Genomic DNA, 105,404 nt, shown 5'->3' on the forward strand with positions numbered 1-105,404 from the left:
CTCATTAAAAAAAAAAAAACCTCAGAAAGTTAATACCATGTACTTAAGCAACAGAGACATAATGAATTAGTCTCAATAAGTCACTGAGCAAATACAAACCACTGGAAGAGTGAAGGAGGCTGAGCAATGTGTCCAGTAAGTATCTGACAATGGTGCGTAACTGCTCTGTGGACGATGTCTGAATCAAGTCTTCTGGAACTGATGTTTCGCTCAATGTCTTCAGACTTGCACCTATGGCTACTTTGAGCCTCTGCACTGCATTATGAGCCAGATTTAGTTGAAGCTGTAGCCGAATACAATCTTGATAAGCAGAAAAAACCCTACTGTCTTCCTCAACTGCTTTGTCTGGTTTTCGCAAGAAGTACTGTGCATTGTTTGCACTGTTGAGAGGAGGAAGATCAATACTCTGCAAAAGAGCTTCCAGACGATGACAGGCTAAGTTATATCTATGAGTAAAAATAAATTAAGTCATTCCTTCAGTCTTCTTCTGTAGCTACACACTGAAAAGCACATCTCTTAAAATACATTAAAGTATAACTACTATGAAGAATTATTGTTGGGCCAGGTACTGTGGAGAACACCTTTAATCCCCCTACCCTAGAGGCAAAGGGGGGACAGCAATCTGTGGCTGAAGGACAGCCTGGTCCACACAGTCAATTCTAGGTCCCTCAGAGCTACAAATAAAGACCCTATCTTAAAGAAAACAAGGCCGGGCGGTGGTGGCGCACACCTTTAATCCCAGCACTCGGGAGGTAGAGCCAGGCGGATCTCTGTGAGTTCGAGGCCAGCCTGGGCTACCAAGTGAGCTCCAGGAAAAGGCGCAAAACTACACAGAGAAACCCTGTCTCGAAAAACCAAAAAAAAAAAAAAAAGAAAGAAAGAAAGAAAACAAAACAAAACACCAAAACTACTGTTGACAAATATTAATAAATGATACAAGTTAGTTAACAAAACTCTCATGCTTTCAATCCTGCTGTAATGTACCTTTGCTCCTTTCCTTTTTTTTTTTTAAGGTTTTATAAAATCTTTATTGACAAATAATTCACAGAGTATACAATTTGCCTGTCTGCACAATTTGATAGACTTTAGTCCAGCATCCTCATAGGCCCATGACACCATCACCACTTTCTATTTTACAACATAGCTGTCTTCAATTTCATATACACATATAATGTATAGTGATTACATTCCACCTTATTTTTTTTAAATGAACATAATATTTGCAACTGTAACCATTTTTAAGTTCACAATTCAGTGGCATGAATTACATTCAAGATATTAATTACGGGCTGGAGTAATGGCTTAGAGGTTAAGAGCACCGACTACTCTTCCAGAGGTCCTGAGTTCAATTCCCAGCAACCACATGGTGGCTCACAACCATCTGTAATAAGGTCTGGTGCCCTCTTCTGGTCATACATGCTGTATACATAATAAATAAATAAATCTTTAAAAAAGATATTAATTACACTCATGATATTAATTACATTTGTGGTATTCATTGATTACATTCCCAGTATTCATTCAATAACTATATTTATGATATGATTTATTACATTCATATTATGTCCTGATACTATGGTCCATTTGTAGGGCTTTTCCATCAGACAAAACAGAAACTCTGTACTTAAGAAATCACTGCTCTATATTCCTTTCTTCTCCATCTTGAGATAACATCTTATCTTTCTGTCTCTATGAATTTGTATAGATCCATATCTGTCACCATGCACAAAACTCAAGTCCAAGTAGATCAGAGACCTCAACATAAATCCAGTTACACTGAACTTGATAGAAGAGAAAGTAGGAAGTACTCTTGAACGCATTGGCACAGGAGATCACTTCCTAAATATAACACCAGTAGCACAGACACTGAGAACAACAATTAATAAATGGGACCTCTTGAAACTGAGAAGCTTTTGTAGAGCAAAAGACACGGTCAATAAGACAAAAAGACAGCCTACAGAATGGGAAAAGATCTTCACCAACTCCACATCTGACAGAGGGCTGATCTCCAAAGTATAAAAAGAACTCAAGAAACTAGACATCAAAATACTGAACAATCCAATTAAAAAATGCGCTATAGCGCTAAAGAGAGAATTCTCAAAACAAGACTCTCAAATGGCTGAAAGACATTTAAGGAAATGCTCAACATCCTTAGTCATCAGAGAAATGCAAATCAAAACGACTCTGAGACACCACCTTACACCTATCAGAATGGCTATGATCAAAAACACTAATGACAGTCTAGGTTGGAGAGAATTCGGAACAAGGGGAACACTCTTTTGCTCCCTTCTAGGTAGATACAGAAATAATTTAATAATATATGAACAATGTTCCACTAACCTGCACTGTATATCTTCTTGTAAAGCAACCATCATTGCTAAATGCTGGTCAATTTCTGGCTGGTTGGCAGATTCGCCTTCGCCTCTTAGAGGATCATGCATCAACTTCAGTTCACTTTCCCAAGGCAAGATATATGTATGTCCATAGTAAAATCCTAATGGGATCTTTGCTCTGGCATTTGTGCTTCCATAACGTCCAGTGACAGTTATCTGAAGTGAAGAGTTAAAAATAAGCAAACACGTACATGATACAATAAAAAAAATCTGAGCTATGTATTTTGAAAAATACAGATTTACTTCTTCAACTATATGTCAATGTATTACTAAGAAACATGAAAAATATATACATTTACTTTCTTAAAGCTTTTTACCTTCATGAATCTGCACACAGGTGGTGGTATTAAGTCATGAAGACTTAGTGAATGGGTGCTTATATCAGTTGCCACTACCAAATGCCTCCCATCCACTTCTTCTCCTAACGTCCATATGTCAATTGATAAGGAGGCCAAGTCTCCACAAGTGGGAATCAGTACATCTGTCAATAGTATAGGTCTTCCAAAATCCAAGGTCACAAATCTCCTGGCTCCTATGAAGGAAAAAGAAGTAAGTGACCCACCAAAATAGGGATCAAATAACCAAATTATATACTCAAAAACAGATTAAGCAATTCTTCGTAAAAAAAAAAATCAAGTTATTAAACTATAAATAAGTAGATAAGTAAAAATAGCTTTATCAATACTTATTCATAAAATCTCTTAATTGCTTAGTATGTCAAGGCTCAAGATTTGACCTCTCAACAAAAAGCTGCTAGTGATGGTGGAACTATTAAGGTAACTCCATGTAGTTAAAAGGGAGGTTTATTTGGGAGTTTTATTTACAACAGGTAAAAGGATAGATTACAGGGTCTGGGAGAGGTGACGTGCAGCCCAGCGGTGTTCTCTGGAGAACTCTGTTTCATCTACCATCCAACAACCAGGATTACCAGGAACCAAGAGAGCCAGCATATCTCAGCTCGTAGGCATGACAGTTACCAGAAGCCTCAATGCAGGTAGTACTTCCAGGTCAAAGCTGGAACAACTACTCACTACAAGCTAGAGTTTTGAAAGCCTGAGGTCAAAAATTTTAAGACAGTTAATTCGAAAGCACTCAGCTAGAGTAAAGTCTCATATTTATTTCAAACATTATAGTTTAACAACTAAATCAGTGAATACGTTAAAAGGTATATCTAATAAAGTACCTGTCTTTTATTCAGACACAGAAGAACATTTTCTGTCTTAGTTTCGCCACTAGATAGATTAGCCATACCAAGATGTAATTTCATTTGTAAGAGTCTTGTTAACTTCTGGGCCAAGAGTCTAATATACTGGGTTTAATATGTGGTAAAGCATGGTTGAAAGTACACAGTAACAGTACCATCAAAAAATATAAATCATAGGCTGGGCGGTGGTGGCGCACACCTTTGATCCCAGCACTGGGGAGGCAGAGTCAGGTGATCTCTGAATCCGAGGTCAGCCTGGTCTACAAAATGAGTTTCAGGACAGCCAGGACTACTACACAGAGAAACCCTGTCTCAAAATAAAAAAAGAACACATACTGCTCTTTCAGGAGCCATGTTTGATTCTCAGCACCCACATCAGGCTCCTTGCTCACAACCAACTCTAACTCTGGTTCCAGGGAAATCCAACTCCTCCACTCTCTGTGGGCACCTGAACTCATGTGCACAAAGACAGATAAGACAGACATCATGCATGCAAACACACACACATCCATTCACAAACTAATGCAGACAGACGTGCACACTATACAAATTAAAAAGAAAGCTTTTTTTAAAATGCCTCAAGGCCTCCAGAAGATACAGACAACTCAAGTGGCTGCCCCAGAATGAATAGAGCAAGCACCGTCTTTCTAGGTCAGCACCATATCAGAAAACTTGAGAACAGATTTCTATTTCTGGTCTTATACACAACAAAAACAAATCCCTTTATTGAAATAAAATGCAAATCATTAATAATACCATAATTCTTTTTCATTGAATTGGTATGAGGGGCAGTTTAGCAATCTTTACCATCTACACTCTGCAGAGAAAAAAAAAAAAAACGACTAAGATGTACAAGAATAGTGCTGATTTGACAGAACTATATTAGAAGAAAAGGCAATTTCCAAGAGTTTCTGAAACAATAAATAAAAGTCTAGTTCACTTCCTCACAGGCTCGTAGGATGCAGTTGTATCCATGTACAGTATAAACAACTGTACCCATACAGAGCAACAATTTTCCCTCTATGTTATCAGCACCAAAGCTCCTACCAATTAATAATTAAATGGGCAGAAAATACCAAGAGAATGTTATAAGCTTTAAATTCTCTCTTCTAGAGCAAATAAGATTCAATTATTAATATAATGGAAAGCACAGATATAATATGTCCATTTTCCTCCTAAGGATATTAAAATTTTGCTGTTGCTTTAGTATAGAACTGAATAGAATTAGAAGGTAAAAAATAGCTAAGATTTATTGGTAAATATGCATACTCCCACACCAATTACAGATTTCTGAAATACTCCATGACAGAAATGTAGATATAATGCTAGCTTCAGGACACTACCTTACAGCCTTATTTCTGGCATAATGGTAACTGAGCAACTACAGTTCAAGCAGACTATTTGTATCATTCATATTTCAATAGGCAAGATTTAGATAGAATAATCTCACTTTTTCAATGTAATTAGCCAACCTATACAACTTGCACCTTCCATGACTCTTATTCTTAGTAGCTAATGTAATTTGTTTGCAATAAGTCATAAAAGGGCCAACAGACTTAGGAAAGAAAAATAACTTTAGAAATGCAAAGATTACCTGAATGCATTCGCTCTATAATAATGGACTAGTGAGGTGGAGGCTGAAGAAAATGTGAGGCATGAGAAATTGCAAGGGCTAGACCAGAACCAAGTGGATTCTAGAAAAGAAAACAATGTAAATGTACTGATACTACTGTTGCTCTAAAAAACCATCTAACCATAGCATTAAACTAACTATTCTCATTTCCTGATACACATTTTGAAATATTTTATAAAAGAAAAGTTATTATCTATTGAAAACACCATTTACCATTCTAGACTTGTTGGAATTTTTGTTATGTGCAGCAAGATTCACTGCTGGGGGATCAATGACTGAGCCTGGAAAAAGCTGTGCAAGCTCGGCATTAATCACAACAGAAACTGCTTCCTTAGGGGGAGTGAGTGGTGGAGTCATAAAAAGTGGTGTTGTTTTTGGAGTAGGTGGAATAACATCAGATGGATGGATGAAAAATCCAGGGGCAGCCACTGGGTTGGAAGGCACAGAGTTGTGAACAGGACCTGCTGCTGATGCTGCTGATGCTGCTGATGCTGCTGCAGCTGCTGCAGCTGTTGTCTGGTGCAACTTGGCTTCCAGCTTTGCTTTCTGTAAAAGAAACAAAGGCAACACCTATAGAAGAATCCTGACTACCTACATTGTGAGGAGCACTCTATGATTCCATATAATGAAGTTAGACAGGATCAACTAGATCCTCGTTACATGAAGATGAAACTGGACTCAACAGCACAGGAAGCCCTGCCTCACAAGGACACATCTTGAAATGCTGTCTACAAATTTCCTGTACGTTAGGGAACTAGAAATGGAGCAAAAGATGAAAAGTAAGCAGAACAATTAAATGTAAATAATAAAACCAGGTTCTGCTAAAAACAAAATGAACCAAAAATAAATCAATGCTGACTGACCTAAGTTCTCAAGAGCAATTTGCAAAGTTTGCATTTAGTCAGCAATTAAATCTATAAACCATATTATCATTATTGCTATACTTAGAATTGAATTAATATAATTGGTCTTTTTAATGTCCTATATTCTCTACTCCATGAAAATTGTAACTGGTAACTTTACAATGTTTCTCCAAGAGTTTTTAAACATAAAATAGAATTAACTTCAAGACTCAACAAAAAGTATCATTTTCTCTCAATCATGTATTAAAAATGCATTCATATAATTTTAATACATTTAAACATATCACAAAGACTTTACCTCAATTTTCTGTTGCAAATGATTAGCTCAGATTGAACAACCTACTTCTTTTATGAAAATAATGGTCATTTTTACAGTACTTTTCAGCTTTTGAAGTTTAGAGACAGCATGAACAAAGAGCCAAATACTCTCCAACCTGTTGCTGAAGCTTCAAAAGCTGCTGCTGTTTCTCTTGCAGCACCTGTAGCTGTTGCTCGGCTGAAGCCATTGCATGAGAGAGAGACTGCAAAGCTACCTGGGCTGCTGAACTCAGGGCTGTCGAGGCTTCCCCAACTGTCCCAGATGATAGTCCACCTACTGCAGGAGTAACCCCGAAGGAACTCACTGGCATAAGACAAGGAAAAAACAAACAGACACCAGGATGAAGAAAAGGCTCACAGAGGTACATAGTCAAAGTACATAATTTGACATTAAAATTATATTCAGTATGTGACTTAAAAAAAAGAGGCTGGGATTTCATTCAGTGTGGTGGTATTGTGTTCCCCGAAATATTGTGTACCCTAATAAACTTATCTGGGGTCAGAGACAGAACAGCCACAATATTAAACATAGAGGATAGGCAGTGGTAGCACACGCCTTTAATCCAGAGGCAGAAATCCATCTGTTCAAGGATACAGCCAAGCATGGTGACTCACGCCTTTTATCCCAGGGAGTGATGGTAGAAAGTAGAAAGGTATATAAGGTGTGAGGACCAGAAACTAGAGACATTTGGCTGGTTAAGCTTTTAGGTTTTGAGCAGCACAGTTCAGCTGAGAGCCATTCGGATATGAGGACACAGAGGCTTCCAGTCTGAGGAAACAAGACCAGCTGAGAAGTTGGCCAGGTGAGGTTAGCTGTGGCTTGTTCTGTCTCTCTGACCTTCCAGCATTCACCCCAATACTTGGCTCCAGGTTTGATCTTATTAATAAGAACTTTTAAGATTCATGCTACAATTCAGTGCTAGGGCACTTGCCTAAAAGGCTCTGGAACCCGAGTAAAATCACCAGTATCATCATATACATATAACACTGCAATGTAGTGTTACCAATACTGATACTCAAAATCTAAGAGGGTCCTAGATCTCAAATCTCAAATCAAAAATTTGAGTCATGCCAGGAGGTGGTGGCGCATGCCTTTAATCCCAGCACTGAGAGGCAGAGCCAGGTGAATCTCTGTTAGTTCGAGGCCAGCCTTGTCTACAAAGTGAGTTCCAGCAAAGGGGCAAAGCTATAAGAGAAACCCTGTCTCGAAAAACTAAAAAAAAGAAAACAAAGCAATCTTCACCTTACTAGAACCTCAATACATATATATGTACTTTAAATCTGAAGTGTCATCAACACACTTCATAAACTAAACTTAGTGATTATTACCACAATGAAAAGATACAAAGAAAAATTTGAAGGACAACACACTAAAATTAACTGATAAATTCTTTTAAAACTCTATCCTTTCTATAACCAAAACCCAGGATTATAAACTGTGACGTTTCCTGTTGTTGGTATTTTTTAATCTGCTTCTTTGACAGGACTAGGAACTTAATTCAGCCTCTTGAGCACACTTGGTGTCTACCACTGAGCTATACAAGGCCTGTTACATTATAATGAAGAGGTTGAAATGGCACTTGCTTAAATAAGGTATCCAGTAAATCAGTTAAAGAAACAATTCAAGTCCTTCTATGGAAGAAATACAGACTTAGGCCAAAATACATATATCCTTTTTTTGTTGTTTTGTTTTCATTTTTCAAGACAGGGTTTCTCTGTGTAGCCCTGGCTGTCCCAGAACTCACTCTGTAGAACATGCTGGCCTCTAATTCACAAAGATCCTTCTGCCTTTGAGATTAAAGGTGTGTGCAACAGCCACCCAGTAAAAATACAAATATTATTTATTATAAAATTTTTAATTTTTTACGCCAAAATATAATTATAAACATAAATATAAAGAATGAGGGCTGGAGAGACGGCTCAGTGGTTAAGAGCACTGGCTGCTCTTCCAGAGGACCTGGGTTCAATTCCCAGCACCCATATAGCAGCTCACAACTGTCTGTAACTCCAGTTCCAGGGGATCTGACAACTCCACACCAATGTACATAAAATAAATTTAAATAAATTATTTAAAAAATGAGAAAAGTATATACATACACTAGAAAAAACAGAGAAGAAAAATCAAAATATTTCTGAGCAAAAATACTAAACTATTACAATTCTTTATTTTTTTTAAAACCACAGCAAGTGTAGATTTACTAAGGAAAAGTGAGGAAAACTCTTTAAGTTGGGAAGGATCCAAGGGAGGCATACCATATTATATTCTTTTACCACAAGCTCAAGATGTAGACTAGCAGTTTTCCAAAACAGCTACCTTATTCTGACCACAGGAGGGCAGTGTCTGTCTCACAAAACAAAAAAACAAACAAAAAATTCTACTGGAACTGTTCAAACTACAAAACACAATTTAAACAAACTACTCTTATGACAATATGATCAAACATGAAAAAAAAATTAGAAATCAACAGTATAGGGCTGGAGAGATGGCTCGGTGGTTAAAGGCACTGTCTGCTCTTCCAGAGGTCCTGAGTTCAACTCCCAGCACCCACATGGTGGCTCACAACCATCTGTAACCGGAGCTGATGCCCTCTTCTGTCTGATGCCCTCTCCATCATGCAAATGGAGCACTCATATGCATAAGATACATAAATAAATAAATCTTTAAAAAATTAACAGTATAAAGAACTCAAGGGCACGGCTGGAGAGATGGCTCAGCTGTTAAGAGCACCTACTTACTGCTCTTCCAGAGGACTCGGGGTCAATTCCCAGACGCCACACGGCCACAAACAACTGTTTGTATTCTAGTTCCAGAGGACCCAACACCCTCACACAGACATACAAGCAGGCAAAACAACAATTTCAATTTCTCCTTAAAGTAACGTTTCTTCGTAAATACACGTTTTTAACTTTTTTTTTTTTTCAAAACAAGACTTCTTACTAATACTCGTTCTGAAATGACTTCTAAATTCCGTATAACAAAATTGTGAGCGGGGGCGGGGTGTGTGTGCCCACTAAACACAATTTCGTCGGTCCACCTTCACTTTGGCTAAAGCAAAGTGGAGGCCCGGTAAACTACACGTCCCACCATGCATTGCTGCCTTATTCAGAGTAGGTCTCTACGGAAACAGAAAAAAAAAAAATTCTCCAAGTCCCACCTGTTACTTCGTTTCTAAACACCTCCTGCACTTTCAGCTCGGACGGCAAACACAAAAGCCTCGTGACCTGCCGTTGGCTCCCAGAGCCAGATAAGCAGGGGCCCCGGGGTCTGGTGGCACCAGCGCCTCGGCGGGGGAAACGCCACCGAGCTCCAGCGCTCCCCTCTCCTTTCCGGGGCTGGATGCACGCACAAGCCTCCTCCTGCCTGCATCCAATCGGGGCTCTCCAAGGCGACCCTAACCGCCGCCCTCTGCGCGCGCTTTCGAGCCCCTCAGCCCGGCCGCGGGGCCAAGTGACCTCCCTTCCCCGGAGACCGGCAGCCCGGCGAGAAAGCCAACTCCCGCCGGCCTTGCCCTCCGCGCCCCCCTCCTTACCGTCTTGGCGGCCTCCGCCCAGGTCCTGCCCTTCTTCCTACGGCCCTTTTCCCTCATGTCGGGTCCTGAGGCTCCGGCTGCCTTCCCTTTGATTTCGAGACGGTTTATTTGTGCAACTTCGGCTGTCCTGGAACTCACTCTGTAGACCAGGTTGGCCTCGAACTCACAGAGATCTGCCTGCCTCTGCCTCCCGAGTGCTGGGATTAAAGGTGTGTGCCACCACCGGCTGAAAGTATTTGTTGTTAATGATACAGAATGCATGTATAGGGGGCTAGGAATAAACCTCAGTGCAAACATTCCTGCCTCCCCTAGATACTGGGTTTTGAACCTGCAGCCTTGTGTTAGCCTTGTACCACTCAGCTATACTCCCGACCATTTTGTTGTTGTTTTTGAGACAGTCTCCCTGAATTATCCAGTTGTTCTTGAATTCTGTCTGTAGCTTGGGCAGCCTTTGAACTTGCCCTCCTCATTGCTCAGCCTTTCCAGTGCCTTCACCATGAAGGCACAGCTCTAGAGACAACCTATTGTCTAGCACGTAAGAGATCACTAGATGGGTTCCAGCAGTTCATACAACCTCTTTTTATTATTGGCAATATTTCCTGTCTCAAAAGCGGTGTCCTGGCACATTCTTGTCTTCCTAGCACTAAGGCAATTAGAAGCTTAAGGTTGCCCATGAGGTCTGCTGAGAAGCAAGTTCCAGGTCAGCCCTGGCTGTATGAGACACTGTGTCAAAAAAGAACCAACAATAAAAAGTGTGTGTGTGTGTGTGTGTGTGAGAGAGAGAGAGAGAGAGAGAGAGAGAGAGAGAGAGAGAGAGAGAGAGAGAGAGAGAGAGAGAGAGATGTGGATTCCTTTGTGGCTTTTTGAAACAGGGTGTCTCTCTTTGTAGCCCTGCCTCTCTCTGCCTCCTGAGTGTTGGAATTAAAGGGGTGCATCATCACACTCAACCTACATGTGGATTTTTTGAGTAAAAGATTGATACCTTTCCTCAAATTTTAAATTTATTTTTATTTATTTATACTAGGGAACAAATCCAGGACTTCAACATGTAGGCAAGTGCTCACCCACTGAGTTTACATCCTTAACTCTCAGTTCAAAAGGGCTATATTACTTAGAAATAAAAAAAAAAAAAAAGGTTGTTAGTAAGTTTGAGAGACCGTCAGCTACTGATCACAGGATTCTGGCAATTGATACGTATATATATTTATATATATTTTCACCAATCCCTTTAATAACTCATAGCACTATACATAAGATTCATGGTACATGCCACCTCAGTTCAAAGCCTGTCTCTAGTCAACTCAAGAAGGCCCAACTCAAGCCAAACCAGGGAGACCTCTAAGAGCTTGAGGCCCTAACCAGTCTTGACCAATTTGCCAACTCTAACATGCTTGCCTAAAGTCAGGTCATGACTGGGAACCGGCTCTACATTGGTTCTGCTCAAAGTCCATGCCTCTGACCCTACATGGAGCAATAGCAATGGTATTATGTGACAGACATTTCCTGGGGAAACACAGAGACACAACATGCTCATCTACTCACTTCAGTAAGAGAGCCCACAACAGACCAAAGTAAGAATTGCACCAATGTCCAATATGACGAACCAATGAGTTTTGTATTGGGGTCACTAACAAGAGCATGGGTGAGTGGTGACTTACAAGGAGCAGGAATGACGGACAAAAGCAGCTGCATCACCAGAGAGCCCAACCAACATGGGTGCAAGCTCAGAAAACTCCAGCTTGACCGAATCTCTCTCTCTTGTTAGGTGGTTTTCCTGATCAGAATCTTGTTTGTTTGTTTGTGTTTTGAGACAGGGTTTCTCTGTGTATCCCTGGCTGTCCTGGAACTCATTCATTTAAGTTATAAGAGCTAGTTGAGAAAAAGCTTAATCTAAGATCAAGCTTTCATAATAAGTCTCCATGTCCCAAAGAAAAGTCCAGTTACATTTGGCGTCCAACATGGGACATATAAATCCACATAGTGCCTGAGAAAGCTAATAAAAGTTCCAAACATGGAGATGGATGCAGCTTCCTGGTGAACCACAGTCTCTCAGGTATGCTTAGTGCTCTGGGCGTGCCTGTGGGACCCAAAGGGGGCAGAGCCAGCAGCCAGTGCAATGTGTTAATTGGAGCTGTGTGGCAGTCAGAAAACCGTGTGCAGGTGTGCACACACATACATACACACACATAGACAGACAGACAGACAGATACACACAAAAGCCAGGTACAGCCCGGAAAAAACCTCTGAACAGGTTACAGAGTGCTTAAAAATATGCTTAGGTGCTAAAGAAAGAAAAAATGAGTATAGACAATCATAAAATAAATAGTTTAAAAATAATAAAATAAAGTATTTTAAAAAGGAGTGAAGTAATATAAAAAAAAATTAGCCATGTAAGGATGGGAAATACACAAGATGCTCTGATCCTGTATGTTGCTCTATTGACTTTAAATGTTTGAACTGCTGATGAGCAAAGGACAAACATTGCTGAGAGATAATTAGATCATATATATAAAAAATACTAAATTAAACCAGCGTATAAATATTAAGGATGTCTTAACTTTAGAATGAAAGTCAAAAATTGTGTTGCATTGGAGGAGAGGTTATGCCTTTGTTTTCACATAAAACAAAAAGCTATGGATTTCTTCAAAATTAATAAAGATCATGTTTGATTGGGTAAGACCACCTAAAAATCTTGGCTACGGACATAAAGGAAAAACATAAACAAAAAGAAGTTATCTACAAGGCAGGTGACATATAAACTGATCCTTCTACATGGGAACAGCTCTGAGACTAAAGGAAATAGGATAAAATTTGTTGGCTACAGAGTACTAATGACAATTTGGTTATACAGTCCAAATGGATTTATAAAGCTGACAGATGCCTTTTACCTGCTCAAACATAGAACAATACAAATCATCTTTAGCTGACTTGTGCGCACTGCACATTCCGTACTTGTGTTGATGTAGATATATTTGTTACCTTTAAAGTTTGCCGGGTGGTGATGGCGCACACCTTTAATCCCAGCACTTGGGAGCCAGAGGCAGAAGGATCTCAGTGAGTTTGAGGCCAGCCTGGTCTACAAAGCAAGTTCCAGGACAGCTGGACTGTTATACAAAGAAACCCTGTCTCAGAGAGAAAAAAAAAATTATGTGTTTTCAGAAAGAAAAAAAAAAAAAAAAAAAAAAAGACCAGACACAGTAAAAACAAGTAGCCCAAGTGATCCAGCCTCTTAGAATGCCTCTGTTACAGTTTCCTCAAAATTCTACATCCAGAACAAATTTAAAGCTGCTAGTTGAGATGGTCCTCCCTCACAGACTACCCCACCCAGTACTTCACTTTCCCATCACACAGAGACTAAACAAAAAATAATACAGCTAGCTCTCCCAGGACTTGACCATTATCCCAGTTTTCTCAAGGTCCCATAAAAATGTCATCACCCCCAGACAACAAAAAGCAGCCTAAAATATACAACACCCACATTTCCAAGAAGTAGGGTGGGTAGTTTTTGGTCATTCAATGGGTTAAAAATGTTTGTCGCCGGGCAGGGCGGTGGTGGCACACGCCTTTAATCCCAGTGCTTGGGAGGCAGAGCCAGGTGGATCTCTGTGAGTTCGAGGCCAGCCTGGGCTACCAAGTGAGTCCCAGGAAAGGCGCAAAGCTACACAGAGAAACCCTGTCTCGAAAAACCAAAAAAAAAAAAAAGTTTGTCATCATTTGGGGGCTTGGTTGCAAATTGCTTGCTCTGCACTTTTTTTTTTTTTAAAGATTTATTTATTATGTATACAGTGCTCTGGCTGCATGTACCCCTGTCCACCAGAAGAGGGCACCAGATCTCATTATAAATGGTTGTGAGTTACTGTAAGGTTGCCAGGAACTGAACTCAGGACCTCTGGAAGAGCAGTCAGTGCTCTTAACCTCTGAGCCATCTCTCCAGCCCTGTACTTCTTATTTACTCAGTTAATATTATATGAGGTCTCTGATGAGGTTAAAAAACTAGATATAATTTTATAGTTTGCCTTATTACCAAATCAAAAAAAAAAAAACTAACAAAAGGGATGTAAAAGTTATGAGGTTGAGGGACATAAAACTTGTTTATCAAAGAAAGTGTTTTAACATCAAAAAAATATTTTGAGATTGGTAATAGAAGTTATGATAGAAAATAATTTAGGTATAAAACTTTGAACTCGCCAAGATAGGATAGGTAATATAGAAGTTTCTTCAAATTTGCCAAATACAAATGGACTGGACATTGTAAATGCAATCCTTACTTGACAATTGTTCTTTTTTTTAAAAAATGTATTTTTATTTTATTTACATTAGTGTTTTGCCTGAATGTTCGTGTGAGGGTGTCAGATCCCCTGGAAATGGAGTTACAGATAGTTATGAGCTGCCATGTGGGTGCTGGGAATTGAACCTGGGTCCTCTGGAAGAGCAGCCAGTGCTCTTAGCCACTGAACCATCTCTCCAGTCCCAGATAATTGCTCTAATTCTATATAGGTTTACTGTGTTAGAGTTAAAAACCTTTCCTTTTTATTTAGACAAAAAGGGGCAAAGGTTTCAGAATATTTGTTTACACTGTGTGAAGATGTGTCACTATGCTTGATTTAATAAAGAGCTGAACGGTCAATAGCTAGGCAGGAGAGAATAGGCGGGACTTCCGGGCAGAGGAAGGAACTTGGGATGAATCTAGGCCTATGAGAGATGCCAGCAAGGCACTGAAGAAGTCAGACATGTGGTACAGAGGAGATGTAACCGAGACACTTGACAGAACCTAGACAATAAAAACGGATTAAGTTATAAGAGCTAGTTCAGAAAAGGCCTAAGCTAAGGCCAGGCTTCCATAGTTAATAATAAGTTTCCATGTTGTTATTTGTGAGCTGGCGGCCCAAAGAAAAGTCCTACTATACTCTGTAGTCCAGGCTGGCCTCACACTCACAGAGATCCGCCTGCCTCTGCCTCCTGAGTGGGGAATTAAAGGTGTGGCCACCACCGCCCTCCCTGATCAGAATCTTAACCCCTGCAACTGTTGACCGCCATTTATACCATTGGTAGGCACCTTCAAAAATCAAGTTTTTATGTTCTCTGGGCGTGTGACCTTCTTGGAGCAAATGTTTCAATTTGGAGGGAATATTGCAAATAGAAGGAATAGGAATACGACCTTCAGCAAGTGGCTATATGGGGCAAAACTTGATGGTCTGGGCCAGACTTCCCATCTAAGTTTCTTACACATGTGGGAACTTGGACATACACATCAATGAATGTGAGTTTTCTATCCTAGTATACCTTGTCATCAAAGAGGGTGAATCCCCACTTTTTCCCCCTTCTGTGGGATCTGGCACTTCGCTAAGTACAAGATTTCGCTTCTGCAGGGCTATGGCCAGCAGGAGCATTGAGCAAAGGAGAAGACAGATAATATGTTGAATTACAACCTTCACATAATCCAGAGCCAGACACAGTGGGAAGCTGAGGCAGGAGGATTATGAGTTCTAGACAGCCTAGGCTACATAACAAGTTCTAGAATCGTTTTCAACTATGAATTAAATACCAGAAACTGGAAGAGAACAAAGATATGTCTGTGCCTTCATTATTATATTTGCAATGTTTTTATTTATGTATTTTATTGTATTTTATTTGTTCTATATGTGTGTGGGTGCATGTATGCAATGGCAAACGTGTGACAGGTCAGAGGACAGCTTTTAGGAGTTAATTCTCTCCTCTCATCTTGTGGGTCCCAGAGATCAAACTCAGGTTATCAGTCTTAGCAACAAGTACCTTCACTTGCTGAACCATCTCACTGGCCAACAGATGCATTTTTTGTGTGTTTTTGTGGTTGCTGTTGTTTTTAGTTTTTGAGACATGGTCTCACTACCACAGGTACATTTTTTTTTCTTTTTTTTTTATTGACTGCTTATTTATAAGGAGGAACTAGACAAAGGAGCACGAAGAGAAAACTAGAGTTGACTGGGCTGGGCTGGGCTGCAGGTGGCTAAATGCTGTGGGCCTGCAGGAAACAGGAAGGAAGGCAGAGGAACTGGAGGCCAGCCAGAAGTATCTGGGAACAGCCCAGCTGTGTGACTCTTTAGTTAGCACAGGCTTTGTCCAGCCAGATGTCCTCAGCATCTTGTTGGTCCCCACCCCCGCCCCCGAGTAATTTGACTATTCATTCTGAAGTTGTCTCAAATGTTCCTCATAATCACACAGACTCCTCAGAGGCCGAATACATTCTTCAAATTTATTTATTTTTGTTGTACTGGGAATTGAATGGAGGGTCTTGCTCATACTAGGTAAGTGCTCTAAACTGAACTATATCTCTACCCTCAAATCATTCTTTTATTTTTTTCTAATTTATTTATTTATTTATCTATCTATTTATTTATTTTTGGTTTCTCGAGACAGGGTTTCTCTGTGTAGCCCTGGCTGTCCTGAATGAAACTTACTCTGTAGACCAGGCTGGCCTCGAACTCACAGAGAGCCACCTGCCTCTGCATCCGAAGTGCTAGGGTTAAAGGTGTGTTCCGTTGCTGCCCTCTGGCCCTCAAACCATCTTTACATGCCCATTATAACAAGAGATTTTTTACATAGAGGGGAGACACAGCCGGGACCTAAATAGGTTTCGATTCCTCCTGACATTGTCATTTACTGATTGATAAGAAATTTTTTAAATATTTTTTTAATTCTTTGAGAATTTCATTTAGCATATTTTGGTTATATTCACCCCCTCAACTCCTCCCAGATCCCCACCACCACCACCTCCCTTAGCCGCTCCAACTTCATAGCCTTTACACCCATGGCCTCCCAGATGTGCTGTCCATATAATTCTCCATGGGGCCGGCCATCCACTGGATTTGGGTGACTACAAGAAGCCATACCCTCACAGAAAACTGACTCCTCCTCCCCCAGAGGCCATTGTTCCTCAGTTAGGGTTGGAGAGCAATTTATGTAGATTTTTCAAGCCCTCAGGGTTATCTCTTAAAAGATGCACTGAGGCTGGGTAATTAGTGGTGCATGCCTTTAATCCAAGCACTCTGGGGAGGCAGAGGCTGACAGATCCCTGTGAGTTTGAGGCCAGCCTGATTTACAGAATAAGTTCCAGGACAGGTTCCAAAGCTACACAGAGAAACCCTGTCTCCAAAAAAAAAAAAAAAAAAAAAAAAAAAAAAAAAAAAAAAAAAAAACAAAAAAACAACAACAAAAATAAAAAGACAGACTGACTTGCCCAATGAATACTCAATTTAGTGTCGTGCATGATGGTTCATGATTGCAATCCTAGTACTCAGGGAGGTGGAGGAAGAAGGATTGTTATGAGTTCCATGCCAGCCTGTACTACACAGTAAGTTTCCGAACAGTGTGCACTATATAACTAGATCTGTCTGCAAACAAATAAAACCACAAAGATGTATCTTTAGTAAGGCATGGTGATGCGTGCCTCAAGTCCTAGTGACTCAGGAGAGTAGCTTGAGTCCAGGATTTCAAGGCCCTGTCTCAATAAATAAAACAAAACATGGTGGCACACAACTTGAATTTCAACACTAGGAAGGTTTCAGGAGAATTAAAAGTTAAAAAAAAAAAAAAAAAAAACAGAAAGAAAGGGAGGGAAGGAGGGGTTGGGGGGTAGATAGAAGAAGGGAGGGAAGGAGGGAGGGTAGGAGGGAGGGAAGGAGGAAAGAAAGAAAGGAATGGACTAGAGAGATGGCTAGATGGTTAAGAATACTTGCTGTTCTTCCAGAGGACCTGAGTTCAATTCCCAGTACCCTGATCATGTGGTTCACAATTACACAATTTTAACTCCAGCTCCAGGGGATATAATGCCTTCTTCTGGTCTTCAGGGACACCTGCATTTATGTGTGAGGGGCTGGAGAGGTGGCTCAGAGGTTAAGAGCACTGGCTGCTCTTCCTGAGGTCCTGAGTTCAATTCCCAGCAACCACATGGTGGCTCACAACCATCTGTAATGAGATCTGGCGCCCTCTTCTGGCCTGCAGACAACACTGTATACAAAATAAATCTTAAAAACAAAAACAAAACAAAACAGACGAGTTCCTCTCTAAGCCTGGAGCTCACATATCCATTAGGCTAACTAGTAAGCCTCAGGGACTCCTTGTCTGCACTCCCGGGGTGTTGGAATCACAGGCCTACTCTGATACATCTAGCCTTTCATATGGGTGCTAGGGATCCAAACTCAACTTCTCATGACTTCCTGACTGGGCCATCTCCCAATAGCCTCTCTCAATTCAAAAGGTCTCTCTAGCTGGACCTTATTTTAGAGTGCGCATGTGTGGATTCCTTGCCATAGCATCGACGTGGAGGTCAGAGGGTAGCTTGCAGGCATCGATTCTCTCTCCACACTCCGTGTGGATCCTTGGGGTACAATCAGGCTGTCAGCTCTGGCAGCAGACACTTTTACTCACTGAGCAATCCTACCAGCCCTAGCCTAGTAATGCTCTTTTTCTTTCCTTCCATGCCGGGGATGGAACTGAGTGTGGTGACTGATATGTCGTGTACCCTAATAAACTTGCCGGAGGATCAGAGGACAGAGCCAGCCACTAGATTAGACACAGAGGCCAGATAGTGTGGCACACACCTTTAATCCCAGTACTGGGAAGCACACAGGCCTTTAATCCCAAGAAGTGACGGCAGGGCAGAGGAAGTTATATAAGGCGTGAGGAAACAGGAACTAAAGCAGTTCAGCTGAGACCCCCTTCCGGTGAAGACTCAGAGGATTTCAGTCTGAGGATGCGTGGAGTTGGTGAGGTAACAGGGGGTGGCTGTGGCTTGCCGGCTCTGTTTCTCTGCTCCTCAAGGCAAGCTTTATTAGGGTGCCCAGTATATCACCACAACCGAAAGCCTTGAACAGGCTACACAAGCGCCCTGACAGCCAACCTCATCCCCCAGCCGCAACAGGTAACTTTTCATCGAGCAATCGTTTCTTCCCTAGTGTGCTGATCGATGCACGTGGTCTCCAAAGACTTTTAAGCCCTTGCTGAAGAAGCGAGAGAGAAAGGCAAAAATGAAAAGCGAGCACAGGACAGAGAGGCCAAAGGGAGAGAAGCAGGCAGTCAACGACTCCGCAGTGACACTCATTCCTTTATTGTCAACCGTGTTCATCTGGACAGGGCTGGGGCCCGCAGGCTGCAGGCGGCACCTCGCCGGGGTGCATTTCAACTGAACAGAAAGGCTCCGTCCTAATCCAAGGGGACAGAGGCTCGGGTTCTATATATATATATTTATATTTATATATTTGTACAGTACATATGTCCCAGACAGTCGTATGTATAGAGTGACAAGAACGGGCCACTTTGTACCTTTATTTCCATAGCAACAGACATGGAAATTTGGTACTTATTAAGGCCCTTACTTTATCAATCAAATGTCTGATACATTAAAAAAAAAAGGGGGGGGGGAGAGACAGACTAAGACCCAGGACCTCTGGTGGCTCTGTCCCTAGGGTATCTTACATTGCATGTAGCGCCCCCTGCACAGGTAAACACGCACAAACACACACGCACACAAACACACATATACAATACCACAGGCAGGGGCTCCTCCTCTGACCACACTTTGGGCCTAGCCCTCAGGCTGGGGTGCTGAAGTGGGGTATATTGTGCTATAAGACTGTGAGGGACAAGCGACTCAGACAATGTGGAGTCAGTGTGTCCAGGTGATAAGTGGGGTGGTACATGCAGCTTCATCTACAAATGGCAACGAGGTTAGGGGGAGGTCCCACGCTGCCCAGGTCACATGGGGAGATTCCTACACACAACTCCTGCCCCAGATACAGCTAAACCTCTGATCCGAATCCTGAGTGTCAAATCATCACAGGGCTCTGCTGGAAAACTAAGATTGCCTTGAAGGTCAGACAGCCGAGAGGCCCAAGGGTCTAGTCCAGCAGAACAATAGAAAAAACACAACAGTGGAATTAAAAAGCAAGTGATCCTCAGCCGGGCAGTGGTGGCGCACGCCTTTAATCCCAGCACTCGGGAGGCAGAGGCAGGCGGATCTCTGTGAGTTCGAGGCCAGCCTGGTCTACAGAATGAGAGCCAGGACAGGCACCAAAAAACTACACGGAGAAACCCTGTTTCGAAAAACCAAAAAAAAAAAAAAAAGCAAGTGATCCTCGGAGGAGAACGTGATTGGTTTCAGAAGAGCTTAATTCCCAGAGAAGAGAATGGCCCACTGCCCTTTGCCACACACAAAACTTGCAGCAGATCTATCAGCTTCATGCATTACATAAATCACAGACCTGCGCATAAGCCAGGGAAAGGGACTCCCAACAGTAGGGCACCTGAAATCCTAACTTCCTGTTCGCTCGCACCACTGAAATGACTCCTTACCACCCACCAAAATATACATCTTGAAAATAAATCAACATATTTGGCAGTATAATCCTTACTAGTAAGAGAATTTCATTAATTTTTCAACCAATAAATAATAATTAAGTAATAAACTGTTCAATGTTGACGGCAGAAATGACTATTCCTAATCCAAGAAATGGTGTGCTCATCAGCATCTTTTGAGTAGCTCCAAGGCTTGAAAAAGATTAGATATAGGGCTAGGCATAGTGGTACACGCCTATAATCCCAGCACTCTGGAGGCAGAGGCAGGAAAATGGCTGCAAGTTTCAGACCAGCCTGGTCTACACAGTGAGTTCCAGGCCAGCCAGGGCTACACAGGGAGACCCTGTCTCAGAATGAAACAAAGCAAACCAAAACAACAGAAACAGAGGATCATGGACGTTCCCTAGAGATACATCCAAGAAAGCAATTAGGGAAGGAATATAAGTTTGTTGTAGGATAAATAGAACTGGATGATTTTAACTTAAATTTAAATACTTAAATTATTATTTATTTTCTCTGTCTCTCTCTTTTTTTTTTTTTTTGCTATGGAACCAAGGAAGATCTTAAACTTCTGATCTGCCTACCTCCATCTCCCAGGTGCTGGGATTAAAGGTATGCATGCACCACCATACTCAGTTTAAACCTGAATGTAAGAAATGTATTTAATCTTTAGTTATTTGTAGGTCTGTGTCTGTAGGTGGGTATGTGCATGTGTGTGCAGGTCACTGCAGAGGCCAGAAGAGGGTGCCAGATCCCCTGGAGCTGCCTAATGCAGATGTTGGGAACTCAACTTGGGTCCCTCTGGAAGAGCAGCAAGTGCTGTCAATCATGGAACCATCTCTCCAGCTTTGATTTATTATTATTATTTTTTTGAAATAAAGTTTCCTTATATAGAATGGGCTATCCTCATTGGCAATTCTCCTGCCTCAACCTGAGTGACTATAAGCAACTTTGTGGGATTGCATATATATATAAAAGCATTTTAAAAATAAAAACTGGGTATCACAGCTCACATCTATAATCCCAGCACCTGGGAAGCCACGGCAGGAGTGCCTGAAATTTGAGGCAAGGGCGGGCCACATAGCAAGCGGATACTAGTAGCAGGCGAGGGCTACACAGAAAGGCCCTACCGAGAGAGAGAGAGAAAGAGAGAGAGACACAGAGAGAGAGACAGAGAGAGAGACAGAGAGAGAGACAGAGAGAGAGAGAGACAGAGAGAGAGACAGAGAGAGAGACAGAGAGAGAGAGAGACAGAGAGAGAGACAGAGAGAGAGACAGAGAGAGAGACAGAGAGAGAGACAGAGAGAGAGAGAGGAGAGAGTTAGAGATAGCTCAGCAATTAAGAGCACATATTGCTCTTCCTGAAGACCTGAGTTCAATTCCCAGCACTCACAACCACCTGTAACTCCAGCTCCAAGGGGGTCCATGCCTCTGGCCTCTGCATCCATGTATACAGACACACATCGTTTCAAAATAATAAAAATCAATCTTAAAAAAATACGTTTTATCTTGCATGTAAAAAATAAAGGTCAATGAAAATTAACTTTTTAAAATAGAAATTTACTTATCACTTGCAATACCTGGAGACATTTTGGGCTGTCACAGAGGAAGGTGAGGAAGAGCCGGTCCACACAAGTAGTAAAGAATGGATCAAGTTTCAACAAAACAGTGTCCCTCCCCAAGATGTGACTAAGAAATAGGGGTAATAGGTAAATCTGGCAAAGATTGTGCCTGGGTGTGTTTCTTGTACTAGCCGGAGGGAAAAGCAAAGGATTTTGCTATCTGTATTTAGTAAGGGACAGAATGACACTGATTCTTTCCACTGTGGACTGAGATCGGACAGCTTCAGGGAACAGTGACCAAGGCCACTGTGAGGAAGCCACACCTCGCCTGAGGACAGGCAGTTTGTTCACCAAAGGAACTTCTTGGAGGAGACGGAAACAAAGGGACCCGAGGGGGACTTCCCTTGTTGACAGTCCACGCTGTTTCCACACCGCTCTGTTTCCTGCAGGTCTCATGGTGGCCACAACTGTTCGGTTCACAGTTCCCAGTACAAGGGTGGAGAGGGCTGGTAATGAAGTGGAGTTGGGGAAGCCACGAGTTCTTGCCAAGGCTGGAGAGCCCGGGGATGAGTCTCGGTGAGGCTTACTGAAAGTCCTTGGGGAAGAACCCTGGAGGCTGGAAGAGTCTGGGACCCAGAAAGAGGCGAGCGAGGCTCAGTCCACCAGGAGTGCCGGCCCAATGCCATTAGGCTATCGCTTGCCCTCCACGGACACCAGCAGTTTCCCAGCCCCAGAAAGTGGCGTCACGGGCTGCTCACCGTCAGACCAGAAGATGGAGACTATGGAATGGACGGGTAAAGGAAGTACTGTCTTCTCAGGCACTAGGCATCTTCCCTTCTGGAGGCAGCTGACATGAGGAGGAGCTTTGGGGCCTGACTGAGGTGTCTACCCAGTCAGAAGAAGGAGGCAGGCCCAGGCAGCTCAGGTGAGGGGATCTCTCCTCACTAACCAAGCTCCATGAATAAATAACATGAATTAAATAAAGGAGACATGGAAAACCAGCAGAGGCACCATCTGCCAGTTTCTCACCCCTTTACACACACTGGTATACACACATACACACACGCGCGCACACACACACACATGCATACATACCACGCACACGCACCAAGCATCAGATGCAATGAGTCAGGGTTGGCTGCCCTGTCCTAGGAGTCTGTATGATGGGCAGCCTGACTGAAGGCTGTCAATCATGGTCTACCACTGCTGCGGGGTGCAGAGGAGCGGAGGCCGTGGAGGCATGAGCGGTGGTGGGTGGGGTCCGCTGAGGACTCTGGCACCTAGAGACAAATCAAAGGAGAGACCAGAAAACAGAAATTCAAGGTTTTTCCTCTCTCTCTCTCCCTACCCCTCTCCCTCTCTCTCTTTTGGTTTTTTCGAGACAGGGTTTCTCTGTGTAGCTTTGCGCCTTTTCCTGGAACTCGCTCTGTAGCCCAGGCTGGCCTCGAACTCACAGAGATCCGCCTGCCTCTGCCTCCCAAGTGCTGGGATGAAAGGCGTGCGGGCCCCCCCCCCACCGCCCGGCCCCACCCTCTCTTTTAGTTGCCACTCAAACCCTCTCCAGCCTTGACCAACCCAGGCACTTCCCCTGCATCCTAAAGTCCAGGGCTCACTTTCACCACGGTGGCACTAACCAAGATCTTGACTTTCGCACTTTCGACGTGGAAGGTCTTTCCAGAAAGCTGTCCAACCTCATGAGCCTCTCCATGTGTAGAACCCGTGGATCTTGTTCTTGGTCATGAGAAAATTCCATCTCAAAGATAGCTGGCGGGGAAACATCCAACTCCAGAAACATTATATTTTCAGCCTGCGGTAAAACGATACATCGGACGTGAGCAGTAGCCTGTCTTCCGGGCACACTGGATCTTGGGTATCACGAGGATGATGGGATACTTAGAGGAAGCACCTGCTGTAAGCATCCCTTCCCCTTGGGTTTCTCTCCCTTCCCCGGCATCTTACCCTGTATCTGGGATGGGACCCCATTGCCATGGCAACCCGAGCATACTGGCTAATAGGTCTCTTGTAGCCCACAGCAGAAGTTGGCCGCTTCTTCATTTGACTGTTATTCCTAGAGAGAAAATGGAATATTAGAATGAATTTACTGTTGGTTTTAGTGGGCTTTCAGATCTTCCCAGACAGGGTCTCATGCAACCCAGGGTGGCCTTGAACTCGTAGCTGAGGGTGACCTTGAGCTACTGATCCTCCTGCCTCAACTACCAAGTGCTAGGATTATAGTCATGCACCACTACGCTCGATTAGAAGTGATTTCTTCAAACACGAAGAGCAAATGGCATTGTGAAGAATGCTAACCAGGTAGCTGGGGGGCCCTGTGGACTTCAGGTGCTAAAATTTCCTTGTTCTAGTACAACCTGACAGCTTAAATTGGAGAAAACACACACCTTATCTGTCTTACGTCTCTCATTTTTTTTCTCTCACAGTAAAAAGGGCTGATCACGTGCTGGAATGAGGACCCAAGTTCAACCCCCAGAGCCTATATGCAGTGGTTTGAATGAGTTGAACATTTGGTCACCAAGGAGTGGCACTATTTGAGAAGATTCTGAGGTGTGGCCTTGTTGGAGGAAGTGCGTCACTAGGGCCAGGCTTTGAGGTTCACAAAAGCCCAAGCCAGGCCCAATGTCACTCTCTCTTCCTGCTGCATGCAAATCCAGATGTAGAACTCTCAGCTACTTCTCCGCACCATGGCTGTCTGCATGCCGCCATGCTTCCTGCCATGATGATAATGGACTAAACCTCTGAACTGGAAGCCACTCCAATTAAATGCTTTCAAGAGTCGCCATGGTCCTGGTGTCTCTTCACAGCAATAGAACACTAAGTGTTGTGTGATATTTTGATGGCATTCTGATCCTCCCGAGACTGTCAATACAGTTTGTTTTGAATCAGAGGGGGGAGCTAGCTACTAGCTGACCAACATTAACCAAAGAGGTTTTGGAGGAGTGAGGACAGAGAGTCACAGGAAGTAGTCTGGTAGGGGGGCTTAGAGAGGGTCTGGGCCTTTTTGGACCAAGGAACCAGAGAGAGACAGAGACAGAGACAGAGACAGAGACACAGAGAGAAGGGGGTCACTGGTCTCTTCTCCACTGTTCTTTGATCATTCAGGTTCTTACCCCAATATCTGACTCCTGAGTTTTTGTTGATAAAGAATAATTAGGTAAACACTTCAACTAAGACACCATGTAAAAACAAAGATGCTAAGCATGGTCACATACATTTATAATCTCAGTTCTAGGGACACAGAAACCGGAAGAGCCTGTCCAGTTAGTCCAGCCTAATCGGTGAGCTCTAGGCCAGTGAGGGACTGTGTCTTAAGCAAAAGGTGGATGGTGCTTAATAATGACACCTGAGGTTGTCCTCTTATCTTCGAAGGCGTGTGCACACATGTGAGGTGTTCCTCAGCACACGGAAACACATCCATAAAATGGTTAAACTAAGGCCAGATGTGGTGGTGCATGCTTGTGGTCCCAGCAGGGAAATCAAGAGTTCAAGATCAGCCTGGGCTACATGAGATCTTGTCTAAAACAACCAAAAAGAAAGTGAGACCAGAGCTGTGGAAGTAGCCCAGTGGGAGAATACTTGCCTGCCACATTCAAGGCCTTAGGTTCAATCCCTAGTACAGCAAACACACAGAAATGGAGGAATGGAGACCGGTAGCATTTGTCCTTTGCTTTGAGACAGTACCTGCGTCAAAAGCTACACGGGGTGATAAAAACCCGTGGTTCCGGATTTGGGGTGGCCGAGGTGGAAAGATCTCTGCAGACTGCTCACCAGTTAGTCTGGTTTAATTGGTGAACTCCAGGTTTGGAAATAGACCCTGTCTCAAAAAATAAGATAAGAGCTGGCTCGGGTTAAGAACGCTGGCTGCTCTATCAGAGGTCTCCGGTTCGGTTCCCTGCACCTACATGGTGGCTCACAGCCATCTGTAACTCCTGTTCCAGGGGGCCGGATATTCGCTTCTGGCCATTGCACACATCCCGTACACAGGCGTACAAACACTAATATACACATAAAGTAATAGAGATTGAAAAATAAGATAGCTGGGTGTGGTGGTGCACGCTTTTGATCCCGGCACCGGAAGAGGCAGAAGCAGGCAGAGCTCTGTGAGTTCGAAGCCAGCCTGGTCTACATTTCCCAGGCTAGCCAGGGCTACACAGTAAGACTGTTTCAGGAAAAAATAAAACAACAACAACAACAAAAAAGGTAGGGCTAGTGAGATGGCCCCACTGTTCGGGGGCACTTACACTCTTCCAGGGGACCCAGATTCGGTTCTTAGCACACCCACATGGCAATTCACAGCTGTCTAATTCCAGTTCCAGAGGATCAGAATACCCTCTTCTGGCCTCTGAGGACACCAAGTATGAACACAGTACACATATATACATGGAAGAAAAACATTCATACATGTTAAATAAACAAACAAACAAATACATAAATAAAAACTCAGGCTGGGTGGTGGTGGTGCATGCCTGTAATTCCAGGGCTTCATTCATGATAGGCAGTAGTCTACCTACTGAGCTATATCCTTACCTCCCCCGCTCTGGAAACAGTCCTATGTCACCATCGCTGGCCTTCACAGTTCTTCATCTTCCTGCCTCTACCTCCCAAATTCTAGGATTACAGGCATGGGCCACCACACTCAGCCTCTTTTGTGCTTGTGATACAGGGTATTGTTATGCAGCATTCCCTGGTCAGGGGTGGTACTTGGGAGGCAGAAGGATCAAGGATGACCTTGAACTACATGCTGTATTCAGGGCCAGCCAGGGCTATAGAGTGAGAGGCTAACTTAGAAATAAATGAATAAATAAATACACAAATAAATTAAATAACAAAAATGTCTCAAAGTTGAACATGGTAGCATGTGCCTGAAGGACCAGCCACTTGAGGAGCTAAGGGAGGAGAATCCTTTGACGACAGGAGTTTGGGGCCAGCCTGAGAAATACAGAAAGACTGGTCTTTAAAACCAAATCAGGGGCTGGAGAGATGGCTCAGAGGTTAAGAGCACTGACTGCTCTTCCAGAGGTCCTGAGTTCAATTCCCAGCAACCACATGGTGGCTCACAACCGTCTGTAATGAGATCTGGTGCCCTCTTCTGGCCTGCAGGGGTACATGCAGACAGAGCACTGTATGCATAATAAATAAGTAAATCGTAAAAAATATAAACAAGCCGTGTGGTGGTGGCACAAGCCTTTAATCCCAGCACTCGAGAGGCAGAGGCAGGAGGATCTCTGTGAGTTCAAGGCCAGCCTGGTCTACAGAGTGAGTTCCAGGACAGGCTCCAAAGCTACACAGAGAAAGCCTGTCTGGAAAAACCAATATATATCAAACCAATCTCTCTCTCTCTCTCTCTCTCTCTCTCTCTCTCTCTCTCTCTCTCTCTCGGTATATATATATACCAAACCACTTTCTCCTGTGGCAAGGTAGGGACCAAAATTCAGAATTAATTTTTTCGTTTTATTGGTGTGGGTGTGCGAGCATGTGTGCACACACAGTGCCTATGAGCCATGGCGTTCATGTTGAGGTCAGAGGAGAACCTGTGGGAGCTGCTTTGCTTTCTACCATGTGGGCTCCAGGGACTGAACTCACGTCCGAGGAGGACTTAGCAGCAAGTACCTTCGCCTGCGGAGCCACCTCACCAGACCCCAAATTCAGGATGTTTTCAATCCAAGTCCAGTGTCCTTCAATCGTATTGTCATGATTTTGCAAAACAAATCTAGCATGGCTGGGATTGCAGATTGCAGATTCCAAAGTCCTCAGGTCACAATATAACTCTGGACAATAAGCTAGGAGCTGTGGGCCACTGCCAAACATATAACCCTTTATAAGTCATATAAACCCTTTATAAGTTATATATACTCTGTAAGTACAACGAAAGCTTATGTTTTTTTATTTTTGTAGTAGAATTGAACCCAGGCCCCCAGACATGCTAGGTAAATACCCTACCACTGAGTTATAGCTCCAGCCCTAAAAAGAAAGCTTATGAGAACTTAAAAATGTGTGCTGATAAGCTGCCATAATATGCAAAATTTTGCTTTCAAGGCAAATTTAACCAAAACTATGGCAGTGAAGGAGACAGAAAAGAGGAAAGGGAGAAGAGGACAGACTTCCCAAATAAGCTGACATGTCTAAATATTGTCCCAAGGTAGCACAGACTCCTTGCTTTGGAGAGGGGCTTGGGTGGGGGGTGACTCTCCAGGCCAGCGTCCTTGAATGAGGGGGGCTGCTTCTAACAAAAGCATCCCGAAGGGACAGCACGACCTCAGGTAATTCCTTTCAAACGATGTCTTTCCACTCCGGGCAGTCATCAGTGTTCTCATCCCAGACACCACAGGCCCCAGCAGAGCAAAGCAGCAGAACAATGAATGCCCTGATGTTTTGCATGCACTCCGGGAGAGACGAGGCTTTTGTGTTCTCAGCCCAGCTCCGAGTCACGTGTTGTGAGTTTCGGGAGCTGACTGGGAAGGAAAGAGTGTGTGTGTGGGGGGGGTTCCTTCCACAGCCGAGATTCCAGAGCATCCCGGTGTGAGGAACACCTCGTTCAAGGCCTTCCCTGCCCCCAGCCTCCCCCCCCCCCCCCCCGTTGTGAAAGCAGGGCTAATGGAGCAGATCATAGTCTGGCACATGGGAGGTAGCTCCCCCCCCCCCCCATCAGCCCATCCCTTTGGGGTTCTCTGTGGACTGACAATCACAACTGGGACTTTGATGATGAATTGGTTTTTTTTCCTCTATTCTAACCACCAACTGCTTTCAAAATTAAAAAGAAAAAGAGAGAGAGAGAGAGAGAGAGAGAGAGAGAGAGAGAAAGAACAAGGAAAGGGGTCTGCAAAGACTGCTCAGTGGTTAAGAACCCTGGCTGTGGTTCTCCAGAGGACCCGGGTTTGAGTCCCAGCACCACGGACAGTGGCTCACAGGGGATCATCTATGCTCTTCTGGCCTTTGTGGGCACCAAGAAAGTACACGACGCACAGACACATACAGGCAGGCAAGACACTCATAAAATACAAAACAAAATAAGGGAAAGAAAGAAAATAAGTTTTAAAAGTTATCTCAATTGGATGTGGTTGCACACGCCTGCAACCTCAGCACTGGGAAGGCTGAGACAGAAGGATCAAGGCTAGCCTGGGCTACACAGTGAGACCCTGTCTCAAAAAAACAAAATCATCTAAGTATGGCGGCCCCATGCCTATAATCCCAGAGTTGGGAGATGGATGCAGGAGGATCAGGAGTTCAAGGTCAGCCTAAACTACATGAAAAGGAAAAAGGGGGTGGTGGGCCGGAAGTATTGCTTAGAGAGGTACAGCCTGGCCACATAAAATCCAATCTCCAAAAAAGAAAAGAAAAAACAGCCACAAGGAAGAACAGTACATAAAGGCAAACCAAAGAGCCAGGAGTTTTGGAGGAATGGTCAGCGTTCAGGCTGTCCAATACCAAAGAGAACTCTGTCCTTCTGGGACTTTGCTTAAGAAGGGTAATGGATGTTGGGGATCTCTCCTGGAGCTGCCGTCTCCAAACCCCATCCCCGAGAAAGCCCACCACACAGCAGCTCCACCCCCAGAGGGTATTTAAGGTGCCAAGACTTCCCCTCATGGTTCCCCTTCATGGCTCCTCCTTTTCCTCTGGGGCCACCCAGGAATGTTCTGCTCAGATTAAATCTGGATTTACCAATTCGGCCTGATCTGACTTATCCCCTCGGGGGCGGTGTTACTACCGGGGGATTTAAACTTTTCAATGGAGCGCTAGGGAAATAGCTCAGTTTCTAAAGAGCTTGCCCAGTAGACAAGACGGCAACTTGTGGGAGTCAGTTCTCACCCGCCCTCCACCATCTGGTCCTGGGATTGAACTCAGATTGTCAGGTTTAGCTGCAGGCACCCGTATGCCCTGAGCCATTTTGCTACCCCCAATTATTATTTAAAGTGGCTTTTCTCGGGCTGGAGAGATAGCTCAGAGGTTAAGAGCTCTGGTTGCTCTTCCAGAGGTCCTGAGTTCAATTCCCAACAACCACATGGTGGCTCACAACGATCTATAATGGGATCTGATGCCCTCTTCTGGCATAAAGTTGTACATGCAGCTAGAGCCTAATATACATAAAAAATAAGTAAATAAATCTTTTTTTTTTTTTTTTTTTAAGTGGCTTTTCTGGGGCCAATGAGATGGCTCTATAGTGGTAAAGGCACTTGCCATGAAAGCCTTGTTGTGACTAAGTTAGATCTCTAGAGTCCACGTAAAAAACCAACTCCACAGCCAGGCAGTGGTGGTGCCTGGCTGAGACAGGGTTCCTCTGTGTAACAGCCCAGGCTGTCCTGGAACTTGCTTTGTAGACCAGGCTGGCCTCGAACTTGTGAGACAAGAGGCAAGTGGATCTGAGTTCGAGGCCAGCCTGATCTACACCTCGAGTTCCAGGACAGTCAGGGCTACACAGAGAAACCCGGTCTCAAAAAACAAAATAAAACAAAACAAAGCAAAAAAAGAACCAACCCCACAAAATTACCCTCTCACTCTCAGATGTATGCTAGGAGACATGTGTGGCCACACACAAATCATGCACACACTCATCCATACACAATAGTAATACATTAAAGAAAGAAAGAAAGAAAGAAAGAAAGAAAGAAAGAAAAAGAAAGAAAGAAAGAAAGAAAGAAAGAAAGAAAGAAAGAGAGAGAAAGAAAGAAAGAAAGAAACAGTTGGGACTGGTGAACCGGCTCAGCAGGTGGAGGCACCTGTGCCTTGGCCTGGCAACCTGAGTTCAGACCCTGGGACCTACACGGTAGAGAGAACCAACTTCTGTCATCCTCCGACATCCAAACGACTGCTGTGGCATGTGCACCTACCCACCCACCCCCCAACACACAATTCAATGTAATAAAAAAGTAAATAAAATTTTAAAAAGAAACAAAGTGACCAGCTGGGATTTAAAAAGATTAAAAAAAAGTATGTTTTTAAATAAAATTAAGTCAGAATACAAAGGAACGGGTGTCATCAGGGCATTGTCATACGTATGTGTCATATGCTGTTCTCATTTGTTCCCTCCCTCAAAACAGGGCACGGTGTCACCCATACAAGGAACCCCAGCACTCAATGAGGCAGGAGGATTGAACTCAGGAGTTCAGAGCCATCCTGAGCTACACAGTGAGTTCCAGGTCAGCCTTGGCTATATTGCAGGACTCAAAAAAACACGAAACAGAATGAGTATCCTTTCTGTCTCAGTTCCAGAAGAACACTAAACAGGCAATTAAATCTGATCTCAGGGAGGGAGGGAGGAAACATCCATGAATTACATAATTAAGGAACTGGAGAAAAACATACCTATAATAGAATTCTCTCAGTATGAAACTTCCTAAACGCGATCATTGAACTGTGGTTGCTGGAAGACAATGTTTTTTTTTTTTTTTTTTTTTTTTTTTTTCCATTTTGAGATAGGCTCTCTCTGTATAGCCCTGGGCTGGCCTGGAACTTGCTAGGTAGACCAGGCTGGACTCAAACTCACAATGTCACAGAGATCCTGCCTCTGCTTCCCCAGTGCTGGGATTAAAGGTGTGCATTACCACACCTGGTCCAAAAGGTGGTTAAAGAGTGCAGAATGCCACCACTGAAAAGCCTTTACTCGTTCGTACATTTGCTATTTCCAACTGGTATCACATCTGGGTGCATGGGGTCACACTTTCAAAAAGCAGACAGATTAAACAGGCTTGTAATGCACTGAGGCGCTACAAACCTCGTACCAGCTTCCACCCCAGCCTCGGGAAGGCTCCTGTCCTGCGTGGTAGTAGCATCTCTAGAATACAGAGAGTAAAGAATCCAGAGAAGTACTGTGTCCCTCTAGCGCTCTATACAGGTTGATCCCGCTGGGTGAGGCACTCGGTTGGGTTTGAATAGTCAACCTCGTTCTACGCGGCTCCCAGCAGAGGGCGCTGCACACCTAGCTATCTGACGCGGCTGCACCCAAGGGCTCCGCTTCCCGGTAGAAACAGGTGGAACTGCTGAATCACCCAACTGAGAAGCTGGAAAGACTGGATCAGGCCTCTTAGGTGCCCGGATCTGGTACGTCTCAGTCTTCCCCTCCGGACCATAAACTTAGACTGAGTCTAACTTACCTTCTGCCTGTATTCTTACACAGACCAGACACACAGCAGCGCTGGGCAAACGTTAACAATTGTTGCTATTTCTGGCAAGCAACAAAAGCACAGATGTGTATCCACCAGAAGTAGCCAACTATTTTTCTTTGTTTGTTTGTTTGTTTTTGTTTTTGTTTTTTCCGAGACAGGGTTTCTCTGTGTAGTTTTGGTGCCTGTCCTGGATCTCGCTCTGGCCTCGAACTCACAGAGACCCACACCTGCCTCCCGAGTGCTGGGATTACAGGCCTGAGCCACCACTGCCAGCGAAGTAGCCAACTATCACACTGGAAACAAGAGGTGCTTCCCCCCCCCACACACACACATCCCTCCTCTTACAGGCTCCCTTGGCATCCCAGACCAGGGAAACGCTTCCTTCATGGAGACCCCACACAGGCTTAGATCCCGGGAAATCCATCCTCCAGGTGCAACTCCTTTATCCACTCCCCAAGGCCCAAACATCTGTCTTTCTGCAGACAGGGCCTCAAGATCCTCGCCACCCACAACCCCAGGAGAGGCCCGCAAGTCCCTAGGTCCAGACAAACGGCCGGAAGGACTCACACTCCGGCTGGCACCAGTGGCTGGAACTTCCACTGTTCCTCCTCACAGTCCAGGAAGAGGCGGTTCATGATCTTGTTCTTCTCCTCAGGGGGGATGAAGTTCTCAATGATGAGGTACCTGGGAGCCGGAGAGATAGAAACGGGAAGCGGGGGAGGGGTTACAAAGGCAATGGAGTGGCGGGGAAGGGGTGCCATGCTACAGAAATAACGGAACTGTTTCTGTCTAATGCAAAGGTTGTGGGTTGGGAGCCTTTGGGGTTATTTTCCGATCAGCGCTCAGCCTGCACTTTGGGGGAGGGAGGTGGAGCCATCAAACTAGGCTAAGGAAGGGGGACAAATTTAAGAGCTGGCCTATCTCCTGAGCCCAAGGTTCAGTGAGAGACCCAGTCTCAAAATAATAAGGTGAAGGGAGATAGAGAAAAATTCCCGGGCTGGAGAGATGGCTCAGAGGTTAAGAGCACCGACTGCTCTTCCAGAGGTCCTGAGTTCAATTCCCAGCAACCACATGGTGGCTCACAACCATCTGTAATGAGATCTGGCGCCCTCTTCTGTATACTTAATAAATAAATAAATCTTAAAAAAAAAAAAAAAAAAGAAAAAAGAAAAATTCCCCCAATGTCATCCCCTGGCCACCATATGCTAATCATAGGTGTGCACACATACATACACACACACACACACACACACACACACACACACACACAAGACGTACAAGCTGGGCAGGGTGGCCCTACCCCTGGTAACCCAGCAACTGGGAGGCTGAGGCAGGAGGATAGCTGAAAGTTCTAGGACAGGTTGAGCTACAGAGTAGGACCCTGTCTTATAAAACAACAATGCCGGGCGGTGGTGGCGCACGCCTTTAATCCCAGCACTCAGGAGGCAGAGCCAGGCGGATCTCTGTGAGTTCGAGGCCAGCCTGGGCTACCAAGTGAGTTCCAGGAAAGGCACCAAAACTACACAGAGAAATCCTGTCTCAAAAAACCAAAACAACAACAACAAAAGCAAACAGAAACTCAAACAAAGGGGGAAAAAGGACACTCAAGTGAGTAGATAGTCGAGATACGGCTTTCAGAAGAAACTCTCAGAGAGGCCCTGAGGAATTTGGGGAGACATGGTGACCCAGAACCAGAAGAGGAGGTGGCCTACTTGAGCTTGAGTTCCCGGGTCTGCTCGTTCTGCGCCTCCTCCAAGTCCTGCCGCACGCGGATGTATTCCTCATGTTGGTCCTGGATCTCAGCCTTCACCGCCTGTAGCTTGGCATAGAGCTGGACATGCACAGATGTGGCTCAGAAGCTGCTCCATCAATCAGGCCCCAGTCACCCAGCCTGGCCTTCGCGGGCTGCAGGCTCGGCCTAGAAGGAGGCTGGGGATCCTGGTCTGAACTCAGAATGGCTGCCCATCCCTATGAACCAGGATGGGCTATTTCAAGGGCTGCCTATGTCCTCACTGTGGTTTGGTCCCTCCCATCCACAGAAACCATAGACTGTTATCTGTGCTCCCCCTTTCTCCCTCCCCCCCAATATTGGTATCACAGGGTATTCATAAACAGAAGAGTGGAGATGAGCCAGGCAGTGTTGGCACACATCTTTAATCCCAGCACTCGGGAGGCAGAGGCAGGCGGATCTCCGAATCTTCTAGGCCAGTCTGGTTTACAGAGCGAGTTCCAGGACAGGCAGGGCTACAGAGAAACCCTGTCTGGGGGTGCGGTGGGGGGAGTGGAGCCAGGACCCACGTCTCATTCTGGAGATCAGGGTTGGAACTGGAGGCTGAGCCAGTCGGGAAGGTGGCTCACCTATTTGGGAGTTCCCAAAAGTCAGGGCATGGGAGCCAGCAATGGCTTTCCCGTTTCCCTCCGAACCCACTGAGTGATGTCCTTGTAACTGCTAGAGTGACTGGACCTGGCCTGGCTAGCTCCAAGGTGGTCACAACAATAATCCCGGGTGCTCTCCTGCCCCTTCCCTGACTCCACACTGGAATTTCCTACCCTAGACCCCCATCTCAGGTCACCTCTTTCTATGAATTTTGCAGGATCCTGGTGACCAGATAGGTCCTTGTCCCTTGGCACGGTGGGGAGAATTTTGTTTTCCTCTCTGGGCATGAGTCAGCATAGCCTTATCACATTTCAGAACCCAGCTACCAAAGCTATGATTCACTGGTGACATCCGAAGTAGAAAAGTCAACCCTGCCCGTGAGGATGACCACCCTGTGGACTGGAAGTGACACCAGACTCCTGCCTTCTGACTGTCCCCCACCCCATCAGCCCTGTCACTATAGCGCAGCGGTTGGGCAGTGGGGAGGAGCCCTTGAGGCACCCTCTCTGGGCTGGTGACTCTTACGCAGCCTGGTTTACCCCGACGATCGCTCGTCTTACCTTCTTGAGCTTCTTGGTTTTGACCTCCACCTCCTGCTGCAGGGACGAGTAGGTACCACGCAGCTCCATGGTCTCCTCATCTCGGAGCAGCATCTCCTGCTGCATCTCCCGCTCACGGCGTTTCTAGGGCAACGCACGGCGAGGGGGGGTCACCACGGAAAAGCAAGGCACACGGGAGGGCCAGCCGCTAAAGAGCATAGGGACTGGCTGGCTTTGCCTGTCATAGGGTCTGGCTTTACTGTGGTCCTGGGTATCAGGGGTACCCCATGGCTCGTGTTCACTGTTCCTCACAATTCTAAGTGGAACACTGGACACGGAGCCCTCTTCTCAGCTCCTGTGAACAGAGCTGTGTCAGGTGTGACCCTGTGTACCTGGAGGACCCCAGCCCTAAGAGCTGGCATTCTCTGGGGACATTCCCTGTAGTGTCACGGCTGACTGGTAACTAACTTGAGGACTTAGGAAATAGCCATACAGTTGGCAATGCAAGGCTCAGGAGTTAATGCCAGAGGTCTTGCGGAGGCTAGCTGCATGGAAAGCCACCCCTTCCTCTCACCCAGAGAGAAGACCCTGAGCAGGTAGATCCATGGAATCCAAGTGCCTCAGCCTGGGTTCTCGGCATTATAATTCCAGGGTTCGAAGTCCAGTCTACCCACGCATGACCTCACGGCCCCATGCCTCAGGTTTTAGGGAACCTGAGACCTAGCCGCCTCACCTGCTCGGCAATCTCCTGCCGCTTGAGTTCCAGCATCTTCTGTTGCTCGTTGGTGTGATCCATGATGTTCCTCCCCCCGATGAGCAGCTTGCTTTCCATGGCCTGAGGACACAGCAGGGTTCAGAGATGGCATGGGCGAAGGTCCATAGCATCCCAGTTGGGTAACACGTGGTTCAGACTAACCTCAAACCTTCTGTGCAGTCCAGGACGACCAGTGCTGGGGTTATACGTGTGGACTGCCACACACAGCTTTATTGGTCTGGTTGGGGTTTTTTTTCGTTTTTTTTTTTTTTTTTTTTTTTGAGAAAGGATTTCACTATGTAGTGTTGGCTAGCTGGAACTTATTCTGTAGATCAGGCTAGCCTGGAACTTGTGGCAATCCTCCTGTTTCTGCCACCTGAGTGCTGGGATTGCAGGTATGTGCCATCATGCCTGTTGACAACGTAAGAGATCTCCTCTGTCTCTGACTCTCTCCCCCCCTTCCTCCCTCCTCCTCTTCCCTGCGATCCTTCTAGAAGTGGACGTAAGGCCTGTCCGGATGGAGCCTTGTAGCTGCCAGTGGGAACTGAGTTTCCCCCTCCAGGCTCTAGGGCGGTAGCACAAAGCTTCTATTGTGGACAGGATCCTTAAGGATGAAAAAGAAGGAACCCCTTTGGGAATATAAGGCACCTGATCTCTTTGCTATGGATACGAAGGAACGGCTGGGTCACCATGCCTGTGAGGAGGGTGGGTGGCAATCTATTCCTGGCAACCAAGCCCCAGATGGCATGCAGCAGGAGAAGAAAAGGCAGTCACTGGGCAGCCCAGCCCTTGCACCGTGTGGTTCCTGACTCAGGAAGACAGCTCATCACTTGGGCAGCAGGAAACCTCGGTCTAATCTTGGGCTGCCGAGGGAATCGGAACAACCCAAGGAAGAGATTCCCCAGCAACAAGGGACAAAATGAGGCTCCAGAGGCTACTGAGCTTTAGATGCAACCTAAAAGACTCCTGCTCTGCCCGCTAAGCCAAAGGTGCCCGCCAGCCATTCCTCTCCCTCCTCACATCTGCCGTATTAGACCATCACTTCATTTCCGGAGAGCTCACAAACCCAGGCAGCACAATGTCAGAGGCTGCAGAGAACCCTCAACAGACACACGAGCATCTTCCTCCCTTAAGACAGTTCAGTCTCCCCATGTAACAAAATGAAAAGACAAGAATAACTAGTCTGGACCACCCAGTTAGAAAATAACAGAGGAGAGATCCACATAGCATGTCCCCAGCCTCTCTGAGCGCTCCATGCGGTGTGAAAACCCCCACCCCATCAATGCCTTCAGCAGGTGCTTCTGGAGCCAGATGCCGACGCGATAATGGATCTGTACAAATGCATGACTCCATAAAATGCACTGTCATTGTTGCCAATAAGAGGGCATTTTCCCAGGCCGGACGACTGTCCTCTGATCTCATCGCCGGCCTCCTGGCAGGCTGACATCACCTTGAGCCGCTGGAAAAGACTGGCTGTCTCCCCACTGGAATTTTTCCCGGTGGAACCACCTGACATGTCTGAGGACTCTCAGAGATGGGGGGGGGGGGAGTGCTGCCAGGCCGGGGGAGTGGGCAGCTGCCTGTGAGTGTCACATCATTGGGAACAGCAGGACAGGGGTTAAAGGACGCTGCGGGGAGGTCAGAGGGTAGCTTGTGCAATATGGCGGTGGACACAGAGCAAAGCCAGGCCAGTTGGAGAGGCGGGAAGCTCACATAAGCCCCATGCACTCACAAAGAAAGGAGAGAGAGCAAGAGGTTAGGGAGGGGCTGGCTATCCTGATGCCACACCACAGCCCTCTGCACCCCTGGATAACTGTCTTACCATCTAACCCGTCACACTGTGTCGCAGACTTAACCTGACTCCTCTCAGCTCAAGGTCATAACTAGGATAACCCTGAAATTTGGTGCCCTTGGCAGCTTGCTTCAGCGCGGCCTCACCCCTATAAATGGCCAGTCGTTAAATGTTGCTTATCACAATTTACATCACCGTCTCCTTTTTGTCCTTACTGATACTGATTGACCCCACTGAAATCTTTCAGACTTGCCTGGACCACCCATAGGCTCCTACAGCCTCGGTTTCCTCTTCCATCCATCCATCCTCCAAATCCACAAGTCTAAACAACTTCTCCTCTGCTCAGATTATCCAGTGGGCCTCTACTTCCCACAGGAGGAAATCTAATGTTCTCTTCTCTCCTCTCCACAGCTACCCAGGAAACGGCTACTTACCTTGCAAGACCCAGCAGGAACAGCTTAGGAAAATTTCACTGAAGCTGCTTGTTCAGACCTCCGCCATAACCAGGGCACATTCCTACAGTTCCCCCATAGCAGAAACATTCCATCTTATCCCATTAGCTCCATCAAGGCAGGACTAATGCTTCCTTCATAGGTCAGGGTCCCCGGGGTTCAGCACAGTATTTGACATAAAGCATTCCCCTTGAAGTGTTTGAGGAATGGAACAGAATCCTTGGGCTCCTCCCAAGGGGGAGGGTCCCCAGCCTTTTTTTTTGGGGGGGGGGAGAGCTCTATCTAAACCTCTTCTTCTATCCATCAACTCGTGTTCCTTGTCATGGGGTCACAGCATCTGTGGTGGTGGGATAGGTGTGACATAAAGCCCCCTACTGCTGACGATCACGGGTCTCTGCGCACTCTCAACACCTGGGCCTGGCATTTGGTCCAGTCTCCATACCTGGCACATTGCCCGTTCCAGCCCCGCGTCTTTAGATGTCCCTCAGCATTTTACGTAATTCTAGCATCCTTTACTCTTTGCCACTCAACAAAAAAACAATACTTCTCGAATTTTGCTGCCTATTGGAATCACCCGGGCAACTAACAAACCACCCAGACTCCATGATATCAGAGTCTGCCTTTTCTGGGCCCGGGGGTGTGGCTTGTTGTGTAAGCACAGGTAACCCGAGTATAGACCGACAGAGATGAGAGGGGTGAGGGAGACAGGAAGGTCCCTGGGACTTGCGGGCCAGCCAATCTAGGTTCACTGAGCTCCAGGCTCACTAAGAGACCTTGTCTGGGAAGTGATAGAGGAAGACGCCAGTGTCAATCTCTGGCTTCCACAGGCTCACACAAGCTTGCGCATCTTGTGTCAGCATGCGCGTGCATGAGCAGGGACACACAACACACACACACACACACACACACACGAATCTGCATTTTCCTAGGTCCCCCCCGGTGACTTATGTGTCCCCGTGTTGAGGACTTTAGGAAACAGGACCAGCTACAAGAAGAGCAACATGTTTTCAGCAACAGAAGACCGTGCCTGCCTGACTAGCCTCTCGGAGTTCTTCCAAACTGGGACACAATTACTGCAGCATTAGGGAAGCCAGTGGCCAGGACCTGAGATGTTAAAATGCCGCCCCGAGCCCCCTCCCAAGGTTGTACATCCGAGATTATTCTGCATTGTATGGAGTGTGGGGATGGGGAAAGGACAAGAGCGTACTCACAGAGAGGGAAGTGCATCAGGGTAAGGAAACACAGGCATTTCTCTGAGTGGAAAAACGCCTAAGTGTAGTGGGATGGCAGGACTGAGCTCTGCTAAAAATTGTACAAAGGAAGCCGGGCGGCGGCGGCGCACACCTTTAATCCCAGCGTTCAGGAGTCAGAGCCAGGTGGATCTCTGAGTTCGAGGCCAGCCTGGTCTACAGAGTGAGTTCCAGGACAGCCAGGGCTGCACAGAGAAACCCTGTCTCAAAAAACAGAAAAGAAACAAACAACAACAAAAATTGTATGAGGAAGCATGTACGGATCAAATGTTCAGTTTCACAGATACCCCCAAATCATTCTAGGTCATAAAGAACAATGTGAGCTGACTGAAAAAAAATAAACAAGTAAAAGGCAGGTAGGTGAGCTTCTATTACAGCTTTCCATTTGGGGGGAAAGTGACCCTAACACTGCTCATTAAATGATAGCTGTGGACAAGGCATTAAGAGCCAGAATAAGACAGGAAAGCAAAGGGAGAAATTCTCTTCTGCTCCCAGAAGACATCGGCTTAATATGCTGCTACAGCTAAAAAATCCAATAGCAGTGGGCCGAGGACCTTCGTGAAGGCTTTTTGGAAACAAAACAAAACAAATTATCCCCTTGCAGAGAACCACGAGGCAGCCGAATCTGGAGTACTGTGTACAGTTCCATTCTGAATCTCCAGAGACTCGAAGGAGACAGGACACCAGAGAATGGCAGCAAAGGCCTTCTCAGGGCTACTGTAAGAGATGGAAAAATAGGATTCTTCAGGCTGCGAAGACAAAGAAAGATCAAGAGGATAGGCCCGGACATGATAGAATCAAAAACAGCTGTGAGAAGCAGCGGCCCCGACTTTCCCGTTCAATCCTAGTTCATACATTGGACATCAAAGCAGCTTTTAGGATACCTGAGGGGAAGACTGCCTGGGTAATGCTGCATGCCTATCAACCCCAGCACTGTGGAGGTGGGAGAAGGAAGATGAGGAGTTCAAGGCCAGTTTTCGCTACATGAGACCCAGCCTCAAAAAAACAAACTAATGAGGGATGGAGAGATGGCTCAGTGCTTAAGAGCACTTGTTGCCTTCATAGCGGACTCAAGCCTGGTTCCCAGCACCCATGACAGGTGGTTCACAAAGGCCTGCAACTTCAGCTCTGGGGAAATCTGGTGCCCTCTTCTGGCTTTCAGAGGCATTTGCACTCACATGGCACATCCACATCCACATCCACATCCACATCCACATCCACATCCACATCCACATCCACATCCACATCCATCCACATCACATTCACATCTATCCACATCCACAGACATTTTTTTCTTTTCTTTTCTTTTTTTTTTCTTTTTTTTTTTTTTTTTGGTTTTTCAAGACAGTGTTTCTCTGTGCAGTTTTGGTGCCTGTCCTGGATCTCGATCTGGAGACCAGGCTGGCCTCGAACTCACAGAGATCCACTTGGCTCTGCCTCCCGAGTGCTGGGATTAAAGGTGTGCGCCACCACAGCCTGGCTAGACATTTAATAAAAATAAGTAATAAATTAAAAATAAAATGACTTTGGGGGAAAAAAACATAAATGTCACAAATTTCCTAGCATAGCTAATTTCTTTCCTCTTTCTTCCCTGCCCACTGGGCTAAGCCACATGTACACACACTTTTCTTCACTTCTACAAACACACTTAAAAAGACGAGTTGAGTCACTCAGCGAATAAAGGTGCTTCCTGTGAAAGTCCAGAGCTCTGAGTGCAGCCCCCTAGAACCCACACAAAAATCAATGGAGAGAACCAACTCCACAAGGCTGTCCTCTGTTCTCCACAGGTGAACTGTGATAAAAATGCATGGACATACACACTGATAATAAATTAATTTCTAAAAATTACAAGCCATGTCCTGCTGTTTCCACTCATATTTCATTTGTTACTTATAGAATATTCCCAATTATAATTTTTTTTTTTTTGAGCCAGGGTTTCTCTATGTAATAGTCCTGCCTATCCTGGAACTTGCTTTGTAGACCAGGCTGGCCTCAAACTCACTGAAATCTGCCTGCCTCTGCCTCCCAAGTGCTGGGATTAAAAGAAGGCATCACCACACCCAGCTGAGGCTCTCCTTTATATCTATTATTGTAAAAATTAAATGATAATATTTCATGCTAATTGTTACTGTAATAAAATTGTTTTCAGCTAGCCTACAAAGCCAGTTCCAGCTGTTATACAGACAAACCCTGTCTCAAAAAAACCAAAAAAAGAAAGTGAGCCTCCTCCCTCCTCATTTAATTAATTTAATCATCAGGTGTTTTTTTTTTTTTTTTGTTTTTGTTTTTTTTCTCAAGACAGGCTTAGGAGTGAATGTAGCCCAGGCTGGCCTCCAACTTGATATATAGCTGAGGATGGTCTAAATGCCTGCTTTTTCTGCCTATCCTCTAAGTGCTGGCATTACAGGGGTGTACCAGCATACTTTTATGTCCTCCATGCCTTCTTGGTGGTCTGTCTCATCAAGGCCTGACCTCTCCTTTCCCAACCACTCTTTCGTGCTGCTTGGGGGTGCTTTGTTGTTGTTGTGGTTGTTATGTTTGTTTTATTTTTATTTTGAGTCAAGGTCTTGCCAAACAGCCTAGGTTGAGCTGGAACTTACTATATGGACTAGGCTGTCCTTGAACTCATGATCCTTCTGCCACTCAGGCATGTTCTACGATGCCCGGCTGGGGGTGACTGTTAGGTGAACATAGACTTTTGATTCATAACAGGACCGTTTATTCAGGCTCCATCCTCAACGACCTATACCTAAGCCCATATTCTCCTTATCCAAAGGCTACGCATTACAGAGGTCTTTATCCCATCTGGACTCTGTCAAACAGAATTTGGGCTAGCAATCAGGCCTGGCATCTAAAGCATCACCCAAGACTTTGAGTCCCCCAAGTCCCAGCCATCCCCCCACAATCACCAGGGCAGGAGTCTCAGCCTGTATCCTCTTAGGGGCCCTTCTTGGACCTAGAATTGCTTCAAGACCCCTCCTGCTGGCTGGACCTCCACGAAAAGATATCCAGGATGGTGACTAAGTGCTCATTTCCACCCCATTCCATCTATTCAGTGGCCCTCTCCTCCGCTGCTCCAGCCCAGGCCAAGGGACAATGAAATCTGCATTAGCACTTCCCCGAGAAGGAAGTCTTGCACACTCACCCAAACGCTCAGTGTCTGCCAAGGCTGGCAGACAAGACCAGCCTTGTGCTAGGAGAGGGGGCTGCTTCTGGTATGAACTCAAGATGGAGTCCAGGTGCAGGGTCCTCAGCCCTCCTCCTCCTCAGTCTTAGCCCCGTGACATTTTACTCCCACACTCTGAAATACGTCACACACCAGCTTCTTCGTTCTTTTCTTTTTTTCTTTTTCTGTTCCTTCCGAGGACAGCGGGCTCATGTCTTCCTCTGCCTTAGAAATCTCTGTCCTTAGCCATTGCCTGTGGAAATCGGAGGGACAAGGAGGCCTCCAACCCTTGGCCAGTTCAAGCTGGGTGTGCAGGGCAGAGGGCCTGCCATACGGGGTTCTGGGCCCAAGGAAACGTTCCCTGGAGATCTCAGTTGCTCTGGTCAATGCTCCCTTTGTAATCTTTCAGAGCAAGAATATAGGTGGGTGGAGCCTCAAGACAGGACTGTTTGCTTCTGTACTGTCTGTTAAATATGGCCAATGTGAGTAAAAGGTCAACAAAGGCTGTGGGAGAAGAGCAGATCTGCTTGGGAGCTCCAGCGTGCCATGGTCTGATTCTTGAGAGAGGGGAACTGATCACCTGTGACCAAGTAGACCTTGGGAGTCATTGCCACAGACCTCCACGCTTTAGAGATGGGACGTAGAGGCCCATCCATGCTTGGTGTCTCCTGAGGAATCTATGTGCATAACTCCTATTATATTAATTCTGGACTTTTCAAGGAATTTCCCCCATTTGATTAGGGCACCAGCTTGGGGTGTGAGAGGCAGGCCAGCAGCTGTACAAGTAATAACAGTCAGGATCACCACAGGGAATATGTCAGCTTGTAGACACAGGAATCCTCAGAGGTCACTTCTCCCAGGTCCAGGAACAACCAGAGTACAAAACCAGAGGTTGAACTGGACCCAGAGGCACACACCTGTGATCCTAGCATTTGGGAGGCTCAGGCAGGAAGAGCATAAGTTCAAGGCCAGCCTGTGCTACACAGTGAGATTTCACTGGGAGGAAGGGGGAGAGGCTGGATGATTTCAGTTGGTAGAGTGCTTGCCTAGCATGCAAGAGGCCTTGAGTTGGATCCCCAGCATCATAAAAACCAGGCGTGGTGGCTACAGACATTGAGAGAGAGAGAGAGAGAGAGAGAGAGAGAGAGAGAGAGAGATCAACTGACCAGAGGACATAGGAGCCCCCGTGCTGCCCCTTAAGCGCTGGTCAGGACAGCTAGAAGGCGACTCTCAGCTCTGACCAACTGCTCTTTGGGGAAGATTACCATCAAGTGTCCGTCTCCAAGAACAGAAAAGGCAAACCAGTTTTGGCCTGCTACTCCCAGCTACTCTAGGGCAGTCTGCAGAAGACTAGCTTCTCAGCGGCATCTTGCCCTATGTCTGTGGCTAGACTGGGTTTCTTATAAAAAAAAAAAAAATTACATGCATTTATTAATGGGCAGGGAGCAAGGACTCATAGGTAAGAAGAAGATAACTTTGTAGGAGTCAATTTTCTTCTTCCACCATGAGGGCCCTGGGGGATCAGGATTGACATTTCACTCACCAATCTATCTTACCATCCCCCCATCAGGTCTTTTTCACCTTAATCATCCTCTACAATCATCACAAGAACCTTATGACATGATATCACACTTGTGGTCTCCACTTGACACATAAGAATTCAAGGCTCAGGCTCACCCGAGAATTACAGAGCCAGCAGCAGCCAGACTGTATCTGGACACTAACCTGACCGACCCAAGTGCAGTGCGCTTATCTCTGTTCCTTGGCTATCCACTGGCTTCAGGTCAGCAGGATGTCGAAAGAAGCTGCATTTGATATTTGCATCTTTGCTGACTCAGGAGCCATGAGGAAGGCTCAGAGCACCACCTCGTTATCTCCCAGCTGAAACAGCTTTTGTCTATGTGGGGCTCTTATGGGGCCTCTGGAATGGAGGGAAGGTTGGAGAGCTCTTACCCACATGCTGGGGGAGGGTCTATCAACCCCCCTAATGCGCGGCCCTTTAATACAGGTTCTCATTGTGGTGACCTACAACTATAAAATTACGGTCGCTGCTACTTTGTAACTGTAATTTTGCTACTGTGGCGAATTGTAATGTAAAGACCTTGTGTCTTGTGCACAATGAAATGTTATGGTAATTCACTGATTGGCTGCGACATTGGGATTTGATCACCACTCACTGCAAAGGACCAAATTAAAAAAAAAAAAAACAAGCCGGGCAGTGGTGGCGCACACCTTTAATCCCAGTACTCGGGAGGCAGAGGCAGGCGGATCTCTGTGAGTTTGAGGCCAGCCTGGTCTCCAAAGCGAGTTCCAGGAAAGACACAAAGCTACACAGAGAAATCCCGTCTCGAAAAACCAAAAAAACAAAACAAAACCCCAAGCTCAACAGCCCCTGCTTCCGTCTCTTAAAAAAGACAGTCATTCCTACCGTCGCAGACCTATTTCTTCTTTTCAGGCTCCCTGACTGTAGGTCTTGAGGAGTCAGCAATAAGGGAAGAAGAAAGGGGAGATGAAGGGGAGCGAATGAATAGGTCTATTTTCAGATGAACAGTGCTATTTTCAGTGGTTTTCTGCCCTGGGGACATAAACCAGGACATTACATCTGAGTCTCCTCCTCGGATGGCGCAAAATGCAATGTAAATGACTGATGTTTCAAGTTCCAGGAATACTCTCATTAGCAAAAAGAAAAATCAGAGATTGGCCAGGGAGGGAAGTGAGGCTGGCTCTGGGCCCAGGGCTGGGCAAGGTGGGGGTACCCAGAAGCGCTCCTTCCACACCAGAGAAGAGCACTAAGAAAAGGGTGGGTCTGTTTCCTTCAGAGGGCAGAGCAGGGCACCCAGGCTGACCTGTGTCTCATCTTTCTCCACCATTTCCCTCTCAAAAAAAAGTTGTTCGGGGCATGGCCGTGTACGCCTTTAATCTCAGCACTCAGGAGACAGAGGCAGATGATGTCTTTGAGGTCAAGGCCAGCCTGATCTACAAGAGAGTTCCAAGGCAGCCAGGGATAACATAGAAAGACCCTGTCTTGCCCAGCAGTGGTGGCACATGCCTTTAATCCCAGCACTCGGGAGGCAGAGCCAGGAGGATCTCTGTGAGTTCGAGGCGAGCCTGGGCTACCAAGTGAGTTCCAGGAAAGGTGCAAAGCTACACAGAGAAACCCTGTCTCGAAAAACCAAAAAAAAAAAAAAAAAAAAAAAAAAAGAAAGAAAGACCCTGTCTCAAAAAAAAAAAATATTATATGTATGTATTGTAGGTGTACATGTGTGTGCTTGTGCCATGGCGGGCACATGGAACTCAGAGGACAGCGTGTGGGAGTTGGTTCTCTCCTACCCCACGGGACCTGGAGATAGAACTCAGGTCACAGACTTGGCAGCAAGTGTCTTTACCCATTAAGCCATCTCACTGGCCCTGCTATTTCCCTCTCATGTTTTTAACTTTCTAGAAGGTTCTCTCCAATATCTGGGATGCAAATCCAAGCGACAGAATGCCAGCTCGCCAGAACTGACAGAATCTAAGGATGTACAATGGCCAACTAGCCTGTCCTTGCCAGAGGAAGGACAGGGCCCAGAGGGGTGGGCCATTCTAGGTGACAGAGACTCCAGGCTCCCAGCCCAGGCTCAGTCATACGCCTCTATCACTCTTCTCGCCAGGCTGTCTGACCCTGAGTTCCTGACCCTCTGCTGCCAAGACTCATCAGCAAGATGCACTGAACACCTGTTGATGGGATTGATTCTTACGTTCTTTGGGAGACCAAAAGATATGTACAAGTCACAGGATTATCAGTAACTAAATCATTGAATATTATTACAAACCCTAATTTCTCTAAATTATTTACTGCTTTTTAAGTGAATCATCCCACCAGGACACAGACATAGACACAGACAGACAGACCACACACACACACACACACACACACACACACACACACACACACACACACTTTTTCGTTTGTTGGGAGGGGGTACTGGGTTTGAACCTAGGGCTTTCTTCTTCCTAGGCAATCACTTTATTGTAACTCAATTATAACCCTAGACATTCTCACTTTTTATTTTGAGACTGGTTCACAAGTTGTCCAGGTTAGCCTTGAACTCACCCTTGCACCCTGGCAAGCTTTGAATTTCTAGTTCTTGGTTTCAGTGTTTGGGTTTTTAGTTATTTATGAGTACGTGTGTAAGCCTGTGAGAGTCCATGTGCACCACATACGTGCCAGGGCCCCAAGAGGCCAGAAGAGGACACTGGATCCCCGAGAACTGGAGTTTCAGATGGTTGTAAGCCAACATATGGGTGCTGGGCACTGAACAAAAGCAGAATGCACTCTTAATCTTGAGTAGCTGGGATTACAGGTCTTTGATATCAGGATGGGTTAACACTTTTTTTTTTAAAAGGTAGGGTCTCATGTAGCCCAGGCTGGCCTTAAACTCCCCATGTGGCCAAGGCTGTCCTCGAACTCCTGATCCTCCCACATTTACATTTCAAATACTGGTCTTACAGGTATGAGCCACCATACCTGGCTCCCTTTCTTTCTAAGTGGAGTCTAAACATTCCCTTTTTTTTTTGAAAACCACAGAACCCTGACACAACAGTTTCTCTTCTTCATTTAAAAGTTTAGATTTGTTTTTGTTGAATTAAAAAAAAAGGGGGGGGGGGCAAAAACAAGCTGGGGCTGGCAAGATGGCTCAGCAGCAGGTCGAGGCACAGAGGCACACGCCGCCAGTCCCCACAATCTCCAGTCCAGTCCCAGAGAAGCGAAGAACCAGCTCCCCAAAGTTCTCCTCTGACTTCCATGACTGCTGTGTCGTGAACGCCCCTCTCCCATATAAATAAATACATGTATAAAGTTTTTAATTGGAAAATTAAAAAGAGCCAGTCATGTGCCAGAAGTCCTAGCAACTGGAGAGGCTGGGACAGGAGAGTCATGAGTTCAAAGGTAGCCTGGACTACACAGTAAGACTCGATCTCATAAAAATAAAAGGCAGCAGTCCTGGAGATGGGAACTATCTGCAGAGCAGTGTGGTGTACATGGTCCTGCACTCAATGCCCAGCACGGGAAAACAAAGCAAACAAAAGCTTGTAAAAGTAAATAAATCAGTGGAGTGTGGTGGTGCACACCTGTAGTCTCACTGGGGAGGACCAAGGCAGGAGGATCACAAGGTCCAGCCTGGGCTATGTAGTGAGTTGTAGGCCAACCTAGATTATAGTATTAAGAGCCTGTTTCGAACAAAATGTAGTTGTAGCTGAGTGGTACAATACTTGCCCCATGTGGATGAGACCTTAGGTTCGATCCCCACCATTGCCCAAGAAGAGAAAAACTAAATAACTTACTAAACAAAAGATTGTTGTTGCTGTTTTTTTTTTTTTTTTTTTTTTTTTTTTTAAGGTAAAAAGAAGCAAGGCACTGGAGGTTGAGGTTGGAGGATCTCAAGTTCAAGGCCAGCTAGGCAAGTTTTAGGACAGTTTGAGCAATGAGGTTGGCTAGAAAACATTTTTTTTTAAAGATCTGACTTGATTCTACGCCTTGGTGGTGACGGGTTGAGTACAAGCACAGGCTTGCATCATATGGAAGGACCAAGATGATTACTTAAGCATCCCAGGAGACGGGAGCTCCCCCCGGGACCTGTTAGTGAGGGATCTGGCATAAATGTGATCAGGTGTGTTGCAGTGTGGAGGGGAAGGTCATGGACTGTGGTGCCAGTTAGTCACCGGCCTCATAATTCTGGAACTACCACATCCAAGGCATGGGACACTGCTCAGTCTCCTTACTGGTCGGTCACCTGGAACAGCACTGCTGCATGGTGCTGTTTGAGACTGAACCGAATCAATGCCCAGAAAGAACAGATCAGAGTGTTTGCATTAAGCACCAAGGAAGAAAGGGAGCTGCGTTATTACTGCTATTGCCATCGGCATCCTCCTGCGAGCCAGATAAAGAAAGGAAAAAGCAAGAGCCGGGTGGTGGTGCATCTTTAATCCCAGCACTTGGGAGACAAAGGCAGAGACTCAGTGAGTTCAAGGCCAGCCTGGTCTACAAAGCAAGTTCCAGGACAGCCAGGGCTACACAGAGAAACCCTGTCTCGAAAAGAACCAAAATAATAATAATAATAATAATAATAATAATAATAATAATAACAACAACAACAATAACTAACAATAATAGTACATAAATAAAGTAAAAAGAGGGTTAGAGAGATGGTTCAGCCGTAATTCCCAGCACTCAATATGGCAGCTCACAACTCTCGGTAACTCCAGTTCAAGGGAATCTCTTACAATACATGCCGGCAAAACACCAATGCACATAAAATTTAAAAAGTATTAAAAGTAAAGAATAAAAATTCTTTTAAAATTCCAGGAGCTTAGAGATAGGGCACAGCTTAGTATGCATGAGGACTTGGCTTCATTTTCCAGCATCATAACAGTGGGATGTGGTGGTGCACACCTTTAATCCCCGCACTCAGATGGGGGCAGACAGAACTCTGAGTTCGAAACCAGCCTGGTCTACAGAGTGAGTTCCAGGACAGCCAGGACTATACAGAGAAACCCTGTCTCAAAAACAAACAAACAAAAACAAAAACAAGAGATGAATAAATAAGCATAACCTCTAGATCCAAACCCTAAGTGCAGGTGGTGAGCATCTCTGAGCATGGAGGCTGGTCTTTTACACCCACACAGCAGTACTAAGGAGAGACAGGCCATTCTCCTAGCCACTCATAAGTGCACCCGGTTCTGCAGCTACAAAAAGAAGCGCCCCAGGCCAGGCCCAAGGCTGGCAGAGCAGGGTCAAGAGCAAAGTGCTCTTCTTGATCTGAATTCCAGGCCTTTGTTCTGGGCCCTCGGCACACAATGAGAACATTATCACAGCCACTTCATCTAATTGCATGTTTCTGGGGGCTGGAAGGACGGAAGGCAGGGATGCTAACACACTCCTCCGGCCAGCACAGAGCCCAGAAACCTGAACTAACCAAAGGGCCTCCTGAGCTTCCTCAGAGCCGGAAACCCAAATCGCAGATGGAAATGAGTTAGTCTTATATCGAGTTCCCACTGGTCAAATCAGTTTTAAAATGGATTGTCAGCCAGGGTGGTACACAGCTATAAATCCACCACTGGGATGTGAAGGGCAGGAAATCAGGTATACATGGTCAGTCTAGGCTACAGGAGACCCTGTCTTAAAAAAAACCAAATAAACAAACCAAACAGGGACTATGGATGTGGTTGAATTTGTAGAGTGCTTATACAGCATGCACAAAGCCCTGGGTTCGATCCCCAGCACCAGATAAGTTGGGTACACAGGGCAAGCCTGAGGGCCCAGAGCTGAGGAAGGAAAAGCAGGAGGATTAGAAATTCAAGGTCATCTTTGGCTACATAGCAAGCTCATTGAGAGTCTGGGCTACATATGACCCTGTCTCAAAAATGTATTCTCTTTTTCAGATCTTTATTTAGATCAGGGCCTTGGACTAGTGAGGCAAATCTTCTTCACCGAACCTCATGTCCTCAGATTCTGAGGAAGGTCATGGTCAGTGTCCTGCCTCTACCTCCCAAGTGCTGGTGCCACCACACCTTCTCACTGGCTTCCCACTAGGCAGACTTTTCTGTTACAAAATGCTCTGGACAAGCCAGACAGTGGTGGTGCACGCTTTGAGCTCCAGCACTAGGGAGGCAGAGGCAGGAGGGTCTCCGAGTTCGAGGCGAGCCTGGGCTACAGAGTGAGTTCCAGGATAGCCTGTCTCAAACAAAAACAAAAATGCTCTGGACACAGAACACTTCTGTGAACTGACCACACTCACCAGCGATTAGAAGGAACACAGGAATACTGGTACAGTCCCACCAACAGGGAGAGGCCGTAGACATTGACCTACATGTTAGCCCCAGTCTGGAAAATGGGCCATGTGTTAGCACCAAGCTTTTCTCAAGGGTCTGACAGTGGAAGACTCAACTGGAATGGGGTCGGGGTGCACACAGAGCTCTGATAACTAAGCCTGTACATTCCCCAGTGTCTGCATGGGGTCGATGTCCTTGAGAACATGTGTTTGAAACCAGATCAGCTTTGGGAAAGAAGACACTCTGCAGGCTATTAGAGGTGGTGTCCAGCCCTATTTGGATGGTGACAAATTCAGCAACTATTCTACCATTGAGTTTCATTTCCACAGAGAGCCTATTACTGTATCAAGGAGAGATTAACACATAATAATGCTGCACATGTTTAACATTCAAATCAATGAGTTTGGGGATAAGTATTCACGCATAGAACCATCACCACTAAGGCCGCCCAATAAGTTGTCTGTTTTATAAGGGGGGAGCTCACACTTATTATTTTGTTTTGAGACAGAGTTTCTCTGTGTATCCCTGGCTGTCCTAGAACTCACTCTGTAGACCAGGCTGGCCTGGAACTCACCGGTCTCTGCCTCCTGAGTGCTAGGACTAAAGGTGTGTACCCCCACCGCCTGGCCCCCACACTCATTCTTAAAGCAAGTGTATTCTGTCAAGTAGTTCTTGAAACCAGGCATAGTGATTCACGCTTACAGTCCCAGAAATCAGGACACTGAAACAAGACATTTAGGAGTTGGAGGCTAGCCTGAGCGATATAGCCAGACCTTGTATTAATAATAATAGTTTTGGGGGCTGGAGAGATGGTGTAGCAGTTAAAAGACTTGTTCTTGTAGAGGACCCAGATTTGCACTCCAGCACCCATATGATGGCTCACAACTATCTATACCTCGAGTTCCAGAGGATTCAACCCCTTGTTCAGGTATCCAGGGCACCGAATGCATGTGGTGCCTAGCCATAAACACACAAAATAATAAAATAAAATTAAAAAAAAAAACAATAATAGTTTTGCTGGGAATGGTAGTAATTACTTCCAGCACTTGAGAGGCAGAGGCAGGCTGTGATCTCTTTGAGCTCAAGGCCAACCTGGTCTACTTATCAAGTTCCAGATCAGTCATCACCACATAGCAAAACCTCTCAAAAACCAAACAAGATAATAATAATAATTTTAAAAGGTTATGTGTATTGTGTAGGAGATACTGCTCAGTGGCAGACTGCTTGCCTTGCATCAACTGGGAAGGTGCTGGTATCAATTTACAGCACAGGAAAAAAAAATCCAACTAAAAATAAAATAGGGTTAGAATGTAGCTCAGCATTTCAATGCTTACCTAGGATGTCCAAAGCCCCGGACTCAATTAATAAACAAATAAAACGGGCGCAGTGACAAGACATTTCCTGGAAGGTGGTTGGGTAGAACAAATAGCCTGATTTGCATATTTGCATATAGTTAGCATAAAGCAGATCTCAATAAACCTCATTATTATTGCTGAGATTGTTAATGCTTGGGTTGAAACTTCCTGTCTGCTAACCCGATATGTGGATAACACGCTCATTCTCCAGCATAGGAGGAAGATGAGGAACCCACAGGGGACAATGAATATTCAGTTAGATTGGCCCTCCCTGCAGTGACCTCATCCCTCTGGCTCTGGTGGCTGTTTCTGAGGGTTTCTTTTCTAAACCCACCAGAGAGAGAGTTGGGCTCCAGCCAGAGTCGGGCTCCAGTTCCTCGCTCTGAAGACCCGCTTCCTGCAGAATCACCCCAATGTTGCATATGCACGCCCCTCTTCCATTTCAGCCTGGGTTCTGTGGCCTGCCTACCTCAAACAGCTTCCTTTTAAAGTTTGTGAAATCCTATCAACCTCTCAAAAAAAAAAAAAGTGAGCTTCAAAATAAAACAATCACTTCCCAATTTCCTTGCATAGTTAAATTTGCCTAGAGAGGGCCTCCTTTACATGCATTCACCAGTGTGTGTGCAGTTCCAGAGAGCTGAGTCTTGACTGTGCACTGTGAGTCTGTAATGTTCCCTTATTCCTCCTCCTTCATAGGATGAGATGTCTATCAAGTCCCTCAGCCCCCTGGAGAGATGACCTAAGTATGTGGCTTGCTAAGGATTAATGGTACACAGGGTACCGGTCACAGTCACAAACTCACACATCTGTACACTTAACATCCTGGGGCCCAAAGTAACTACGCTAAAAGCAAAGGGAGAGATTTAAAAAAAAGAGAGAGAGAGAGAGAGAGAGAGAGATTTAGAGGAGACAGGCATGGTATTTGTGCCCATTCAGAGAACAAAGGGAATGGGGAGCCTTGAGGGTGGCAGGCAGGCAGGGAAAGCAGGCAAGACAGACTGGAAGATGAGTCAGACACTGAATGGGGGCACTGGGTCGGCTCAGCTACACTTAGCTGGCCTAGGGTGGGGGTGGAAGGAACTGGAGGAAATGGCAGGGGGCAGAGAGTGAGAAGTGATGGCTAGCTCAGAAAGAGAGGAAGAGTTCATTGCAGATGGAGAAAGGACTGGTCCCAGGCTCCTGAGGTCTCGAGACCTTGCCTGCCTGGCTCTGCAGAGTTGTGATAATGCACTTAGAAAAGCAGGGTAACAACAAAGATGTCAGTCTCGGACCCCTGCTTGGCAGACAGAAGGCACCCTGTGGCCGCTAATGCCCGCTATTCATTTCAATGTTTTCAACCTGTTTCAAATGTCCCCATGCTAATGATCTCATTTCATCTTCAGAGCAACCCTGGGAAAGAGGTGGGACTGGATCGTTATAGCTTCCCTGTGGCTGTCAAAATGTTTCCGCCGGGGCATTGCTGAACCCCGCTATACCCTACGGGCAGCACAGGAAGATCGGGTCCTCTCCCTGGGTTCCATTCTGGCCTTGATCCCTGCTGATTATCCTGGGCTGGGTGTTTCAGAAATCACAGGATACGGATTCATTCCTCTCCTGGAATTTCCCAGGCTGCTCAGTTTATATCTATCTGATAATCAGTACCTAACGGCCAATTCACCCACTCCCCCCCCCACCCCACCCCCCCGGGGATCCATGTCACACTTCTGTTTTTCATTAGCTGACAGGGACCCAAGGCTCTGAGAGGCAAAAGCCTTTGCCCTGAGTCCCATAGGAAGCAAGCATGGAGAAATCTTGGGTGACAGGAAAAGAACACAGGGCTGGGGACATCAGAAGACCTGAGTTCCGGTGTTGGCTTTGACACTTACCCAGATTCATAGACAAGCCAACATCTCCCCAGCCTTGGCTTTCACAGCTGCCAAGTGGAAACAGTGTCCATGACCAGGGATTGTTGAAGGAGTAAGATTAAGATGTTATAGTGGTACATAAAAACAAATTGCTGGAGCCGGGATGATGGTTTAGTGGTTAAGAACGCTTACTGCTCATCCAGAGTACTGAGATCCGGTTCTCAGTACCCCCATGATGCCTCACAACTTCCTGCAACTCAAGTTTGAGGGGACCCAATGTCCTCTTTTGACTGATCTCTGCAGGCTCCTGCACACACATGTCGCACATCACTCAGGCTCACACGTACAGGTAAAATAAATAAACCTTGAAAAAAAGTACTTTCGCTGGGTGGTGGTGACACACGCCTTTAATCCCAGCACTTGGGAGGCAGAGCCGGGCGGATCTCTGTGAATTCAAGGCCAGCCTGGTCTACAGAGTGAGTTCCAGGAAAGGCGCAGAGCTACCCAGAGAAACCCTGTCTCGAAAAAAAAAAATTACTTTCATGTAGTTAATGGTTGCTGGAGGAGGAAGACATCCCCCCTCCTCCACAGTGGTCTAGATACCAGTAACAGGCCCATGCTCTTGTAAGCAACCTTAATGAAACTCACTGGGACAGACACACACAGACATACACACATACCACACACACACCACACACACACACACAGGAAAAGCAGAAGAGGTGTTGGTTGGAAAGCGTAAGGGGATCAGTGGAAATAGGAGGGGGAGGAGAAGAGAAGGTATAAGGGGTAAATATAATCAAGATACATTATATACATGTATTAAAGTAGCACAATGAAAAATTCAATATAATTACTATATACTAATTAGAGAAGAAAAAAACCCACCAAATTACTTTGCCAGGAGTGTAGACAACAATGGAAAGAAACTAGATTGCTTATAAACAGGCTGTGTGACCCTGAGCCAACCCTACACTGGTACTCCAAGGCCCCTGCCAACAATAAGATTATAATGTTGCATGGATGGGCTATACAACTAGTGTAGGAATTCCAGTTCTGGCCACCCCAGTCTTTGTATTGACCCATCGGTCGACTGATCTGCTTGTGTGTTTATTTATTTTGAAACGGGATCTCATCACGTTGCCCAGGTTGGCCTCAACTCTGGGCTTGAACTATTTCTCTGCCTCAGTCTTCCAAAGAACTGGGACTCCAGATGCACGCCCCTGTGCACATCTGCACCCTGATTTCTTGACTTATCCCATTACCTGTGTTCTGACATTGTCTTCGATGGAAAAAAATCTTATGGAAAGATACCAGTCAGTTCCCAAGAAGAACACCTGAAATACCCATCAGCACTTTCCTCCTTTATTAGCCTCTGTGGCCCCCACTGCCTCCCAGCTTAACAGGGTAAGGGATATCTTGGAAGAGAAATCAATGACTGATGGACCAGCTAGGATTTTCCAGTCAATAACACCACCCTGCACATTAGATGCTCTCTCTCCCTGCTAGGCAGGCCTGGACTAGCAGCCTTGCCTTTAACATCCTGCGTCTCCCAGGTACCAGACCCTGATCCTTCCCCTTGAGGAAGCAGCTCAGAATAACCCTGGTTGAGCTTCTCCATGAGTGAATTAAATATTAAACATGCCAGGCTGTCGCTCCTGATGCAGCAGCACATCCCGGCACACAGACAATGCACACAGCTCGGCTCTCGCGCTTCCACTGGCTGTGGGCTGGGCCTCCCCATTCCTAGCCCACACTCCCAAGAAGAAATAAGACATGGCAGTGTTTGATCTTCCAAGCAAGCTCCATATTTTTCCTCCAACCCCAGTGTTGAAGGCTCCAGGGATCCGGAAATGCCTGGAACACTGGGTTGTGACATTTGCAGCCCTGGAATTTAACAGGCAGCTGGGGATGCAGCTCAGTTGGTAGTTTATCTAGCACGCACAAAACTCTGGGGTTGATCTCCAGCTGTGCATAAAACCAGGCATGGTGACGGTACTTGCTTGTAATTCTAGCAATCAGAAGATGGAGGCAGGAAGATAATTAGTTCAAGGTCATCCTTAGCTACATCGAGTTCTAGGCCAACCTAGACCACATGAGATTCTATTTACAAAGAAGGGGGGGGTGGGGAAGGAGTAGGAAGAAATTTAACAGGTCTATGATTGGCTCAGTAACTTAGCTCCAGGTAGAGCCAGGGGTTCTCTGGGAAGGGGACAGCTCAGGAAGGATGCTGAAGTCCCGACATCTCTCAGGACAATGGGGAACTGGACATAATTGATACAAGGCTTCATTGTGTAGTCCTATTGTTTTGTTCTTTTTTCTCAGATTAATACGGGTCATAGGATTATCAGGTTGGAAGAACCTCAGTGATCCCCCAGGCTAACATCCTACTTTATAAAAAGGGAAATGGACATAAGAGGAAAAGGGAAAAACACAGCCAGCCACTCAATGAGCTGTTTGTTGCCTAAGAGGCCTAGACTCTTAGGTCTCTGGGATGGAGTCCGGTTCTCTCTCCATCCTACACGACATTCTCAGTCCCTTTCCTCATGATACCAAGGAGTAGGTCTGGCACTGTGTCCTCCCATGGGTCATTTCCATAGGAAGCAGAATTCCCTCGCTCTCACAGTTTGGCCTTGCTACTGAAGACTAAAAGCATGAAGCCTGCAGGTACCAGCTCAGCTCTGCAGCTCTGAAGAATGGAACCTTGGTCCCGTCACTTTCTGAGCCTTAATTCCTCATCCACAGGATGAGGATTTAAAAGCCACCGTGTGGAAAGGCTCCTGTGAAGACGAGGCAAGATGAAAGTGTGGTATTTTGTAAACTGTGAAGTGCTATCCAAGCGTCAGATACTATTAATACGACATGAGGTCTGAAGATACCTCAGAGGGGGTTAAAAAAAAAAAGGTATTAGGGGAGGAGGCCATTGCTGGAATGAGAAGCCACACTCACCAGAGGAGAGATCTGCATGGGCCTCTCATAGATCTGACCAATTCTGGGGTCATTTGCAGAGATGGACAGCAGCAGGACAGACCATCTCAAGTCCACTGGTTGAAGAACCTGCCCACTTTGCTTGGTGTGTGTGCATGCATGTAAGTGTACCTGGCTACCTAGTACCACAGGACTTTGTTTAGCTGCTCTGGGACAGTCATCAGTCTGTCCCATTAAGACGGCATACCCACTTCAGGCCAACTCACAGGCCCTCAAAGGAAAATCCACCCATCAAAATCCTTGTAGGGACCTCTCTCATCCTCTGGGGGTCCTTACCTTATACTTGGCTGCGAGCAGCTCTGTGGCCTGCTGCTCCCTCCGAAGATCCTCTAGCATCTTCTCCTTCTCTTCTAGAAGCTTCTGTTTCTCCTCACTCACTAGGCTGCGGTCATCCTGGATGGCGGCCTTCTCCTCCTCCAGCCGCTCCTTCTGTTCCTGCAGGTAATTCTCCATGTTCTTCTCCAAAGCTGACTCCAGAACGGGCTGGGGTGGGCGGTGATTGTTATTGTTATCATCTTCTTCTTCGGCCACCCAGGCCTCAATCACTGGCCCCTCTGGGTAACCGGCTGGGGCTGACACAGCCTTCTTTCTGCGGCTGCTCTTTCTGCGAGGTCGCTTGCCCAGCATCCCCCTCTTCTCCAGCTGGGCCTTCAAGCGGGCGATCTCTTCCTGGAATTCCCTCAGCAGCGTGTCCTTGGGGTCCTCATTCACCCGGGGTTTGTTCTTGATGTTCTTGGCCCGGTTTGCAAAGCGGAGGGTGGAGAGGCTCTCATCATAGCTGTGAGAAGCTGGACCCAGTGTGGCCACCATGATGGTCTTGGCATTGCCCCCCAGTGAGTCCTGGAGCAGCCGGGTCAGTTTGGAGTCCCGGTAGGGGATGTGGGTGCTCCTGTTGCCCGCCAGAGCAGCGATCACATTGCCCAAGGCAGACAGTGAGAGATTGATTTTAGAGGCTTCCTTAGGCCTCTCTCCGCCGCCGCCACCGCCGCCACCACCACCGCCACCGCCACCGCCACCACCAGCCGTGGGCTGTGTGGCCGGCCCTCCAGGGGTGTTGGGACCTGCCTTGTTCTGCCTCTCACTGCCAGCCAGGTCTACCAGGTTGAGCTTGCCTACTCGGATGTGGTCCTGGCCATCTGAGCCCCGCTCACTGCACTCGACTGTAATGACAAAGATGGCGTGGGAGCGGGAGCTGACCTCGTTCATGTGGGTGCTGCCCACTGCCCGGGTCTGGTTCCCCAGGTTCATCACGTGCTCAATCTCCTTGACGTTCTTGGTGACAAACGAGGAGAGGTCCTTGATATAGACCCCCGTTTCAGGATTCTCCTTCAGCTCCAGCCTCTTGCCTGGCTCCTTGGATAGCAGGTCTCGAATCTCCTCCTGGTAGATCTCCAAGTAGGAGGCGCGAACCAGGTACTGCTGGTTCTGGGAGCGGGAGATGTGGGTGAAGATGTGCTCAAAGGCGTTGGGGATAACCCCGCGGAGCTCTGGCTCCACCCAGGTCCCCTGCATGGTGTAGGTCTTGCCCGTGCCGGTCTGGCCATAGGCAAACACGGTGCCGTTGAAACCCTGAAGCACCGAGTCTATCAGGGGCCTCACCGTTTCGTCATACAGGTCGGCCTGCTTCGAGCTAGCGTCATACACAGCATCAAAAGTGAAGGTCTTGGGCAGTTCCCCGGGCGCCGCGCGGGGGTTTCGCAGAGTCACCTGGCCCAATTTCACGTCCATGGTCAGAATCTGCTCATGACCAGCAGCCTCCTCCTTCCTACTGAGGGGGCGGCACCGGGCCACCACCTTTAGGGCCTCACTGGCCTTGGTCTTACTGGCCATCTTGCGGCTCTGTCCTTCCAGATGGGCCGCTCTGCAGCCTGGGCGGTCCTCCTGTCCTACTCCTAGGTCGGGATCAGCCGGGCTGGCCCAGCCCCCAGACACCGCTCTTCAATCCGCATGCAGCCTCCCAGCGTGGGGATGCAGGGAGTTGGCCCCGAGGCTGCTGCAGTCCAGGCCTCCACTGCTCTCCACGGCTTTCGGTGCACAGACTGGAGAGGTAGAATTAGGCAGAATCCCCAGGCAACCGCGCAAGCAGCTCCTGCCCAAGGGCAGCGCCTGGAACCCGCCCCATGCTGGGGCAAGAGAGAGCGCTACGGTAAACAGCTTCGGCAACAATGAGATAAAGGAAGAGGAAAATGAGATGGGGGTGGGCGGCAGAACTGTCTTTTCCTCCTCCTTTTTCCCCTTCCCCTAGGGATCCATGGCGGGGGATGCGGGACCTGGGCGGCCGGGGAATCCCGGTCCTCCCGAGGGCAGAGGCTCACCTGGAGTCCTCCCCTCCGGCTGGGGGATCATTCATTGCAGACACAGCTGGCTGCTGCCGCCTCTCCTCCGCCTTCCCCGCCGCCGCCACCGGAGAATGAGAGAAAAACAGAAGGGGATGGGGCGGAGCAGCGGCGGCGAGAGTGATGTTGCTGCGGCCGCTGCGCTGCGGCCCGGGCTAGGTCTCCCGGCTGGGGTGGGGCAAGGGGCGGGGCCGCGGGGCGGGGAACAAGAGCCCGGCGCGGCCCTTGTGCGAGGGACAGCGGTGCATCGCCGCCCGCACCCCGCCGACCCCTCAGGGATGACAGGCTCGGGTGCCCACCCTGGTCCCGCGCCCACCAGTCGGATGCGGCGCAGCCACCGCCCGCCGTCACCCCACCGAACCCGAGCATGCTGGGAGATGTAGTCCTTCCTTTGTTAACAGGGTTCTGTCAGGTTGCTAACGCTTTCTCCAGTCCTCAAGTCTGGGAGCCCCTCCTCCCGCATGCAACCCACCCCCACCCCTCCCTCCCCGAGTGTGTCTGCTGAGGCTGCACCACCCACGCGTGTTCTCTCTGCAACCCGCCATTCTCGGTTTCTCATTGCTCCTGCCATCTTGCTTGCAGATGGGGACATGTCACCATTCCCCCACTCCTCGGGGTGTCACCAGGCCCCCTGGAGCTGAACTCCTAAACAGGGTTTACTCCCTATCCTGGTTTGCTCCCGCCTGGCCTTCCTTTTAACACTCTGCTGGAAGCACGGCCAACTGATTCTGCCCCTCGCGCCTGCTCTGGGCTCTGACTCCATCCACTTCTCCGTGACCTTCCCTATCCCACCAAGGCCTGTCCATCTTCTGACCTCCCGGCCTTACCTCCACGACTCGGATCCAGTCTAGACTCCTGATAACAGTGCCACCACATGTTTCTAGCTCCTGCTGAGCCCCAGCCCGATTCTAAGTAGCTGGATCCCTCTCCTAAAGGGGGCCATATCCTGTAATAGAACCGACTCCGCCATGTTGTGTGCTGGTTAATTTTTATCAACCCCAACTAGAGACCCCTGGAAAGAGGGGGAAGCTCACCCGAGGAATCGCCTCCATCAAGTTGGTCTGTGGGATAGACTCTTAATTGCTAATTGATGGAGGAGAGCCCCGCCCACTGTGGGAGGTGTCACTCCGGGGCAGGTGGTCCTGGGGTGTATGAGAAAGATAGGCGAATGTGAGCTGGAAGCCAGCCAGTCAATAGTGTTCCTCCATGGTTATTATTACTTCAAGCTCCTGCCTTGAGGTCCTACCTTGGCTCCCTTGATGATGGCCCGAAACCTGTAAGCCAAATAAACCCTTTCCTCTCCAAGTTGCCCTTGCCAGTGTTTTATCAAAGCAACAGAGAAGCAAATTAAATCAGAAACCTTCTTTAACTGGTTTGTTTCCATAGCAAAAAGAAAGATCAAATTTACATAAATAGAAAAGCTTGGGACTAGCATTCTAGTTCCTGTGTGGGGAATATGTGTATGTGTTTGTGTGTGTGTGTGTGTGTGTGTGTGTGTGTGTGTGTGTGCATATGGGTGCATGCCCATGTGGGCGCCTCTCCAGGCCAGAGATTAACCTCATAAAAAAAAAAAATTAGTCAGTTGTGGTGATGTATGCCTTTAATCTCAGCATTCAGGAAGCAGAAACAGGTAGATGTCTGAATTTAAAGCCAGCCTGGTCCATAAAGCAAGTTCCAGGGTAGCCAGGGCTACACAGAGAAACCCTGTCGTTTTTTGCTTGTTTGTTTGTTTTTTAATTTTATTCTATGTGTTTTGCCTGTATATATATGTATGTTTGTATCTCCTGTGTGTTCCTGGTGCCCTCAAAAGTCAGAAGTGGGTATTGGATCTGTTGTAGGCGGCCTTAGAGGGTTGGGCCAAGGAGCAGGGACAAAAATCACTCACTTCATTTCATAGCGCTCACGTGAAAAGTTTTATTATTAAAGGGAGAAGGGAGAAAGGAAGAGAGGGAGACAGAGACAGATAGAGACAGAGACAGAGAGACAGAGAGAGCAGGAGGTGCGCGCCCTGGTGGCAAGAGAGAGGAAGAGAGAGAGAAGGGGAGGGGTTTTCTCTTAAAGAGGACTTTACGTACGATGACGTCATGATCAGGACGCTGGGCGGGTCCCTAAGGGGCAGGTCTGAGTGCTAACAGGACCCCTGGAACTAGAGGTGTAGGTGGTTGTGAGCGTCTATGTGGGTGCTGGGAACCGAACCAGTGTCCTCTGTAAAAGCAACAAATGTTCTCGGCCACTGAACCAATTCTTCAGAAGCCCCTGGACGTCACATTTTGGGGGGTGGGAGGAGCAATGTTTCTCCACTCACGTGGAATACACGGACTGGGTAGTCTGGCTGGTGAGTGAGCTCTAAGATCAGCCTGTCTTTTCCTCCTCAGTGCAGGGATCGTTAGAAATCACAATTCAGTTCCTTGTGCCTGTGCAGCGCACACTAGTAGCTGAGTTATCTTCCCCTCACATCGTTCTGGTTCTGATCGCCACCCAACTCTACTCCTCGGCTTCAGCCTTCGCTTAAAAATGGATCCAGGGGCCGGGCAGTGGTGGCGCACGCCTTTAATCCCAGCACTCGGGAGGCAGAGCCAGGAGGATCTCTGTGAGTTCGAGGCCAGCCTGGGCTACAGAGCGAGATCCAGGACAGGCGCAAAGCTACACAGAGAAACCCTGTCTCGAAAAACAAACAAAACAAAAACCAAGCCAAAAAAAAAAAAAAAAAAAATGGATCCAGGGCCTAGAGAGAAGGCTTGGCAGTTAAGAGTAGCTGCTGTTCTTGCAGAGGACCCGGGTTTGGTTCCCAGGTGACTCACAGCCATCTGTAACTCCAGTGTTCTCACTCCCGCCAGTATCAAGAATCCATGTGGTACATACGTCTGTGCAGGCTAACATCCAAACACAGAAAACAGTGCAGGCGAACACTCAAATACATAAAATAAGAATAAATAATTATTTTTAAAAATGGATTTGGTACGTGTCTATTTTATTCCCAGGCTTTTAAAATCAAGTTTATAAAAATGAAAAGAAAATGGAGATAAAAGCTAGGCATGGTGTCGTCCACACCCAGAGGATGGAAGCAGGAAGACCAAGAGTTTAAAATCGTCTTCCGCTACAGAGCAAGTTCAAGGTCAACCTGAGCAGCCAAACAAACAACAATTCATGGCTCCTGTGTCAGTCACTGCTATCCCCAAATTCCTAGAATCTGAGTGTCAGCCAGGCCAGCAGCTTGAGGTTGAGCTGGTAGCTTGCCCGCTTCTGAAGTTCCCTGGCCTTCTTTCCCACTCCGCTGGTCCAGCTCCACCAATGAACTTGGCCCTTGGGCCAATTACTGGTGACGTTTTGGCTGTGCAAACTTTACCCTCCTTGGCGTTGACAACCTGACTTCTGGATACTGTTTGATTCTTGAACTGTTTCCTTGTGCTTGGCCTGGCTTTGGCACATCCGCCTCTGTTTTGGCTAACTGACCCGCTACTACAGCGCTGGATAAAACTGCAAGTGCTGTCTCCATGTCACCACCACTGGCCCAGGTCCTTCTGTATGGGAGCCGAGGGTGACAAAAAAAAAAAAAAAAAAAAACATTGCTTCCGAGATTCGAGTCCCTCTGAATTACTTAACTTCTCTGAACAGCTATTTTCACAGTAGGATAGGAGTGTTTACCTTCCCTCACAGGATTTACACAAAGATTAAGTCAAATGATATATGCATGCACTCTGAGGCCATAAAAGGCACTCTAGAAAGAGGGATCCAGGCCTGGGGAGCGGGCTAAGTCAGTAGACCATTTCCCTAGCAGACATGAAAACCTGGGTTTGACTCTCAGCCTCTGACAGTCTGGGCACAGTGGCACATGCCTATAACCCCAATACTGGGGAAGTTGAGGCAGGAGGCTTGGCAGCTCAAGGTCAAAGCTCAAGGTGATCTTGGTTATATGGTAGTGTGAGGTCAGCCTGGGCTATAAGAGACCCTGTCTCTAAAAAAATAAGTTTTATTTATTTAAGCAGTTTGTGTTTTGTGTCTTCCTTACAGCATTGTCTCCACGATTCTCCCCTGCTTGGTACCCCAGCTATTCTGACTTGCTTAAGGTCCCTCAGGACACCCCACAGTTTCCGTGTGTGTCCTGGTGCTCCATGCTCAAGATATTTTCCTTCCTTTATGCCTGTCTACACAGCCTCATTTTCCACAGTTCAACCTCATACGGCTCCTGCTCACACCAGTTAGAGAAGGTTTTCTAACTGATGCAATGTTCTCCATCCGTAAGCCTTCTCTGAAACACCTTGGAAAACACACCCAGAGCCAGGCGGTGGTGGCGGCGGCGGCGGCGGCGGCGGCGGCGGCGGCGGCGGCGGCGGCGGCGGCGCACGCCTTTAATACCGGCACTCAGGAGGCAGAGGCAGGCTAATCTCTTGAAGTTCCAGACCAGCCTGGTCAACAGAGTGAGTTCCAGGACAGCCAGGGCTACACAGTTAAAACCCTGTCTCAAAAGCACAAAAGAAAAACCACACCGAGAACGTAGAACTTTATTTACTGTTAAAAAGAGAGAGAGAGACAGAGACAGAGCACTCGTGTGGCACGCACTCTTACCCACTGGCTTCCCATCTAGCCAATACCCTTATTCTGTTTTGAGACACGATCTTTCTAAGTTGCCCAAGCAGGCCTTGAATTTGCAATCCTTTTGCCTTGGCCCCTTGAAGAGCTGGGATTATCCACATGTGCCACCACGCTTGATCTGAAACTCACTTCCCCACCCAGGAACTGGAATGCTAGGCCCATGCTTGTTTTTAGGCAACTTTCATCCTGTCTGCTACGGAAACAAACCAGCCAGAGAAAGCTTCTGATTTGTTTGTTTGTTTGTTTGTTTTTTAATTTTTTAATTTTGAGACAGGGACTCTCTATGTAGCCCTGACTGTCCTGGAACTTTCTAGGTAGACCAGGCTGGCCTGGAAGTTACAGAGATGCCTCTGCCTCCTGAGGGCTGGGATTAAAGGCGTGTACCACTATGCCCAGCAATATCCTTGTTTTGTAAAGAGGGCCCAGCCTAGAAGCTTCAGATTGATGAGGTGTCTAGGGAGAAGAAACCAAAATAATAGAGAATAAATTAAAATAATCAAATCAAATAAGAAATAGAGCCACCGAGCCGGGCGGTGGTGGCGGCACACGCCTTTAATCCCAGCACTCGGGAGGCAGAGGCAGGCGGATCTCTGTGAGTTCGAGGCCAGCCTGGGCTACCAAGTGAGTTCCAGGAAAGGCGCAAAGCTACACAGAGAAATCCTGTCTCAAAAAACCAAAAAAAAAAAAAAAAGAAAAAGAAAAAAGAAAGAAAGAAAAAGAGCCACCGAGACCCCAGCCTTGCAGCCCCGTGATCTTCCCCCCATGCGGTGGGTCGAGTTACCATAAAGGTAAGTGGTAGGTCAGCTGCTCACGGAGCCACCCTTGGTAATGAAAGTGCTTGCTCATTATGTAGCCCAAGCTAGCCTCAAATTCCTGCTGATCTTCCTGTTTTAGCCTCGCAAGTGCTGAGGTGACCAGTGTGAACCACCAGACTCAGCTCAATACAGAAAGTTCTTTTTCCCCAGAGGATTCCCACCTCAGCTGCTTCTTCCAGTAAAGACCCAGCGACAGTCAGGTTACAGCTAAAAAACTACACCAAGAAGACAGAAATCACTCATCAGTCAGCGGGGGCCTTACAATCATTCAAAATGACTAACTTGGATTTACTGTGCAAAATGAGGTTTGGCCAGCAGAGGGAGACAAGGCTATGTGACAGAATTACTTCATAGGAGAGTCTTGGCTGTCAATCACTCCAAGGTTATCTAATTTTAGTCCTTCAATGTAATGGAGCTTAGGTTTAAAATTTTTTTAATTTTATTTTTTCAGGTTCTTTAGATCAATCCCACATACATAATAGGCAAATATTCCACCATCAAGCTAAATCCTCAACCCTTAAGCCTAGATTTCTTTTTCTTTTTTTAAAGATTTATTTATTTATTATGTACACCGAAGAGGGCACCAGATCTCATTACAGATGGTTGTGAGCCACCATGTGGGTGCTGGGAATTGAACTCAGGACCTCTGGAAGAGCAGTTGGTGCTCTTAACCTCTGAGCCATCTCTTCAGCCCAAGATTTCTTTTTTTTTTTTAAGCTTGATTATGATTATGATTATTTTATGTGTGTGGGTTTTTTGTCTGTGCACCACATATGTGCAGTGCCCACAGACACCAGAAGAGAGAGTCAGATACTCTGGAACTGGAGTTGTAGACGGTAATGAGCTGCCATATGAGTGCTGAACCTAGGTCCTCTGGAAGAGCAGCCAGTGCTCTTAACTGCTGAGGGAGACATCTTTCCAGTCCCAATTCCTTGTTCTTGGTTTGTTGTTTTTGTTTGTTTGTTTGAGACAGGATCTCTTCATTGTAGTCCAGAATGTCCTGGAACTCACTGTGTAACACAGGTTCATATCAAACATGCCATCCCTCTTGCCTCAGCGTCTGGAGTTCCAGGATTACAAGGGTGTACTACCGTGCTTGGCTTTAAGCCTACACTAACGACTTCGATCTTTTTCCTTTGCTGTTGGTTTGTTTTTCAGACAGAATATTAGTCGCCCAGGCTGGCCTTCAACTTATATTGCTGAGGATAGCCTTGAACTCCCAAATCTCGAGGAGGTCCAGTGTCCTGGGGTTACAGGCATTTCCCACCAAGCCTAGCTGTTCAAGCGAGGTTTCTAAGTGCTTCTCCTTCCTTTGCTGCTGCTTCTCTACAGTCTCTTGTAATTGTAGAAGCCTGGGATTTGTCAATCAGAAATTGTATTTTTATTATCTATTTTCGGTTGTTTTGTTTTTCTGATTAATTAATTTATTTATTTGACATCCCAACCACAGTTTACCCTTGCTTCTCCTCTCCCATCCCCTCCCCCCACCTCCCCTCTGCTCCCCCTCCCATTTTCAGGTGTTTTGTTTTGTTTTATTTATTTTTGTTTTTTTGGTTTTTGGTTTTTCGAGACAGGGTTTCTCTGGGTAGCTTTGCGACTTTCCTGGAACTCACTCTGTAGCCCAGGTTGGCCTCAAACTCACAGAGATCTGCCTGCCTCTGCCTCCCAAGTGCTGGGATTAAAGGCGTGCGCCACCACTGCCCGGCTTCAGGTGTTTTTAAGATGTGGTTTCATGTATCTCAGGCTGGCCTCCAATTTACAATGTAGCCAAGGATAATCCTTCTGGTTCCACTTCTCTTGAGTACTAGAATCACAGGTGTGCACCATCATAGTCACATATATATATAAAATAAAGGTGTACACCACCACAGCCAGCATATATATGTAAATATATATTATATATAATAAAGGTGTGCACCACCACAGCCAGAATATATATGTAAATATATATTATATATAATAAAGGTGTGCACCACCATAGCCAGTATATATATTTGAATATATATCATATGTATATAATAAAGGTGTACACCACCACAGCCATGTATATATATTTGAATATATATAAATAAAGGTGTGCACCACCAGTCAACACATATATAAAATATATATTTTATGCTATATATATAATAAACATGTGCACTACCACAGTCAGCATATATATGTATGTATTATATATATATTAAAGGTGTGCACCACCATACTCAGCGATTTATATATAAATATATACCATATATAAATAAAGACATGCAACACTACTCCCAGCTTGCTTATTTTTTTTTAATTCTCATTGGTTTATTGACTTTTGCAGTGCTGGAGAAGAAATCCTGGGCCTTGTGCATCCTAGATACAGATTTAATCACTGGGATACACCCTCTGCCTCCTCATATTTGAAAAAATAGAAACATCTGGGGGAAAAAAATGGGGCTGGGAATGTAGTTCAGTTGGTAGAATGCTTGACTATCATATATGAAGCGCCAAGTTCCATTCCCAGCACTGGAAACACACACACACACACACACACACACACACAAAACAAACAAACAAACAAAGGTCAGGCACTATAGCAGAACCCCAGCACTCAGGGGATAGAGGTAGGGGAATCAGAAGTTCAAAGTCATCCTCAAATATGTAGAGCATTTGAGGCCAGCCTGGACTACATGAGGTCTTCATCCTCAAATATATAGAGCACTAGAGGCCAGCCTGGACTACATGAGGTCTTCATCCTCAAATATATAGAGCACTAGAGGCCAGCCTGGACTACATGAGGTCTTCATCCTCAAATATATAGAGCGTTTGAGGCCAGCCTGGACTACTTGAGGTCTTGTCTAAAATGAAATGAGGAGCTGGGCAGATGGTACAGTGGTTAAACCCCTTGCTGTGAAGATCTGAATTAGGACATTAAAGACTCATGCAAAGCCTGGCAAGGAGGGCAGGCCTCTAATCAAAACAGTGAGATAATAGAGAACCTGTCTCAAATGAACACACACACACACACACACACACACACACACACACACACACACACTAAACATGGATAATGAAAAGCAGCGGTTCACAGTAGCTGCGCTGGGCGTCTATAGAGGAGTCATGGATGCCTTAACCGATCTTCACCTCAGCTGGGCCGGCGAAGGGCAACACCATCACTTTTGCCTAATCCTCCCCGCCTCCAAAGCCAGAGTTTCTCCGCTCCCCCACCTCCAACCCACCCCTACCCCCGACCTGTGGCTCAGATCTCAGTCACACTAACTGTCTAGCTGTCTGAACTAACTCTTTTGTGTCCCCTTCGATACCCATTCCCGTTCCAGAGACTTGCCTGCCAGTCTCCTCCCGGCCTCCGGGCCCCTTGTTTTCCTTATCTTCCTCCCAGGCCACTTGGGCTGTGTGTAATTACCATGCAATTTTTGAAAAGATGTATTTTGTCTTTAATTATGTGTGTGAATGTGCGTCTGCAGGGTGGGTATGTGCACGTGAGTGCTGGTGCCTGAGGCCAGAAGAAGGTGTTGGATCTCCCGAAGCTGGAGCTATAGGCAGCTGTGAGCCACCCATTGTGGGTGCTGGAAATCAAACTAGGCCTTGGGCGAGAGCACACTTGCGGGCTGGGGGGTGGCGGCGGCGGCGGCGGCGGCGGCGCACACCTTTAATCCCAGCACTCGGGAGGCAGAGGCAGGTGGATCTCTGTGAGTTCAAGGCCAACCTGGTCTACAAAGTGAGTTCCAGGAAAGGCTCAAAGCTACACAGAGAAACCCTGTCTTGAAAAACCAAAAAACAACAACCAAAAAAAGCACACTTGCACACTCCTAACCACTGAACCATGGCTGAACTGTCTCTCCAACTCCTTTTTTTTTTTAAATTTAAATATTGCTAAACATCTATCTGTAAATATGCTCTGTCCTTAACAATTCTTTTTTTTTTTTTTTTCTTTTCTGCTGTGCCACAATAAACTTCCTTGTTAGTAAAACAATTTAAGAACAATTTTTTTGGGGGGGCACTGGTGGTGAATGTCCTTAATCCCAGCACTCAGGAGGCAAAGGCAGGTGAATCTCTGAGTTCGAGGCCAGCCTGGTCTACAGAGTGAGTTCCAGGACAGCCAGGGATACACAGAAAAATGACAACAAGAAAAGAACATTTTTTTTTTAAAAGAGAGGTAGTTTTGGGTTGTTTTGTTTGTTTGTTTTTGAGACAGGGTCTTTCTCCACAGCCCTGGCTCTTCTGGAACAGCTTAAATGCAGAACAAGACATTTGAAAAATAGACTATCTAAGCAGGCTGGCCTCGAACTCAGAGATCCACCTGCCCTCTGGCAGAGTGCTGGTGAGAAGGGCAGTTTTCTGAAAGTGTCTCGTCGTCGTGAAGCCCAGCCTGGTCTCAAACATGGGGTACAGTCAAGGATGACCTTGAACTCCTGACTCTGATCCCCCAAGCACTAGTGTGTGTATATGTGTGTGTGTGTGTGTGTGTGTGTGTGTGTGTGTGTGTGTGTAGACACACATGTGGCGGGCAGACAACTTTCAGGGGTCAATTCTCTCCTTCCTTTGTGGGTACCAAGGATCCAACCCAGGTCATCCTGCTTGCGCAGTATTTAAAATCGTTTTGGCCACTTTGCATACAGAACTGCTTCTTTCTTGTTGTTTTTGTTTACATTAGAAACATACCGACTCTTCTCATAGCCTGTCTGCCATCCATCAACAAATCCTATGTGAGTTCTGTCTACAAAATCTCTTACTCTTTCTTTCTTTATTTAGTTTTCTGAAACAGAATTTCTCTGTGTAGCCCTGGCTGTCCTGGAACTTACCCTGCAGACCAGGCTGGCCTCGAACTCACAGAGATCCGCCTGCCTCTGCCTCCTGAGTGCTGGGATTAAAGGCGTGCGCCACCGCCGCCCCGCCGGCCGGCTATTGTTCTTGATCTCACACTCTGGGCCACCTCTAGTGCCCCACACTGGGTCCACCCCATCTTCATCATCACTTGAGCCCTGCAGAAGGGGTCTCAGGCACCTCTGTGTTTGCCCTTCCTCCCTCCCCTTAGACTGGCCTCAGACATTATTAGGTCAATCAGGTGCCTTACGCAAGCAAAGCAACACATCTTTACACCATTAAACAAATGCAGCATAAACACATCTTTACATCATTGAAGTAATATTCCACAAACAAACAAAGCTCATCACTTGTAGAAAGTCCAAGGTCCTCGATAGGACCCACAGGCTACACGTAATCAAGTCCCTCTGGTCTTCAGGGTCCCTGTTTTCCTCTCTGTGGTCCAAAAACACAGGCCTCCCTGTTCTCAGTCCTAGCCAGTCTATTCCTGTTGTGGGGTCTATGAACTTGCTCTTTCTCCGCCCGTGAGCTTTTCCTCCCTCCACACAGGCTCTGTGACAGTGTCTTTCAAATGTCATCTCCACGAACAGCAACAAAATGGAATGTCAGCTTCATAACGAAGCTCTTTTTGGGGATGATGTTTCCTAAAATAGCCCTCCCCTTACTCAGTATCCATACTCAGCTTTTTCCCTTCACAGAGCTTACAGGGACGCAATATGTCACAGCTCCTCCTCCTCCTCCCCCTCACCCCCCCTTCTCCTCTTTCTCCATCTTTCTTTTGAACAGGGTCTCATGTAGCTCAGGTTGGCCTCAGACTCACTACATACCTAAGCATGACCTTGAACTCCTGATCCTCCTGCCTCTTAACTCCAGTGCTAAGACTACACACACGGACCCTGCCTGTCTCCACGTCTGGGGATTATCTTCCCACTAGTCTGCAAACAACACAAGACAGTTTCATTCTGTATCCGGGCATAGAGATAGGTCTGGTTCATAATGAGCTCCCACGAATGAATGGTGAATGGACAGTGAGTAAATGGAGAAAACAGCTATTAATAGCCTTCATAAGCAACATTTCGCATGGCTGTTCAACGATGCGAATTATATTACTTATGTTACGAAACAATATCAGGTTTAAATTATGATTGTGACTTGATTGAATATTGGCAATCTCCAGTAGTTGACTTGAATGAAATATACATTCAGAAAGGTACATGATGTATATGTGTAGCCCACATGGAACGCATTAATGTTTTTCAGTCCATTCAGGCTATTCAACAAAAATCCCAAAACCTCAGTGGCTCCTAACCAGCAAACATCTATTGCTTACAGCTCCAGAGTCTAAGACGCCCAAGGTCAAAGTGCCATAGCTTCTGGGTCTGGTGAGAACCTCCTTTGTTCACAGACCATACCTTCTCCTTATGTTCTTTTTTTAAAGATTTTATTTATTTATCATGTATACAGTGAGTGTTCAGCCTGCCCGCCAGAAGAGGGCACCATATCTCATTGTAGATGGTTGTGAGCCACCATGTGGTTGCTGGGAATTGAACTCAGGACCTCTGGAAGAGCAGCCAGTGCTCTTAACCTTTGAGCCATCTCTTCAGCCCCCTCCTTATGTTCTTACATGACAGAAAGAACAGACAAGAGCCTTTGGCCTGTTCTATGAATAGGGCTGGGAAGAGAGCTCAGCTGTTGGTAAAGTGCTTGCTCGAAAGCTCAAGGACCCAAGTTCAAGCCCCAGAACCCATGTCAAAAAGCCAGGTATGGTGATAGGCATTTGTGATCCCAGTGCTGGGGAGGGCAGAGACAGGTGGATCCCTGGGGCTGATGGAGAGGCATCTAGTCGGCTTGGTGAGTTCTAAGCCAATGAGAGAGAAAGAACTAGTCTAAAAAAAAAATAAAAATAAAAATAAATGCAGATAGTACTTGAGGAAAGATGCCTGAGGCTGTTCTCTGGCCTCTGCATGTGTGCACACAGTACACATACTAAAATAAAATTAAAACAAAAAGATACTAACCTTCTAAGCCTGCTGTAGTGCATGCCCATAATCCTAGAATTTAAGGGGCACAGACAGGTAGATTTCTGTGAGTTCAAGACTAGTCTGGTCAACACAGTGAGTTCCAGCCTAGCCAGGCATTTATTTATAGTGAGATCCTGTCTCAAAACAAAAGCAAAAAAAAAAAAAAAAAAAAAAAAGTAAAAAGAAAAAGCAAATAAACAAAACCTAATCTTATTAATGAATGCAGCAATTAACTTTATGCCCTATCACCTCCTAAAGCTTGATCCATCTCTCCCCCCGCACCCCCCAGCCCCCAGTGTGTGTGTGTGTGTGTGTGTGTGTGTGTGTGTGAGAGAGAGAGAGAGAGAGAGAGAGAGAGAGAGAGAGAGAGAGAGAGCTTTTTTGAGACAGGGTTTTTGAGGCCTGCAGCCTCAAACTTGCCAAAATGCAATGCTTCTGCCTCAGTTTCCCGAGAGCTGGGCTTATAGGCATGCCCTTCCATGTCTGACCATTTCCTAAGCTGCCTTTTCACTCAGAGGCCCAAGCAACCTTTCTACCTCAGCTTTCAGAGGAGCGAGGACCACAGGGGTGCACCGTAGTGCCCAGCTCAACCTGTGACCCCTGGGAGCTAAGATTTCAACATATGAGTTATGGAGAAGTGTGGAGGTACACACATCAGGTAGTTGTGGACATACATACATACATACATACATACATACATACATACATGTCAGCCATCATGTCTAACCTGAGAGGAGGCAGCTATGGTAGAAACTCCGGAGGCCAGCTTTGCCACCAAACTCTGGTCTCCCAGACACTTGTACCAGACAGGGAAAGTCCGCAGATCTCCCCCCTTCATTAGGTTCCTGTGTAGAACAGGGGCTGCCTCTCCAGACTGCCCGTGCGGTGCCCTTTTCCCTGACTCACTATCAATCAGCCATCCGAACCAAGGGCCTGTCTCTCTCGTCCTGGAATGTGGCTGGGGCGGTTTCCAGGTGTGATTCATAAACTGCAGCAGTCTGACACTGTGAAACTGAGAAGCGTTTTAAGAAGCTGAGGGCGCCCACAGTTAGCAAGCTTCCGCTGAGGTCCAGAGAGCTCATGGAGGGCGGGTCTCATAGCTAGGACATTCACATTACCATCTTTGCTATTATTTTCATGAAAGATGCAGCTTGCTGTTTCTCTCTCTCTCTCTCTCTCTCTCTCTCTCTCTCTCTCTCTCTCTCTCTCTCTCTCTCTCTCTCTGACAGGGTCCATGTATCCCAGGCTGGCCGGAAGACGATCTTGAAGTTCTGACCTTTCCGCCTCCACCTCCCTAAGTGTTAGTGTTATAGGTGTGCGACACCAGTTGTGTTCATGTAGTGTTAGAAACGGAACCCAGGGCTTCGTGCACACCAGGCTGGCACCCCAGCCAGCATCTCCAGTTCTGCAAATGCCGTCTCTCCAAATGTGGGCAAGAGTGACTGCCTTCGTTACGTGTTTTAGGTTTCTATTGCTGTGAAGAAATACCATGACCATAAGCAACTTGGGGAAGAAAGGGACCTTGTCCTTCTCCATCACGGTTCATCATCTAAGGAAGTCAGAGCAGGATCTCCAGCAAGGCAGGAGCCTGACGGCAGGAACTGATCAGAAGCCATGGAGGAGTGCTGCTTGCTGGCTTTCTCCCATAGCTTGCTCAGCCTGCTTCTTAAAGGACCTATAATCCCAGCCCTTGGGAGATGGATGGAGGTCTGAGGGTCAGGAGTTCAAGGCAATCTTCAGCTACATCTTAGACTCTGTATGTGAAATCCTTTCTCAAAAAAAACCCTAACTGATGGATTGACTAAATGAATTAATTAAAAAGAATCATACCTGGAGTCAGGCATGGTAGCCCACATCTATAATCTCAGAAATTTGGATATAGGAGCTAGAAGAGCAGGGATTCAAGGTCATCCTCAGCTAAACACAGAGTTCGAGACCAGTTTGGGCTCCAGATGACCCTGTCTAAAAAACAGAAACCCACAACAACAACAACAAAAATAACAGGAAATAATTTAAACTTTTCTTTTTTTTTTACTTTTATTTTTTCTTTCTTTTTTTGTTTTTTGAGACAGGGTTTCTCTGTGTAGTTTTGGTGCCTGTCCTGGAACTCCCTCTGTAGACCAGGCTGGCCTCGAACTCACAGAGATTCGCCTGGCTCTGCCTCTCGAGTGCTGGGATTAAAGGTGTGCGCCACCACCGCCCCGGCTAGAACTTTAAACTTTTAAAAAAGGAACGCGTCAAAACTGCTCCAAAATGCACATCCAAGGCCAACTGTTGACTGGCTCCTGTGACAAGGAGTCACAGAAAAGTCTGGCTGGGCAAACTCCCATGAGTCAACTTTTAAAATCCAAGCCTGCCTTACTGGCAAAGGCCCAGGTGTCGTCTGTGAGCTTTACCAACCCAAAGGCCACGCTGACAGCCATGGGAAGTTAATCCCCTCAGGAGATCCTGTCTTACCTCAGAAGGTTTTGAATCTCCAGAGGACAGCTGGTGAGTATAGGGAGGGAGTATTGAGGGAGCTGGCCGTCCGCCCCAGGCTTCAGTCAGGAAACCTGAGCTCCAGCCTGACTGGAGATCACAATGTGCCCATGACCCTGGGCCTCACGGTGACTTCATCCCCTGAGCCTGTGCCCTTATATGCCCAGCAAGGGGCAGGCCTGCTCATCTACCCACTCAGAGAGCAAATATACAGTGTGTGTGTGTGTGTGTGTGTGTGTGTGTGTGTGTGTGTGTGTGTGTAATTTCTATAAAAATACTTTGAAAAGTTTAAAGTGCTATAAAGGTATGAATGGTTATTTAGGAAAAAAGGGAGAGCCAAGCGTGGTGGCACACACCTTTAATCCCAGCACTCAGGAAGCAGAGCCAGGCGGATCTCTGTGAGTTCGAGGCCAGCCTGGTCTACAGAGCGAGTGCCAGGACAGCCAGAGCTATGTAGAGAGACTCTGTCTCAAACAAAGAAACAAATGGACAAATAAATGAGAGAGAGAGAGAGAGAGAGAGAGAGAGAGAGAGAGAGAGAGAGAGAAGGGGCAGACTTCTAGCTCTGTCAAAGAGGTTATTCATGGGGTACTTAAACAGTTGTAACAAGGGGTCTTAGAGAAGGGACTTGAGCCTCCCCTGGTGGTCCTGTGGTCACTGGGCTGGGACTAGCCCGGGTTCCTTCTGTGACTTTCTGTGATCCTTAGGAGGGACTCTCTGAGGTGCCGCCTTGTTCCCGTCGCGCAACCCCGTGAGGCAATTTCCCAGAAGACCTGTGGAAATACCTCAGCGGGCCACACACCTCCATCTGACTGGAAGGCGGGAGAGGAGGTCGAGATGAGTAAGGAGGAAGTGTGACTGCGGGGTAAGCCAGAGATGTTGTCAGGGGTTTCCAGCAGAGACACAGCGTGATTAGGGCTGCGTGCTTTTCTTCTTAAATTTAAAAATAAATAAAAATGAATAAAAACAACTTTTTTTTTTTTTTTTTGAGACAGCTTCTCCACAGCCCAGGCTGCCCTAGAACTTATTTGGTAGTCTGGGCTGGCCTCAAACAGCCAAGGCCACCATACCCACCTTGTATATACATACGTATGTATGTATGTATGTATGTATGTATGTTTGTATGTATGTATGTATGTGCTGGAGATTGAACCTGAAACTTTACTCGGATGAGGCAAGTGCTCTGTATCTCCATTTTTGAAACAAATTATTACTATTACATTTGTTTTTTTTTTACTTATTTATGTGTGTACACCGCAGCACACCTGTGGAGGTCAGGTATCTTGTGGAAATTAGTTTGAGAGACAGCCACGCTGTGGGCCTCAGGATCACACTGGGTGGTCAGGCTCCGTGACGGGCATCTTGTCATTCCAGCTTTCTCTATTTCCTATTTTGTGGCAGGATGTCACTGACTTGCCTAGGTTGACCTTAAATTCACTCTGTAGCCCCGCTGACTCTGTAGCCCCGCTGGCCTCAGACTCAGAGAGATCCGCCCGTATCTCTGTCTCCAGAGTGCTGGGATTAAAGGCTTGCGCTACCACCGCCCCACTAACTTTTTTAAAAAAATGTATTTATTTTTACTTCATGTGCATTGGTGTTTTGCCTGCATGTATATCTGTGTGAGGGTGTCAGATCCCCCCTGGAACTGGAGTTACAGACAGTTGTGAGCTGCCATGTGGGGTGCTGGGAATTGAACCCAGGTCCTCTGGAAGGGCAGCCAGTGCTCTTAATCGCTGAGCTGTCTCTCCAGCCCAACTTTTTGTCGTTTAAAGGCCGATTTTGTGATGTAGCCCAGGCTGACCTGAACCCAAGGCCATCCTGCTCTGCCTCTCACGTACTAATATTACAGACATATCCCACTGCTGTTCTTTTTAAAAACTAAAGGTCTGCTTCACCCACCCCTTCCTTTCCCACTCTCTCTCCTAGTCCCTCCATTATTTTCTCTCTCCCTTAGTTTTATTCTATGTTGTTTAATTCCCCAGGAAAGAGAAAGAAAGGGAAATTCTGGTCTTTCTTTAACCAGAACACTTGGACATTGAGCCAACAGAGCCCCGATTGTCTGGCTGCCCACATTGTAGGAAGCCAACACTCTGGCCAGGACCTATGGTCCTGCCTGGAGAGTCCCTCAGCTGTGGGAGCCGCACTCTCCAGGAGGAGGCCAGGGCTCAGTCAAGGGGTACCAGGGGGCAGGCATGTGCCCAGGATTGCCTGGCCCCAGAAAGGCTGGAGCCAAGCCTTCGGCCCTCCCTCGCCCTTCCAGGAGGGCCGGGTCACAAGCACTTCCCCGGGTGGCCCAGAGCCTGAGATCCTGGCTGTGTGCCCTCCTTTTGGGGTCTTGCAATTCAGAGATTCAGGCTTCTGCACTCCTAAGCTCATGAGCAGAGGGTGAGGCAGCTGAAGAGTACAACCTGGAGTGACCCCTTCGGCCTGCCTCTCCCCCTTCCTCCCAGCTTCCTTCAGCGGCCAGGCCAACTTCCTTCCCACTTGTCTGCGTTCCCCCTAGACGCAGGCCTGACCAAGGGGTCCTCACTCAAGGCTTTGAGGAAGACAGAAAATGAGGGCTTGTGTTGGTTGTGCGTGCTTGTGCATGTGTATGAGTGTGCGCAAATGAGTGTGCGGGGGTGGGGTGGGGGGGAGGGGGGGTCTTAAGAAGAAGAACGGATTCTCTCTCTCTCTTTTTTTTAGAAAGGGTCTCATGTAGCTCGGGCTGGTCTCGAACTCACCAAGTAGGTGAGGATGATCTTAAACTCCTGGCCCCACAGCCTCCACCCTCCATGTGTTGGGATAGCAGTTATGCACCATCACGTGTGATTTATGGAGCGCTGGGGATCAGACCCCAGCCTCTGGGCCCGCTAGACAAGCGCTTTGCCGACGGAGCTGTATCATTGACCTCAGAACACTGTCTGTAGAGGAAACCTCTTTCTGCACAGTGGCCTTGCTCAACACTGTATCCCCAGCTCTGGCCGTGAAATTGGCCTCTAACAAATACATCTCCGCATAAATGAGTGGATGAACAGAAAACGAATGAAAGTTCTTGGAGAACTTTCTAGACTTTGTTTAATAATTTTTTTTTTTAATTTAAAGTGTTTCCATACAATATAATTTGATCATATTCCTTCCCTTCCCCCAACTTCTTCCAGATCTTCTCCAACTCCTTGCCCACATAACTTCATGCTCTTTCTCTCTCTCAACAAGAAACAACAAGAACAATGGAAATCAAAGCAAGCGAACAAAAAACCCCAATGAGACAGAAACACCAAAACAACAACAACAACAACACACACACACACACACACACACACACACACACACACACAAAATGGAGTCTATTTTGTCTTGGCCAGCTACTCCTGGGCATGCCTCTTGCCCTGGCGTGTGGTTGCTCTATACAGTGTCATTCCACCGGAGAAACTGATTCAGCCTTTCCCAGCGGGTATCAATTGCAAATGACTTCTTCACGGAGGGTGTCCACTTCCCCTTCTCAGGGCTGAGATTTTGTCTGGCTTGAGCCTGTGTGGTTTTGTGTGTGCTGTCACAGCCTCGGTGAGTTGGGATGTGCGTCAGTCAGCCCTGTTGGGAAGGGAAGATGCTGTCTCCTCAGAGTCAGCCACCACCTCTGGCTCTTGCAATCTCTTTATCTCCTCTTCCACGAGGATCCTTGAGCCTTGAGGGGATGATCTGATGAAGATGTCCTATTTAGGGCAGAGGGCTCCGAAGCCTCCCCCTCTCTGTACATTGTCCAGCTGTGGGTCTCTGGGTTAATTCCCATCGACTGCCAGAAGGAGCTTCTCTGAGGAGGGCTGGGTGATGTGCCGACCTATGGGTCTGACAACACGCCATTAGGAGGCATTTGATTGCTGTATCCCTTTAGCGGAAGAGTACTAGTGGGTTTTCCCTAGGCCCATGACCTATTAATCTCATGCTAAAGTTCTTGGCCACTGTAGCAATGGAAGGACTATATATATATATATATTTTTTTTTTAAGATTTTTGGATGTCAGGGCTGGAGAGATGGCTCAATGGGTAAGAGCATGGTCTGTTCTTCCAGCAGCTCACAACTGTCTCTAACTCCAAGATCTGACACCCTCACGCAGAACCACGTGCAGGTAAAATACCAATGCAAATCAAAAAAATAAAAAAAAGTTTAAATGTCACTGGGCAGTGGTGGCACATGACTTTAATCCCAGCACTTGGGAGGGTAGAGACAGGTGAATTTCTGTGAGTTTGAGGCCAGCCTGGTCTACAGAGTGAGTTCCGGGACAGCCAGGGCTACACAGAGAGACCCTGTCTCAAAAAAATCCAAAAAGAAAAAACAAACAAACAAACGAAAGATCTTTAAATGTCATCTTACGTGTGGGAGTGATTTGGTCACACATATGTCTGTGCACTGTGTGTGTGTGTGTGTGTGTGTGTGTGTGTGTGTGTGTGTATGGTGCTGATGGAACTCAGAATAGGGTGTCTGATCCCCTGGAACTGGAGTTCCAGACGGTTCCGAGCACAATGTGGGTGCTGGGATTAGAACTTGGATCCTCTGCAAGAACCAGTGCTCTAACCTGCTGAGTCATCTGTCTCCAGCCCCCAAGAGTGTTCCAGAGGCAAGCAGGCAGGCTGTCCCAGGGCTGTGTGTAGGAGGTCAGCCAGAGCTGGGGCAGCCATCACGAGATTAGGAGGAAAGAAAGGGGGCAATGGTGGAGGGAGAAAGAGAGAAGGGAATGGAGGGGTCCAGGATAGCCCGTGTGAGCCGGAAAGGAGGAATGTCCTCACTGCCAGCAAGCCTGTCTCCCGACCTCGTCCTCACCAGCGTTCTGTCTCCGATCTTGACCCTACTGCTTCCTCTTCCCAAACTAAAATTAATCTCTTGGGTTTTTTTGCTTCCCTTGGCCACAGAGACAATGGCTCGTCCATGTTGTGACCTGTAGTGACCCAGGTCCTATGCACCCAGCTCATCACTTCTGGACATGTGTGACATCCTGTCCGGGTGGGACATCCAGCTCAGCCGCTTCAGGAGTGGCTCCCTCCCCTAGGGGAGAATTTAGAATGAAGGGCTGGGCCTGGTCCAGTATGCCTAGATCCCAGCATTTGGAGGTAAAGATGGGTGACTGGGAGTTGCTTTGTTTTCTTGTTTTTGCTTTTCCGTTGTTCAGAGAATACTATGTTGATTTCTGTAATCAAAGCCACGTGGATAAGACCTTATGTCTTTAGTACAGTGTCGTATCACTTACAAACGGGAAGAATTTAGTTCAATGCTTTTAGAACAATATAGCTGAGCTGGGGAGATGACTCAGTAGTTAAGAACATTTGATGTTCTTGCAGAGGACTCAGGTTCAGTTCCCGGCACCCACACAGTGGCTCACAACCATCTGTAACTCCAGTTCCAGGGAATCTGATGCTCTCTTGCGGTCTCCAAAGGCATCAGGCATGCACATAGTACACTTACATATATGCAGGCAAAACACTCATAGGCATAAAATAAGACTAAAAAATATTTTTAATGCTGGGCAATAGTGGCGAACACCTTTAATCCCAGCACTCAAGAGGCAGAGACAGGTGGATCTCTGTGAGTTTGAAGCCAGCCTGGTCTACAGAATGAGTTCCAGGATAGCCAGACCTACACAGAGAAACCCTGTCTCTAAATAATAACAATAATAATAATAATAATAATAATAATAATAATAATAATTTTTAAAGTAACAATATGGCTGTTAACTTCTGTACAATGCCAACTGGACATGGTAACTGCAATACTTTTTACCCAATGTTGACAGCGCAGCTAAATTACCCAAACATTCAAATTATGTGTGGTGTGTGTATGTGTGCATGTGTGACAAAGACAGCCGAAGAGTATTTTATGAATCAGTGGCACCCTTAGCTGTTCCAGGCCCTCCAATCATCTGAACAAGCTTTTAGACACACCCAGCATATTTCTTTCATTATTATTATTCTTTTAAAGCAAAGCACAGAATCTCGGAAAACAGCCAAGTTCTGTTTGTTTTTTGAGACAGGGTCTCTGGTAGCCCAGGCAGGCCTTGAACTCTCTACGTGGCTGAGGAGGAGGTCAAACTTCTGATCTTCCTCACCTCCACCTCTGAGGTGCTAGAATTAGAGGACTGTGTGCCCTGGCTCAGTTTAGTGGGGGGTGGGACCCAGAGTTTCATGCATGATAAGCAAGCACTCTCCCAACTGAGCCACATGCCCAGCTACTACTGGGTCTTCCTCTTTGTTTTTGAGACAGGCTCTCCTGTATCTCCCATTTGCTCTGGAGCTGAAGATGACCTTGAACTTCTGATCCTAACTTCTCCACTTCCTTGGTGCAGGAATTGCAAGCTGTCATGCCTGTGTATGACATACAGAGGGTGAAACCCAGGGCTTCATGTATGCTAGGCAAGCAAGCTCCCAACTGAGCTATAGCCCTACCTTCAGCTCCCTTTTGAAAAAGATTCATTTTGTGTGTGTGTGTGTGTGTGTGTGTGTGTGTGTGTGTCTGGACGTTTGCTTGCATGTGTATATGTGCACCACACATGTTCTTGGTGCCCAAGTAGCGAGAAGAGGACACCAGGTCCCCTGGGACTGGAGCTAAACCTTGTGGATGCTGGGAACCAAACTAAGATGGTCTTTATGAACGGTAAATGCTTTTAACTACTGAGCCATCTCTCTACCCTGCCCTTCTGAGAAAGAGCCAAGGTTGCCCTGATACTGGTTTTTGTTTGTTTGCTTGCTTGCTTGTTTTTTCTTTTTAGGGTTTTTTCTCTTTCTTTCTTTTTTCTTTTTTCTTTCTTTCTTTCTTTTTCTTTTCTTTTCTTTTTTTTTCTAGAGAGGGTTTTTCTGTGTAGCCTTGGCTATCCTGGAACTCACTCTGTAGACCAGGCTGGACTCGAACTCAGAGGCTGCTTCTGCCTCCTGAGTGCTGGGACTAAAGGTGTACATCACCACCAGGCTTTGCCCTGACACTATTAATTGACCAAAGCTGGCCTTGAAATCTTGATCCCCCACCACCTTCTTTATCTCACAAATGTTGGGATTGATTATAGACTTGGGGGATCAAGAAATTTTGAGCTCAAATATTGTAAATTGAGGGAATCTGTATTGGCACATTCATTATCCTTTTTTGTCTTTTTATAATTTTTTTTTTTACTTTTTTGTTTTTTGCCTTGTGTTCATTTGCCTGCGTGCGTACATGCGTGCATGCGTGCATGCATGCATGCGTGTGGTGTGTCTGTGTGTGTGTGGTGTGTTTGTGTGTGTGTGTACACTCACTCACACAGGGTATGGTACTTTTGTAGAGGTCAGAAAATGACTTACAGCATTCAGTTCTCTCCTACTGTGTCGGAGAGTACAATCAGGTGGTGGGCTGACTGGTTTTGTGTGTCAACTTGACGCAAGCTGGAGTCATCAGAGGAAGGAGCCTCAGCTGCGGAAATGCCTCCTTGAGATCCAGCTGTAAGGCATTTTCTCATTTAGTGATCATTGAGGGAGGGCCCAGCCCATGGTCAGGGTGCCATCCCTGGGCTGCTTGCTGGTCCTGGGTTCTATAAGAAGGCATGCTGAACAAGCCAGGGGAAGCAAGCCAGTGATCAGCACCCCTCCATGGCCTCTGCCTCAGCTCCTGCCTCCTGGACCCTGCCCTGTGTGAGTTTCTGTCCTGACTTCCTTCAGTCGTAAACAGCACCGTGGTGGAAAATTCAAGGCAAGGGGAGCCTGAAGCGGCTGGTCATTTCACTTCCGGGATCTGAAAGCAGAGGACGATGAATAACTGCTGTTGCTAACAACTCCACTTCTCCCCTTACACAGTCCAGGATCCCAGCAGGGAATGGGACCACGCACAGTGGGGGAGCTTTTCTCACCTCAGTGAACACAATCAAGATAACCCCCCACAGGCATACCTGGAGGTCCTTCCCAGTGACTCTAGAGTCTGTCAGATGAGGATTACTACAGCACCACACTGGGCAGAGTTTGCTGATGCACAACATCCCCAGCCTGCCCCGCCTTATCTTTTAAAACACTTCTTTTCAATTGCACAAGAAATTGCTGACACTCCCTAGTCCTCACTCTTCTTTCCCGGCACTGTCTTCCAGGCCGCCTCTCTCACACCACCTCCTTTCTGTCATTCTGTCCTTGCACAAGAAGAGGAACAGGAAGCCCGATCTCCAGTCCTGTATCCGCCATTTAAAAAGACTAAACCTGGGGCCTCAGACATGCCAGGCAAGAGCTTCCCTGCCCAACCTCAAGATTCAGCTTCTTGAATTTGTTGGGCTCTTCTGGTGGCAAGCAGCAGAAACCATAAATAAATAAATGTATTGGCTCACTTGTGAAAACCCCTTGGGGCGAGTCTAGCTTCAGGTACAGCTAGATCCAGGACCCAAAGGGTGCCACCACCAGGAAACGGTCTCTGGTTTCCGCTTTCCTCTGTGTCATCTTCACACTTGTCCCCCCGATTGTTTGTGACCTTGGGCCTGCACACTCGAGTCTCACTGGCCCACCTGGATCACACCCACCCCTAGACCTTGCTAGCCAGTGGTGGGTCCACTCCGGCATCAGCGTAGTGCCAGGCTCCCCTGTGTTGTGAGAGGGGACACAGAGTTTTCTCCAAGGAAAACCAGGATTCCGTTTGCAGAAGAGGGAGAACAGATGTGAAGGAAACAAAATCAGCAGACACCCTCGACTCTCCCTTTTCTCCGAGTGTCAATCTGGTGCCCAACGCTGAAGACCTCTAGGAAGAGCAAGATGGGTCAGGGTGGGGGTGGGTGGGTGGTGGGGGGTGGGCACGTTTAAAGTGCAGAGACATGGAAGTGATCTTGGAGATGACTCATTTGCCCTCCCTGTTTGCTCTTCCAAAGCCCCCCACAGTACCCTATCCACTAGGGGCAGGACTTTTTCCAGCACCTGGGGGCCCCATGGGCACCTGGGAACCCCTCTGCCAATGCCGTGCCCTCTCCTCCCGGGCTGTTCAACAGACTCCCTTTGGCCTGGCCGGAGTGTGCTCAGGCAGTTCATGTTCATTTTCTGTTGAGGGATATCATCTGTACACTGTGTGAAGGTGTGTTGCTGTGATTGGTGTAATAAAAAGCTGAAGGGTCAATTGCTAGGCAGGAGGTATAGGTGGGACTTCCGGGCAGAGGAAGGAAGTAGGAGGAGATAGTTGAGGGGCAGGGGAGATGCCAATGAGTCACGGAAGGAGACATGTAGGAACGTATCAAGCTACATGGTCAAAGGTAGATTAATAAAAGCAGGTTAATTTAAGTTGTAAGAGCTAGTGGGACAAGCTCAAACTATAGGCGGAGCTTTCATAATTCATACGAAGTCTCTGTGTCGTTATTTGGGAGCTGGCTGGTGGGACAGGAAGAGAAGATTCCTTACAATTTTCATTTTGACTCGAAAAAAAAAACCAACGGCCAGGTCACTGGGCCCACTGCTTAGGAGCTTTAGGTGGACTGACTCTCTTTAGTTAGTTAGTTAGTTAGTAGCCTCCCTTTTTGTTTGTTTTTATCAAGACAGGTTTATCTCTGTGCAGCCCTGGCTGTCCTGGAACTTGCTTTGTAGCCCAGGCTGGCCTCGAACTCGGAGATCCGCCTGCCTCTGCCTCCCGAGTGCTGGGATTAAAGGCGTGTGCCACCATGCCCGGTGCTAGTTAGGAACCTCTTAAAGAGAACTTGTGCCTGCTTTACTGTCTCTTTATAGAGCAGCAATCACCATGGATCGTGTGTAAAGGAGACACCGTATCCGAACTGGTTGATTTTATTTATTTGATTTCTTTTTTTTAAAGTTTTGCAATTTATTTAGTCAGTTAGTTGCATATGTACCTCTCTCTCTCTCTCTCTCTCTCTCTCTCTCTCTCTCTCTCTCTCTTTCTCTCTCTCACACAGAGGGGGGAGGGAGAGAGAGAGAGAATGAGAAAATATGCACCTGTGTACACAGGTGCTCACAGAGCTCAGAATCAGAATAGGACACTCGATGTCCTTCTTTATCATCCTGCCTTTTCCTTTGAGTCTCTCCCAGAACCCAGAGTTTGCTTTTTTTTTTTTCTTAGCTAGGCTAGAAGCCAGAAAATCCCACTGATCCTTCTGTCCCTGTCCCCCTTCAGAACTGGGGTGACGGGCCTGTTACAGGGATGCTGGGATCCGGGCTCTGGTCCTCATGATTGAGCAACAAGTGCCCTTAGCTCTGAATCATCTCTCCTGATGATTAATTCATAATTTTATTTATTGACCTGACGGGGTCTTGTTTTGTAGGCCCGGCTGGTCTGGCGTTGGCTGTGCAGCCTTCAGACTCACGGCGGTCTTTCCAAGTCAGCCTCCTGAGTGCTGAGATTAGCGCTGGGGAGCACCACATCTGCCTTTTGTCACTGGTTTAAAGTGATCTGCCTCATCAGGGCAAAGACAAGGGTGGCCCAGGTTTCCACACCCAGCGTGACTGACAGTCCCACGGGTCACGAGTCTTGCGCTGACGTCTGGTCTCCCCGGTGTGTGAATAGTCTAGTCCCGGAATCCTGAGTGTCTTTCCCATTCCTGCCCTGGCTTTTGTCATCGTGGGGAGGTGCCACCCATTTCTTCAGAACTAATCCCTTGGTAGCCAGAGCCAAGAGAGAGTCTTGCCAATGCCACACTCGGCAGCACTTTACCCTTTCTGTCGGCCTGGCTTCTCCTTTAAGGAACGTAGCTTCTGTTCTCCATTCCCTCTTGTTTCCTTTTCTGCCCCCCACCACTGCCACCCCACCCCGCCACTGCCACCCACCCCACCCCGCCCCTGCCACCCCACCCCGCCACTGCCACCCCACCCCACCCACCACTGCACCACCCACCCCACCCCACCACTGCCACCCCACCCCACCCCACCCCGCCACTGCCACCCCACCCCACCCCGCCACTGCTACCCCACCCCACTCCGCCACTGCCACCCCATCCCACCCCACCACTGCCACTCCACCCCACCCCACCCTATCTTCCTTTTCTTTCTTTCTTTCTTTCTTTCTTTCTTTCTTTCTTTCTTTCTTTTTTCTTTTGCTTTTGGTTTTTTGAGACAGGCTTTCTCTGTGTAGCTTTGGAGCCTGTCCTGGAACTCACTCTGTAGCCCAGGCTGGCCTCGAACTCACAGAGATCCGCCTGCCTCTGCCTCCCCAGCACTGTGCCACCGACACCCGACCTTCCTTTTCTTTTTGAGAGAGGCTTGCACTCTGTAGCCTAGGCTAGCCTCCAGCTCCAGATCCTCTTTCCTCAGCCTCCCGAGGGCAGGGATCTCAGGCACGGGCCCCTGTGGGCAGCTGGAAATGCAGAGTTTGAAGGTGATCCTCAGCTTCTACAAGAGTCTGTGCTTTCTCGGACGTTCCGTGGATGGATGGTTCATCCTAGCCTGACAGGAAGGCCTTACTTCAGCCATTGGTCGCCTTCTTTTTTTTTTTCTTTTCGCAGCTGAGGACCGAACCCAGGGCCTTGCACTTTGCTAGGCAAGCGCTCTACCACTGAGCTAAATCCCCAGCCCCTCACCTTCTTATTTGTTATTATTATTAATAATAATTTATTTATTTTTATTTTATGTGCACTGGTGTTTTGCTTGCATGTATGTCTATATGAGAGTGTCAGATCTTGGAGTTGCAGAGAGTTGCCAGCTACCATGAGAGGGTTGGGAATTGAACCCGGGTCCTCTGGAAGAGTAGCTAGTGCTAACTGCTGAGCCATCTCTCCAGCCCCATTGTTATTATTATTATTTTTAAGATAGAGTTTCATAGCCTGGCAGTGGTGTCACATGCTTTTAATCCCAGCCCTCAGGAGGCAGAGGCAGACGGATCTCTGTGAGTTCAAGGCCAGCCTGGTCTACAGAGAGAGTTCCAGGACAGCCAGAGCCACACAGAGAAATTGTGTCTCAAAAAAAAAAAAAAAAAAAAAAAAAAGACAGTGTTTCATGTATCTCAGACACACCTGAAACTTACCATGTAGCCCAATCTGCTCCTCCTACCTCCACCTCCCAGGTTCTGAGGTTACAGAGGTGTGCCACCATACCCAGTTCATTGGATGTCTTCCACAGAAGTACAAGACACAGATCTCTACAAACTCCTGAAGACTGGGAGACCGACGGTGCCCCCTCACAGGACTTTCCCACGGGGACACCGTCATGCCTGTGGGCTCTGGGGAAGACACCTATGAGCGCTGGGATTTTCCTTTCATTTTCTTGTGCCCTCAGAAGCCTCGATGATGAGCCCAAGGATTAATTACATGGGCGCAGCTTCCCATCCCAGTTTACCCAGTTTTCCCAGCTGGTGTGTGTGTGTGTGGGGGGGTCAGGGCTGCAGGCAAGAGAGCCAGAGAGAAGGGCAGGGTGTGGGCTCCTTCACTTGTTGAGACCAGAGCTGTGGAGCCCGACAAGTTGGAGCGTGCCTAGCATCCCTCCTTCCTGGCTTGGCTTTCCCTTCGGCCCCAGTTCCATGGGGCCCTGTGGGCTGAGAAGGCCAAGGGATCCAGGGGGAGGACACATCCGTACTCCCTCATGTGATAAGCAAGGCTCAGGAGTGGCTGAAGTTCCACGGTCCTCCGACAAAGGCTGAAGCCATCTACTGCCCCGCATCTGGACGTGGCTCTTCTCGAGCCTTACCCTACTGACCCTGACTTCCCGTCACATCAGAGTTCTTAGCCTCCTTGACCATGACTTTCCCACTGTGTATGGCTTCAGAGGCTGTGCACGGCACGGTTCTCTGAGATGTCTTCCAATAGACAAAGATGTGACCAGCAAGCCTAAGATCGTGCTCGGTTGCATCCGGAGCCCTTTTGTGACTTCGTCTCCATTTACTGCTTCCTGGGCCTTCCTCCCCGATACCTCTTTACCCGCCTCACTGTTGAACATACTGCTTTGAAATGATGCTCAAGCAGGATGTTGGCTAGTTTTGCAGGCTGGCTGTGCACTGTCCTCTGAGGTCCATGGACTGAACACTTGGGAATTGGATCTCTTCATGTCTCTCTATCTCCTAGCCACCATGAGGTCTCCAGGTCTCTGGTGCCACAAGCTCCTGCCTCAATGTACGTACTGTGATACCACAGGCCCAAGTGTCCATGGACTGAAACCCCTGAAACGGTGAGGTAAAACTCTTCCTCTTTATAAGTTCATTATCTCGGGCTGTTTTGTCATAGTAACCGAAAGCTGACTAACGGTGAACACAAACATGGCAAATGGGTGTGTTTGGAAATGTGCCCGTGGCCATGTTGTTAACCTAGAAATTTGATTATGGCTTGTGGGGGAGGTTTTTAAAAAGGCAGCGTAAGTGCACTCCCCTGGGATGGACGGAGTGACGCGTGACAGAAAAAGGCAATGAGAAAGACAGAGATGTGGGGGAAGTGCGTCATTCACGGCTGGTGGGAATGTAAGTGTGTGCAATGGCTTTGGGCCACACACAAACACCTCACACACACACACAAACGTACATACCTCACTCACATATACATACACACCACACATATACAATACATACACACAGACACCTCACCCACATACATGCCTCACCCATATACACATACACACACAGACACCTCACACACACGTACATACCTCACTCACATATTACACATACACACCACACACGTATACAATACATACACACACAGAGACACTTCACACACATATACACATACACACACACCACACATAACACCTCATACACACATACATACACACCACACACATATACACACAGACACCTCACACACATGTACACATACACACCACACACATATACAATACATACACAGACACCTCACACACATATACACAGATACCTCACACACATATACACATACACACACCACACATAACACCTCATACACACATGCACATCACACACATATACACACACAGATACCTCACACATGCATATACACATACATACCACATATAGACACCTTACACACACATAAACACATATATACCACACACACCACACGTATATACACAACACACACCAGACACCCTAAACACATGTATACACACCACACATGCACACATACCACACACATACATGTATACCACACACATACACACACACCATACATACATATACCAAGCACACACACACACACACACACACACACACCAAACACATATAGATACCCCACAGATGCACACACACACCTCTCTCTCTCTCTCTCTCCTATTGTATTGGTTACTTTTCTTGTCACATGACCAGATACAGGACAAGGACATTTAAGGAAGGAAGGCTCCGTTTTGGTTCTTGGTGGCAGTGGCTGACTCTGGGGCAGGAGCGTGGCAGCAGTCACACTGGCAATTGGGAAGCCGAGAAACGTTTTTCTTCTAATACAAGTGTCAGGTTGACTTCACCTGTCACTGTAAAATCGCGCTTGAATGCTGCATGTCTAAAAAGGGAAGGGGAAGCTGGGGAGACGGCTCAGCAGTTAAGAGCGCTTGCTACTCTTCCAGAGGACCCGGGTTCAGCTTTCACCAACATGGCAGCTCACAGCTGTCTGTAACTCCAGTTCCAAGGGATCTTCTGGACTCTGAGGGAACTGGACACGCACATGATGTACATACAGGCATGCAGGCAAAGCACTTGTACACACAAAATAAAAACAAATCAATCCTTTTATTATATTTTTTATTATTAAAAAGTAAATCTTAGCTGGGTGGTGCTGGCGGCGGCGGCGGCGGCGGCGGCGGCGGCGGCGGCGGCAGCGCACGCCTTTAATCCCAGCACTCAGGAGACAGAGCCAGGCGCATCTCTGTGAGTTTGAAGCCAGCCTGGTCTACAGAGCGAGTTCCAGGACAGGCACCAAAGCTACACAGAGAAACCCTGTCTCAAAAAATCTAAATAAATAAATAAATCTTGCCAGGCAGTAGTGGTGCACACTTTTTTTTTTTGTTGTTTCTGTCCCGTCCCCCCCCCCCCAGACAGGGTTTCTCTGTGTAGCTTTGTGCCTTTCCTGGGTCTCGCTCTGTAGACCAGGCTGGTCTCGAACTCACAAAGATCCACCTAGCTCTGTATCCCGGGTGCTGGGATTAAAGGTGTGTGCCACCACTGCCGCCCGGCTATTGGCACACACTTTTAATCCCAGCACACGGAGACAGAAGCAGGTGGATCTCTGTGAGTCTGAGCCTGCTTGATCTACAGAGCGAGATCCAGGACAGCCAGGGCTACACAGAGAAAACCTGTCTTGAAAAAACCCAAACCAAAACAGATAAATAAATCTAAGTTGCCTCCTCCCTCATGATTCACTGTGTCCCCTAAACTGTAAGCCAAAATAAACCCTCCCACCCTTAAGTTGCTTCTCGGCAGTTCTGTTGTCACGGCGAAGAAGAAGAGTAACTGACGTCACTTCCAAGAACACAAATTCTAAAATGCAAATTTTCCTGATCCCTGCCTCAGCTGGTGTAGTGCATTAGACACCTTGGACAGCACCCAACACTAGGAAGGGCTTGCAAACGTACCCTCTCTGCAGACAGGGAGGGGCTTGTAAAGGTACCCTCTCTGCAGACAGGGAGGGGTTTGTAAAGGTACCCTCTCTGCAGACAGGGAGGGGCTTGTAAAGGTACCCTCTCTGCAGACAGGGAGGGGCTTGTAAAGGTACCCTCTCTGCAGACAGGGAGGGGCTAAGTGCCGTCAAACCTATGCTGTAGAGTCGAAGGCTCAGCTCCAGGGGCGGGGGGCGATGCTTAGTGTTAGCGTACTCAGTTATAGTCCCGGTGAAAAGAAAGGAAGAAAAAACAGACGGGCAGAAGGAAAGATGGAGGAGAGAAAGAAGGAAGGAAGGAAGGAAGGAAGGAAGGAAGGAAGGAAGGAAGGAAGGAAAAACTGTCTCGTTAGGTTTGTTGTTGTTTGGTTTTTTGAGACAGGGTTTCTCTGTGTAGTTTTGGATCTTGCTCTGTAGCCCAGGCTGGCCTCGAACTCACAGAGATCCGCCTGCCTCTGTCTCCCAAGTGCTGGGATTAAAGGCATGCGCCACCACTGCCCATTGTTTGTTTGGTTTTTAAAAAATTTCTTTTACATTTTTTTCAAGTTAGGGCTGCATGCGTGTGTGTGTGTGTGTGTGTGTGTGTGTGTGTGTGTGTGTGTGTGTGTGTGTGTGTGCGCTCGCGAGCGCAAGTCAGAGGACAACTTTCTAGAGCTTATTCTTTTCCTTCTACCGTGTAAATCCTGGGGATGGTACTCAGTCAGGCTTGGTTGCAAGCTCCGTTTCTCACTGAATCTCCTCACTGCCTCTGTTTTGTTTTGGTTTTGAAGACAAACTTTCCTATAGCCAAGGCTGGCCTTCAACTCACTGAGTGGTCGAGGAAAATCTTAAACTTCTGACCTTCTGCCTCCACTTCCCAAGAGCAGGGATTCCAGGTGAGTGCCACCATTCTTGGTTTATGCATTGCTAGGGTTCAAACCCAGGGCTTCCTTGCGTGCTAGGCAAGCACTCAATCAACTGAGTTATATTTCCAATCTTTGTTCATTTATTATTTACTTATTGTTTCTTTGTTTATTTCTAAGACACAGTAGCCAGGGTAGAATGGAACTCACTCTGTAGCCCAGGCTGGCCTCAAACTTGCTGTATAGCCCAGGAGGACTTGGAATTTTAAATTCTCTTGCATTCACCTCCCAAATACTGAGGTCATACGTACAGGTCACCACACCCGGCTCCATTACATCTTGATCTTTTTTTTTCCTAATGAACAAATACGCGTTGGGCAATTACTATATGCATGTACAGGCTCGTATCAGTGACATTTTAGCAGGCAAACCAAATGCAACTTTCTGCCTTCATCTGTTACGTGCAGTTTCTAAAGACAGCCTTAGATCAACAGCCATGTCCCCCATCTTCAATGCCCAGCTTTTGTTCTACCACATCTCCGGCAGCAAGGAGACTGGTGTGTGCCACACCCCTAAGTTGTTGTCAGCTTTGGATTTAGGAGTGACTCTAAACAGTTTTTGTTTTCTGTAGCTTCCAAAGTTTCAAATTCGTTATCTCTGTAAGGAGAAGAACAAGACAAAGGATATAGTCTCACATAGCCCAGGCTAGTCTCAAACTCCCTATGTACCTGAGGATGACCTTTGACTCTTATAGTCCTCCTGCTTCTGTCTCTCAATTGTGGGGATACACGCATGCTCGGCTATGAGCAGTTTATGTGATTCTGGGGATAGGGATCAGGGCCCTGTACTGATAGGAAAGCCCTCTACCAACTGAGCTACATCCCTAGGCCCTATTTTTTTTTTTCCTGGGGTGGAGTCAGAGTCTTTTTTTTTTTTCTCGAGACAGGGTTTCTCTGTGTAGCTTTGTGCCTTTCTTGGATCTTGCTCTGTAGACCAGGCTGGCCTCAAACTCACAGAGATCTGCCTGCCTCTGCCTCCCGAGCGCTGGGATTAAACGCATGCGCCACCACTGCCCGGCCTGGAGTCAGAGTCTTGTAACCAGCCAGTCCTTGAACTCGTATTCATCCAGCCACAGCTTCCCAAGTAATAAGATTGTAGATGGGTGCCACCATCCCCTGTTTTGACATTACAAAACAAAAAGACAAAAACAAAAACCTAAAACCAAACAACTCGGTTATCAGGGCCTAGGATTACAGGGTTTGGTGGGTGGTAAAATACTCGCCCTGCAAGCATGAAGACTGAGTTTGGATCTCCAGGCCCCATGTAAAAAGACAGGCATGGTGGCATATACATGGAACCCCAGAGCCAGGGAGAGAGACAGGCAGAGACAAAAGGATTCCAGGGGCTTGACCGCTAGCTAGTCTAGCTGAAACAGCCAGGTCCAGTGAGAAACCCTGTTTTAAAAACTTAAGATGGAGCCGGGCGGTGGTGGCGCATGCCTTTAATCCCAGCACTCGGGAGGCAGAGGCAGGCAGATCTCTGTAAGTTCGAGGCCAGCCTGGTCTACAGAGTGAGTCCCAGGATGGCCAAGGCTGTTACACAGAGAAATCTCATTTCGAAAAACAAAAACTAAGATGGCGAGAGAGGAAGAGGAAGACCTGAATTCAACCTCTGTCCTCCACACAGGTCTGTGCAGGCAAATGAAGCCACACTAACAAACCTCGGTCTGCCAGGGGTGGTAGCTCGTGCCTGTAATCCCAGCACTCAGTGGCCAGAGGCAGTAGGGTTACTGTAAAATTGAGGACAGCCTGGGCCACATAGTAAGTTCCATCCTAATCTTGGCTATAGAATGAGACCTTGGTAATTTTTGTTTGCTTTTTGTTTTTGTTTTTATTTTGTTGCTGTTGTTATTCTCAATTTAAACATCCTCTTCTATGATGTGGGTTCGGGGGACAGAACTTTAGTCATTAGACTTGGTGGCAAATGCTCTGACCCGCTGAGCCAGCTTGACAGCCCTGGGGAGGGAATTTTGAGACAGAATCTTGCTTTGTAGGCCCGGCTAGCCTCAAATTATCAATGTCCCTGCTTCAGGCATCACCATGGCAGTCACATAACAACATATTTTTGTTTTGTTTTGTTTTGTTTTGTTTTCCTGAGACAAGGTTTCTCTGTATAGTCCTAGCCTAGAACTCACTCTGTAGACCAGGCTGGCCTTGAACTCCCAGAGATCTGCCTGCCTCTGCCTTTAGAGTACTGGAATTAAAGTCCTGTACCATGACCCAGCAATAAAATATATTTTTTTTAATGTGTGTGAGAGTATGTGCACATGTATGTATAGTCATGAGCAAATACAGACACCAGAGGAGGACATGGGCTACCCTACTGCATCCCTCTCCACCTTACTCCTATGAGAGAGGGTCTCTCACTGAATCTAGAGCTAGCCTGAGGGCCAACAAGCTCATAGATCCTCCTTCCTCTGTCCCCTACAACTCTGGGTCACAGTCTCAAAGAGCCATACCTGGATTTTTTTTTTTTAATAGGTGCTGGGTGGGCATTTTAATTTGGATCCTTATGCTTGTAGAGCCCTAGGCTACAGCTTCTTCATTCTTCCTGGTGAGGTGGACATGGGAGGATCTCCCAACAAGCCATACAGTCAACCATGTGTTCAGGAACTCAGCAACCTTAGGCAGAGACCATTACAGTTTGAAGTGAGCTATTGCTTTTCTTTTCATTTTGCTGTTACTACACACACACACACACACACACACACACACACACACACACGGACACGGACACGGACACGGACACGGACACTATGCACACCCAGTGAAGATGGGGATCCTATCTGGCTATGTTAAAAGGGCTCCGACCAATGCCTGTCATGTAGCTAGCACTCAATAACTATTTGTTTTCAGAGAGAGCAGACACAGCATTATTCATTCATCCTGGGAACTGTAATTGACAATAGGCCCAGAGAAACGCTGGGCCTCACATTCTTTGCCCTGGGAAGTTGTAAGCAATGTGGATCCAAGAATCCCTTGGTAAATATAGCGTTGGGCTAAATATCTTCAAAGATTGTGGTGCAACGCTGTGGCGCTCGGATGAGTCACCCATGAGGACAGATATCCCTTGCCAAACAGGATTCTGCCTTGCCCAGTGCTGGCGTCTCTTCCCTGTCTCTGTGGGAGAAACACTAACAATTTATCTTCTACGTTCTAGTGGTCCTTATCGCTCACAGAGCTGCAGCCCTTTTGGCCTCAGAGACAATGTCCCAGATCACACAGTGTCCCCTCCCGGTCACAGTTTCCCACTGGAGCTTCTCAATGGGCCTTCTGTTGTTCACATGTTCTGAAAATAAACCGCCCTGGATGGCTGATGAAGACCTCCCACTATCTGAGATGAAAAGTTTCTCCGTCACTGTACCTCAGCTTTGCTTGCCTTAGAAACTTAAAAGGAGAGAAAGAGAGAGAGAGAGAGAGAGAGAGAGAGAGAGAGAGAGAGAGAGAGAGAGAGGAGCTGGGGAGCTGGCTCAGTGGTTAGGAGCACTTGTTGCTCTTTCAGAGGACCTGGATTCAGTGTCTAACACCCACATGGTAGTCAATAACCAATAACCTGTTTCCTGGTTCCAGGGAATCTGGTGCCCTCTGCTAATCTCCACGGGCACCAGACACGGAAGTGGTACATATACATACATGCTGGCAAAACACTCATACACATAAAATAAATAAATCTAATAAAAAAAATGAAAAGGAGAAACAAGAAAGACCCTTTGCTTGTATCCCAGTAGGTTAAGGAAAACAACAAAAGCTGAAGAAAAGGAATGAATATGAATGGCTCAGAGCAGAAGGTGTGGCAGTGTGCTGGGAGGCAGAGGCAGGAGGATCACAGCAAGTTCCGGGCCAGCTTGATCTACATAGTAAGTTCCAAGTCAGCCTAGACGACTTGTATAGCGACTGAATAGCAGTCGTGTGTCGCCCGGCCTCCCCCCCCCCCCCGTCTCAAATACACAAACAAACAAAACCACCGCAGGAGTGACTTGGAGGTTGTGACTTAGCGCTGGGGGTGTGGCTCCCACTCTCAGTACATTAAAGGTTCCACCGCCAGCATCAGAACCAAAAGCTGAAGAGATGGCTCAGCAGTCAACATCCCTTGATGCTCTTGTGGAGGACCCAGGTTTGGCTTCTGACACCTACCTGGTGGTTCACAACCATCCATAACTCCAGTTCCAGGATCTCAACAGGCACCAGGCGTACATATGGTGCACTTACATACATGAAGGCAAAACATTCATACACATAAAATACAACTTAAAAATTTACCGGGCAGTGGTGGCACACGCCTTTAATCCCAGCACTAGGGAGGCAGAAGCAGGCGGATCTCTGTGAGTTCGAGGCCAGCCTGGTCTACAAATCGAGTTTTAGGAAAGGTGCAAGGCTACACAGAGAAACCCTCTCTCAAAAAACCAAAAATAATAAATAAATAAATAATAAAAAATAAATTAAAAAATTTACAAACTATTTAAACAAAAAAAATTCCCCTCAAAAGATGAAAAGGTGTGACTTAACTAATAATTAAAGTTACATAACAGCTTTATCAATGAGCTATATTATATTAACTCATTTTGTCATTGATATAGACAAAAATACTTTGTTCTTAAAATTTTTTATGTGTATGGGTGTATTCCTTGCACATAAGTTTGTGTACTACATGCATGCCTGGCACCCTCAGAGGCCAGAAGAAAGCATTGGATCCTCTGGAACTGGAGTTACAGAAGGTTGTGAGCCAATAAACGGATACTGGGAATTGAACCCAGGACCTCTGGAAGAGTAGCCAGTTCTCTTAACCACTGAGCCATCTCTCCAACCCTAGTACTTTGTTCTAAATAAGCATTCAGTATTCATCCATTATTTTTGCAGTATGGGAGACTGAACCCAGGGCCTTTTGAATGCTAAGCAAGTACTGATGTATATCTCCAGCACTCATTTTTTTTTCTTTTGAAACTTTTTTTTTTAAATTTGATACAAGATTAGGTAGATGTGACTGTACTTGTCTGTAATTTGTTTTTATTTTATTTTATTTTATGTGCATTGGTGTTTTGTCTGCATGTATGTCTGTGTGAGGATGTCAGATCTTGGAGTTACAGACAGTTGTGAGCTATCATGTGGATGCTGGGAATTGAACTCGTGTCCTCTGGAAGAACAGTCAGTACTCTTAACCGCTGAGCCATCTCTCCAGCCCCCTGTCTGTAATTTGTAATCCCAGTATGTGGGATGTGGAAGCAGAAGGATTAAAAGTCCAAGGCTAGCCTTGGCTACATAGCAAACTTTGAGGGTAGCCTGGGCTACAAAAGCGGGCGGGGGGGGGGGCGGGAAGAAAGGATAAATGGAGTCTAGGCTAGTCTTGAACTCATTGTGTAGCTCAGGCTGGGCTTGAATTTACAATCCTCCTGCCTTTGCCTCCTGAGTGCTGGGATTATACAAATGTGCCACCATGCCTAGTGTATGCAGGGCTGAGGACCAACCAAGGCTTCGAGTGAGCTAGAAAAGCATGGTACCAGCTGAGCCTTAGCCCCAGCACGAGAAATATTTACTATGGATAGAGTCCTGTCACTATGGGGTGAGTAGAGGTATCCCCCTCTTTCCCAAGTAACATTTGAAGAAAAACAGATGGTTGTGTTTTAGGTAAGCTCTGGGCTTTCGTTTGTTGAATGTCATATATAATTTGAGACCACAACCGAATGGTTTGACATAAACATGCGTTTCAGAAATTGGAATGGTCCAGCTCCGTTCCGTTTGTGTGTGGATATCCGGTTGCACAATTTGTTGAGAACACCCGTCTTCCCATTGATCAGTAACGGCCTTTTGTCTGTGTGCTTTTCCACCCGAGAAGGGGAAGAGGTAAGGAGAGAAGACCTTAGGAAGGAGAACAGGTCTAGCAGGTCAATGGAGGGATCTAATTAAGTGTTGCTCTGTGGTGGATGATGTAATCCTCCTTTCCATTTTCCCATGAAGCTTTCAGTAAACTTCTTCAGTCACAGACACTTTTGGATTTGAATGTATGGGGTGGGGGTGGAAGCGGAGTGCTCAGTCTGTCCCGGAGGTGTGTGTGTGAGGCGGGGGGTGGTGTGTGAGAGCAAAGGGCAATCGCCTTCTGCTAGAAACCAAGAGAGATCAATGAGGGACTGTGAGAAGCTTTGAACACGCTGGGGCTGGAGGGGTGGCCCAGCGAGTGAAAAACGCTTGCTACCAATCCCGAGGACATGAGTGGGGTCCCCCCACACAAGGTGGGACGAGAGAACTGACTCCTGCAAATTACACCTCACTTCTACACGCACACTGTGGCTGATGGAAGCAAGCGTGCGTGAACACACACTTTCGAGGGTGCACAAACACAGTAAATGCAATTTCTTTTAAGTTTTTTGTTCTTGTTTTTTTTTTTTGTTTGTTTGTTTTGTTTTTTGTTTTTTGTTTATCGAGACAGGGTTTCTCTGTGTAAATGTAATCTTTTAAAGATTATATTGAAAACAAATAATAATACTTTGGTTCCCATATTGCCCCAACCTTGGTCTCCTCTAAGACCGAACCTAGAGGTGGACCGAACCTTTCATTGTTAAAGAAGATTACTCTCACTCTCCTTTTTCAATTGATCTGTTTATTTACTGAGTGTATGTGTCAGAGTGTGGGCAGATGCACAGGTGTGAACATGAGTGTGGAAACCAGAGGTCAACCTAGGATGTCACTCCTCAGGTACCACCTCCTTTGTTTCTTGAGGTAGGGTTTCTCACTGGCCTGGCACTTGCTGGCCATACTGGGCTAACTCACCAGCAAACCCCACGGGTCACCTAGCTTGGCTTTCCCAGTGTTGGAATTACGAGTGTGCAGGCCACCGCATGAGGCTTTAAAATGTGTGTTCTGGGGATCCAGTTCAGTCCTCCCATTTGCCTTGTACAATTGACCCATCTCCCCACCTGAAGGGTGTTTTTACATTTACTTCTATTTTTCTCCTAAAGCCAATTCCAGAGACAACCTGGAGAAGGGAAGACTGGGTGGACAGCAGGAGATGCTGAGTTCTGATTATTCTTCCCATCCAGGGGCTGTTTGCAGAGGCCTGTGTCTCCGAGGACTCGGATGGTCATTTCTCTCTCTCTCTTTCCTTCTCTCTCTCTTTCCTTCTCTCTCTCTCTTTCTCTTCCTTCCTCCCTCCCTCCCTTCCCTCTTCCCCCTCCTCTCCCTCCTCCTCCTTCTGCTTTTTTTCTGAGACAGGGCTTCTCCATGTAGCCACATAGACTAGGTTGGCCTCAAACCCAGATATCCACCTGTCTCTGCCTCCTGAGTGTGGGGATTAAAGCCTGGTCATCCTTTAGGCCAGTGATTCCCAACCTTCCTAATGCTGCGACTCTTTAATACCCTTTCTCATGCTGTGCTGACCTCCAACCGTAAGATCATGTCATTGCTAGTTCATAACTGTAATTTTGCTACTGTTATGAATCATAATATAAATATCTGATACCCAGGATATCTGATCTGTGACCCCTGTTGGGTCACAAGGCCCACAGATTGAGAACCATCATTTAGGCCCTCTTCAGAGCTGAACCCTGAGGCTGAACCTTGTCACAGCTCTGGATAACAACAAGACCAGGGTGGGGACTCCAGGTCAGACTCACGTAGCAGGTTCTGTCCACAGAGGAGGATGCTAGGGCAGGGCAGAGCCAGGCTGGCCCGACTTGTTCAACCCAGCCAGGAAAGGGCAAGTCAGCTCTGGCTCTCAAGGGAGGCTGGGAAGGGGTGTGGTGCTGACTCAGGCATCAGCAGGTCTGGTGACCATGCAAGGACAGCTGTTGCCTGGGTGTTTTTAGAAAACTTTGCCTGCCAAGTTCTCGGTTGGGCTGTGCCGGCACCTCCTCCAAGGCAAGCAGAAAAATCGAAAGTGTGTCCTTTATCACTGTTCTGGCCAGGGGTATTACTACCTGTATCTTTTGTGTGTGTGTATGTGTGGAGGCGGGGTGGGGGGGTGGGGGGGGGTGGGGGGGATCATTTATGTATTTATAGTCAGGGTTTCACTATGAAGCCCTGACTGACTGGCCTGAAACTCACTGTGTAGACCAGACTAGCTTCAGACTCATAGAGATCTACCTGCCTTTGCCTTCTGAGTGCTGGGATTAAAGAGTGCACCACCTACCTGGCTACTTTTTGTTTGCTTTTTTTCTTTTTTTTTTCCGAGACAGGGTTTCTCTGTGTAGCTTTGCGCCTTTCCTGGAGCTCACTTGGTAGCCCAGGCTGGCCTCGAACTCACAGAGATCCGCCTGCCTCTGCCTCCCGAGTGCTGGGATTAAAGGCGTGCGCCACCACCGCCCGGCAAGATTTTGCTTTTTTTCAAGACAGGGTTTCTCTGTGTAGCCCTGGCTGGTCCTGGAATCCACTCTGTAGACCAGAACTGTCCTAGAACTCACAGAGATCCACCTGCCTCTGCCTCCCAAGTGCTGGGATTAAAGGCGTGCACCACTGTCACCTAACTTTTTGTCTGTTTGTTTGTGTTTGTGAGTCTGTATGTGGGTATGTGCACATGTGAGTGCAAGTGCCCGGGAGATCAGAAGACATGTCAGAGTTGGAGTTACAGGCGGTTGTGAGTCATGGGATGTGGGTGGTGGGGACAGAGCTGAGGTCCTCTGTGGGAGCAGTTAGGACTCTTACCTGCCCAGCCATCATCTCCCCAGCCCCTGCTGTGGGTACTTCCTGTGCTGAATGTGGAAAAGAGGGGTAGAAGTTAGGTAACAGGTTCCAGAGCTCCTTTACCTTCTCTGAATAATCACTTACTGGTTCTACTTGGTTGGGTCTTTTTAGGGACCTTGCCAGAAACCCCATGTAGAAGTTGTGAGAGCAGACCCTGAAGCTGGGAGCCTGAGACAGAGACCTCATATGACTTACTATTCATTTGGCTTTATAAAGTTTAGTTTTGTTTGTTAATTAATTGAATTTGTTTTCCTGGCCCTTGGAATTTAACCCATGATCTCAGGCTTACTAGGCAAGCATTCTACCACTGAGCTATACCCCCAGCCCTAAAAATATTTTTAATAATTGAAAGGTTGAAATATAGACAAAAAATTTCACGTAGCATAATGACCTTCCATATGCTCATTATGTGCCTGGAAAGTTTATCAGCCCATGGCTAATCCTGCTTCATCTCTACTCTGCTTTCCTCCCTTCTACCCATGTATTATTTTAAAATAGTTTAAATTATTATTGTGTGTATATTATATATAATATTATATATAATATATACATATACGTTCATCCATCCATAGTGTGTGTGTGTGTGTGTGTGTGTGTGTGTGTGTGTGTGTGTGTGCAGGTACACATGTGATACATCAGGAGTATAGAAAACAGAAGGCAACTTTTGGGGTATTGGTCCTCTCTTTCTACCTTGAGTTCTGGGGACTGAACTCAGGTCACCAATCCTGTGATACTCTGTGACCTGCTGAGGCATTTGTTGCCCCCAGCCAATTTCCTTTCAAGGAGATTCCAGACACAATTCATTTTGTCCTTCCTAACTTCTTTAAACCCTTGTTTCCTCATTTAAAAATGGAGGAATTATCTCCATTTTAAAGTAGTTAAAAAAATTTCACTCAGACTTCATGTGTGAGTGGGTGCCTCAGGAGGCCAGAAGAGGGTGATGGATTCCCTGTCACTGGGGTCACAGATGTTGTGAGCCAACTGACGGTGCTGGAAACTGAACCCAGGTCCTCTGGAAGAGCAGCTGGTACTTTTAACCCATGAGCCATCTCTCCAGGCCCCCCACAAAGCATTACTGTGAGTCATGCCTCCACAATGCCGGCACAATGCGGAAACTAAGTAAATAAACTTTCATTATTTAAAAATGTAAAAATAAGAAGTTTCTACTTCCTTCCTGCCTCTCTGTGCCCCTTGCCGCTTAGTGACCGGGAGAGAGTGTCTCTCCTGCCGGCACTATGTTGAGATGTCAGGATGGGCCGAGGGCGCAAGTGCCCGAGCTCAGATTGGGGTCCGAGGAAGGCAGAGAGCTCCAGTGAGGAGGGTGGAGGCTACATTGGCCCTGGGGAAGAGTCTGGGAGATCGGAGCCAAGCTCGAGTGGAGGTGTAGCAGGTTCACGTGGCAAGGCCAGCAAATAATGGGAAGGAGAGTGGGAGCTTAATGCAAACGCCACCGAGCGTTCTATCAGAAACAAGCGAGCCAGTCAGGGGTGTTCACCGTAACACAAAAGCACTTCGGCATTTAGAAGCAATCCACACATCGATTGCAAGTCTACTGGGAAAGCCTGAGATTTATTGAAAAGCCAGAGAACTTGACTCAGGAATTGGGGGTGGGGTAGAAACAGGCCAGGAGAGCCAGCGTGGTGGCTCAGTCGACTAATCACTGTGCAAGCCTGATGACCTGGGTTCAAGTCCCAGAACCCACATAAAACTGAGAGGAGATAGCTGACTTTACACAGTTTTCATATGATCTCTGCACGTCCCCTGTGGCACGGCTCCTCCAAACACACACACACACACACACACACACACACACACACACACAGAGTGGGAATGTGAACGTGGGTGAAGGTGGGAAGTGGCATTGGAGGCAAAGAAATATTATCCCCATTTGGCTGGTAAGAGCACTGGGCAAATCTTCCTTATGGATAGCAGCACCCAGAGATTGGCAGAAGGCACTAGAACCCAGAGTGCACAAACATGATCAAGAACTAGTCTTGGGGGGCTGGAAAGATGGCTCAGCAGTTAAGAACACTGGCCGCTCTTCCAGAGGACCTGGGTTCAATTCCCAGCACCTACATGACAGCTCACAACTGTCTGCAACTCCAGTTCCAAGAGATCTGATACCCTCACACAGACATATATGCAGGCAAAACACCAGTACACATAAAATAAAAATATATCAAGGGGGGGGGGAAGAACCAGCCTGGACTCTTTTGGGATATTTAGGACAATAGGGACGACCGCTCTCAGATACTGTTTGGCAGCGCCAGACTCTATTGGCATGTAACACGAGGACTTTTGCTATTCTGTACTTCTTTCTATTCTGTCCCTGGCTCCAGGAAAGGGGTGGGGCAGCTGCAAATAACCCACTGCTTCTTCCAAAGAGCTGGGAGCAGACAGGGCAGGACAAGAGCTGACAGCTGTCCCCTGAACACTGAGCACCATACTTCAGGAACATACAGGCCCATGCAGTGTGGTGTGGGCTCTCATGAGCAAATAAATCTGTCCTGTTTTTTTTTTTTTTGGTTTTTTTTGAGACAGGGTTTTTCTGGGTAGCTTTGCGCCTTTCCTGGAACTCGCTTTGGAGACCAGGCCAGCCTCGAACTCACAGAGATCCGCCTGGCTCTGCCTCCTGAGTGCTGGGATTAAAGGCGTGCGCCACCACCGCCCGGCAAATCTGTCCTGTTTTAAGTTTGCATAACTTTTCTTTCTTTCTTTTTTTTTTTTTTTTTTAATAATTTTTATTTATATACATTAGTGCTTTGCCTGCAAGTATGTTTATATGCAGGAACTAGAGCTCCTGGGACTGGAGTTACAGACATCTGTGAGCTGCCAATGCTGGGAGTTTTGAACCCAGGCCCTCTGGAAGAGCAGCCAGTGCTCTTAACCTTGGAGCTATCTCTCCAGCCCATTGCATAACTTTTCTTAAGTTATGTAGTCATTAGGCATAAGAGACATTTATGTCACCATAAACACGCCAGGTTCTCCGGAACCAAGGAGGTAAGCCTTATAGCTCTGTGGCATTGACCTATCCAGACATTGACCATGCACAGCTTCGGGTTGCAGACCATGTTTGAAGTATCTTGGTGCTTTGCCTTGTCTCAGTGACAGAGATAGAGCAGTGACTACTTAGTAAAAAAATCTTTTGAATTCTATTTATTCATGTGTATGGTCAAAGAGGACAACTTTCGGGGGATCGAACTTAGGTCATCAGACGCGGTGGCAAGTGCCTGATGTGCCATCTTGCCAGCTCAATAATTATTTTAATAATTAGCTGGCTAGGCATGATGGGGTAGGCTTGTCATCTCTGTACTCAGGAGGTGAGGGTAGGAGGGTCGGAAGGCCTAGGCTAGCCTCAGCTATATAATGAGTTGAGATCACTCTTAGATGCATGAATGAGATTGTGTCTCAAAAACAGTGATGATGATGATCACAGCAACAAACCCCCAAATAGCGGTGCCCTTCTAGATTACATTTTTCTAAGTCAACAATGCTAAAATAGAACTTTTTTTTTTTTGAGGGCTGGGATGTAGCTCAGTGGTAGACCTCTTACCTAATGTTATTGTGGCCTGGGGTTTAATCCTCCGCATGAAACAAAGAAAACAAACCCCAAACAAGAACAGTAACAACATAAAAACATTTCTGAGCTAAACACTGCCTCTCATTTAATCCTCACACAATCCTGCAATTGTTTCACTCACAGATGGAGAAAAAGGATTAGAGGCTGGGAACTTACTCAAGGTCTCCTTTCAACAGAATAATCTAAAAATAGAACCCTAGGTCTAGAAAACCCAGGGTCATGGTGTGTGTGTGTGTGTGTGTGTGTGTGTGTGTGTGTGTGCGCGCGCGCGCGCGCGCGCGCGCGCGCTAGAGCCTGCTGGTGTATATGTGTGACCATGACACACGCGGAAGTCAGAGGACAACTTTGTGGACTCAGTTTACTCGGGTTCTAAGGACTCAGGTCATCAGGTTTGAGTATCAGGCTCAGTTACCCACTGAGCCACCAGACTGGCCCAAGGCCCTGACAGAAGCACAGAGAGCTGCTGAGGTCTGTAGTGTGGGTACTTCTCCTGGGGGTTGGGAGGTTGCTGCCCTCAGCCCCTGACTTTCTTTCCTCTGGTCTCATCGATACTCTTACTATTAGGAAATCTTTGCAAATCAAGTCAGTTAAGTTTCTCTCCTCTCCCTCTCCTCCTAACCTTTCATTTCTTCCTCTTCTGACCAGTTCAAAACCCTGTCTCAGAAAACCAAAACCAAAACCAACCAAACAAAGAAAACCAAAACAAAACCAAAATTTTTTTATTTATGTGTATGTGTGTGTGTGTCTGGATAAGTTATGTCCACCATGGGCACGCAGGGGCCCATAGAGGTCAGAGAGCTTCAGATCGTCTGGAACTGGAGTTACAGGCAGTTGTGAACTACCAGATAGAGGCACTAAGAACCAAACCTTGGTCTTCTGAAGAGCAGGAGGCACTCCTAACTGCTGAGCCGTCTCTCCTCTCCCCTCCCCCAGCCCACATTTCTATTTTTAGTTTAAGTTCCTGTGACTATTTTTCCTCCTAGATGGCTTGTTGCTCTGATAATTTTTTTCTTCTTTTTTCCTTTCCTTTCCTTCCTTCCCTCTTTCTTTCTTTTTTCCAAGACAGAGCTTCTCTGTGTAATCTTGGCTGTTCTGGAACTCACTCTGTAGATCAGGCTGTCCTCGAAATCACAGAAATATGACTGCCTCTGCCTCTGGAGTGCTGGGTTTAAAAGCATGAGCCAACTCTGCCAGCACCATTGGGCGATAATTTATGTTTTCTAACAATGTAATGTTTTTGCTCCTTTTTATAACTCATTGCTTCTTAATATGACAGAAAGAACTTACCTTTGTGTGCTCTTCTGCCCATACTAAGCATATTAACAGGCATCATCTTATTTAATTTTGAAATAATCTTGTGAGTAAAATGCCCTTTGGTACATGAGTGGAATAGGCTGAATGAGGTTAAATGAGTCGTCCCTTATTACAGAGTCAGTCGCTGCAAGCTAGTTCTGGAAGATATATTGTCTGGCTGCAAGTTCAGTGCATTCTGCCGAATCACAGTTGCCTGATGAGCCTTAACATTGATCTTGTTTACAGGATAAATAAACCTTTCAGTGGAGTTGAGTTCTTCACGTAGGTCCTAAAATTAATATTTTAAAGGATGAAAAAAATTATTCAAAATGTGTTATTATTTTTTCCACTTGCTCTTTAAGTCCTTTTTTTTTTTTAAACAAGCTTTATTATAAAAAAAAATCTGAAAATAATCTGGGCTGTGATGATGCATGTCTTTTAATCCTAGCATTCAGGAGGTAGAGATAGGCAGATCTCTGTGAGTTCGAGGCCAGCCTAGTCTACAAGTCAAGTTCCAGGACAGCCAGAGAAGTTACATAGAGAAACTCTGTCTTGAAAAACCAAAAAAACTTTTTGTGACTTTTTTTTTGGTGGGGGTACAGGGTCTCACTATGTAGCCCTGGCTGACCTAGAACTGGCAGAGATCAGCCATCTTTAACCTCTTGAGTGAGCATTACAGGCATGAGCCACCATGGCATTTCTAAAATAAATATTTATGAATTGTGAAGTTAATAAATTAAAAATGTAATCTATTTCTTGTTCTTTGAAATAGAGTGTCACTATGCAGCCCTGGCTGGTCTCCATCTTGAACTTACCCTGACCTTCCTGCCTGTGCCTCCGAAGCGCTGGTATTAGATAGGCTATACCACCGCACCCCACAATACAACTGATTTTGAGAAGTACTAAAGGAGTTCAGAGGGGCCACAAACTACTTAACAGCAGGAGTTGCTATGGTGAGAACAGTTACGCTCAAGGTTGAAGGGCTAGCAAGTGATTTGAGGTACCTTTTACAAGGAGAAAACTACATCACACTAACCTTGAAATCCAGAAGATAAAATAATAACTGGGGAAAGAGAACTCATCCTGCTTTCTAGAGAGATGGAGGGGCTAGGGTAGTTCACTGGACCCGCCGTCTCTTCAATGCCAGCTGCCAACGGGGAGGCGGGCAACGATAACAGTGGTGACCTCCAGGCAATCAGGTCAGTTTAATGAAAACCTTCCCCAGGGAAGTCCCTGCAGAAGATTGTGGGTGTGAGCACAGGAAATGGGCAGTAGTAAATAGGCAAAGTCCTAGAAACTGGAAGAAGCAGGTTTTACAGTCAGGTGATAATGCAGCAAGGCTGACCCACCTTTCAAGCAAAAATGCCATTTTTTATGAAGAACAAAGTGACCAAGGAGTAGAGATTACACACACATACACACACACACACACACACACACACACACACACACACACACACAGAGCAAGAAATCAGGTAGAGAGGTTGGGGAATCTCCTGCCTACCATGGAGAGAAGGGTTCAATTCCCACCAGGTAAAGAGTCAATTCCTTTTTCAGTTTTGTGAGGCTGGGATGGGAGAGGGTGAGTGAGACAGGGTCTACAGCTCAGTAACTGCCAGAGTTTGGCTTGGAGCAGCTGACCCCTGTGCCTCCGCCTCCTCCACGTTAGGATTACAGACATGTGTACCACATCCAAACAGAACTATCATCTCTAAGATGGGACAGTTCTAATAGTCCATGATCTTGATTTAAGAATTAAAAACAGCTGGGTGGTGGCGCACGCCTTTAATCCCAGCACTCTGGAGGCAGAGGCAAGTGGATCTCTGTGAGTTCGAGGCCAGTCTGGGCTACAGAGTGAGTTCCAGGAAATGCGCCAAAGCTACACAGAGAAGCCCTGTCTCGAAAAACCAAAACAAACAAACAAACAAAAAACAACTGTTAATAAATATTAATAATTATTAATAAACCAAATAATCTGGAAAATTTCAGACTATGGATTTTGAAAACAACTGGGATATAGAATGAAACCTTTTTAAAAAATAATTATTTTTAGCAGTGTATTACTTCCCAAACTTATGTGATAGCATTGCTTTCTAAATTCAGCTACCATAAAAACAAAGCCAGTAACATTCAAGCAGGTGTGGCAGCATACATGAGCAAACTCAGGATCTGGGAGGGGGAAAACAG

General features: G+C 46.8%; 2 protein-coding genes across 2 annotated transcripts; both read right to left on the reverse strand.

Annotated features, from left to right (window-relative positions):
* Positions 1-364: 364 nt before the first annotated feature.
* On the reverse strand, positions 365-18,852 carry LOC114696463 (baculoviral IAP repeat-containing protein 6-like). Its single transcript, XM_028874168.2, has 8 exons — positions 18,820-18,852; positions 9,567-9,978; positions 6,528-6,715; positions 5,444-5,776; positions 5,192-5,291; positions 2,711-2,925; positions 2,341-2,549; positions 365-446 (listed from the first exon to the last, which is right to left on the reverse strand). The coding sequence occupies exons 1-5, from the start codon at positions 18,850-18,852 to the stop codon at positions 5,220-5,222; spliced, it is 1,038 nt and encodes a 345-aa protein (XP_028730001.2). The 3' UTR covers positions 365-446; positions 2,341-2,549; positions 2,711-2,925; positions 5,192-5,219.
* Positions 18,853-21,812: 2,960 nt separating this feature from the next.
* Kif3c (kinesin family member 3C) lies at positions 21,813-58,774 on the reverse strand. Its single transcript, XM_028874190.2, has 8 exons — positions 56,553-58,774; positions 35,600-35,701; positions 34,888-35,010; positions 33,663-33,781; positions 32,518-32,634; positions 23,795-23,903; positions 23,470-23,642; positions 21,813-23,115 (listed from the first exon to the last, which is right to left on the reverse strand). Exons 1-8 carry the CDS (start codon positions 58,104-58,106, stop codon positions 23,022-23,024), a joined length of 2,391 nt encoding a protein of 796 aa, XP_028730023.1. The 5' UTR covers positions 58,107-58,774; the 3' UTR covers positions 21,813-23,021.
* Between the last annotated feature and the right edge of the window lie 46,630 nt (positions 58,775-105,404).

This window comes from Peromyscus leucopus, chromosome 22 (genome assembly GCF_004664715.2).
Source record: "Peromyscus leucopus breed LL Stock chromosome 22, UCI_PerLeu_2.1, whole genome shotgun sequence".
In the NCBI taxonomy this organism is placed as follows: Eukaryota; Metazoa; Chordata; class Mammalia; order Rodentia; family Cricetidae; genus Peromyscus; species Peromyscus leucopus.

Excerpts from the sequence above, each read along its gene's own strand:
- LOC114696463 (XM_028874168.2), bottom strand. The coding sequence starts at position 18,852 with ATGAAAAGTTACCTGTTGCGGCTGGGGGATGAG. Across the intron at positions 5,777-6,527 it reads TTTTGAAGCTTCAGCAACAG|AAAGCAAAGCTGGAAGCCAA; the intron begins GTTGGAGAGTAT and ends TTTCTTTTACAG. Across the intron at positions 5,292-5,443 it reads ATTCCAACAAGTCTAGAATG|AATCCACTTGGTTCTGGTCT; the intron begins GTAAATGGTGTT and ends TTTCTTTTCTAG.
- Kif3c (XM_028874190.2), bottom strand. The coding sequence starts at position 58,106 with ATGGCCAGTAAGACCAAGGCCAGTGAGGCCCTAAAGGTGGTGGCCCGG. Across the intron at positions 23,643-23,794 it reads GGTCCCATCCCAGATACAGG|GCTGAAAATATAATGTTTCT; the intron begins GTAAGATGCCGG and ends GTTTTACCGCAG. Across the intron at positions 23,116-23,469 it reads GTGCGAAAGTCAAGATCTTG|GTGCCAGAGTCCTCAGCGGA; the intron begins GTTAGTGCCACC and ends ATTTGTCTCTAG.